The 119787-nt window shown below is 37.9% G+C and overlaps 5 protein-coding genes, 1 long non-coding RNA gene and 1 other non-coding gene across 17 annotated transcripts; 5 read left to right on the plus strand and 2 right to left on the minus strand.

Annotated features, from left to right (window-relative positions):
- The first annotated feature begins 7330 nt into the window (after positions 1–7330).
- Positions 7331–18931, plus strand: LOC144073723 (uncharacterized). Of its 2 annotated transcripts, none has more exons than XR_013300163.1 (3): positions 7331–7596; positions 9234–9322; positions 18716–18931. It is a non-coding gene; the product is annotated as an uncharacterized LOC144073723 (long non-coding RNA). The 2 variants fall into 2 exon arrangements; XR_013300164.1 differs by lacking the exon at positions 18716–18931 and adding an exon at positions 9410–9496.
- A 1411-nt stretch (positions 18932–20342) lies between these two features.
- LOC144073147 (DEP domain-containing protein 1B-like) lies at positions 20343–29734 on the plus strand. Its single transcript, XM_077598741.1, has 11 exons — positions 20343–20480; positions 22469–22734; positions 23525–23669; positions 23943–24070; positions 24153–24283; positions 24375–24422; positions 24770–24910; positions 24992–25158; positions 25799–25975; positions 26663–26848; positions 26930–29734. Exons 1-11 carry the CDS (start codon positions 20433–20435, stop codon positions 27092–27094), a joined length of 1602 nt encoding a protein of 533 aa, XP_077454867.1. The 5' UTR covers positions 20343–20432; the 3' UTR covers positions 27095–29734.
- A 4387-nt stretch (positions 29735–34121) lies between these two features.
- galr1a (galanin receptor 1a) lies at positions 34122–42204 on the minus strand. Its single transcript, XM_077599755.1, has 3 exons — positions 41338–42204; positions 41183–41248; positions 34122–37243 (listed from the first exon to the last, which is right to left on the minus strand). Exons 1-3 carry the CDS (start codon positions 41995–41997, stop codon positions 36923–36925), a joined length of 1047 nt encoding a protein of 348 aa, XP_077455881.1. The 5' UTR covers positions 41998–42204; the 3' UTR covers positions 34122–36922.
- Positions 36561–36632, plus strand: trnae-cuc (transfer RNA glutamic acid (anticodon CUC)). Its single transcript has one exon. It is a non-coding gene; the product is annotated as a tRNA-Glu (tRNA).
- A 9472-nt stretch (positions 42205–51676) lies between the features above and the next one.
- On the plus strand, positions 51677–75758 carry LOC144072974 (myelin basic protein-like). Of its 2 annotated transcripts, XM_077598429.1 has the most exons (5): positions 51677–51732; positions 52168–52220; positions 62077–62138; positions 67936–68023; positions 75460–75758. In XM_077598429.1, the coding sequence occupies exons 2-5, from the start codon at positions 52193–52195 to the stop codon at positions 75756–75758; spliced, it is 477 nt and encodes a 158-aa protein (XP_077454555.1). In that variant the 5' UTR covers positions 51677–51732; positions 52168–52192. The 2 variants fall into 2 exon arrangements, with proteins under 2 accessions (XP_077454555.1, XP_077454554.1); XM_077598428.1 differs by lacking the exon at positions 51677–51732 and having other exon boundaries at positions 51823–52220.
- mbpb (myelin basic protein b) lies at positions 75714–88815 on the plus strand. 6 transcript variants are annotated; one of them, XM_077598431.1, is made up of 7 exons: positions 75714–75989; positions 81054–81158; positions 81291–81317; positions 81676–81705; positions 83041–83118; positions 83217–83239; positions 87735–88815. In XM_077598431.1, the coding sequence occupies exons 1-6, from the start codon at positions 75870–75872 to the stop codon at positions 83217–83219; spliced, it is 363 nt and encodes a 120-aa protein (XP_077454557.1). In that variant the 5' UTR covers positions 75714–75869; the 3' UTR covers positions 83220–83239; positions 87735–88815. The 6 variants fall into 6 exon arrangements, with proteins under 6 accessions (XP_077454557.1, XP_077454558.1, XP_077454556.1 ...); XM_077598432.1 differs by having other exon boundaries at positions 83217–83235; XM_077598430.1 differs by lacking the exon at positions 83217–83239 and having other exon boundaries at positions 75841–75989.
- A 766-nt stretch (positions 88816–89581) lies between these two features.
- LOC144073354 (zinc finger protein 236) lies at positions 89582–115683 on the minus strand. 4 transcript variants are annotated; one of them, XM_077599106.1, is made up of 32 exons: positions 115512–115683; positions 113512–113645; positions 113124–113288; positions 112870–113006; positions 112613–112743; positions 111910–112082; positions 110077–110199; positions 109591–109758; positions 109263–109443; positions 108881–109153; positions 107730–107933; positions 107488–107620; positions 106411–106671; positions 105991–106220; positions 104039–104140; positions 103465–103607; positions 102762–102865; positions 102062–102213; positions 100931–101107; positions 99741–100044; positions 99230–99333; positions 98505–98939; positions 97146–97285; positions 96801–97029; positions 96538–96723; positions 95749–95880; positions 94662–94819; positions 94392–94523; positions 94097–94210; positions 92710–92839; positions 91417–91590; positions 89582–90501 (listed from the first exon to the last, which is right to left on the minus strand). In XM_077599106.1, the coding sequence occupies exons 1-32, from the start codon at positions 115561–115563 to the stop codon at positions 90383–90385; spliced, it is 5400 nt and encodes a 1799-aa protein (XP_077455232.1). In that variant the 5' UTR covers positions 115564–115683; the 3' UTR covers positions 89582–90382. The 4 variants fall into 4 exon arrangements, with proteins under 4 accessions (XP_077455232.1, XP_077455231.1, XP_077455235.1 ...); XM_077599105.1 differs by having other exon boundaries at positions 112870–113048; XM_077599109.1 differs by lacking the exons at positions 113512–113645; positions 115512–115683 and having other exon boundaries at positions 112870–113032; positions 113124–113263.
- Positions 115684–119787: the final 4104 nt, after the last annotated feature.

A 119787-nucleotide genomic window follows, 5' to 3' on the forward strand; every position in this document is an offset into this window, starting at 1 on the left:
GTGACACTAAAGAGGAATGTTTGCTGCTTCTGCACTAGCTGGAAAGGGTCCTAATACTTTTGGCACTATCGTGTCACACCATATAATTTAGATTATGTTCATATGTAGACAAGATTCTGTTGTAATGAAAAGAGACGGTGCAGTTAGAAATCAGTGGTGCAGAGGAAAATAATCCAATTTCAGGTCATTGATCCTAATATTATTATTTAATCACAAGTATGTCTTTGCTCATTATCTATGTCAGCAATGTATAGTGACAGGCAGGACATTTAAATGCTCTTGTATATTGGATAGCAGAGAGTTCAATAAAGCTCTGAAAGACCTGTTGACACGCATCCAGTAAAAGATGGATAACAACCATCTCAGAAAATGCTTACTATTGAATCAAAGTGTCAGCATAATGACTTGAGTCGAAGACAAAGTATGAAAGGTCTGAGTGTTCCTCAAAAGGCTGTGGATTAACTCTTCAAATTGTGAATGTTAAGATAAGCTAACAAAAAAAAAAAGTTTACTAAAATTTATTTCAAATATGAGGTATAATGTACCTTATGCAAAATATATATATATATATTTCATTTTTTAAATTTCATTTCTGAACCGGTTATCCGCACAAGAGTCACAGGGGGTGCTAGAGGCTATCCCAGCTGACTTCGGGACACCTTGAATCGGTGGCAAGCCGATCGCAGGGCACAAGGAAAGTACAAAAACAGAAACAAGGGGATGGTAAATCTGAATCTTTATTGGCAGGAACAGCTTCAATTTGCTAAAAAGGCATCTGAACAGAAGCTATATATATATATATATATATATATATATATATATATATATATATATATATATATATATATATATATATATATATATCAAATCACCTGTGCGTATTCAGGAGTCAGTTTCATATACAGCTAAGTCTAGTGGCACCTACACATGTTAATGTGTTTCTTAGTTATGCAGAGAATAAAATTGGTTATGGTCTAGCCGTCAGACAGGCCTGTCCACCCTCCGTGGTAGACCATCCGTGCCCCAGTAACCAAGGTGGAAACTCACCCCATCCAAGTCGCCCTGAACCAACGAGGAGAACACGACCACAGCCTCATTCCTACCATTAACCACTTTGAGAACCGCTGGTTGAGGATCATCAAGACCATGCTCATTAGGAAAAAGTGCAATGGCACTTTGAATACATTGAAGAATGCCCTGATAGCATAATTCCAGGTTTCTCCACCTTATGTACCAAAACTGAAGAACATTCTGACAGAGGCAGACTGTGCTAAAATATTGTACACATACATTGCTCACAAAATACAAATGATATTAATTGGTTTACCAATGTTAATGTGATTTGATTTTCGGAACAAGTGACCTGCAGTGTGCAGCATCTTGTTTCCATTACAATTCCCCGCAACACCTCTCAATCTTGCTCTATCCTTTGACAGATTAAGGTAGTTGTGTTGTAAGGCGCAGAATTAAGACCGCTTCGTCCTAAAGATATAGTCCAATTCACAGCTCTTAGATTTGTAATTCCACCTCCCCGTTGCTGCAAAGCCCTGCTTCTCCATCAAAACCGTTAAGGGCATCGAGGCCTGGAGTATCATCAACAATGACAGGTAAATATTTAGTCTCTCTGGTGCAAATAAGCCTGCCAAGGTCAAATGGGCGTGTTGCTCCCTTGCAGTTTTAGCTATAATGGCCTGTATGTTTCCCGCCGAAAGAGGTGTTTATGTACACAAATCAAAATAAAAGCAGGGGACAGTTTTGTAAATAAAGTCATGCTGGCCATGTGCGAATTATTTAAATACCTGCTAGATAAATGATATAAAGTCACATTTTGAATAAGAGATGAAAATATACCAGGAGATGTCAATGTGCCTTACTCTATTACTTTAGATAATCTTGTGTACCAAAAAACAGGGAGTAATCGGGGCGTAAAACAATTGTATCTCTGGAAAAAGGTCAACTTAACCTTTTGCCGCTCATCATTTCATCGCATTTTTTGCAAATGTCAATCTTTTCAACTCAAGTAATGTATTAAAATAAACACATAAATAACTGTAGTGGTGTTTTATCTGTGCCATTTTTTCACACACAGGCAATGTCAACAAAATCTAAACTATATATACAATCATTATATATATATATATATATATATATATATATATATATATATATATATATATAAACTCATAAATCATAAAACATGTTTTTTCTAAACATATTATCTAACTTGTTGTACTATACATGCTCCTCTTGTGACCTGTCGACTATTGACTATCAAACCATCTTAACTCGCTATTATTGTTAATGGATAAAAAGATGAGTGTGAAGACATGAGAAACGTCATCTGCTCCAACTACAGTATGACTGATGTGGCTCATCTCAGCAGAACTATCATGAGAGCAGATAAAGTAAAATACTTTCTAACAGATACCTGTTAACTATGACAACACAGATGGATGAAATGAAGATATTTTTTTTCTCTTATTCCCAAGAGTAAAACACATTTATACCAACTGCCCATCTTGCATCATTGTACATGAACAAAAAAGGAAAACTGCTAAACAAAGACAAACAAACACTTCCATGTATTTGTTGACCAGAATATTTGTTAATTTAATCATGTTAATTATTATTTACCTTATTTTTTTTATAAAGGCCTTGTGTGAAATGTGGTGAACATACCAGTGATCACACTGTACTCTTCTTTATGCTTCACCCAGAATAAGTATGCCTCGCTATTACATTATACTAATTTCATGAATTCTCATCTCATCTCATTTTCTGAACCGCTTATCCTCATTAGGGTCGCGGGGGGTGCTGGAGCCAATCCCAGCTGTCTCCTGGCCAGAGGCGGGGTACACCCTGAATCGGTGGCCAGCCGATCGGAGGACACAAGGAGACGGACAACCATGCACACTCACACCCATACCTAGGGGCAATTTAGAGGGTCCAATGGAATGGGGGAGGAAACCGGAGTATCCGAAGGAAACTCACGCAGAACATGCAAACTCCACACTGGTGGACGTGACCTGGATTTGAACCCAGGACCCCAGAGCTGCTAACCACTCGCTCCATGGAGCAGCCCTAATTTCATGAATTGTACCTTATAAACATAGAACCAGACAGAAATTTAAAAAAACACAAAGGTTTGTCTGGTAGCATGGCTCATCTCAATGTCAGTGAAGGCATATTTATCACAGATTACAAATGTCAGCTTTAAATGATCCTTTCTAATTTATCAGCAACATTTGTCACCAGGGTTAGGCCAAGCTAAACAGAGCCCACTTGGATGCAGTCGTGCTCTTCTTCCTATCGATCGCTGTTCCCTCCATTACAAACACGCAAGCTATCTGCATGACACGGGCACACCGCGCATGTTGATGAGAGTCTTGTCTGCTGGTATCATGAGGTTAAGAGAATGTGAGCGAGAGCAAGAGAAGGTGGGAAAAACACAGGCAGAAAAAGGAGATAAAGAGGGACTGTACATTGAGACTCTCCAGAGAGTGAAGGTATAATGAAGTGGTGGATAGGTTTAATACGAACAACAGAAGGGGCCGCTGCCGTAGTCAAGTGCTGTTAATATCGCCTCTTTTCCTTAAGCAAATCAACTTATCTGGCAGTGCCCGTGTTTCGATAAGAAGTGGAGGAGGTCCGTTGAGAACAGCTTGATTTAGATGTTGTTTGAAGCAAATAGCCACAGAGCGCAAGCGCATCGACTGTATGATGTGAATCTTGTACGTCTGCTTGTTTTTTCACTCTGCAGCATGAGCACAAAGAGTGATAAAAACCATGTTATCTACATTTCTGTGCCCTTGTTTCAAATGCCCCGAACATGCTGAAATTATAACTGATTATGCATGGTGAACACAACTTTCATTCAAATTGAAATGCATCAAATCCACTCTAATTCCACATCTCGATCTTAGCAAATTGCCCCGTGCTCTGAAATGTGAACAAAAGCAGCAGCTCTATTTGTAAAGATGTTTTTCCTTTTTCTGAGTCTTGGAGTGAATTATGTGTAATTTTCTATTCCTAGTGATTTTACTAGAACATCAGAGGACAAAGAATATGTTTTAAATCTTCAAACTTTTAAAAGATGAAACCCCAACCACTTCAGGAAGTGATTTTGACGTACTATTTTTGAGCAATCTCATGTACAGACACTTAATCAAATTAAACAGTAAAAATGGAACTGACTTATTGGACTAAAATATGCACAAAACTCCAAATAAACAAAGATCCAATATGCAATAACTTAAACTGAAAGTATTTCATTTTTATTTTTTTGTTAGAGGTAGTTTTCTTGAACTCAATCCTATGTTAAACATTAATGTATTATCCGCAGCTTGTACAAGACAGATTTCCAACAAATGTACTGTTGTTTTTCAACATTTAAATTATTATATAAAATATAAAATAAAAATGTGCCATCCACTGGTGATGTGGTACTTTTGCCTGACTTCGGTGCAGGTAGCATGCAAGCCATTCCCTCTCAGTGGCGGTGGGATTTTTGCTGTGAAGGTTGAATGGCGACCTGTCTAGGGTGTATCTGCCTTTGGCTCAAAGTCAGCTGGGAGAGGCTCCCACACGCTGCGACCCTGAAAAGGATAAATGGTGCTGAAAATTAATGAATAATAAATATATAATAATATTTTGCACTTAATAAAAATTACTACCTTAAATGATAATCCATGAATATTTTGTTTTTTTCATATCACAAATGAAGATAATGAAAATTATATGGAGATTTAGTTGACATGAGGAGTCTGAAAGAATTATACTTATACGCTTTGGTTCATTATTTAAGCAAATACTAATTAAACTAATGAATAAATTACATATTAGGAATGAGTTGGTGGCTGCTTAGGACCAGTTTTTGGCCGCTTGGGCCACTGCTTGATTGATCGGAACTTAAAGAAGACGGAATGCGTATGAGCACCATTTCATTTTCAGATAGGAGTTACAGCTCTTCTTTCAGTGTTGTGGTTTCCGTCAAAGTTGTCAAAATGCCAAACTCCCATTTGGCCAGATTGCTGATGTGCTTACTGAGCTTCCCAAAAATTGGTATGTCAGAAAGTCCTCTCAGGGTGCACTGACTACGAGAATGTTTGCCAAGTATTATTTCAAACAATATGAAAAACTACAAAAGGAACCTTGAGTACATAATACTTTCCAGGATTTGGCAGTGATTTTGCCCAAACAGACAGACACACACACCATAACACTTACTTCCCCTTACAAAACAGCAAAGTGTTCATTTCAAGGTAGTAAGTGTTCACCCTCAACACACACATCCAATGCAACTTAGCCAAAGTTAAAACCTCAACTAAGAGGTAAAGAGCCACAATATACAAAATATAAACAGAAGCAAAGAGCCAAATTCCTTTTGGCCGGGAGCCGCATGCAGTTCAAGAGCCATGTGTTCGCCACCCTTGTAACAGTAGTTAACTCAAGTAACCTGGTACAAGCTCCAAATCTGGAACTTAATGTCACTACTACTAGTATAATAACCTTGTTTGCGAGTATTATGTTATGAATATCTTTTGAGATTTTATTTAAGAAACCCCATTCAATGTTTATTTGTTGCAACTCTTATGATAGAAAGGTGTGTTAGAATCAATTGCACTGTAACTTTAGATGGTGCATCTAAAGCATCCATTGCAGTTTGCAAAGGCATTTTAAAAAGTATTTAGTACAGGAGGAATATAACTCAAGATCGACTGCACACATGGGTCAATGTATGGATCCAGTGGCTTGGCGCTCGAAGGGGATCAGATAAGTTTCACTTGGTTGAACACTTTCTCTAAGCTCTTGTCAAATGATAGCGATGGAAAGACAAAAAGCCCTTGAGAGAAGAAAGAAGCAAGTGAAATCATAATTGGATTGTGAATGAAAACCTTCCAGTGTGCTTAAAGGTTGACATCACCTCCCGTGATATGATGACTATATTGTTTCTTTTTTTATTTCAATTTAAGTTCTAGTCAGAGGTTACCAAGTAATAAGAAGGTCACACCATCTGTTTCCCATCCTTTAACTCTTTGCTGTATTACAAATATTCTCACTTGAGCTACAAACTTTATATTTTTTACTGTGTAGATTTCAAATGTCCCTACCCCCATGTGTATTGACCACTCTCCTCCTGGAAATCAATAATGAGCCTTGAAAGGCAGGATCAAAAACTGTAATTATACTCACAATGCAACAAAATCCCTCGCAATAACTAGTTATTTTACCCACTATTGCACGGTATAGACATATACACACATAGGAGAAAACTTTGATGCTTTAACATAGCCACAAAAAAGCTATCTAAAGTGATTCAAAGCTTTGTGCGATGCAATTTTACTGAACCATGTTTTAGCAGTAAAAGAACTTTGTGTGGAGAGTCCTTCAACTGTATTTGCCCTTCTCGTTTCAACTCACCTTCACCATCATTGACATTTATATGGAAAAATTAGACAAAGGGCCTCTGACGACCAAATCCAGTCTGAACCACAATTGGAAAAAAATGAATTATTTTCTGGCTGGAGACAAAAGGTGAGCAATAAAACCCCTCATGATGCATAAGGGTGAAAAAGGATAACAAACAAGTGGGTAAGATTTGCTGCCTTTCAGGAACCCTCTTAAGTGGTAATGGGATAACCCTGGACACGTCAAGAGCCTATCAAACTGCCCCTCACATTCGACCCCTGGGTGAGACAGGAAGGGCCTGCTTTGTTTGTAGCAATTGCGTCCTGTGTGCAGGGCCGTAATGAAGTGACCTGAAATAATGGAAAGCCCTGGGCCCCACACAGATGATTTTTGCTGGGATAAGAGCGGGGATCCTGATTCAGAGTCACAGTTCATTTCATTTTTCGCCTCTGATGAGATCTCCTTTGTTATCTGATAAAATTGAACAGCCATTACCGGCAGAGGCTCAGGCTGGCCAAGCGGTAAGGTGCTGCCGACTGCTCCTAACAGAAATCCTATACACTCCACTTTGTCAGCAGTTTTGAATTTATTGGTACTGGAGGTTGAGCCACATGATGGGAGTAATCTTGGCCCAACCAAGATTGACACATTATTTCAGAAATCAATATTTACAATTTACTTCTTTCAAAGTTCATTCTACAAGACGATTCCATATTATCCGTTCTAAATAAGCTGATCATATCTCTCCCTACTCTTGGAATGGCCTTTCCAAAATGTGAATTTTTGGTTGGGGAAAAAAAATCAATATCACTATTGTTGGCTTTAATCTGCCCTTTGATGACAATAAATCTTTATCTTTTTATAAGCAAACGGCTGGAGACCAGTGACACCATTTCCTCCCAGAACAAAGCCACTCGCTTCGAGTGGATGCCAGCAGATACATGGGGTCCTAATGTGGCTGGACACGCCACAGACGGGTCATTAATCAGAGACTGTGACAGCCACCTCTACCTCAAACCAGCCCCAACTTCAGACCCGAGACAAGCCCACTCAACTCCTTCCCCATAGGAGGCCATGCGGCGAGCAGAGAGACAACGGTAGAAGAAGAGTGAATGGGCACTGGGAAAACCGGGTCGAAAGCAATGAGGAGGGACAAAGCCAGGCTATCAATGGAATCCCAGTGAAGGGGTGAGGATTTACTGATGACATATCTAAGAATCAGTGAGTGGAGACTGTAGTGGACTAAATCTGAGCAGTATGAGTTGATTCTCAGCAGATTGTTGATGGATACTGTAATCCAAACCATTGGGCTGAGTTGAATAAATTCCCCAATCTGTCATTTGGTTCTTGTGCAAACAGTTAAACAGAGAAAGTACTCTTCTTTTGTGCATTTACATAATTTTCTGACAAGTTTTCTGAACTGCTTATCCTCACAAGTCACGGGGGTGCAGTATCTTATCCCAGCCAACTGCGGGCACCAGGTGGGGGACACCCTGAATCGATGGCCCGCCAATCGCAGGGCACAAGGAGACGGACAAGCATTCACAATCATACTCATATCTAGTGGCAATTTAAAGTGTTCAACCAGCCAACTTTGCATGTTTTTGAGATGTGGAAGGAAACCGGAGTATAAGGAGAAAACCCACATAAGCCAAGAAAGAATATGCAAACACCACTCAGTGAGGACTGACCTGAAATTGACACCTCGACCCCAGAAAGGTGAAACCAACTTTATTGGTTTCACTTTATCATAGACAACATATGCACATACAGTATAAGTGTTTCCTACGGACAACCATTCATGCTCACACTCATACCTAGCGGCAATTAGGAGTGTTGAACCAGTCTACAATGCATGTTTTTAAGATGTGGGAGGAAACCAGAGTATTCAGAGAAAACCCCTTACAGGCACATAGTCATTCATACATTTTCTGAACCGCTTTATCCTCACTAGGGCCACAGGGGGTGCTGGAGCCTATCCCAGCTGACTTCGGGCCAGAGGCAGAGGACACCCTCAACCGGTGGCCACCCGATCGCAGGGCACGGGGAGACAGACAACCATTCACTTTCACGCTCATACCTAGGGGCAATTTAGAGTGTCCAATCAGCCTACCATGCATGTTTTTTGGAATGTGGGAGTTAACCGGAGTACATGGGAAAAAAAACACAGGCCCTGGTAGAACATGAAAATTCCACAGAGGAAGACTGAAACCCACAACGCTGCCTTACAAATGTAATGAATTTATTACAGTGGGGTGCTGCTGGTTTTAGCGGAAACATGATTGGTTAAACTGTCTGTGCTGGATCAGTTGGAACAAAAACCAGGAAAGACCGTTTTGGAAACCCCTCCTCTAGACTAAACATGAGTTGTTTTTGCTTTTTTTATATGCTTATGTTCTCAGTGATTTTATGTTTATTTAATTTCTAGTTTAATTGTCTTTTCGGTATTTTGTACAGTTCTCTGAGATTTCGTGAAAACAATAAATGAAACATCTTGGATCGTGATTTTTGACTGGAGGCGAGTAACACATGCAGTAATCAAATATATATGCATTGGATTCCACTACTGGTTCCATTTTACTGTTTTGAACAGCAGTGGTACTTAGTTCTGCCTTGTAATTTCCCTTTGAAGCATGAGCATTGCATTATACAGATTCCACTTTCAGAAGTGTTGCTAGAATTTTCAACTTTGTTCCAGTTTTGCTTATGTTTTTTTCTTCTTTTCTGTTGTGGCTTTTAGTTTCATGTCAGCCTGTTTCATATCAATATTATGCAGACCATCCAAATTAGGTTTTTGAATGAACTTTTCAATTTTTTTCCCTCAGGTCTAAATAAGTTTTGCAGTTGAGGCAACATCATATGATCGTTGATGCAATAGCAGCAGAGGTCCATGACATTGACAAGAATGGCAAAGGTACACAGAAAGGCTTCAAATTATCAAAATAATTTATAATGTCACACACACCTTATCGGATTATTGGTCATGTTTTATGTTAAACAGGTTATTCTGTTTGGCAATATATACTTGCCATTGAACATAATTACGGCGTATATGTTGGAATCGGCTGTGTGAAGAAGTAATGCAAGGTGAAAAACTTCCAAAATGATGTTCAAATACATGAATGAAAGAAATATCTTTCCTTTTATTTTGCTTCAAAAAGGTCTTTGAATCATTTTACAGTGTAATTAAATTAAATATTTTAATGAAAGATTCAAATGTTTCCAACTATATTTGAATTCCAGGGAAATTGTCATGACACTGTTATAAAATGATTTGACAGTGTAATTACAGTTAATCATGTCTTATTGAAAGGTTCAAGTATCTCCATTTTATTTGAATTTGAGAGAAACAGTCATTATACTAGTATAAAATGATTTGGCAGTGTAATTACACTTAATGACATCTCAATGTAAGCGTAAAATCTTTCCACAATATTTGAATTACAGTAAAACAATCATGACACTCTTATATTATGATTTGAAAACATAATTACACTTAATGACAACATAATTAAAGGTTCAAATATTTCCACTTTATTCAAATTCAAGAAAAAACAGTCATGTCACATGTGTAAACTGATTTGGCCCTGTAGCTATACTTGATGACATCTCAATAAAAGATTTAAATATTTCCATTTCATTTAGATTTGAGGAAAACACTCATGACACCACTATGAACTGATTTGACAGTTATAATTCTGCATAATTACTTCTTATCAAAAAGTTCAAATTAGATCACGGAAGAACGAAAAATATGATCACATCACTCGAATTTTGCGGAGTCACACTCAAGTTGTGTCCTGTTAAATTGAATGTCTACACTACATTTAAAAAAAATACCCGATAACGTCCAAAATTGTCTAAATGGCACAAATTTAAGGAAATTTTCCCTCTTCCTTTCTATTTCCTTAGGGGTACAGCATCAGCAAGGTTGGTGGCAATAGTTATTGCCCAACCAAACTCTTTATTTTTTGCCTTTGGCACTGACATCTTTCTCCAAATCATGAGCTTTCTTCTTTGCTTTTTCTTCATTTTCTGCTAAAACTTTTTCCGGCAAGCCAATCACTTGTATTGCCCCTCTTTTTCACTGTAATCACATGCCTTAAGATTGGATATGTTTTCTACCGTGTGCGGTCGATTGGTCGCCGGTCTTTTGGTCGCTGGTCTTTTGGTCGCCCCGACCGCGACAACGGGCGACCAAATGACCGGCGACCAAAAGACCGGCGACCAAAAGACCGGCGACCAAAAGACCGGCGACCAAAAGACCGACGACCAAAAGACCGGCGACAAAACAAGGTAAAACAACACGGTCTACGCATTAATAAAAGCCAACAATGGCCATTAGCAGTTTCACTGAGCCGACGTGTGAGTGTAAAAGAGTTTCTATGTACATACCTTGTCCGTTACCGGACGATTCGCCGGCAAATCGTCCGAGTACCTGCGTTGTCCCTTTAAGAAGCTACGTCAGTCAGGGTCTTAACAAGTTCTCCAACAAAAAACAATAAAAGTCCGGGAAATTTGGAGCTTTTCTTTAGCCTAATAATTACTAGGGCATTAAGTATGACTAAATAGTAATTTGCGGTTTGTATTTAGGGAATTTGAGCAACGATTTAAATGGTAATTATCACTTACCTTCCAGGCGACCAAAAGACCGGCGACCAAAAGATCGGCGACCAAAAGACCGGTGACCAATCGACCGTGTACCGTTTTCTACATGATTGTTGAATGGCTCGTTTGAATGAACTCAATCAACTCGTGGAAAAAAATAGGCATGCACCTTTCTGATTAAAAATGTTGGATGATGACGGTGACCTGACGGTACTAATCCAAAACAATCAACTTTTAGACTTAACTTGAAGTTGACTCCTGCTAACTTCACAAAAGTGGTGCGATTTTGGTAGGTGCAAAGGCACTTTTAGTCATGTTATACAAACAAAATAATAGGTCGAATTTCATGTTAAACTACTGCAACTTATATACCATATCAAGATGCCAAACAAACCATTCCAGTCAGCTTGATTCTAATTCCAAAGACTCCCTGGTTTACCGGTCACAGTTTTATTGAGACGAAGGAAAGCCGTAAGAAGACATATTAACATTGATCATCACATGTGAACCCTCAGAGGTACAACCAGATGCAGTTAAGGGAGAAATAACCAATCACAACTTGGGCTTCACTGAAAACCTTAACATGATTTGCAGCCCAAGTTAGAGCCCAGTGTGCATGTGTGTTATCCAATTTTCAGTGTTCTTTGGGATTGAAGTGATGTTCCAAATGATCTTATGGGCACAACTAATGCAGTTTCAATTGATCACAGGTTTGAAGAAAGACCATTTTCTCATTGTCTACTGGGTGCCTGAGGACAGCATAGGCAAAATGTATAAATGTAGTTCACATTTTAAAGAATATGAGTACAGAGATCTTTTTTGTAAATGCTCAAATGAGATTGTACGCATCTCTCCTTTTACAGAAAGCCCTTCTTTCTGGTATATAAAGCCCACTCCTCGGTAAACCCCAGCAGATCAAATAAAATACTGCACTCCTCTGTATTGACTGAGTGAAATGAAATAATCTATGATGCATGAACAAGCTCTAAACGAAATAATAATGTCCTTTGCGGTGAAAAACGAATTGCCGGTACAGTAATTGAGCAGATTTATTTCCACCCTCTAGAAAATAGGAGGAGAGTGAGGCAGCGGTAGTCTGCTGAAAACTGCCCCGCTATTTTATTTAATCTCATATTGGAGGAATTATTGGCTGGTAATCTATTGTTAAACACCATTTAGGGTGATGGATTGAGGGGGCGTTCAGCTCCCCTCCGCACGCAATCAATTCATATCTCATTAGCACGTATTATTTATGATTCTCATAATATCCCAGCGGGGACAAGGCTGGGGGTAAGTTGGCTCCACTGGAGGCCTCAGCTGTTGCTCAAATGAAATATGCCACATTGTATCGGATGACTCAATCATATATAGAATATAAATATCATTGGGAGTCAGCTATTGACTTATTTCTGCCCAGTCCATAAAATAAGAGATGATTTAGGATGATTGCATCCATCTGCTCATTTAAAACGTAAAGAAAAGGGAAAATATGTGTTTGGTCCACTATAATACAATCACTATGACAAATATATAAAAATAAAATAAATACATTAGAGCTTTGATCAGCTATAAAAAGGCCCTCGCAGTCCTGGCCAAATGGTGTACTTGCACGTAAGGGTTATGGCGTACATGGGATTATTGCCTGTTAGGAGTTTCAGTAAATTTTTTAAAATATATTATTATTTTAGCTGAAGTTAAATCAGCTTGTTTTGCAACATTGAAACATTATCTTTAAGTGTCAAAAAGACAACTTTGCTGGAAATTCAAGTTCATGTTTAATCTCTTAACCCTCTGAAGAATATGTGTAGTTGATTGGAACAAAACCGCTACAAGGGGGAACCTAGCATTAACATTTTGAGCCAAATCTACCATGTGAAGGAAGGAACTGAACAGGTGAATTAATACTAAAAAGTTGAATTATATTTCATCGTGTTGGTGCCTATTTTTCAATGAATTAAGAATCTAATGCATTAATACATTGAATGGAGTTTTCTAGTTGATTACCATTCGTGTCAAAACTTGGATTTGGGACTGCAATATTTTCTTTTTCCTAAATTAAAAATTGACAACCGACAATGGACAGATTAGAGCATAAAGCATTTACCGTATATAAAAATGTCAATGAATGCCTTTAAGCCTTTAAAACCAAATAGGTATGTACAATGTTTGTGTTTTAGTTGTCTGATAATAACAGTTTGAGCATTGATGGGTAAAATGGTTCCTACAAGTACCATTGATGCAATAAAGAGAAAAGTCGGCTTGGAGAAAATGTGCTGATGAGTTGCAAAAGCATGATTACACAGGATGTTCCAAAGGCCATGTATTGAACTAATGTACAATATGTATAGACCAAAAAAATTAAAAAATACGATTTTTTTTTAAACTAAAATATCAAATATTCACATGTAAAATTGAATGAATAAGAAATCCACCCTAACAAATATATCAGTGTGTGCTTGGTTAAATGGGAATTCTTGCGATGTTCTAAAAATGAAATAAGGCACATGGATTTTTCTCCCCCTGCAACACACTTGAGAGGTCTTACAACTGAGATCTGTGATCAATATCCAGGACAGGAGCATGCTGAGCTGCATGAGCTTTTCCTCTGTTCATTGAGCCAGCGCTGAAAAGGAAAAGTGTCATATTGTGATCTTTATCCAGTAATCGTCCTGACACAGAGTCAAGTGATATATATGTCCGCTCGTTTGCTCCGAGGCTCAATGGCTGTCCACAAAGTGTGGTGCAGCTAACATCTGAGCTGCTGAGCTCTGGCAATAGTTGGCAAAAGAAAAAGCTCCAGAGCCAGAAGAAGAATGAGAAAAGCCAATTATAAACGAGTTGTGTTCAGTTGTAACAAATCAATCAAGAAATGGATGAAAACTGATAAGTTTTAGAAGCAGTCAATGTTTATTTCCTGAATCAAAGTGGAACAAGATGTTCAGAAAAGTCGATGCATGACCTAGTATTTCAAAGTCAGAAAAGAACCCATGCCCATTTATTGTATTAAGGAACCAACTAGTTCAAAGCCACCTTAAAAAAAAAAAAAAGTGTTTATTTGCATGCAATGTTGGGTTTGGCTGCATTTGCTTTTTATAATGCAATTAATCATAAATACTAGTCACAATATCATTTCAGCTAACAAAACAATTGTTAAGTAATGAATACCATTTCAGCTGCGAAAACTAATTGTACAAATCCAAAATCAGACCTATCCACACCTTCTCTTGTTCCATTTGGATTATTAAATTCTAATTATTAGATTATTAATATTAATATTATTAGATTATTAGATTAGAATACATTACATTAGATTAAACTTTATTATTCTTGTACTCGGGAAATTCACTTTGTTGCAGCCTGACGGCGCAGTTGAGAGGCAACATACAGAAGATAAATAATGTGATATTGTTCTTACAGTTTTTATCCCATGTGGGCTCTTATTTGGGTTTCACAAATGGCAATGCTTCATCGTGATAAATTTTCCAGTCAGATAGTATTGTTTAAAAATAGTTTCAAAAAGGCAATTTTCCTGCTTGCCACTACAACATTCAAGCAACAAATATCAGCCTTATTAGTTTAACCACACTACACAGTCAAGGTTTTTATTTGATCCAATATTGTATGGAAATGCCTCCCTGTCCTCGTTTTTTCTGAAAAAAATGAACTCTTATTCAATTAGTTTAATTTAATGGAGACTTTGTGAATAAAAATACAACAAAATGAGTTTTGGTCTTCAAGACACCTTTACACTTTCTCTCTTTAAAGTCAGTGTGTTCACTGCTTTTAAGTCAACTTGCACCTGCCTGCAGCAAAGTCAGGCGAGTCAACCTCTTCACCACAAGGCAGCCAGAAAAAGTCAAATCATTTTGATCAAAATACGATGGATCAACATGACAATAAATAAATCTACAATTATAAGCTCATATATATGATGACGCAATGCGATACAATATATGATAGAATATATGATACGATCGATATATGATATGATATATGATACAATATATGATACGATATATGATACGATATATGATACGATATATGATACGATATATGATACGATATATGATACGATATATGATACGATATATGATACGATATATGATACGATATATGATATGATACGATATATCATACGATATATGATACGGTATAGGATACGATATATATTACGATATATGTTACAATATATGATACGATATATGATATTATATGATATGATACGATATGATATGAAATGATTGATATATGATACGATACCATATATAATACATGGGTTTTGACTGGGTCGTTCTCCCACATTCCAAAAAAAGCCACACAATGATCCGAAATATTTCAGTTAAATCTCTGATATAAAAACAAAACTCATATAAACTTTTGTCTTAGAAATTGATCTGTTTGTCTCCTCGCCAAAGACAAATATTGTCATCTGGAAGGACAAAATGTGCCTATATTTCATTATACAAAGCTGACATCTACTGGCCAAATACTGGACATGCGGGCTGCAAATGAGCAGATATGAACATTAAAAACGATTAAATAAATATTTTATTCAGTAAGTGCAAACAAATTCTGCGTTAATGAAGCATTGAACATTATGATACCTTTGTTTATGATACTGAGTTTTATTTTGTCAATGAATAAAGCCATGACATTGATTATTTTTCAATGCTAAAACCTCAAGATATATTCACTGATATATTCTGTGAGTATGTATAGATATTTAAAGTTACCGTGCAATGTATTTTACTGTTGCATGCCATTACCCCTACAATTGAGAAGTATCTGCTGAGTAATTCATAAAGCCCCATTACTCCTTATGCATTTTTAATAGACTAGAAATTGCCTCTATGCCATGACATATAGCTATTTAATGAATATTTACAATCCAATTATTAATAGCGTGGTCAATCAATATTAACCACAAAAGATTCCACCACACTGTCCCAGTTTTCTGCAACTCTATCTAGCTATATTGACCATCTTTTATAAATTATTTGTAAAATTGTCTTTATTACTGTGAGTATACACCATTGTATACATGGACACTTTTCCAATCTCCAATCTAAAGGATGCTGCTATGTCACATGGGATACATAAAGAAATGCACTGTAAAGGACCACATAACTCTTTCTTTATTTTAAATAACTGTTGTACATTTTCTCATTGCCAACTTGAGAAAGAAAAGAATGTCGTATGGAGACTATAATAACAGAATAGAAAAAAGAAGGGAAAGTACATTTGGGCATTGAATGATTTTACTGTGAATGTGTGGGTGATGCAACATTCACATTCCCCCATAGGTGCATTAGTAACTGTCTGGTTAGGATATATTCATTTGACAAAAAAAGGGGGAAAAAATGGATTTGAAAACAAATTATGATGAAGATGAAGATATTTGTCTATTCTGTTCAATAATTTATTGCTTCAGAGTCAGAAATACACAAACAAAGTGATGTGTTTACCACTAAATAAGAAGTGCAATAACATTCATTTATTCATTTTCTGAACAGCTTATCCTCACAAGGGTCACAGGGGTGCTGGAGCTGACTTCGGGCATGAAGCGGGGGACACCCTGAATTGGTGGCCAGTCAATCACAGGGCATGAGGAGACAGACAACCATTCATGCTCACACTCATACGTAGGGGCAATTTACAGTGTTCAACCAGCATACACACATTTTTAGGAACAACATATACATTAGTATCATTCCTAGAAGAAATTCCAGCCCTCATAACTATGGCAACCTTAGGATCTGTAGCCGCATGTGGCTCTTAAGCGCTGCCTTAGTGGCCCCCGGTAGCTTTTTCAAAAATGCTTGAATATGGAGAAGAGAAAGATATATTTTTGTTTTAATATGGTTTCTGTATACACCATGTTCAACATTTTGGGTTGCCAACCCCTGGTATAGAGGAATCAATTATATGTGTATGTGTCCTTCTATACAAATAAGATTTAGATAATGTCATCTCATAAAACCCTCACAATAACTTAAATAATTTGTGTTGGGTCTTCTTTTCATTAAAATATTTTCACAGAGCTTCCTTGATTGACTTTTGAGAAGGATGCCTCATTTCTACAAGACACCTGTCTCTTATCGCCTTCTTATCTGTCAGGATCGAAGCATGCAGACTCTTGAATTACCTGCCTATACAATGTCATCTATTTGTCCCCCAAGATGGTGTAACCCAACCTTGAAATCAGAGCCACCTAAACTGAATAAATGAAACCCTAATAAAAAATTCTGCACTCCTTTGGATGGGTGTCAAAGAAGAAGGGTGAGCCATCCTGATTTGATTTTGTTTCCAAACCACATGATGCATTCAGACAATTAAAATTTCAGCAAGTCTTTCGCTGATAGCCTTTGGGTGAGTGCTGTTGGGCCGAGATGTGGTTTTAGATTTCTCGCGGTTCTGCTGACACTCTGAGGGGAGGTTATTTATTTTGGCTTGCTTCCATCCTTTCAAGAAAGCAGTGTTTCGACTAAGCATGTGTCTGCAGTCAGACAGCATGGCCAAATACTTAAAGGACAAGGGAAGAGAAGGCGCTGACTATGACATCTGGCCCTTTCGGTATGCTTACTGGGCACAATATTATAAAGTACACCAACACAACATTTATTCAAGGCTACAACAGAACTACAAAGCACATTTGACTAATTCCCATTACTTTTTACACCTTAAAACAGGTTGGTTCGCGGGCCGCTTTAACGTCAACTTGATTTTGCGTGGGCCGGACCATTTTAGTTATAATTTTTTTAAATAAATGGATTAAAAGAACTGGATTAAAATCCCTGAATATTCATTTTTTATAGATCTAAAACAATGTTTATTTTAGCTTTTTATTTTATTTTTAGATTTTACAAAATGATTTTTGAACTAAAAACACTTGAAAAAATTGATTTAAAAAATTGCAATTATTGATTTAAAAGGGGGAAAATCAGGAAATTTAATATACATCTATACTCTTCATTTTAATTTGATCCTAAACAGAAAGTCGGCACTCATGATTTACTTTCTCGGGCCACACAAAATGATCCGGCGGGCGAGATTTGGCCCCCGGGCCGCCACTTTGACAGATGTGCCTTAAAATGTCGACACACCTGATTCCTTCAGCGTTCTCCTTTAAATATACTACATAGTCTCAGTTTGAAGCAGAAAGTCTGCCTTTAAAACCTCTTAATTTCATTAAGAAATTCATTGTGCTTAATGTTTTGAGATAAAGAGATAAGAACTGTTTCATAGTCCCAAAATGTATCAACCTGAAGGGAGATCAAACTATAAGATACCAACATTTTTACTCAAGGAAAATATTTCCTGGCCGCTTGAGAACTTGTGACTTGAATTACACATGGAATTGTGCAGTACTATTGGTATTTAAAACAGTATGATACCCTTTTGACTGAACAAATTCAAAATGACATGAGTGCTCTTTCATTTGTGTGTCAGATGGAGTGTGCCCCTGAATGTCAATGACTGCTCAAATGTTCAAAGAGGCTTGCCTCAACTCACTTGTGAAAGTTTTCACTGCCAAATATGGCATGGCTGTGTACAGATAAAAGAAAATGAAGCAAAATGTGATTAAAATTAAGTCATCAAGTATGCTGCACAGCAACTCTGCATAGGGGATACTGCTGTCTTGGCCAATGGACAAGCAGATAGGGAAGTGCAGCAGTCCATGACACCCTTTTACCCACAGGGGTTCATCCAGGAGGAGAGTGACAACTGAGATGAGGTCATCGAAAAAAAGCCTTGGCATGATGTGCTTGAGAGCCGTGCCCAGCTGGAGGAGAATTGCCGATTTAGTGAGCAGTGAAGCCGAACAATTCCACTACAGGCAGTGCATAAGTCCCGGCACACAGAGAAGAGCCGTGAGTTGGAAAAAATAAATATATATGGTTCCACCATAAATAATGAAACCCAAATGACATTCTATACCTTCTGGCTTACTGTTCAGGGTTATTTTGTTTTTCTTATTACACGCCATTGGCTTTGTTTCTCATTGAATTGTAATCTGTGAATGGTGGAAACAGTCTTCAAAAGTAAAGTCAACATGAAATAAATAAATGAACACTCCTCAAGGATTAAATACTACTTTCTTTTAAGGATTTCTGAAATTACATTTGTTTGTGTTCATTCTGCTTAAGGCGAAGATAAAGTAATTGAAATTACATCAGTATTGTGCTTTTTGATATAACTAGAATATCTCTAATGATACCACAAATACACAACTAGTACGCCTTTTTTACATTCTGAATTGTTTTAGAATCTCTAAATGCATGTACTTGATTTTTTTATCCCTTATTTCAATTTTTGAATATAAATATCAATATTAAAATCGATGAAAAGCAAGAACAAACAGTGTTTTAAATTTGCTGACAATGGCATTTTCTTAAAAATACAATGCTGCTATCTAGTGGATACTTTTACACACTACAACGTATTGAATTAAATTTCATTTCATTTTCAGTACCGCGTATCCTCACAACAAGGGTCGCGTTATGGACATCTTTTTGGGGTCTCATAAATTACTTTCTAGCTACGTAATATGTCATGAAATCCTGTTAAAACGATTAAAATCATTTGAGTCAGAAGTACAATAGTATATAGTCGGTCTCCACAAGTTAATTGAGCGTTTGAATTTATTTATATTTTTTGCCAAATGTCGAAAACCAATTTATGACGTGAAATTTATGTTATGACGTGTAATCTTTTTTGTTTGTTTAATGTGCCCAAATTATTTTTAAATTGAGAGTTAGATAGAAAATATTGTGAGATGTATTTCTGTTTTTATACAAGATTGGTCATTGTAAATATTATATTCACTTACTTGAATATGTACATTGCATCGTGTATCGTTTATGTTCAGTCGATGATATCATGCAGACAAGCTGATGTATTTTGTACCACTGTATTAGTAACTAGCATAGTTTGCATGGCGGGTTGAGCAATGGGAGAACAGCGTCAAAACGTACTATATCATGAAAGTGATTTATTTATTTATTTTTGTATTTTTGTTTAAGTGATCTAAGTTTCTTGTGGAAAAATTGCATGCAGTCTTCACATAAACTTGACTTCCATAATGATTTTAACCATATAATTGCTAAAATACCTTAGACAATTGAACACTGGTAAAAACTAAACTTCTAAAAATAAATGGACAGATTCTTATGAATAGTTGAGACGTGTGTACGCTTGTTGTCACAGCAACCCCAACAGCGTTTTTGTTGGTCACGTGCTTATCATTTGGTGGTCACGTGCTCATCTTTCCCTCCAATCATGTTCTTCGTTGTGTGTGACGTAATTGATTCAAAGTTGTTAGCAACGTTTCGGTCCATAGTTTCGTCGGTCGTGTTGTAAATGAGATTTCAAGGTTTTTGGATATAAAAAAAAAAACATTGAATCTGAAGCCTGGAATGGAGGGACGAGTTATCGGGCCAGGGCCGTACAGGGCGACAAAGTTGGTGAGTAAAGTTTAGAAATACAAACAAAAGAGATCAAATATGGTCGTGTTTTAGACGAATGGACTAGGCAATGAATACATTTATGGAAATTTAACACAGTATATACATAAGTAGCTCATTTTCACATACTATATACACATGTATTACCACTAATCCAATTTTAAGATAAACATTTGCATCAAGAATGCATGTACAGAAGGAGAAGTCTGCAAAATTTCTCTCACATATATATGTATTTCATTTGATGGCATTTGTTGCACATAGATATGTGCTAAAAAGAGAGAAAATATTGTTAAGAACATCTCCACTAACTAAGTATGAAAAAAACTAACACATGAGTTGTGATGATAGCAAGTGGGCCATAAAACAGATGTGCATGTACAATCATAATCCTGTAATAACTTTATAATGCAACTTGTTCTGTATATCCAACTAAGTTGCCCATCACAGACAGCGTGACTCAACTTGCCTTAACTCTAAAAGAAAAGCAAAAGTTACAACACTGCATTTCTTCCATGAAATTCATTCATTTTCTGAACCACTTATCCTCACAAAGGTCACAGGGGGTGCAGTAACTTATCCCGGCCAACCACGGGCACCAGGCAGGGGACACCCTGGATCGGTGGCCAGCCTAGGGATAATTTAGAGCGTCCAATCAGCCTACCATGCATGTTTTTGGAATGTGGGAGGAAACTGGAGTACCTGGAGGAAACCCACGCAGGCCCAGGGAGAGCAAACTCCACACAGGTGGACTGACCTGGATTTGAACCCAGAACCCCACAGTTGTGAGGCCGACATGCTAACCACTCACCCACCGGGCCACCCATGCTTGCAATTGTATAATTCACAAAAGGGCATTCTCATTATTTTGTAATGTTGATCTTTCTGTCATCTCCAATTGAATTTCTACCTCTGTGTCTCATTTCTTCTTAGGGTCTTTAAAAGCAGTAATCCTGTGTGATCCATTGTAAACTTCATACGCCTTAGCAAATGGGACTCGGACAAAGCAAGCCAAGTACAGCTAGGGAATCACAATGTCGGAATATGCACTTTTTAATATAGTAGTTTTACATTTGAGAATAAGCATCTTAAGTCAGTAGTGTTGAATGTCCACCGATTGAGGGTGTCCCCCACCTGGTGCCCGAAGTCAGCTGGGATAGGCTCCAGCCCCCCCACGTCCCTTGGGATGATAAGCGGTTCAGAAAATGAATCTGAAGTTCGTGTGTCTAGTGTATTTTAAAATATTGTTTTGCTATCTTTTTCTAGATTACAGTTGATTTTAAATTGCCCCAAAAGATGTGCTGTACATGGCATCAGAGACGGAGGTTAGGGAGGGTGCTAGGAGTGCGGCTGCGCCTGGAGTTTTTGGGGGCCTGGTTTATGGTGGTTAATCGGGTGGGTCGTTGGGCGAGAGGAAAGTCTAAAACAATTGTTTTATCTATAATAGTTTGTTTAAGTGTGAAAATATCTTTGCCAACACCTCCCACCCACTCGGTCGACTGCCTGAATGGGACAGTGGATGTTGACTCAGTAGTCCCACCCATCCCCACTCGGGTGATTGAGTTCAGAGGCCCGTTGATACTTGTCGCACCCGGGCCATGTTCACATTTGTTCAGATACTAGATGGCGTAATTTTGTACTGATTGATGCTTAGCTTTCTATTTTGAGTGTCATGGTAGTGGTTTTGTGATGAGGATTGTCAGATAACAGATTCAAAAAGTGGCAAAGCAATTAAACAATGAGAGTGTTGTCTAAATGGGAACCTAAATATTTGGTAGTGCTAACAACTAGGACCACTTCCCTGATTTTAGACAAGAATAGGCTTTAATAGGGTTTGGGAAAAATAAATTAACTCCATTATTGGATAGAGGATGGGTTCTATGAGACATGAATGGGTTTCAAAATGTAATCAAGGTCAAGTACGTCAAATAAGTTAGCTGATTTAAAAGACAAAATTCCTCATTCATTTTCTCTTTGTTGTTTTACAGTGGAATGAAACCATACAACTCTTCCGTGGAGGTATGCCATCAAGAAGACACAGGGTGCACTTCCGCTACTATGATCGGAGTTTCTCAGGATCTGAGGCTACAGAGTATCTCCATCAGCTTCTTCTGCACAACTGCAACTTTGGGCCAGAGGTTACTCGCTGCCAGACCTTACAACTGCTGAAGAAGTTCCTCAAGGCCCATGTCATCGAAGATGTGAAGGGCCGCTATGGTACAGAAGACTTTGAAGATAACAATCATTTGTACAGGTATACATATAGTCGTTTCTTTCATTCATCTTCTGTACCACTTATTCACACAAGGTTCGCATAGGGTGCTTGAGCCTATCCCAGCCAACCACGGGCAGCAGGCATTGAACACCTCGAATTGGTTGCCGGGCAAATCGCAGGGCACAATGAAACCCACAACCACACACGCTCCCAATGACACCGACATCAAATTGGAATCAAACCCAGACTGCCCACAAAAGAAGTCAGGCAGAAGAACCACTTCGCCATCGGGTGGCTATAGTTGTTTCATTAATATTTATTAACGTGCAAGGGTGTATGTTTATGTCTATGTGTGCATTATTTCATTACATAAATTGAACAATGATACAAATTACCATAATACAAAGTGTAAAAATAAATGTTTCCAATTGTATTATTGACATTAAGTTATTCATACAGTGATGCTATCCTGTACTATAAATGTATAAACTTTTCATCAGTTAGCTGCAGTAGAATGAAAATGAAAACAAGATGTACCCTTGTTTGGAAGAGTTCACAAGCTTACCAAAAAAACAACTTGCTTTTGCTAAAACACAAGAAGCACAAATGCCTCTGCGTTTCAGTTTTTTCTTTTTAACTTTTTTTAAACTTGGGCGGTGTTATTTTACCCCCCTAGCCAACTTTTGGAATCACACTGACCACGGTAGTAGTTTTATGGAAATAAACCCTGTGATTAATAATTATACTAATAGTGCGATACAGGAAACCACGGGTGTGTTTTTGAGAGTGACACCACTTCAGTAATGTCTGATTTCTCCTTTATTTTAAGGTTCCCCACGCAGTCTCCCCTAAAATCATATCCATCAAGATCTGTGTCGAGAAACAGCACTGACCTGCCAAGACTAATCCGCTGGGATGACTATGAAGAGTTTCCACAGCAGGAGAACACAGCACCTGCAAAGTCTACTGGCATAGTAAGAGAGCAAATGTCCATGAAATTTGGAATAGTGTCCCATTCCAAACTTGGTTTAATCTTGTGACTTGATGAGTTTGATAAATTTCATGAGAAGGTAGACTCAATTCCCCAATTATTTAATCAATTTTAATAATGAACCCTTACATGTTCCATATCCCCAAACCACCGCCAAAAGTATAACATCATATTAATAAACTAAGTATTCTCAAACATTAAGTAAATGTACCGGCATGCTGTAATGAGACAAAATATTTTGCACATTTCTCCACAGACTTCTGATTTCTGGAATAAACGGCACAGTGTGGCAATTGGGGATCTACATGAATGCAAGATCATTCGGAGAAAAGATATAACAACAAAACAAGTGGACAACATCTGGAAATCAATGACAGCTTCATAGTATGGGCCAGTCTCTTCAATGTTGATTACTGACATCCTATGTTGTTATTTTTCCTGACTTACTGAATAATTTGACCTGCAGTTTACAGCGAGTACTGGGGCTAACAACATTGGATGGAGTCTTAAATCCAGAACATGTGAAAGGAAAATTCATAGTTCACAACGTTTTCAACGTCAATAAGTCTGGCGTAGTCGTGTTGGAGAACCCTGCTGGTAATGGCTCAAAATTTACTGTACCTATAAAAAGCTTTTTTTCCGGTGAAATATCTGGCTGTTATCACTCTGATTTCGCTTGTCTCTACAGATGACATGCCGTACTGGGTGGTATCCGCAATGAAATGCTTGGCCAAATGTAAGTATACAATATTGTGTTCATAAAAAAAAATCACTTTGGAGACAGTAGACCGCAAAAATGTATTCAGTTCTTTTGCGTGCTGTTGGGAACCCCCGTCTTCCATAACAATTGCACTCCCATGCATAATATAATCATTACTAGCATACTTAAATGATGAAGATAGATTACGCTACTTATTTGCAAAGCTATATAAATTCCGGCACGTTAAAAGCATTGTTTTGAAGATGTTAAAATATCTGCAAAGTCATTAAACAAACAAATCTAGTTTTTTAATTTACTTTTGGTGCTGTGTTTCTAACAGATAGTATGTTAAGAACTAAAAAGTTTGTTTTCTACTGTTTAAGGGCCCCATGGCAATGACGCCAAACAACCAGTGTACCCTGGATTTGAAAGGGACGTCCTGAAAACTGTGGCCGATTACTATCAGAGACTCAAAGAACCCCTACTGACTTTTCATCTTTATGAAGTCTTTGTCAACATTCTCAGTAAGATTTTATTTCCCTGATTAATTTTTGTATCTTTCTCCGCCAGCAAATTTTTACTTTACGTGTTTGATTACCTCTCAGGTCTGCTGCTGGAACAGGACTTGGCAAGTGAGGCTCTTCAAGTCAGCACCCTATTGCTGCCACCACCCAACCGAAGACATCTTCATCTATTGCTGAGGCTAATGGCACGGGTCTCTCAGAACCCCCATATGCCACCCCTCAATGACACTATTGCCAACCGCACTTTGGTAGGAATTTTCAACAGTTATCTGCTCCATGTCTTTAACTCAATGTATAATGAATTGGTTTGGATTGGATAACTTTATTCATCCCGTATTCGGGAAATTTCGTTGTCACAGTAGCAAGAGGGTGAGGATGCAGAAATAGGAAAGGCATTTTAGACATAAATAGATAGATAATAAGTAAGTTAATAAATAAATACATGAATAAATATATAAATAAGCGTGTTGCTGAAATATAAACATATATATGCATGTAACACCTACGTGTATGTATGTATATATGTGCTTATATGTGTGTATGTATGTATATATATACATATGCACATACGTGTACATACACATATATATACATACACACACATATAAGCACATATATACATACACACACATATAAGCACATATATACATACATACACGTAGATGTACATGCATGCATACGGTACGTCTTAACACTCAGCCATTTTTTTGTTAAAGAGCCTGACTTATTATGTAAGTGTATTATATATTGTTTCTATGCACACACTTATGACGGCTCGCTTCCCTATATATACCCTAACCCCAAACGGTGTTCTTAAAACTCATTGGTATATAATTACAACCTAAACTTGGAAAATTACCCATAAAAATAAATAGCCTACACTTTCAGATGGTGCAAATGTTTTCACAATGCGTTTTGGGCTCCCTTGATGAGATGGACTTGGATGAACTGCTTGCCTCAAAATTAGTCACTTTTATGATGGAACACCACAACACCATCTTCCAAGTGCCCAACAAGCTGCGATGCCAGGTTGAGGAACAACTATCCCATCTCCGAAGAGTTCAGGTCTGTCAATCTGTAATGTTTGAAATTAGTAAATGAATGAATGGCCAGACATCCAGTGCTTTTTTTCTCGTAATGACTGATAACTGTCAAGTTCTAGCTTCCTATTGCAGTCATGTAACTAAGTCTTCAGTCATTATATCGTACAGTAGTGCAATACTTGTTTTAGATTTTTTTTTTATTCTGCTTCTCAGACAACAGTTGTTATCTCCAAATTAGTCATAAAATCAACAATATATTAAAAAGAATAATTTGGCATATTTTGTCTATGGGTCACAAACATATTGAATGAGTAGTAGTAGTTTTAATGGGCTGGTAGCGTCTAGCTTCTCTTAGCAAGCACATTATGAGGGTCTAACATCTTTCACATGGACTGTACTTGAGGGAAGCAAATTCATGCTAATCGTCATTAGGAGCGTGACCCATTTAAGGTTTCCAGCTGGGAGTTACCTGGTAACGCAGCTTTCTTTCTTCTGTATGTACCTGTTTTTAAGTAATTACTCTAACATTGACGCAAAGCATGTCTTTAGTTCAGTGTTCACGCCTAGCTATTCATGTTGCAGGGTAGGAGGTTTTCATTGAGAAAGATAATAAAGTGCCCATCATTTTTAAGCTTGAAAAATTGGTTGATCAAACTGATTTATCCAAAGGCAGACATCACTTCTGTTTGCTCTTATTTTTTCCTAACAGATAAAATATGCAGGTTCTGACACAGACTCCAGTACATCTCCAGTATTTTATAAATTGATTACTAGTAAAGTAGAGTCGGAAGAGCCGAAGGTGATTGGTACCCAGACTCCTCTGCAGCAGCTACTGGAAGGCCTGATCTCAGACAAGGAACTTCCTGCTAAGGATAAAAGGAAAAGACTGAAACAGGTACGCCTTGATGTGAGCTAATAAGTATTTAAAATCCCCATTTGTTTATGGTTGAGTAATACAGCACTTCTTTCATTTCAGTTTGCAAAGTCTTATCCCGAGGTGTACCGCAATCGCTTCCCCTCTGAGGAAAGTAAAGCCTCTGTCATACCAGATAAAAACCCTCGCCTCAAACCGCACTTAATGTTTTTCAACTTCAAGAAACCACCCAACCCTTTTCAAAGGAGCTGGAGTTTTAGGGCATAAACTACTGTACCACCACAGTTTGATTTCAGACATCCCAGAATACTGTTAAACAAAAACGAAAACAGACAGTTTAGCGAGAAAAAAGGTGATTGTTTATTTTCTGGCATTTGTAATTAGGCCAATGTGGTTTAAAAATACATATACATACCGTGGACCCCCGGGTTATGACATTAATCTGTTCTGGAGTTTTGATCGTAAGGCAAACTCGTCGTATGGCGGGCAATAGAAATTATTGTTATTGAATTAACCACACAAGATTCTCAACCGAGCAAATGATAAACACAGAAAGAGAGAAGGGCAGCATCTCTCTCAGGAATTGTGGGAGGGATTTTGGCCAATCTTTGGCCATCTTAGTTACGTCAACCAATAGGAGACCAGCATCTTATCGACGCCGATATTTTCTTAAATGCAGTGTGGAGTTTGCATGTTCTCCACTGGGCATGAGCTTTCTCCGGGTACTCCGGTTTCCTCCCACTCCAAATTGCCCCTACGCATGAATGTGTGCATGCATCGGTGTCTGTCTCCTTGTGCCCAGCAATTGACTGGCCACCAATCCCACGTCTGGTGTCCATGTGGGCTCCAGCACCCCCGTGCCTCTTGTGAGGATAAGCGGTACGGAAAATTAATGAATGGATTTAAGTATGTACATATACGTATGTATAACGGATTATATGTAGGTGCTAATGGTAAAGATACAAATACATTTATTGTACTAGCTTAAATAACTACTGCTGTGGTGTAAATTTCTCAAAGGAAAAAACTTGAAAAGTTAGTACAGTATTAAATTCCTAGTAGTACTTAAGCAAAATGCTGTTTAAGTACTACAGTGATTTTGAAGACATACATTAAACTGGAAAAAATATCTACGTGAAACCAGTAATTACACTGACATTTACTGATAACAAATTGAACCAGCACTGAACCACTACTGTCTTTCGCAATGACTTCAAATATTTGAGTATCTAGTAAGATGGACAGTATTGTACAATAAAATTGTACTCAAGCAAAATATTTGCGTTTCCAAAAATTTCAAAGTCTTACATTATCGAACCATTATCGCATATCAAAATCAGAGTATTTATTTTCATTTACTGCTGCATTCGGTAACAGAACTACTGTTAATTTCGCACTATAGAGCGTACCAGACTTTAAATTGCTTTTTTTAACATCGTTGAAAGATGATTTCCGTGTCCCACTGTCACCTCATAGGTTACTTTACTGAATTAGATAGATTGGATTTCACTGAGCTCCAATCCATAGTCCTTTTGTTGGTAAAAATGAATCAAAGAAGAACCACACTAAATTTAAACCCAGTTTATATCTTGTTCTATTGGCCATTGACGCCAGAGTTAGTAACCATATGAGAAGGGAGTGTTTTTCGCACGCAGCCTTTACCCCTGTCGTTTCATTACTGTGGCGGACAGCGTTTCAGTTGTTTTTTCCACCAAGCAATTTGTTCTTATCGAAACGATGGTTAATGTGTTGGGTAAGGAATTGCTTTAAGACAAACACTGGAAATAAGCCTCTATAAATTTCCGCCTGACCAAGCGATGAGAACTGAGTGGATTATGTAAATGGATAGATCAGGGGAGTATTCTGTTGTTTGATCAAAACATTTTTCCGAAGACTGTTTTGATCAAGTAACAGATGATGTGTTTCCAATAAGTTGTTATTGACAATGCGTGACCGGATGTTTGGTCGCCCGGGTGAATATAATTTTGAGAGCTGGTTTCAACAGTAGATATTTAGATATTAAACTCTCTCTCTCATGAATATAATTTTGAGTGCTGGTTTCAACAGTAAACTCTCTGTCATGTTGTTAAACGTCCGGCGACCAAACGTCCGGGCAACCAAACGTCCGGGCGACCAAACGTCCGGGCGACCAAACGTCCGGGCGACCAAACGTCCGGGCACGTCCGGCGACCAAACGTCCGAGTACCGACAATGACATTGGAACCGAATGAGATTGGCCCGTCACCAAGCGTGCACCAATAAAAAATAAAAAAAATGATTTTAATATTTCCTGATGATGAACTGTTTATTTATAGTTGATAAAATACAGTAATGACTGCATAATTTTTTTCAATCAAATTGGCTGATTAACTGTTTCCTGTTGCATTTGTAATGATACACAGCTTTTTCAAAGTTCTTTCATGTGATGTATTATGAAAATATCAGTATTTGCCTGAAATGGGTGTTTCAGATGATAAATACTATATTGGGGGAAAAATGACATTTATGATTTTGATGAAATAAGAATGAATACAGGATGTATTATTACACCTGCTGAAGGTACAGAGTACATATTTCAACTTTATAGAAACTAGAAAATATATTTTTTAACAACCTGTGTATGTATTGTTAGTCATGTTTGTCTTAATATATGTTTTTATATGTAGAAATCCTAATATTGGTCATGATTCACTGTAATCGTTGTAATAATATTACTGGAACGACTGTTACACTTGAACTTTGCTGGAAAGTAAAAAAAATAGCTGTATATACTAACCCTGTAGATTTGATCTAATGAATCTTAAATGTGTGTTTTTTTGTAATTTTCTGATATGATTGACTTGAAAGTTGGGCATTTGGAAAATAATAGCATTAATTGCTTTTGATGTTGTTTTTCATAAATAGCAATGCAGAATCAAAACATACTTTGTGAGTGCATATTTTCACACCTCGTTTAGATTTTATTTATTATTTTATACTGTTTAAATTGTTTTTCATAACCCTGAATGCCATTTAGCAGGTTTAAACAACAATTTGCATTGCCAGTCTCCTGAATATAATTTTTCAAACCACTTTAGTTGTTCCTTTTCTTAGCCTTTCTACAAAATTCCATTCTTCCCCTTCCCATTCTTATTATCATGGAGTTGACTGGACCAAGAATCCAATAATAAATTTAAATTTCAACTCTTTGCGCTGATTGGCCTTGGGTAAAATGTGTCAGTGGTAAGCTCGTGGAATTTGGCAAGGCGTGTAGTGACTGGCACATGACAGAAGCAAACTACAATCTTCTTAAACATTAAAATACCACATTGTTTATATATTGCATGCATAATGTGGCTTCGTTTAGAACCAGGAAGTGGCCAATTCGACATGAGCTTCCTGTCTCCTCGGCGCTCCCTATATTAGTGGGTGTGGAGGAAAAACAAAGACAGATTTTCTTGCCTAATAAGGCACGGTGTGACTTCACATTGTGACCAATTTCAAAATCGTTTGCATTAAGAATTTACTTCTAAGAACAATTGTAATCGAGAGGATTAAAGAAAGAAAAAAATAGCTTTAACACTTCAACTAGGGCACACTCCCATCTTATGCATCAAACAGATGATTGATGATTAAATTATTTCCGTGCCTCTTTAACCCGTTTCTTCCTAAACAAAATAAAACTACATTTACTACAGTAATCCCTCGAATATCGCAGTTAATGTAGACCAGACATGGCCACGATAATCCAAAAATCGCAAATTAGGGTCACCCCTATTATAACTAACTACCTTTTTTTCCCAGTGCTGAGTCCTGGTAGCAAGAGTGGCTTCCACTTACGAGTTTCAGTGTGGATTTTCACATTTGTATGAACTTAAAAAAAAATTGTTTAGAAGTGACGTTATTAGGACAGCCTTTTATACATTGAATCCTGAAGTTTAGGTGTCATATTATCTGGTACGATAATATTAGCAGTGGACACCTCACACTAAGAGCCGATGTAAGGGCCACTTTCTGTCGTATACATTTATTTGCATGTTAACTGATTATCTTATTATCTATCTCACTTCAGTTGTCTGAAGCAATATCAGTCTGGAAATGCTTTTAATTCAGATCATCTATAAATCTGTAAGCATAATATTGGAAGTTGATAGTACTAATAATTCCTTTTACATTCTAGACACCCTGTCTAAACAGTGTGTGCCTGGCTGATTAGGAGCAGTTATTTTCTGAAGTGGTAGACCATACATGAAATTATTGGCTATAAGTGAAAAGATGCGTTGAATGCAAAACGGGCCAATGCTTCCTTGCACAACTATGTCAGATTTTCTTTATAGAAACTCAGCACATAAGTACATTTTTCTACAACTTCAATTGATGAAAGCTGATATTAGCTTTAAAAAAACACAGTGCCTAATAAATAAATAAATAAAATACCACCATAAATAAACGTGTTTTTTTTTTCAAGCCCCTTATAGCGACAAGCAAAATAATAAAAAAAATATTCCACTAGATGGCAGAAAATACATAGGTCAACTGTATAGTATTGACTTTTTGTGACGTTTATTAGAGTGGTGCGGACTTGTTTTTGCCAATTTAAGATACCATGTCCCTTGAGTTTTGTAGTCACATTTGAAAACGCAACTGTATTTTCTGAAATATCCCGTCCCCAGATAACAGCTTCATAATATCTATACTCAACATTACTAGTTTAGATTTTTTTTAAATCATATCACAAAATCATTCATACTGAAAAGAGTGGTGTCCCTAAATGAAAGCTATTTTTAAATATGGCACATATTGATTGCTTTCTACTGCTTTCAATCCAAACATGCAGTATTGATTACCAAAAAAACAATTATAATGGGAAAATAAATCATTTGTCTATTAGCTCTGTGACTGTGACAGTTGATATTTTACAGTTACAATGTGTTTTGTGTAAATAGTTCTCATCTCATCTCATTTTCTGGACCGCTTTATCCTCATTAGGGTCGCAGGGGGTGCGGAAGCCTATCCCAGCTGTCTCCGGGCCACAAGCGGGGAACACCCTGAATCATTGTATATAATTTTTTTCAGAACAACAGGTTGTCTTTAAATACTTTTCATGTCTTCTAACATTTGATGAACTACCCAGTAATTTGCATAAATGTAATATTTTGAACAAGTATTAATAGTGCCATGGCATCAACCTCTTTGTTGTTGTTTTACATTATTTATTGGTGCACTGAATAAACACAGTGTCTTGCATAAACTCACTTAAACATTTTTTTGACAAAGAAAATTCAGTAATGATCTGAATAACGGAATTGTCTGATTAGAACTTTCGCTTAGCATTGATTAGTGGGAAAGCTTAATGCTTGTGGATGACTTGAATGTAAAAGAATTATTTATAGGAACCCATCATAGTTATTTTACTTCCGTTTTGTATCCAATATAATCCCACGATAAGTGCTCCATCCAACTTTGTGAGGACTTCTGGTTCTCTTTTCTTCGTGTCCTCCCACATTTTCTGTCCCCGACAGCTGGAAATCTGTAAGATAACTTCACTGGTTATTTCTCGGTATCATGTCATTGTTTGGATTTTTCTGAAGTTGTGCTGTGACCGGTGTCAGAGTCTGCTCTACGTAGCCGGCAGTAAGTCAGATCGGTTTCCAGTGAGGGTTGGACTCCCCTAGGTCACCACTTCTGCTTATAACTTATTTCATTATAGACAGAGTATCCAGGTGCAGCCGAGGTGTTGATTTTTGCAGATGGTTAGTTCTGTTGGCTTTGTCAGGGTACAATCTTGAACAGCGGTGGGCCGTGAATTTCTAAGCTACACCTTCAATTCTATATCTGAGTCAATCCAACCCTCAAAAACTATTTTATGGCTATAAAACCTTTACTGCAGCTACAGCTGCGACACATAAAAAATCATCAATAATAACCTCATACAATTGAAATATTATTTAGGAATATAGCCATATTTTACTCACCAAAAATCTGTTATTTGCACAAAGAATGCATCGTCCTTTCTTTCCTCCTTTTCTATCGCCATCGAAGCTAATGCTGAAAGTCGAACCTGTCCTGTCGTATTTCTGGCATACGTTTTTATTCAATTTAGTGCTGAAAATGTTGGTTCCCGGTTGTGACAGGCTTGCTTGCTTCGGCGTTGTCTGACCTTTCTTAATGATGTCCAGCTTTTCTTGAAAAGTCCGTCTTGAAAATGGCTTTGACAGTAAATCTTCAAACAAATCCATTTATTCTCCTCCTTCAGCCATTGCGGGTTGACAACACCACTATTAAATCAACACAACAATATATTTGCTTGTGCAGCTTGCTCCAGATACAGTTTGTTAGCTCTGGCTAGTCCACTCTATCACTAGCCAATCATAGTTGGTGAAAGTGATGACGTATCCTGACGCCTGCGAGAAGGCAATGACATATCCCTACGCCTGCGAGAAGGCATTGGTGTTTCCAACTCGAAATTTGATTGGTTAAAGCAACAGTTTTATCAATGCTTGTTTTATGCAGCAGAGCCTGCAGAACTGATTGTGAAGGCCTTGAGGCAGATTTCTGACCCTGGCAACAAATAATAGCTGAAATGTGATTGGTTAGATGCTTCAATATGAAAACACATCTGGAAGCAGCGCAACCAGGGGAAAAGCAATGAAAGGAAGCTGACAAACAATTTGGAATTATTTAATAAGTATTCATGGACAAAACATAATTAACATCAGTCTGTGATTCAGATATTTTTTTAGGCCAGCAGAGAAGGCCTTGCAGGCCGTGACGGTCCACCACTGATCTTGAATTACTGGAATAGTTCGCCACCATGGGTGAAGCGGCCAGGATAAAATAATCATCACCTCCAAATTTGAGACTGTGGTCCTCAATCAGAAAAAGGCGACATGCCCTTTCCAGGACAAGGTTGAGGTCAATTCCCAAGTGAATGAGTTCAACTATTATCTTGGGGTCTTGTTTACGAGTGAGGAAAGACTGGAGCGGGAGATCGACAGTTTGATCGCTGCAGCCTCTGCCGTCATCAGAGTCTGCATCGGTCCACCGCGGTAAAGTAAGAGTTGGCAGGCATTTTCGTTTCGACCCTCAACCAAGGTCACAGGCTACTTATGTAGTAGTCTAAATTTGTAGAAAAGAACCAGGAACATAATCAACGACCAGGTGGTTTATATATATATATATATATATATATATATATATATATATATATATATATATATATATATATATATATAGAGAGAGAGAGAGAGAGAGAGAGAGAGAGAGAGAGAGAGAGGGAGGGAGGGAGGGAGGGAGGGAGGGAGAGAGAGAGAGAGAGAGAGAGAGAGAGAGAGAGAGAGAGAGAGAGAGAGAAAGAGAGAGAGAGAGAGAGAGAGAGAGAGAGAGAGAGAATGATAAGTTTTTATGAAAAACATTTTATAGGAACCTCTGTTGGTCTTTTTCAACCCCTTGTAGGATAAAGTAAGTCTTATGCTTTAACTACAGTAAAGACAGACCTCCTTTTATGGAAATTGATTTAAATGGAATGGCTGGGGGAAAACTCACTTAAAGTAAACACAGAGGAATTTTAAACATGAAAACCTTAGAATAAAATTGTAATAACATAAAATGCTTTGGGTAGATTGGCCCAACGTTTATTACACATAGTCTTAAGAGATGACACAACTAATCTTTGATATTCTAACAATAACATCATATTTGGAACCAAGTACAGAATATTAAGCACAGAAAACATATTTGTTTCACAAATTAAGTATGAATCTAACAATAAAGAACATGATACAAACTGCATTCACATTTACCCTAAAATATGAATAATATGAACTATGACCTATTTTTAAAATGTTTTTACTGATCTAGGCATCGGTATCGGCAAAATATATAAATCTGTTCTAACCCGATCAGAAATAAAATGTCAACACAAGGACATTCCTAACTCTAAGAGGACATTTAAACTATTTTTTAAAATCAACAACATGCTTTTGTGGGAGTATATTTTCTCTATTTACATCTAAGAGTATTTACAAAATAGCAGCAGAATCACAAAAAAGTGACATTTGCCTCGCTTTTTTCCTTTAACAAACTACACAAGAAAACATACAGGCAATTTTACAACCGCAATTGATAAGGACTCAAAGCTACCATTCAAAATTACCTTGAAAGGACCTTGATACTTACAAATACACCCTATTAAATAACAAGGATTTTTTACATGAGTGATAATACCTTTTCAGAATAAGTCTGGAAAAAAATAGGGAGTCCTTGTTTTTCCCCACCAAATTAGAAAATCAGATGCTATACACTAAGTATTGGCAACAACCAACCCTGCATTAAAATCTTTATCAGGAAATAGACTAGAACACAGAGGTAAGCAATATATTACATTCCAGGCCTCATACCGTTAGAGTCTGCATTCTGCATCGGCGTGTATAAAATTGTTTTGTTCAGAACACTCGACATTTCAATAAATAAAAAGTAAAACATAGAGACATGAGATTAAAACAATTCAGATGAGACATCTGGTGTGCCACGAAAATGATCCAAATACCACAGAATTGTACAATGGACAGTAGTTGCAGAGCATTGATGATGAAAATGTTTTGTCCTACCATCGCCTGAATACAAGCCCTCACGATTGTAAAATATCTGAAGCACCAGTGGCACTTTTGTATACGTTGGTCTTCAGTCCCAATGTATACAGTACAGTACATACACAACCATTTACAATTGCTTTCACACCATTGTACAATTTAGTGCAGGGGCTACCATTATGCCTAAAGGCATATGGTACCCCTCAAGTACCACATAATTCGCCCGTGGGCCTTTTCTAAAAATAGTTATTGCAATTCTCTAGGAGTGTTGCAGAAATAACAGAATTTTTCTGACTATATGCACCAGAATATAAGTTGCACTAACCAAAGAATGACCAATGAAAGGGGAAAAATATATACTATATATTAACTTCCTAAAACCCGGACTCTTGCAAGGCATGCATTTTTATTTTCTCTTTGATATTTAGGCTAATTGAGACCTGATGAGTGATAAAACAATGATTTATCTTTTTACATGATGTAGTTTCTGAGGAAAATGATCACATCATAAGTGGACGCCAGAATTTAACATTTTACATAGTCTTTGACAACCAAAAATGTGATGTCCACATATGTGGACGCCAGGAGGTTAAACACAAGTTGCATTTTTAAGGGGCAGTTTTTTAAATGAACAGAACCCAGTGCAAACATTTCTGAACCACTTATCCTGACATGGGTCACAAGGGGTACTGGAGCCTATTCGAGCTAACTACGGGCACCAGGCAGGGTACACCCTGAATCGGTGGCCAGCCAATCGCAGGGGACAAGTAGACAGACAACTAACTATTCACGCTCAGACTCATACTAAGGGGCAATTTTGAGTGTTCAACCAGCCTACTTTGGATGTTTGTGGGATGTGGGATGACACCAGAGTATCCGGAGAAAACCCACACAAGCCCGGAAAGAACATGCAATCTCCACATTGTGAGGACTCACTCACCTGCAAGGCCAACATGCTAAGCACTCTGTGGCCGGACAACACAAACATTATACGTCAAAGTTCATTCATCTTCCGTAACACGCATCTTTGCAAGGGTTGCGGGGGTTGACGGACCCTACGGCAGCCGACTTCAGGTGAAAGGCAGAGTACATCCTGGACTGGTCCTTAGGAAGCTTCTTATAAGCTAAATCAACATATTTCTAATTCATTAGGGTACATAGCATCCCTGGTGGTCTAGTGGCTAGGATTCGGCGCTCTCACCGCCGCGGCCCGGGTTCAATTCCCGGTCAGGGAACTCCCCTTTTCATCAATTTCGTTATATGCAGCTGTGTATGATGACAATAAAGGCTTTTGATTTGATTTGGTAAGTATTCACAAAATGAAAAAGATTAAACAAAAGTACATTTGAAAGCATTATATACTTGGAAACATAGGACTGTACAAATAATTTAACACTTACAGCTTATTTTGAGGAAAAGCTGTGACAGCATCTATGAAATATCCAAAATTCAGGGTTGTCATTGTCTTAAAATTACTATCTAGTTTGAGAGTCAGCATAGAGAATTTGTATGCACATCTCAAAAATCAGACATTGGTGCAGTTGGTTGATGGTGGTGTGTCTGGCTTGCTGCGAATTTCCTTGATCTCATTAAACAGCACATCTTCTGTGCCAATCTTGCATTTAAATACTTGCTTATAAGCTTTCCTGAAGTTTTCTGACAGGAAAGCATAGATAACTGGGTTGACAGATGAGTTGCTGTAGGCCAGGCAATGAGCGGCAATTCGCAGCACAAATGAAGCCTGGTTCAAAGGGAAGGTCCCAAACTCTGCCCAGAGGTGAACCACGTGATGAGGGAGCCATGACAGGCAAAACACCACCACTACAACCAGCACGGTCTGAGCAGTCTGAGAAACACCACATCAGGAAAAAAGAACACCATTGTGTTAATGTATTGTGCACACTAACAGTGAAGTGAGGAAAATTTGCTTTATAAATGGACAGTTTAGGATTTTTGAGTCATTAAAATTGTGTAAATTCTTACAAGAAGCACATTTCGCTTGCTTTTAACAAATCTAATTCAATCCATTAGTATCCAAATGAGGCTCATGAATATTAAAGGGTTTTCAAATCTGTAATTGGAATGAAAAAGTCAGCAAGAAATGTTCATTCAAATTCCTAACCGTCATCTCAGGCGGAGTAATATTCAAAGTGAATGTCAAATGTGTAAAAGACAAATAGAAGTTGGATGTACTGTCTTGTAGTTGGCAACCAATTACCATTTATCAAAAAAAATGTTTAAAGAATGTTGAAAATGCACATATGTAATTCAAAGGTTGGAAATTGAAAGCATATTTTTCATGGCCGTTATATTTCCAAGTGTCTGCTAACAGTCAAAAGAAAGCTGAATGCAATTTTATGCAAGACTTTTTCTCACACAGAAGTACGAGAAATCAAATAGATGATAATTGTGCTCGGTTTTATCAGAAGTAGCCACTACACTACTTCCAGACTAATTAGTTGCCATTATGGCAAACAGAATGCCATTAAAAAGCTTGAAATAATGTCACACTTCATTTTTGCCCAAGAGAAGTTGTGCATATCTGTCGGATCAGATCCATACATCATTTTAAAGTCCATCTTTGGTGCAAAATAACAGACACAATTTTTAAACACTGGGAAGCAAATGACTAAGAAATAAAATAAAAAGAATGTCCGCCCTTATTCTTATATGGTTTTGATGCATGTTTGTAAAGCATATGTGGTCAGGGATTACTACGAAGAAAGAAGGACATGTTGAATCGGAACCTCTATTCAAGTTCACGCCATGTTTCATGCTGTCGAGTTCAGGACTATATTTTTTCCCCATGTGTTTCCCAAGCATGCTTTATGGACTTTTGTGCCCATTGGTAACAGTCATGCTGAAGAGTAAAAGACCCTCTCCGAGACTGTCTTAAGCAAGTTGGAAGTATAGAGTTTACTATCGTTTAGAAACATACCCAGTTTGATTACATAATGTAGTTTACGAGGCATTCCCAAAAACATATTTTTAGACTCTTAAGAGACACTCAGTCAATATTGACTTTGAATTCTTTTCCAGCTTTGACACAAACATAGCCATGGAGATGTTCCCTCTCTGTTCGGAAGTTTTTTAACAGGGCTCTGTCTGGATAGCCTCGTAAAATGTTTCCAGCTTTACCATAAAACATGGAGAGTTATTCCAAATAAATGTAAAAATCACAGTAAAATGTATATTTATTTCACGTATCATCCCTTCTCACCTTTCACTGCCTCTAGGTTAAACATGCTCTTAAATATTTCATTTCCTTTGATCTCATTGGTCACACATTTTGGAGGCTATATAATTATTTTCGTAACACAATATCAATGATGCAGTATCACCTAGCAAATATATAAACAGAATACTTTTGTTTTACCTGGAATTTTTCATTAGCAAAAACAAAAAAAATGAACACGTTCTCTGCTCACAGAGGGTCTTACTATTATCCTCATTGCGGTCGTATGTGTGTTGGGGCATTTCCAAGAGGCGGTGTTCATTCTTAATTGGTTGTCATTTGCATTCAACAAGTTCACAAACAGCCATTGATATGTTTAGCTACAATTCAGAGGCCGCAATTATTCTACAACACATGCTTTGTTGGAGTAAACCAAAGTACCTAGGGAAAGGCCCCCTCGAACACAGCAAAATATTTTGGAAAAACTGGCCAAAGACTGATTTTTAACCCATGGCCCCATGTATCTGCAAACTAGACACGTACACTGCCACCTGTCAAAATCTTATCTTTGAGCAAGACAAAATGAAAATCAACTCTAAAATATGCAATCAGAAGCACACCTGTGAAATAATGATGCATTTAAATGAGTATCTCATTATACCACACCTGAGAGAAAAATTACTTCACAAATTTAGACTGATTTCTGCAGAATACTGGAGGGGAATAGGCCTTTTGTGTAGACAGGAAAAGAATGTACTATACTATGAGATAATTGCAAAATACATGTGCACAAATAGTACATTTTTGTCATTATTAATGTTTAAATTAAGAATACAGCCTAACAGGATTCCATCACAGTTCATTCATTCATTCATTTTCTGTACCGCTTACCCTCATAAGGGGTTACGAGGGTTGCTGGAGCCTATCTCAGCAGGTGGGGGGCACCCAGAACTGGTGGCCAACTAATCGCAGCAAAGTTAAAAATAATAATAAATTATCAGTGACCTAAATTCATGCTTATGTGATGTAATATCAGAGCGTGAATTGTCGTCTGTCTCCTCATGCCCTGTGATTGGCTGGCCACCAATTCAGTCAGCTGGGATAGACTCCAGCACCCCCCACGACCCTAGTGAGGATAAAGCGGTTCGGAAAATGAATGAATGAATGACTCAATGATGCGATATCACTGGATATGCCTTCACCTTTTCGTCCCACTGTAGATGTGCCAGGGAATACAATTTTAGTGTGACTCTCATGGACACTGACATGTCACATGTTGCAGTCTTTGCTAAGGTAAATACTGCCCCTGCTCTCTGCCATCATAATTTTGTGGCGGTTTCCATGATTTTATGCTATCAAAGCCAATATTTTCTTGACCTCATAGATTCATGTATATTTTCAAGAAAAGATATTATCTGTGACTTTACCCGCCTTTAATCATTTAAGTATGTTGTTTGTTTTGCCGAACAATGATCCCGTGGATTTGCACCCAGGACCCCAGAGCTGTGAGGATGACGTGCTAACCACTCAAGCCGCTGGGCCGCCCACTTGCAGAAATTTATAGAATTTAAATGTGGAATGTCGATGGCATGGTAGATTGGTTAGCACAGGGGTGGGCAAACTATTCCAAAAATGGCCGCAGTGGGTGCAGGGTTTTCGTTCCAACATATCAAGTGTACGCCCTTTTATCAAAATGGTGTCCAACAATTCCAATCAGTGGCTTGCACTCATATGCTTCTTGATTCCACAAAAACCTTATTAGTTAAACTGTCAATCCTGGATCGCCCATGAGGACCAGTTTGCCTCCCTTGGGTTAGCATGTTCACCTTATAGTTGTGTGATCAAGGATTTCAAACTCCATCCAGGAAGGTCAGAACCCACCGGAGATTGAACCCTTGATATCTGAATTATGAGGCGGACTCACCACTATGAAGAGAGAGAGATGTACTTCCTAAAAGAATTGGATCACAAATAGAACTTGAGGTACACCACAGATCAAAGTGGCCAATGCTGAAATACTGATCATTTCATTTCTTCTCATCAGGCCAGGCATCAAATACCATCATTAATTGCAGTGTACAAACTTACTGTGCCTTGTATTTTATTACCTAAGTCAGGGGTGTCAGACTCAGGTTGGTTCGCGGGCCACTTTAATGTCAACTTGATTTCACGTGGGCCGGACCATTTTAAATATAATATTTAGATTTTTTATATATAAATGGATTAAAAGAACTGTATTAAAAGCCCTAAATATTCAGTTTTTTAAAGATCTAAAACAATGTTTATTTTAGCCTTTTTAATATATATTTTTAGATTTTACAAAATGATTTTTGAACTAAAAACAAAGAAAAAAATGATTAAAAAATTACAATTATTGATTTAAAAGGGGGAAAATCAGCAAATTTAATATACATCTATACTCTTCATTTTAATTTGATCCTAAAAACAGAAAGTCCGCACTCATGATTTACTTTCCCGGGCCACACAAAATGATGCGGCGGGCCAGATTTGGCCCCCGGGCCGCCACTTTGACACCTGTTACCTAAGTGATAGGGAAATACTGATCGTCCCATCTCAAGGAGGGAAATTGAGAAGTCATCTAACACATACCTTTTTCTTTGATGCCTCAGACTTTTTGGACATATTTCTCAGCTTTTTGTGCAAGTGTTTTAAAACCTGCAAACAATAATATACAGGTAACATAAGTAAAATATGTAATTAAAAAAATATCCACAAGCAAATGGTTAATGTGAATTTTTACTTACCTTTGAATAGCAAAAGGTGATGAGCAGAAGGGGCAAAATATAGCCAAAAACAAAAGTGCAAACCACATAGACTTTTTTCTGGTTTTGGTCAGCCCACACTTCCCAGCAAAATGTTAGATTTTCTCCCCCATGAAAGATGTTCTGGTAATACATGATGGGCGCTGCCATAGCCAAAGAGAGAATCCAAATGACCACCACACCGATAATGGCATGTTTGGCAACCCTGATGGTGGAAGATTTTCTGGCGTGCACAATGGCCACGTATCTGTCCACGGACATGGCCGAGAGAGTGAAGATACTGACCAACATGGACACCGTGAAGAAATAGTGGATGAATTTACAAATGAATGCCCCCAGGACCCAGGTGGGCAATATGTAGACAGTAGACTGGAAGGGGACGCAGAAGAGAAGGTAGGACAGGTCCGCGATGCTCAGGTTAAGGATGAAGATGTTCGTGGTGCTGCGTGGTTTCCCCGGTTTGCTTCGGGCCATTACCGTGATCACTATAGAGTTACCAAGCACACCGAGCACGAAGATGAGAGAAAACACCACTAACGTGATGAAATTATCCATGCCGATCCCGAAAAGAAGTTCCTCTTCATCTGTTCGGTTGAGCTTCCACGACTCTTCCAGAAACCACAGCGATTCCGTAAGATTCATTTTGACTTTTGAGCTTCCTTGTGTTGTCCTTCTTTTGTATTTTTTGCTGGAAAATATGCTGTCCGGTACAGTGCGTCACGTCAGGAGGGCACCCTCAAATAATATTCACAAGAGTGGATGATATTAAAACCTTCGAAATATCTTTGGTGCATTAATTGGCCATCGATTTGTGAGTCTCCAAGTCCACACCTGATGCGTCGGCGCACAAACGCGCGTAACCACTCGGAGGCTTTTCTTTTCTGTTCATGCACTTTTCCCAACCCACGTTATATCATGGGCTGTCCAGACCGCACACGTCATAAATTAGCATAATTGTCATGTATTTGGGAATATGAAATAATTATGAGTTCTTAATTCATGACAATAGCATTTTCTAGGCTATATGGTGTTTAACATGGAATTGTGCGTGTTGAGTCATTCATTCATTCATCCATTCAAATGTCTCATCTCATCTCATTTTCTGAACCGCTTTATCCTCAAAAGGGTCGCGGGGGGTGTTGGAGACCATCCCAGCTGACTTCGGGCGCAAGGTGAGGCGCACCTGAATCGGTAGCCAGCCAATCGCAGGTTACAAGGAGGCAAACAACCATTCACGCTCACACTCATACATCGGGGCAATTTTGAGTGTCCAATCAGCCCACCATGCAGGTCTTTGGAACGTGGGAGGAAACCGGAATGCCCGGAGAAAAACCACGCATGCCCGGGGAGAACATGCAAACTCCATGCAGGTGGACCGACCTGGATTTGAAGCCAGGACCCCAAACCTGTGAGGCTGACGCGCTAACCACTCTTCCACCGGGCCGTGCCGATCCTATTTTTCTATTTTTAAATGTATCATTATTTATTTTATAACTTAACTAATTGTAGGCACTGCAAATGGCTAGCAACCATTTCAAGGTGTACCCTGTGTAGTGCCCGTTGTTGGATAGGATAGGCTCCAGCACCAATGCAACTGGGTTGGCCAATTCGCTGGAAAAAATAAGGGGATCAAACCCTCAACCCCAGAACTGTGAGAGTAGCCACTCGTCGACCGGGCCGCCTGTCAAATTTTAGTTTTAGGTTTTGTTGTTGTTGTTTTTGCTTTTTTGTATGTGAGAAGTAATTTTTTTCTCTTGAAAATCTGCCTCAATTCTGGGTTATTTGGGTGAATATTGGACTGACATAAGTATGTAGAAAAAGTATGATCAGTACTGTATTTTAACACAAAATACAAGTAAAAATATCTTTCTTGCTTAATTTGCAAATTTATAATTGAACCCTTGTGGCTCTGATGCTTTCTTTCTGTGTTTTTGTCCATTTATTTATTTTTATTTTTCTCAGCACAATAAATGTCAATAGTTAATTAATTCAGCTAAATTGTAATTCTATATGAACTCTTATTAGTACACTATGACCTATGTATGATATAAAACTACAGGAGGACAAAAAATACACGAAAATATTAATTTAATCGATCAATCCCAAGAGCATGAGTGCCCCCCAGTGTCTAGTGAACACACATGCATGGATAAAGACCTAATTTGCCATCAAATTAATATGTTAATACATCCATTTTCTGGTATCTATTGGTGCCAAATAAAAACCGTAAGCGATTTCGAAGGCCTCACTTTCTATTACTGTTAAAAGGAGGGCTCTATGTGAAATAGTATATGTTTTATGGAGCTTTTAAGGCACCATGTGATTGATCATGCAGACTTGTTCATAGGACGTGTGGCGGTTAATATACAAAGCAAAAAAAGAAATTTGTGCAATTAGGAAAAAGTATAAACATCAACTTTAAAGTAAACCTGTATACAAAAAATACTGAATAAATTCTATGCTGCATTATTTTTGGGACATGATGCAATGTTGCCATCTGTTATCTTCATGACAAGGGACAGTACCTCGACCACAGACATGAACACGATTTTGTATTGTCTTTGTCATACTCATATACTTACCGTACCAATATTCGTTCTACAAATCGAACACTATTTTTTTGTATCTGAATTCGGGACGATTCGTGTTTCAGGAGATGGTTATTAACCCTACTGGGAACCCTAAACAGCTCAGATAAGAAATAAATGAATGAACTAATTGTGGCAACCTGAGATGAAGGCTCCAGCTTTACTGTGTGGAGTTTTCACTTTCTCTCCATGCCTGCACGTGTTTTTTTTTCTACCAAATCTCCAAAATATGCATGACACTGATTAAATATACAAAATTCTGCATAGGCGTGATTGTGGGTGTGAAAGATTGCCTTATACGCCAATAATGATGGGAAATAAAGTCACTTTTAAATTTATCTCAATAATTCACCATGGTTGGGCTACACAAAATATGTTCAAAAGTTTGCTTTGGAGTGATGACTTATCATGGTTGCTTAAAGATTAAACTATAGTATTGCCAATGGTTGTCATTGACAGAGATGCGGTTTTATTTCCTGCAATTTTAAACCTCTGTAAATTGTAGATTTTCACTAGACCCTGTCATGTAGAGAAATGAAACCGGAATAGATCCTTTGTGTGCTACAAGCAACAATTGTATTCAATATTTTTCTGTGGCTGTTGTGCAGCTCCTTGTTGCTATGTTCCCAAGAGCAGGGATGATTTTGCAGGAACCAGGCTTGTTGGTTAGTACATTTTGTACAATAGAAAGCCATCTAGTGAAACATGATTAGTACATTAAAATTTTACATGGTCAACCAATTGTTATGATGCCAGAGAAATTCACCTTTTAATGAAATCTTCTGTGGTAAACTAGAAAGTAGCATGTAAAACACTAAGTCTCATTATTTTATGATTCATAATTCTATTTTTTTGTTATAATGAATGTGTGGTTCGGACAACTGGTGGTGCATTGATTGCCTTTCCACTCACAAGCTTCATTGATATTTTTAGAGTAGCTGTGAGCTGCCGGTTTTCATTTGGATATGCTTGGTAGTTTTAAGTGGCTTTGTCTCCCTGCAAAATCTTAAGGGTTTCCTAGACCAGGTAAGAGGCTTGATGTATACAGCCACGCTTTTACACTGAAGAGGGTGTGAAAATTGGCAGGTAGGGTTTTAACAGGACAGGTCAGTAGAGAGTCTGTCCACTACTAATCTCACACTCAATTCTTCCACCACTTGAGAAAGAAATTCCAAGAAACCTCCTCCACTTGGGAAAAGATGTGATACTTGACACAGAAAATATAGACAATCATTTTATGTTTTAGGGCTGTGGTCCCAGATTTGGATATCCTGGTTCCACATCACTTTCTCCTACAGTTGTGGTCAAAAGTTTACATACACTTGTGAAGAACATAATGTCATGGCTCTCTTGAGTTTCCAGTTATTTCTACAACTCTGATTTTTCTCTGATAGAGTGATTGGAACAGATACTTCTTTGTCACAAAAAACATTCATGAAGTTTGGTTCTTTTATGACTTTATTATGGGTGAACAGAAAAAAGTGATCAAATCTGCTGGGTCAAAAATATACATACAGCAACACGAATTAGCAATTTTGGTGACTTAGAAAGTTGTGTCAGTGAAATGAGCTTCATAGCATGGCCTCTTAACATTATGTTCTTCACAAGTGTATGTAAACTTTTGACCAAACTGTATATACTCATACGTGTCAACTTATACGTTTTCCCCATGTTTCATAAATGTTTTGATCTTTTCAAATTGTGTACGTTGTATAACAACTTTAGTACAGGATTTTTTTAAGTACGATTTTTGTAAAACCGATCTTGTTTTACCCAAGGTCTTGGTCACTGCTAGCAGACGAAAACATCATAATTGACTGCTAACATTGTCATGCTTTAAGCATGATAATCGTGCGCATTTCCCTTTCACCTGTCTGCCTTTTCAATATACAGCACGTCAGCAAGCAAAGTTCCCAGACAGTCAAGCTGACAGCGTCATACAGCGAAAGAATCTTAAATTTAGTGAATATTGATTGGGCACCTCGTCCACTTTAGAGAAAATTTTAGACTATTAGGTGCCCCCTACATGAATAAATATGTGCTGCTTTGCATTTGTAAGTTTTTTTATCGCTAGATAAGGGGAATTGCAATCATTAATAAGGGGAGCAATTGGTTGAGGTTGACAGGTATACATACTGGAAATCAGAAAATATTGAGGTCACCAAATGAGAGAAAGACCTGATGTGCTTGGACATTTGGGTGCAAATAAAACACTCAGTCCTGGAAGAGGATTTATCATAGTACTGTCATCCCTCACCACTTCACGGCTTCAACGTTCGCATTTTTAGTTCATACTGGAATTTTATATTAATTATACAAATCAAAAATGTTCAAAAAGATGTCACAATTCCCGTTGAAACAGGGACCACCAATCAACTAAGCGCCAAAGAAGAAACATTCACACAAAGAAGAAAAGTTCTGCCATAGAAGAAGAATGGCCACTCAAAGTTGAAGAATGCCATTAATGATAAGAAGGGCGAACGCCGTCGGCTTTATATGAAAATAAAGCTCTCTGGGCGGAAAAGATAGCTGGATGACGCAGAGTGGAAGTTGGATTTCCCCCTATGTGCGGCCACTGTGCGGACACCGTCACCCTTATCCAAAAATAGAGCTCTCTGTGCGGACAAGATGGCTGGACGTCACAAAGGAGCGGATTGGAAGTTTGATTTCTCCAAAAGCAATGACGGCAATGAGGATGAATAACCTGGTCTTAGTACTTTGAGAATTCAGCACGAGATCTTCAATATGGTACACAGTGTGCAATAGTGTCCTAGAGAATGATGGCGACATGGTCATAGCCATCGAATTAGGCAATCGTCTTGACGGTGGCATATCCTCTTACGAAACCAGATTTGTACAAAAACGGAACAGTTATCACAACTCCTCATCACCAGTGAGGACCGACCTGGTATCAAACCCTCAGCCCCAGAACTGCGAGGCCAACTCGATAGCCACTCGACCACTGGGCCACCCAATACTGTAGTTGTGTTTAGCAAATAGAGTTTCCCCAGAGTGAGCGACAAGATTCTAGAAGAATGTGTTTAGGTTTCTTAGCTATAAATGGAGGCTTTGTGGTGAAAGCTTAGGAACAATTGCTGCCATATGTTCAAAACATTACTGCATTTTTTGGACTACAATGCGCAATCAGGTTTTGCACCATCAATGAAGTATATAGCATAATTATGGCACATCGAATTTTATGTTTTATAATACTTAAATTAATTGTCAATTTTGGGGAAAAAACTAAGGATTTTAAGAGCACTTTACAGTCGGAAAAACACTGAATTCAGAATGTAGACCAGAGGTTACCAACTCTGGTCCTCCAGTTTTCTTTTCCATATCTCCCTCATCTACCACACCTGAATCAAATGATCAACTCATCAGCAAGCTGTCCAGAAGCTTGATAACAATCCTGATTACTTGATTCAGGTCTGTTGGTGGAGGGAGACATGGGAAAACAAACTGGACCGTAATTATGACAAACTTAAAGTGCTTCCTAATTGGTGGGTATATAACATTGCTCTTTTTCAATATATCATAAAGTAGTCTATAGACAAAGTTCTCAACATCTTTATGAAATATCACACATGCATCCATCTATCTATTTACACTGCTATCCCGTTTAAGGTCACATCTCACTATTCTTTAACCTAATCATTTCCAAAATATAATGTCATTGCCACATTTGCTTGAAAGTGGCTGTGGTTTTGCTCAGCCTTCTACTGTCGATGTAATCATCCTTATCTGTTTCCCCTGTGATTAAACTGAAAATAAAAGAAACAAAAACGTGTTCAACATCCAAAGGCTTCACAGGTCATGAACAAAATGTGTGCAGATAAGGTAAGTGCTTGTTAAGCGTCCTGAGGTGACCTGTGCAATTTGGGTAAACCTGAAAATGTTTGCAGTACATTTCATGCATTTTGTTTAGTATGTTTTTGTTTAAAGCATTTCCTTTTTTGCATCTTAATTAATTAGTAAAAGGTCATATCATTTGTTCCTTGTATAAAAAAAGTTTAATTTTGGGCTTTGTACTAAAGCAACAAAAGAAAAATATATTTCTAAATTAAAGTTAGTGTGTGTCACGTTCATTGTTTCGTTCTTTGGAACAATTACTGATGTTCGCACATTTATATCAATCCCACAAAGTCAACATGCTAAAGGGACTTGCCTCCAAAGTACATACAGCACAGGCCATTTTCACAAAGTACAATATACAAAATTTGTAAATGTATGTATGTACAATGACAATTTCCATTTAATTCACTGACTTGCGAGAAAATGTATCCAATCTTTTATCAAATAAAACCTTTTTTTCACAATCTTAAGGCAAATTATAGTTCAGGACGATTGTTGCAATGGGAAAATCACATGTATAATTGCTACATGAGTAAAGTAATGCTAATAATTTAGTGCATACTTAGGTTTCTCTACTAAATTAATGTATATTAGGCCTGTTACGTTCTATAAACTCAAGTATTTTAGACCTACTAATGTCTAACTAACTAATTCAATCTGTGGTAATACAGAAAATATTAAATCCATTTGTCTTTTCATATGCATGAAGACATGCAATCAGGCTAATTTCATCAATTTTATATGCAGGTAAGTGAAGAACGTGGATTTATTTCCAATTAATAATTAGTCGGTAAAGATTCCATACATATACATTTAAACATGGGAACGGGAGATTTTAAAATGAACACGTAAGGTTTTAATCTGACCATCTGTCCAATAATATAATAACAGAAATTTGAAATAGCATCCATCTTGCTAATCAGTAAGTACAATTTCCCTCAACAAAGATTGACACTGTTAATAACAAACAACTACTCTTTCCACCCAGTTGCGGAAATGGGTAATCCATGACGTTTTAGAGTCCATTACCTCGACTGAGGTCTGGTTATTTCCAAGGCAACGAGTTCATGTATCTCTGTTGAAATCTGTCCAGGCACTAAGATAATGAGATATCGTTTTATGAGTGACAATAGAGTCATTTTCTCTGCTAAGGCCTGAGCTTTTGAGAAAATTGACAGATCCTGTTGGCATCCTTTTATTCTCCTACCTATTCTATTCTGTACTCACATACACTTTTAGGAGCTCTGAAAGGAAATGTAACCCAGTACAGAGACATTTCACTTATAACCATCAAGATGTCATAAAAAACGATTGAACGTGTCAGGAATACTTATTTTTGAGTAATTTTATTAAATAATAATATCAATATTACTATTTTCAGTAACATGTGTATATATATACCTATATGTATATATAGGTATATATATACATGTGTATATATATGTATATATATATACATGTATATATATATACATATATATATATATATATATATATATATATATATATATATATATATATATATATATATATATATATATATATAAGATATATATAGAGATACAAGGCATTACAATATCTGAAAAACATGTACAAAAATGTAGAACTGAAACTAGCTGTTGGAGTGATTCTGTTCTGCTTACTTTTGTGTGTTTAGTTCTCCTTGAGCAAGATACCTACCCCTTAGCACAAATGGTGCACCAATGCTTGCAAGTGTCTTTTTACTCTTAATCCCTCCTTCCATGATAAACTATATACAACAGAGTGCGATTTCAATTTCTCCACAAGGCACAATAATAGTAATAATAATAAACTGTTTCAATAATCTGCGTTGGTGGGATTTGTGCAATCTCCTTCAGAGAAACATTTGAGCGGTTGAAAGTCAATTATACTATGGCTCAGTACGCCTATTTAGACCCTGAGGTTTTCATGGCCCCTTAACATTAAAACAAATCTTTTGAAATAGCAAGAAATAGAAAGTCAAACATGATTTTTTTGTCATACTGCATATTGTAGATAAACATTGTAGTTCTGTAAGAATATAAGACAATATATGTATGTATGTATATATATATATATATATGTATATATGTATGTATATATATATGTATGTATATATGTATGTATGTATATATATATATATATATATATATATGTATATATATATATATATATATATATATATATATATATATATATATATATATATATATATATATTTATATATATATCAGTGGCGGGCCGTCAGGGCCTTCAAGGCCTTCTCTGCTGGCCTAAGAAATATCTGAATCATATTATATTTTGTCCATCAATACTTATTATTCCAAATGGTCTGTTAGCTTCCTTTCATTGCTTTTCCCCCTGGTTGCACTGCTTCCAGATGTGTGTTTTCATATTGAAGCATTTAACCAATCACATTTCAGCCATTATTTGTTGCCAGATCAGATCTGCCTCAAAGCCTTCACAATCAGTTCTGCGGTGTCTGCTGCATTAAACAAGACTGTTGCTTTTAACCAATCAGATTTCGAGTTGGCAACCCCACAATGATTTTTCATAGGCATTAGCATTTTGCTGGCTGGGATACGTCATTGCTTTCACCAATTATGATTGGCTAGTAGGCGGGCCAAGAGATCGCAAACTCCACCCACAATGCCGGAAATATGACAGGACAGGCTCGACTTTCATCATTAGCTTCGATGGCGATAGAAAAGAAGGAATAAAGAAAGGAGGATGGATATTGTGTACAGTTAAAAAGAATTTTTGGTGAGCATAATATGGCTATATTCCTAAATAATATTTCAATTGTGGGCCCGGTTCTGATATCTGAAAAGCTCCAGTGTTTGTATTTAATCACTAAATGCTACTAGAATGTGGATTTTACCCCAGTTTAATTTTTGCCGTTTCGCCATTGACGTCCATCGCTGTCTTTTCCCGAGGAAATCACCCCCCCTGGCCTGGTTGTAATGTCTCAAAAGCTCCAGTATTTGTATTCAATCACTAAATGCTGCTAGGAAGTGGATTTTACCTAATTTTAGTGCATTATTTTGTCATTTCACGTATGGACGTATGGACGTATCGACGTTCATCGCTGTCTTTTTACCGGGGAAATGATACTCCGGGCCCGGTTCTGATGTCTAAAAAGCTCCAGTATTTGTATTTAATCAATAAATGTTGTTTTCGGCTGGATTTTACCCCATTTTCGGGCAATGTTTGCCCGTACGCCATTGACGTTCATCGCTGTCTTTTCCCGGGAAAATCGCCCCCCTGGCCTGGTTTTAATGTCTGAAAAGCTCCAGTATTTGTATTTAATCATGAACTGCTGCTAGGAAGTGGATGTTACCCCTTTTTTGTGCATTCATTTATTGATTATTTTTTATGTGTCGCAGCTCTAGCTGCAGTAGAGGTTTTATAGCCATAAAATAGTTTTTGAGGGTTGGATTGATACATTGAAGGCGCTACGAGAAAATGCACCGACCGCCACTGAATATGTATATAGTATATATATATATATATATATATATATATATATATATATATATATATATATATATATATATATATATATATATATATATATATATATATATATATATATTTGTGTGTCTCACTCAATCAGAAAAAGACAAGTGCAGATATCTGAATATTTACACGAGTAACGTAACTACAACTTCGTGGGTCACTCCAGCTGTGGTTTGGAATGTGAAGGTGAATACTGAAGGCGGCGCTCAAGTCTGGTTTCAAGTCACCTGTTTTTCAGGTGATCACTTGCAAGGAGAGAGTGGGGCGTGGCTTTTTTTCTGAAACATATAGGAAGTGGAGTGTTTGGGGAGGCATGAAGCAATGCACAACACACTTACGTGTTACTTTTGCCATACCTAAATCCATCAGCATACCTTAAACTCCACACAACAACACTCTGATTCGGCCTTTTCAGGTAGTTAAGTACCATCATGTGATTTAAGATAAACGCACACATTTTCAAGGAGTCCAATCTACTAACTTTACTTTTAAGGTCATGTTTTCTTGTTATTTCGGTACACACAGCAGCAGACAGTCGCGTGAATTCATGGAAGGTTGATTTCTTTAGGCGCAGTAAATATCCAACCCTTGTTATTTACGCATAATTCCAGCCTAAACGTGCACCGACGTGTTCTAGCCGTCAATTCTTATCCGAGCCGCATTCCGCCCCACCCCTCGACGCAATTCTCATCATCACTACCACCGTACCTAAATCAGGAAGCGTCGACACGCATCGTGTCATTTTCTTCCCCGTATTTCCGCACGCATTTTTTTAATTAGAGCAGCGTCAAGTAAGAGAGGAAAATTGTTGACATTTTCTATGTTGACAAACACTGAGGATCTCTGACAGGACTGACAGCGAGGCTGAACTGTGGATGCAGTTGACGGTGGACCCAAGAGAGGGTACGTATATACACGCCGACCGTGCTGTTAGCAGCACAATAACAACTGAGAAATAGTCAAGTGAGAACACGCAACTATGGCATGATTATATGAATATAAATATGTTTTTTATGCGCGAGTGCGTCGGGGACGAAAAGCAAAAGCGGCTACCTCGGTGTTTTGTGTATTGTGCTCGGCATGCGTCGTGTTTCGCAACAAATCATGTTCTCTCAATGTCTTCAGGTGTATTTAATCACGCAAATTATGTTCAGATTACTGACTCTAATTTGTTTTAGTGGTTGTTTTCTATATTTATAATAAGTACGATGGGCAGCCCGGTGGGGCGTTAGGTTAGCGCGTCGGGCTCACAGCTCTGGGGTCCTGGGTTCGAATCCAGGTCACGTCCACCTGTGTTCTCCCCGGGCCTGCGTGGGTTTCCTTCGGTTACTCCGGTTTACTCCGGGTACTCCGGTTTCCCCCCACATTCCAAAAACATGCATGGTAGGCTGATTGGGTACTCTAAATTGCCCCTAGGTATGGGGGTGAGTGTGCATGGTTGTCCGTCTCCTTGTGCCCTGCGATTGGCTGGCCACCGATCCAGGGTGCCCCCTGCCTCGGGCCCGGACACAGCTGGGATTGGCTCCAGCACCCCCCGCGACCCTAATGAGGATAAAGTTCAGGTTCAGAAAATGAGATGAGGTAAGACTATTAAAATCGCAATGAAAATAAATATCATTTCATGATTTGATTTAAATGTAACTTAAAGAAATGCTCCTTCACCTATATATTTAGGTTTAGTTTCGTATAAATATTTATAATATTATATTTCAAGTCCCCATGTTGGTTATGTTAATTTCTCAAATGTCATTTGCATTTACAAATCCACTTTATTTTATATCAAGTAGCTGCAATCGGGGTTGTCAAGGATATGTGGTTACGTAAAATACAGTGTCACTTTGAATTCTTTTAATAATTGAGATTACTAATTTCTTTGTTCCTTAAACCAGGAGTCAGGTACCTTTTTGACAGAAAGAACCATAAACAATTCATATTCTGAAATGTTATTCCTTGAGAGCCATACTCGGTCGGATCGGAATAAGAATATATGAATGTGTGCATTTTTTTGCCATTCCACATCTTATAAAGTACAAAAAGTCTCTGAATTTTGTTGACAAAATTGCTACACTGTTGCTAATCAATGAGTACCCATGAGAGAATACATGCAGAAGAGTAATGAAAAATAATTATGATTAAAGCTGTGCTAGAGGTAGTGTCGGTGCCTCAGTGCTGTCGTGACGCTCCTATTGGTGCATTTGGGATTCAACTCTCATCAGCGGTTACCATATTTTATCACACAGGTTAGAGCCATATTTACCAATCTAAAGAGCCAAATATGGCTCCTGAGCCATAGGTCCCCTACCTCTGCCTTAGACTAAAAGAAGTCTTCGCTATACTTCCCAACTAGTATAAAGTGAACAATTTGTAATGTAAGTAGTGTCTGAGTCAATGTTTTACACATTTGAACAACTCATTCAGACAGTCTTTGCTTTTAAATGTATTCACTGGTTGGGAGAAAGCATTCTGAAGAGATTCTTCTTTGATGAATCAATAGTCTAATGGAGCCACCTCATGGTGTAGTGGTTCACTCGCCTGACTTTGGTGTGGGCAAATGTAGGATCGATTTCCACTATGGGGGTTCTATTGGAACGATACTCCACTGACTGAGCGTTTTACATTACCTTTTCCAGTCATCATCTTCACCATCCATCCCATAGCGTAATGCCCATTATCTACACAGCCCAGCATTTTCCAACTTTTTTGGATTGTTGTGATGCGATGTTGGATTTTTATATACGTACCTGCAAGGAAATATATGCAAACAAAAAATTAAATACCACTCACTTACAAAGGTGAACCCTTTATTAGCCACAAATTTACAGAGGAAAAAGGTTTGTTCAGTCTTTTGTGTATCCCAGAATTACATAGCTACATGGTGTTTCTCATGGTCACACCATATTTTTACTTTTTTTTGCGGCTTCTTTGTTGCAGGATCGCACCGTTTTTGGAAGCAACATTTTTTGGAAGCAACATTTTTTGGGGAAAAAATAGCATTGATACATTTAATTGTCATTCCTTTGATCAATGGAATAGAGATCTTCACAAATAGGTCAAATAGGATTGAGAAAAAAGAAATCATGAAAAGTAATCAAATGACAAAAAGAAATCATGAATGTGTTTCTTTAAACAACGCATTATTTGAAGACGCACCTTGATTCGCCGCTAAACTCTAACAGTATTGACTTGTCGTCCATCAAAGTGGTATTTGTTCCCTAACACAAACGTAATCCAACAAGACAGTGTATCTACTCCTTATAATTCACATTTTAGAAAAAAAAATGTTGATGATGCTTCACATCTACATGTGAAAGAATGTCCTTAGAATGTTATATCTCACAATCGCATGTGAAAAATGAAGGCACTTTTGCTTTCCCTCAAGATAGATGAAAAGTAACCTTGCATCAAAAATGCATTACATAAACCCATAGCCATGCCTTATATATATTTAAAAAATGATATCCAGTATATGTAGACTTGTTTTTTTTAAAATATTTTAACAAAGCATCATAGCCATTAACTAGTTTCCTTGTCTGCAATCAACAATTCTTAATATTAAATTACAATACAAATTATATTTTTGTAGGGGAACAGATTTTCATCACATTTTCCTGTTATGTTGCAATTTCACATGAACATTGCAATTGATTAACTGCTGTCTAGGTCAATAACCTGGAAATGGTCTTACGTGTAAATCTTTCAATCAATTTGCAATAACGTAAAGGAATATATGTCTGAGTTAAATAGAATTTGTTAACAAAGTTAACAAATTGTTATCTTGCTTCAGCTAAACTTTAATGGATTGTCTGCTCATGTACTCATTTTTATTCCAATGTGCTGTCCTAAAAATAGCAATTTCACATCCATGTGGCTGAATTTCCTCTACACTATTCAGAAGCTTGGCATTGGTACAACCTTCTGTGGGTGATGTAATCCTTACTTTTTAGTTGATGAGAGATTTTGTGTTTTAGAATCCTTAAATTCCAGGTTGCATAAAACCTGACAATTTCAGGTTTCTTATATATCAACATAGTCACGTCTTTATCTATAATGTTATACGATATACCCTGCTGCTCATAGAGTCTATGGATTGCATTCCTGGCATCCAATAAAGAATTCCAGAAATTGCATCCTAACCTTCTCATAGTTTTGGCCAAGCCTTAGTTTTCGTGTGACTATTTGATTAAGAAAGCTGCAGAAATCCTTCTCTCAAAATTTTATGGGCTACTCCACAACACCGTCAGTAGGACAGAATTCTTTTACATTGGTTTGCCTTTATAAACAAGCATGTACCAATTTAAGAGAAAATTTTGGATTTGTGTGAATGTACCGAACCCATTTTAGAAGTGTGTTTTATTTAGCTGTTCTGACATTTTTTTTCAACAGGTTAAATAAATAAACTACAGTATTAATAGCCCCACATTGCTATTTGACCTCAATGGAGGCACGGTGGTGCTGTCAGTATGAGACACTTGAATTACCGCATAACCTGCCATCTGATGTACCAGGAGTTCAATCTAAAAACATATTTGCATTTTCACTCCAAATCCTTTTGAAGAAGTTTTAACTCTCTTCTGTTGGTAGAAATTACCATATTTCTATGATTGTCCATATCAGTTTGAAAATAAACAAGATAAGAAGTTTCTCATGCATAACAAAACAAAACAAACAATTCACAGCCTATAGTTTATGCACTGTGGTGCCCAGACTGACATCAGTCTGTATCAATCTCACAACAGGCTTCATTCTGACAGATGAAAACTGAAAGGCATTTACTACCCAATTAATTAATTTCATTTTCATATAGCCACATATTATTTTGACTAATTATGGGCATAATAATAAATGAATAAAACAATTGCCCAGTATTAAATTTACATTTTCAAAAAACATGTTAGTTGTATAGAATTTTATATATTCATGAGTACATACTCATCTCATTTTCTGAACCGCTTTATTAGGGTCGCGGGGGTGCTGGAGCTTAATCCAGCTGACTCCGGGCCAGAGGCGGGGAACACCCTGCACACTCACACCCATACCTAGGGGCAATTTAGAGTGTCCAATCAGCCTACCATGCATGTACTTACAACAACAAACAAAGTGGGGGAGCAGTTAACATTTTTGTTGTTGTGAGACCAGCTAATTACTCAAAAAAGAAAAAACTTAACTCTCTTTACATTAAAAATAAAACAACTCCACTGTGGGTATTCTAATAAATGTTTCTTGGGTTAACAAAGCAGGAATAACAGCAGGCATGGGCCTTAATGTTCCAGAGCAACAGTGGGAGCCCTTAGGCTTTTCGCACTGGAGGAATTGCTGTGATTCTCACCAGACATTCACAGCTGACTGGTCACTGATAGTTGTTGGTCCTTTTCTAAATTCCCTTTATAATCCTCCCTACTAATTTATAAAACGGACATTGTTATCCTGGCGAGGAACAATTGCAACATAATGAGTCGTGTGACTACAAACACTTTGCTGGCTGCCCATCAGATGATCAGGCTCAAAATTATTCATCTTTGATTTCCTAAGATATGAAAGTTACTTTTTAAAATGAAATATAATACCTAATGCAAGTGACATTCTTGTAAAAGCATTTTAGTATGTAATGTATGTAAATCACAAATTTCTTCGAGCTCTGATAATTGAGAAAATGGAAGCAAAAAAAAAGACAATGAGGCGATTTATGTAATATTAGTTATTCCCCTGTACAGACAGACATATTTGAGCATAGGAGCATGTGATCATGAGTATTAGTGTCAGAATGATGCCACTTGATGGTGTAGAGCAGGGGTCACCAAACTACGGCCCGCGGGCCGGATACGGCCCGCCGGCACATTTGGACCGGCCCTCTGAACAATACCAGAGACGCTATCGGAATTTTTTTTTTTTTTTTTTTTTTTTTTTTTTTTTTTGGGGATGCGGCCCGCCGGCACATTTGGACCGGCCCTCTGAACAATACCAGAGACGCTATCGGATTTTTTTTCCTATTTGGCCTTGAAGACTGGGACGTTTTAATCTTGTGTTTGGTTCATTGCACCCCTGCTGAGCCCACAAATCATCCCAGTGAAGCGGGGCCTCGCATTGCTTCTTTGGTGACACGCGTGGGGAGAGTGTTTCCCTTTGAGGCATGCGGGCACGTCCACCGTTGCATGCACGAGCAGTGTTACCGAGACATCTGGACGATCGCAGGTGAGGGCGGAGCCCTGGGACCATCGCGGACTATTCAAGCATATTAAAACTGCAACCTGTTTGAGAACGGAATAATGGCGAAAAAGTTAGGTGAGAGAAAAAATGATTCAGAATGCAGGGTATTTAACCTGGAGTGGACAAACGATTATTTTTTTGTTCAATGCAAAGAAAAGGCTGTTTGTCTCATTTGTCAAGAGACGGTGGCGGTATTCAAAGAATACAATCTTTGCCGACACTATGACTCCCGTCACAAAGACAAGTACGATAGATTGCAAGGCCAAATACGAGCAGACAAACTCTCAAAGCGAAAAAGTGGACTACTATCTCAGCAGAACCAGGCATCCGTTCGGGCCAGCTTTTGGGTTGCTAAATTGATAGCAAGCAGCGGTAAGCCTTTCACTGACGGAGAGTTTGTTAAGAAATGTATGGATACTGTCGCGGAGGAGGTGTGTCCCGAGAAGAAAGATGCATTTAATGCCGTAAGTCTGTCGGTGAGTACAATGACCAGACGCGTTGAAGAAATCAGGAGTAATGTATATGCCCAGCTGCAGCAGAAGACGAAATAATTTGACTTTTTTTCATTAGCACTGGATGAAAGCACGGACGTGCAAGACACAGCGCAACTGCTCATTTTTATTCGTGGAGTTAGCGCAAACTTTGAGATTTGCGAGGATCTGGCAGCCCTCCAAAGTCTCAAAGGGACTACAACGGGAGAGGATATTTTTGACAAAGTGTGCCAAACCATGGAGAAGTTGGACCTGGACTGGTCAAAGCTAGCTAGCATCACGACTGACGGGGCTCCTAGCATGGTGGCCGAAACTCGCGGTCTAATAATGGGACACATGAACCGGGAGTTGGAAAAAAGGGGTCTCACCGCCCCGCTACGAGTCCACTGCCAAATTCACCAGCAAGCACTGTGCTGCAAAATGTTGACGTGGGATTCTGTAATGACGGTTGTGGTGTCGTGCATAAACTTCAGAGCAAAGGGAGAAGATTGTGCATGGCACAACAGAAAGTTAATGTTCCATGGCTTTTTTTTCTATGAAGAACCCAGAGAGAGTTATTTAGTTATTATTTATTTCATAAATAGTGTTATTTATTTCCTGTTTTTTCTGTGAAGAACTCAGAGAGGGTTATTTAGTTATTATTTATTTCATTAATAGTGTTATTATATGTTTCCTGACTTTTTTTCTGTAAAGAACCTGGAAAGGGTTATTTGGTTATGTGTGGCTTTCTGGAAAACAATAAAAAAAAATTAAGCTCCCCTACGATCGTCACACTTTTTCTGTTACAAACTGACACCGGCCCCCCATCAGAGAAGGGAAAAGTTATGTGGCCCTCACAGGAAAAAGTTTGGGGACCCCTGGTGTAGAGGTTCACTCGCCTGACTTTGGTGCGGGCAGGCGTGGTCTAAATTTCCTCTGGTGGCGGTATTAATGTGAGTGCAGATGATCGTTTGTCTCTCTCGGTGTGCCCACGGCTGACTGGAGACCAGTCTAGGGTGCAGTCTGCCTATTGCCTGAGGTCAGCTGGGATTGGCTCTACCAACCCCAGCAACCCTTGTGAAGGCACGCCGTATGGAAGATGACTGAATGAATGAGCTTGGGCCGATAATTTTCAATACACAAATTTGATAGGTTTAAGTAATACCCGCATTGATAAAATGTCTAACCCCCATACCCGGAGGTCCCTTTTTCTTGAAATCGTGGCTTTTGTTTGCCATTTTCCTCTATTTCCATGCTCTTTCAATTTATTAAAGTAGATACTTTTCGCTAAAGTGCATGTCAAAATGGTGTTATCATTCCCTTTAAATTCCCACTGTCATCTCAGTGGGTAGTTTACTGAATTTGATACAGTGGATTTCACTCCCCCACAACCTGTGTTCCTTTATTTTTTATTTATTTTTAATAAACCACAAAAGTGCTGCACGCTGTTTTAATTGTGGTTTAAAGCTTCAGCTATTGGCCGTTGCCGCTTGAGTCAGTAACCAGAAATGATGTATGAAAAAGGAGGATTTTTTGCGCACAGTGCCCTCATCCCTGTACTTTCATTGTTGTGGTTGCCAGCCAGTTTTTTTCTTCTTCGAACAATTCAATCCTTTTCCTGGGAACAATGGTGAGTAAGTATTAGGTCTGAAATCGCTCCAACACAAACACTGTAGCTACAACCCTCAACATATTTCCATTTGCCCAAACAGTGAAAGCCGAGTGAATTGAGCACATCAAGAAAATGGAGTGCACAAGGGAAGCAGTCTGTTGTTTGATCAAAACATTTTATTGAAGACTGCTTTGACCAAGTGACAATTGAAGTGTTCTCAACGATGGCCTTGGAACCAAAACAAGGCATGAGTCGGCGTTGTTGGTTTGTCACCTAAGTGCAGCAGTAAAAATAACCAAATATTATTTTCCAATGATAAATTATTAATTTTCCCCTGATGACTGTATCCGGCTGTGCACTAACTCCTACTTCTCCCAGCATTTTTTTTATTGCGAATACATTTACAAGGTATCAGCATGGTCTGAATTAATCTGGCAACTTCTGAAATATGTTCAAGTTTCATGTCGGCACTGGCTCCTCTGTCATAAGCGCTGCGGTCGCTGGTGCTGGGGTCGATGAGTTCATGCATGGATACTGAACACTGATAATCAGTGGGACCACTTCAGCTCATTTTCCTTTAGCGGTGCCTGAAGCCGTGAGAATCGATCTTCTACTTAGACACACATTGTTTTAATTTACTTTTGCAAGCTCAACTCAAGAACACCCTACGTCAACAGCATGACATAGGTTGTGAATTGCATGCGCTTTTGAACTACAGGAAGCCAAACAATGTAGTAATGATCCTTCATAGCTTGTGAGAGCATCAAGCGGCTGATGGATATAGTGTCTATTAATATTCTATTACAATTAGTCAGTCAAAAAGTCTTGACACCTGAGTTAGATACCTCTGTGTATTTACCATATATTAGTAGGCTAAACTACCTTCAAGTTTCGATATTTTTTTTCTTTCAGTCACCATATGACTGATTTTAACGCACTAACTCTTGCTAATTATATATTTTGTGTACAGTAATTCCTTGACATACAAGTGCCCCGACATACGAGGAATTTGAGATCCGAGTAAAATTCCGAGCAAATATTTGCTTTGAGATACGTGACAAATTTTGTGATACGAGCATACGAAACAGCCAAGTGGCCGAGGCGTGAGAGGCTGCTTATGATTTCAGCGCAGTCTTTCTCGCCACATCTCCCTCGTGTAAAGATCTCTACGAGCACTGGGCGGAGCGTTGCATGTTTTTTGCTTTAGTGCAGAATTAAGGGAAACACAATGGGTCCAAAGCAAGATGGTGAAATGAAGGGTAGTGTGAAGAAAAGCTGTATGATGACAATGGATATTAAGCATGAAATAATCCAAAAGCATGAGTAGTGTACGCGTGACTGAGCTGGCTCGCCAATACGGCTGGAGAAGCAGGAAGTTCATCTCCAAAGCCGCGGTGGAATACATTATTAACCCCTTTGCCTTGGTTATTGCACAAGAAGGTTTACATTTAGTGTAACGTAAGATTAAAACTTAAGTGTGTATTGGAATCTAAGTTCATTTAAGTTAAATTTAAAGTTTATGTTATGTTACGAGGGCATCCTTCAAGTCTCTCTCTCTCTCTCACCGCGTTGTACTGAATAATGTCTAGTTTTAGTGTTAAACATAACCAATAGCTATTTGTCACTCTGTTAGTAGAGGGTGAATTACAAACAATAAAAATATGTATCTCCATTGGAATATCCTGTTTTTTGGTGTTTTTTCAGCGGGTGGAAACAAATTAATTTGTATTTTGTTCATTTCTATGGGAAATGTTGATTTGAGATACGAGTAAAACGACATATGACCTCAGTCCCGGAACCCATTAAGCTCCTATCTCAAGGTATGACTGTACAATAAACTGTTTAAAAAAAGAGGAAGACTTTGAGTTGTTCATGCGTTAGAAAGACCGAGGCCGTTTTCAAGTTGGGGCAAAGAACTGAGGGAGTTAAAGACAACTTGACAGTCAATGACAACAGAACACGAGAGTAGTGCGCAATTGCACGCGAGCAGCTTAGAGGGAACATTGGTTGCAATATTTGAATATCTGAATGTAGCTTCTGAAATCACACGAAATGGTGAGAGAGTAAAATCTGGCAGACTGCATTTGCATGTGTTCTCATTTCAGAAATAAACTCTTCTGAATTGTAATAGGCTTTTAGCACACACCCACTCCTTAACACCTTTTCTTCTTTTTCCCTTTTTATTATGCAACAGTCTTTTCTTGCAAATCCTAGCAGGATCACAACTCTGATTGTGTAATGTTCTAGAATAAAAGTGGCTGGGAGGCCTCACATTTCACCTTCATGACATCTTTCTTAGCACGACAAGACATTTTGGTCTTCAATAAATTCAAGCCTGGCACTAAACTGATCAAAGAGCATGTGTTATAAAACCTGCACATCTGGCACATAAATTACATTTAAAAAATGGTCCCAATGTTGTTTCTCTTTTCACTAAATAGTTAATAGACTTCATTTTTCTTTCTGCCAACAGCCTCTGTCTGCAGCATGGGGCAGCGTCTAGCCAAGAGAGAGTCACCAATAGAAGACAACCAGGTAAAACCTTCCCAAGGTGCTTTCATGTCTGTATGTCAGTGTTAACATTAGCGTTTATCGGTTGGAGTTTGGATTAATTGTGGACGTGCAGTAATACCCCTGTGCCCACTAATTTATTAATTTTAGTCAGTCTTCCATCCCTCAAATCACAGAGCACAGTGTGAAAAGTCCATGTCTCTTTATTTGACATTCATTTCAATGTGTATACTCCACTAATCTCTAATAAAAGCATTGAACACACAAAACAACCTGTTATAAACAGGCAAACTTTAACAAGACCTTTACTATTTCATTGAGGTCCATCATTACACAATTTTAAACAGAAATAAGGAGACCCCCACTAAAATGTACTATAATTGATACTGATCATTTAGTTGTAGTAATTTTAGCACCCACCATGCAGGATGGGCTTATCTCAAGTCTCCTGTTGCAACTACCTAGGTACTCTCTCTTCGCTCCTCTGTTTACAAAATAGCCCCTTCCACCAGAAATTTCATCAAAATATTGTTGACACAGAAGCAAGGTAGAGGAGGGAGAGACCCGTATGGAAAAGATGAAAAGGTTTTTCCTCGATGATGCAATTAAATGAAGATGCAATTACGTTTGACATGTCATTGAAGCATGTCAAAGATCAAGGGTTCATTTCAAGATTCAAAAGATGTTTTTCATTTTCTTGTAATTGTTTATGACTACACATCCTTTTCATATGATTTATAAAAACACCACTGGGAAGGGTGGTATATTAATTAATTTAATTCTTCATAATTACATTACACCCATCTAAATATGGGTGTATGCCTGAGATGGAGGGTGACAAATGAGGAAAGCGACAAAGTGGAATAGAGCTAGAGGCAGACGGGAACTATTAAAGGCGTGTTTGTTTGATTGTCGCGTGTTCAATAAATTGAATGAAAGAGCTTGTAATGTTCCTTACTACTACTTGGTTACTGTCAATGTTGGGAGGAATCTTTGATTTAAGACATTTAAAATAATAGTTCCAATAACAATATTGCTAAATTAGGGAAAATACTCAGAGATTTATCTTCATCTAGAATAAAAATTGTGAGCTGTTCCACCTAAAATAAGTGAAAAAATAGTGAGTTTTATGTTTTTAGGGATTATTTTCAAGATGATTGTCAATCAAACCCTCACATCAGAAACTTTCACTATGTCAGTTGCATCCTAATCTTGGCAGGGTATGCATTTGTTAGCAGATCCATCACAATCCTTTAGAAAGCGATAGGAAATGTTCCCATTTTTGAGTTGGTTTCTCTGTTTACAGTTATCTACTACTCAATGAAGCACCCTTGTAGCACATAGACCGGGCCTGCATACGATCAACGAATCCCAAGATCGTATTCATACATTCATGATCACAATACAAGCATTCACTCCCAAAAACATATTTAGATATTTTTTTTTACATTTTTCTTTCATGGCAATGTCTATATATATATATAGGCTTTTGACCGCTAGGTGTTTATACCATGTAATGAGATTAAATCACCAGTAGTGGGGGACAAATTGCCACAATTTTCATGAAGCTCCCTGTATCTGGGTGTCATTTCCTTGTCTTGATAAGTATTATGAATGCCCTACTCAAAGGACACCAAAGAGGAACAATAGTTTGTCACACTAGATGATTCAGCATTTTGTGTGGTTTGTTGTAGCAGCTGTAATTCTATATCAGCTCTGCCATTCTAAACAAGTATCTGAACCTTTTGAAATGCTTCCTAAACGCCACCCTGGTGAGGTGTTTTGGCCGAGGGATGAACCAGGACACGCTGGTGTCCCTGCTGACCTTATAATGCCTCTAGTAGATAACAGAATTGTATGGGTCACGTAAAACTCTCAAAAATGTTAATATTTATTTGATGATCACATAATCAAGCTGTCGCCATTGAAACTGCAAGTACATAATACGAGTGGTAAAACTAACATACCAGAATGATAAATACTAACATTACTTGTGTCTCAATACCACATTAATTCTTTCATTCAAGATCGAGCTGAAAAAATAGAGCCCGACCCGGCCCATAGATATTAGAGCCCGGCTCAGCCTGAGCCCGGCGAATTAACTTGATTTGCAGGCCCGAGCCCGAAGCAAACGCAACATTTCATATTTCATTTGTGAGGGGTGGGTGATTTATGATAACAGATTAAAGCCTCTCTTTTGAAACAAAATCGAAGTTAAGCAAGACTGTATAAACATTTACATCTTTTATATGATAATATAGATGTTTGACGATTTCAACTGTTTAAGTGCCTGCTCAGCGTATAGGTGCCAGTCTTTTTGCTCTCGTATGAGCATGACCTACAGAGAGTTGGGACCTTGGTAACAAAGCCAACTATCAGTAACACAATGCGCCGCCAGGGATTCAAATCCTGCACTGCCAGACGTGTCCCCCTGCTGATGCCAAGACACATCCATGCGGTTCGTTAGAGAGCATTTTGATGATCCAGAAGAGGACTGGGAGAATGTGTTATGGTCGGATGAAACCAAAATAGAACTTTTTGGTCCCGACCGTGTGGTTCTGGGATTTTTGCTCACCGTTCTTGTTATCATTTTGACGCCACGGGGTGAGATCTTGCATGGAGCCACAGATCAAGGGAGATTATCAGTGGTCTTGTATGTCTTCCATTTTCTAATAATTGCTCCCACGGTTTATTTCTTTACACCAAGCGTTTTACCTATTGCAGATTCAGTCTTCCCAGGCTGGTGCAGGTCTACAATTTTGTCTCTGGTGTATTTTGACAGCTCTTTGGTCTTGGCCATAGTGGAGTTTGGAGTGTGAGAGACCGAGGTTGTGGACAGGTGTCTTTTATACCGATAATGAGTTAAAACAGATGCTATTAACACAGGTAATGAGTGGAAACCTCGTTAGAAAAAGTTAGACCTCTTGGACAGCCAGAAATATTGCTTGTTTGTAGGTGACCAAATACTTGTTTTAATTTGGAAATAAATTCTTTAAAAATCAAACAATGGGATTTTTTCCCCACATTCTATCTGTCATGGTTGAGGTTTACCCATGTTGACAATTACAGGCCTTTCTAATCTTTTCAAGTAGGAGAACTTGCACAATTGGTGGTTGACTAAATACTTATTGTCCTCACAGAACTTGTTCTTGTTGTTTTGTCTGTTGTAACAATGACAATTGTATTCTCATAAAAATATTTTTCAAAACATTACTTTATTAATGGAAAAACCAAACATTATTAGTTTGTAAGGAAGATTGTTTATATTTAAAATATGCCACTGGGTGTCATTATATTGGTTTCAGGTAAGTTGACTATGGTAACCTCAGTCAATTGTTTAGCAACATAATTGGTTTTCATAGCAGCATTTAGTTCCAAAGAAAGGATGACAGTTACAGAATGTGTTCTAGTGCTCGTTACTCCTAACTTGAGTTCCTTCCAACTCAACGACAAAACAGTGACACAATTTCCTCATCACAGCTAGTCTATAAATAATTTAAGCACTATGTTAAATAACTTCTACAGTATAATATTTTGTCAGAGCAGGCATAGTCAATTTTGCCTTATCAGCTAAATTTGTTATGACATATCACATCAAGATAGTTATTGCCGAGTTGCTGTAAAAAAGGATATGGATTTCTGCGGTCTCATCATTGGCATGTTCTTCAGGATGTGATGCAAGGCCCTGCAGCACCTGTGCACTCAGACTTTAGATGATGCCTAGAAAAGCAAATTCCAATGTAGATAAATATGCTGGTGGAAACAGTATATTTTACTAGTCAAAGGTTTCTCACTAAGAAAATAAAGTCAGTAACCAATACTAAATAGGCTGAAAAGGCATAGAGGGTCTGCATTTCGTTGGCTATTGAAAAATGGCGAGTAAATGCTTCATTCCTTCAAAATGCAAACTTTCATAATAAAATACAGCTGAAAATTTACTACTGAAAATGTAAGCAAGATTTGAACTCTCTGTATGAATCCTCACACAAGATATTCAAAGTGAAAATGAAGAATCATCTTTCCAGTTGAGGGAGCCTAAGGCTCAGTTTAACACTCCATGTTGGTTTCTGATTACAACAATGCCCTGGGAAAAAAAAACTTGCCTTGTTCCTGTTGCTCTGAGTGGGTTGTGTTTGGACACTGAAGTTTTCAAAATGACTGTCCTCCTACTTCCCCTGTTTTGTGATGATGTAATCACCTTAAAAGTCACACTATCAAGTTTTATCGAGTTTTTGCACCTTAACTAAATTATACTAAAATTTAATCTAGCCAGAGTATTGAAAAATAAATGATGAAGGCACGCACAGATCCATAACTATTGAAGTTGTGCAATAAAGAATATTTTTGTACCGATTGCCTAGAGGACATATTTCGCAATGAAAAACAGTAGTCAGGACTCGTTGCGTTTATTGTGCAACGAGTCAGAATATGACATTGAAAGATGATCAAAGGACTAAGAATGTTCTGAAACACATGAAGAAAAAAAAGAGTGACAGCCCGACACGGAACATGGAAGCATCCCAAGCTCCATTAAAATCGGATCTTCGGTGCCTACTGGATGGCAATTATCTTATATTTACGAAACTCGACTCTACAAACAAGCATGGTGATTGAAAAACAAATGATTTATCAGTTGAAATTTAAACCAGATATTTTTTATTAGTACATTTTTAGCAATTCCAGGCATACAATACCAGTTAAAGCCTTTTAGTTTTCGTTTTCATGTCATTTTTAACTATGATGGCTAGCCCGCATGCCAAACATCGAGCATCAGTATATTTTACTGCAGTTTAGCCCAAAAAACAACCCGATTCACTGGCCACGTGTAATTTGTCACTTGGTCAAAGCAGTCTTCAGTAAAATGTTTTGATAAAAACAAGAGAATAAGCTACTTACAGGCTCCTCCAGTTCCTTCTTTGTGCGAATGGAAGAAAATAGAGGCTTATATCAGCAGTGTTCATGTTAAAGAAATTTCCTACACAACACGAATTAACCATTTTTCTGATGAAACTTGAATTTTTTGGTAAAAACAACTAAAATGCTGGCCACCACAATAATGAAACTAAATGGAAAATGTGCAGTGACGGTGCAAATGTCACTTAGGTGTCTATTTGGCTATGTAGCGTGGTCCTTCCTGAACGAAGTGAAACTAGTGTGAATGCCTTGCATGTTGGCTTCAGAAAGAGAAGTTTATATCAAGCATTACAGCATTTTCTTGTTAAATGTGTGTTTCGTAAACTGAAAAATGTTGAATCATTCGTGAATAGAGGTACCGCTGTAATTTTAAAACTAATTTCCATTTTCTACAGGCCCAAGGTACCAGTAAATAGCTAAAAGTGAGCAATTTTATTTAGTATTTATTTTTTTGTACTCTGATATTCCAAGATAACACCTTGTCCCAATTTTATACACAGAGTAAATTCATTTCAAGCAATGGTATACCAGTGTATATACATAAAGGATGTGCTTTTTTTGCTCTCAGTATATAACAACTGAGGAGTCACATCCTTTACAGGGGGTAATTTGAACATTCTTAGTTTCAAACACTCTTTCAACCATACATTTTCATGAATTTCTATTTGAGGTTCTCAGTGACAGAATAAGTGGTAGGAACTAGGATTGAATGAATGTATATGAATAATTGTGTATCAGTCAATTTATTAACCATCATTTACACTATGTTTAAAAGACCTCAGGAACAAATCTTTGCTATATTAAAAGGTTAATCAATTAGTTGGGTGGGATTCTTTTTCTCACCATTGATCTGGCTCTTTTGTTTCCATGGTAACTCCACCTTCTAAACCTGTTTTTGCTCTCAAAGGCCTTATCACCTGAGACCAAAGATGAGGAAGGGCCACCAGCAGCAACCATAGCAACAGAAGAAGCTGAACAACAAGATGAAGTCTTTGGTGAGAGCTTAACCTTCATTTGTATTTGGATATCTACTGGCAGAAGGGCCACCATATTATGTGAATTGCAGTTTTGTTTGCAATTTTTGCAGGTAGCTGATGGTAATAGTGCTTTCAAATTCTTACAAAAACAGTACTAAATTGTATTCTCCAAATTCCTGCTGGCATGCTTCAACTGAACTGAAAAAGTAAAATCACAGGCCTAATTACTAGTCCCCCCGCTTTGAACCCTGTGGTTTATTATAGTCCAGAGCAGCTAATATATAGATTTTTTTTTGGCAGGGTAATGAGATGCACATGTTTTGCTCTAAATATACCAGAGAATGATACAGGCGCACGTACCTTATAGTCCAGAAGATATGGTAAATGTTATGCATGCATACAATGTTTTAATCATCAGTTCCTGCTGTTCAAATAAATGAACTAGCTCTTACCAATGTTTTGCGTTATGTCAAACTCAGTTGTAATTGTTAAAATAAGAACCGAAGTTAAGCTGTTTGAATGCTAAAAAGTCATACATTTTATTTCATGTTAAATGGATGGACTAACACTGGTGATGGTCCATCACTTTTTGGGTAATGTCAGCGGCGCTTAAACCCTTAGTTTTACCCTGTGATGATGCATGTACTGTAGTTGTTTTATTTTATTTTTTTTGTCTTCAGCTAAACATAGCAATTTGCCACACTTTTCCAATACTTTTGATGGTGTAGGAAATCTGCACAATTAGTCTGCTGAGTTTGAGAGGCTGATAAAGTAGTATTGATTGAGTGTAAAAAAAAATATATATATAATGGAGTCAATGTGGAACAGTGGTGAGTACTGACCGTGTCATTTTAAAGACAATCAATATTCTATTGTGCACGAAGGCTCCACAAACAACAGATTGTGACTATGTCTTTCTTAATCAGTGTTTGGTAAAAAGCCAGGATTTCTTATATTTTAAATGACTGTCAAAGGGCTGCTCCTGCTAATTAGTTGTCCCTTTTTTGAACAATAATCAGGAGAGCAGACTGGATCAACAGCTGCCTAATAAATTTGTGATCCAAATCAGCTCCAATTACCTATCATCCGTTCATTCTTGCAATTTATTCAATGCCTTCTCTAATGCGGTAGTGTCTGCAGATATGACAAGGCATGAATGGATCAGGGAGTTAATGACTCATTCATTGAACTTTGCCTATTTTTTTCTCTTTAAATGTTTCACTCATTATAATGGTGTTTTTCTCCTACAAATGTAATTATTCGAAAAACTAATATGGTCGAGTTATCAGGAAAATAAACATGGAAATTTTAAGACGGTTGCAATGAACATATTCAACTATTCTACTGGTATGGTCTGAAATGGATGATATCTACATCCTCGAGCAACATTCTTATACCTCAAGACTCAAAAATAAAATATTACTCATATATACTCATTTTACACTGGCGGCCCGGCGGATGAGTGGGCCTCACACTTCTGCGGTTCTGGGTTCAAATCCAGGTCGGTCCAACTGTGTTGCGTTTGCCCGTGGGTTTCCTCCCACATTGCAAAAACATGCATGGTAGGCTGGTTAGACACTCTAATTTGCCCTAAAGTATGAGTGTGAGTGTGAATGGTTGTCTGTCTCTTGGTGCCCTGTGATCGTCTGGCCACCGATTCATGGTGTTCCCCGGCTCATGCCCGAAAGTCAGCTGGGATAGGCTCCAGCACCCCCTTGAGAGTACATAGCGGTTCAGAAAATGATAGGATGAAAATGAATCATTTTACATTCCCAACTTCAACAGGGTTCTATCCACGTTCAATCAGTAGCCAAGGTTTCACATTTCCTTTCTGATTACAAAATCCTTATTTTTTTACTTCATTAACATCCACGCACTTGACGCTCAAACACTCTCACAGTCCGTGCAAATGGATCATGCACCAGGCGAGAAGGTGACTTTTGCTGACGCACAAGCCGAGAAAAGTAGCAACCTGCAGACTGCTTTACTCGATGTTTAGAGGAGGCTGGCTTTTGCCATGGGACCTGAGAACAATGTCTCTCAGCCGACTAGTTGGCTAAAACACAGCACGTGTGTACCAGATGAGATGGCTGATTCTGCCTCTCAGCCTGATCAATGGTGAATAGAAATGATAGGGGTGTGCAGCTCATGGGACATTTTAGAATCAGGAAGTTCCAACCGTGTCCCCCGGGGGATCTTTTGCGGGATACTCTGGGAGTATAGGGATCCGGAATCCATGATATCTGGGGTCCGGTCCTTCTATGACCGGTGTCAGAGTCTGGTCCCAGTAAGTAGGATCTGTTTCTAATGTCGCCAATTCTGTTCGCAACTTTTATGGACAGAATATCTTGGCGCGGCCATGGCTTTGCGGGGGTACGGTTTGGTGGCCTCAGTATTAAAACCCTGCTTTTTGCAGATGATGTAGTTCTGTTGGTTTCATCAAGCCTAATTTCGTATGTGGAAGTACGACTGTAGTTGTCAGCCATTTCATCTTATATCTTTAAGCATTTAGAAACAAATGGGGACTTTATTTAACAGTTTTAATGCAAATAGTGTACCAAACGATCGGCGCCGTGGCTTGGCCCATGATGTAATGTTGGGGGTGCCTCCTTGCTGTACTTCCGGTTTGTGCTACTTTTCCACTAAAAGGCAAACACCACTATCAGCTATGTAGCCCTTAAAAGCACATTATGGGTCCATTACCTGGGCTGACCTAAAGCAGAAACCCTCTTAGCAGAGCAGAACCCTCTCAGCATTCCTGTTCGTTTATTTCTGACCCATGCTACGTACGTTACAGTTTCAGCATAGCAGGGAGAGTTGATGGAACTCCAGTGGTGTTAGGAACCTAGTTGAATTGAGGAGCATAGCAATGGAATAATAAACTAGTTAGATGTAGACCTATTGACCATGCACACTTCTGTGTCAAAATTACCTCAGAGGGTCACCCTTGATCTTACTACTTCCTTCTCCTCAAACTGTTTTTGCATTGTGGGTCTTGTATTGGGAATTGCATTTACATTAGACTGCAATACAATGGTTGTTTCACCCAAATTTTTCACTTGGAAAATTTGAGGGGAAAACAAGAAAAGCTCAACGTTAAATGAATGTATTGTATACATTGACACATTCACACAGGTAAGTGCGTTAAACTTCATCTGTGCAAAAGTGTTGTGGTCCAGTTATTTTGTCTCCATGGCCGTGTCAGACACAGAGTGACACAAGTCCCATCACTGTCATCATGAAACCCCTCCTTTTCTCTGAAAGGCCCTGATTGTTAAAGGGAAACATCCATCACTGGAACAGTGTCCGTTGCTTTGACACCATTGTTCACATTCCCTTTTTTTCTCTCAGCACACATTCGCGCCTGTGATCTTGTTCTTTTGCTGTCAGATTTTTTTTTTTTATTCTCTAAGTGAGTTAGTTTAATGTAATATTGTTTTGCTGACAGTTTGGCTCAAATCTGTCCTTGTTTATGAGCTCAGGATGATAATAAGATCATTTTATTCTTTCAATTTCATGGAGAAATCAGCCATCTCTCTAAGCATTCAAGTGTCAGAGCACAATGTTGCAATATTGAAAGCATCTGTGTACCCTTTTGGCCTCTTGAACCAGTCATCTGGCATTGACCAGCTGGCAGGACAATTATCCCGAGTGTGTGTGTGTGCATTTGCATGTGTATGACTTTAGGTTATAAGAAGTGGGAATGACGTGTAACTGAGAAAACAACCAAAGCCTTCTCGAAGGGTCATAATCAAGAAAAGCCTTTCACACCCTGAATAGTGCTGGTTGTAATACTCACACCAATTTATTAATCCTAATTCCCATCATAGATCACTCCACTCTCAGGCAACATGTTCCATTACAATTTAGTGAGAAATGAATTCGTGGAGCTCTTTAATTTATAACTATCCTCATACAACTACCTTTTATGCAAGGTGTAACTGTTGAAAGATTGTGGTAATGTGGATTTGAATGATTACATTGTGCATGCCATGTACAATATGTTATTGGGCACACCTCTCCAATGCAGCAGCAAAGAAAGTGTTCTGCATTTGAGGCAGGGAAATTGCAAAAACATTTTTTACCTCGAGCTTTTATTAAAAGTTATTATTGAAATGGCCAGTGTTTAAAATTTTCGTGGCCAGGCAAAGCAGAATGTCCTTGTTTTCTTGCTGTTGTCTCTGTCTTGGCTCCCAAAGGATTTGGTTTTTGAAAATTTCCGTCAAGACTGGCATATATTCTAATCTGCTGTATTTTTCGCACTGTGGAGGTGCACCATAAAGACTTACATTTTCACAAAAGATGACAGTGCGCGTTATAATCAGATGCACCTTTTTATATATGGATCAATATTGGTTAATCATGGTATGACAATCCTTTTTGCACTGTTCAGTCTAGTAGAAAAACCACACAATCACTATTTTTACCATGAGTACTTTGCCTTATAATCCGGTGCGCCATATATATGGATCCCGTTTTAAAATAGGCCATCAAATGAAGGTGCGCCTTATAATCCGGAAAATACAGCATTCAATTTTATTCTCAGTAACTTTCTTGTGATTTTTAGAGGAAAAAGAAAATACCTTCAATCATTGCTACTACCATTCCAACTGCAAATTATACAATGTGGAACAAATAGCATGCTTTCTGATCTCTGAATTAAGAATATCATTTTATTAAAATAGTTTTATGGGCAAACTGTTTCTCAGTCTTACTGAATGTCTCAAGTACTAAATCCTGCATGGGTTTGAAGACAGTCACTGGCTTTTTATTACATTGTGGGTGCTTCACATCCAGCATGAATGTAGCAGCAGAGGGCTGTCCACCGCTGGGTAGGAGTTTTGGTCTAAAGCCACATACTGTAATTCTGGGTGTTTGTTTAGAGGAATGCTTTCCGTTCCACAGTTTCACAATGCCCTGCTTCATATTCTCTTCACATCGAGGAGGAGGAAAACTGATGAGATTTTGTGCCCACTCGCCACATACTTTAAACCATCAAGATTTGGATCTTTCTGCTTTTGTTAGCTAAATCTCCAATTTGAACCCATCAGAGAAACATACCTTAACCAAGGCTAGGTTCCAGTTAAATTCAATCTCATCCAATGCTACTCAACAGAAAGCACATTAACCAGCGAATTTTAACATCAATTCAGTTACAGACTTTATATTTCATTAAAAGGTAAGTGTAAATGCAAGGGCATATTCATACCTACAGCTATTTTGGTGTAGGGCTGCCACAAATGATTATTTTGATCGTCAATCAGATTGAATGTAAACATAATATTGCACCACTAAGCAGTGTTTTTTTTATACATAACTAAAGATGGACCGATATATGGGCTTTTTATCCCAAGATCAACCATTGGCCAATTTACAAAGAAAGAGCTAGTTTCATGGAAAAACAGTTATGTTCAATATGTTGGTATGGGAGTTTGTTACCTCTTTATAGCACCACATAATGGTCAATAGGAAGTGAAATGCTTTTGCTTGTATTTTCTCTGTTCGATCTACTTATTAGATGCTATTTTTGAGTTTTGTGACAATACGGGACAAAGCGCCTCACTTTTTTTCAATTAGAAATGTCATTTTCTGCATTAGATACAACGGAATTTATTTGAGAACATGCAGAAGGAGAGAATACATATTATTCCTCACCTACTTGCTTAAAGATTAAGTTGAAGACCCTAACAAATTGGAATCCCATAATAATAATAAAGTGAGTAAAATGTAGCATGTCTCCTCATTATCTGTGTAGCTATGTCCAAAATCAGATTCAGTAAATGTCCCCAAGTGGAAATCCATACTTATAGGAGTTATTTTAAGGACACAATACCCTTTTCTTCTTTTGCAAAAACTATGCAGCTCTGACAATGTGACATTGTATCAGTCAATATGCATGCATATCATCTTGTGTAGTCCAACACCATTCCACTTCCATACAGTGTGTATATTGTTTAGTTGGCTGGAATGCACTGGATTTGTAGAAGTCTAGCAGTGCAAGTTACATATTTATAAATAGCAACTAATGAAAACTCCCAAATCTCCGAAAATTAGAATTTTTGAAAAGGTTCAATAAACAAAGCACCTGCTGACTACCTCAAAACACATGAAAAAGCCTTTATGTAGTATATGCATTAGTATATGTATTTGTATAATTATATGGATACGTTAAAGAACATGTATAGAAATATAAAAAACTGCTTGCAAAAGCAATCTCTCCAGCATTATCCATCAAGGTTAATTCTAGTTCAAATTCTGATGTTTTTGGACTTCTTAACCCAGCAGCATTAAGGGCACAACCCCAGTCGTATGAAGAAGTTTGGGCATAACTGATCATTTTCAAGATTTTCCCTTATAAACCAATAGTTGTTTGGATCAGCAATTTCAGTTAAATCTATCATATAGGTATGCTAAAGCACATTTGGACAAGCCAGCTTCATTTTGGAATAATGTACTATGGAGTGATGAAACTAAATGTGAGTTATTTGGACATACGAGGGGGCTGTATGCATGGCGGAAGAACACAGCATTCCAAGACAAACACTTCTACCCACAGTAAAATTTTGTGGGGGTTCCATTATGCTGTGGGACTGTGTGGCTAGTGCAGATACTGGCAATCTTGCTAAAATTGAAGGTCGCATGAATTTCAGTCAGTATAAGCAAATGCTTATGAACAATGTTCAAGAAGCACTGACAAAATTGAAGTTGCATCAGAGCCAGATACTTCAACAAAACAACAACCCGAAACACTGCTTAAATTCTATTAAGGCATTCATGCAGAGGAACAAGTACAACTTTCTGGAATGGCCATCTCAGTCTCCAGGTCTGAATAATATTATCTCCATGCTCAGAAACCATCCAACCTGATTGAAATGGAGATTTTTTGTAAAGAAAAATGGTCAAAAATACCTTCAACCAAAATCCAGACCGTCATTGGAATCTATACGAAGCGTTTAGAGCACGTGTCAAACCGATTCCGCCGAGGGCCGCAGTGGGTCCTGGTCTTTGTTCCAACCGATCCCGTGCCGACATTTTAACCAATCAGGTGTTTTCTAAAATAAGTAGCACCTGACTTTAATTAACTGATTACACTTGCAAAAGGTATCCTCTTGTTGAGTTTGAATGAAAACCTGCACCCACTGCGGCCCTTTGAGGACCGGTTTGACACCCCTGGTTTAGAGGCTGTTATTTCTGCAAAAGGAGGATCTACTAAATATTGATGTATTGTTTCTGTTGGGGTGCCCAAACCTTTTCATACGACTGTAGCTAGCAAAAAGCGATCTCTCCAGCATGATCCATCAAAGTTCACTCTGGTTCAAATTCTGATGTTTTTGGACCTCTTCACCCAGCAGCAGTAAGGGCGCAACCCCATCCAAAGAGGCCATTGTATCACTGTAGTGTGCTATGTGCCACGCAAGTCCAAGCCATAAGTGACCCTTGTTGTTTCTGTGCAGGAACGGGTGAGACAGATGCAAACCAGAACAATGGCAGCGTCTTGGAGAAGCCGGCGGTGACTGACTCCACGGGCGCTGAGGGCCCTCACTCGACCTGGACCTCCGCCAGCACAGCTGACCCTGATGCCGCTACGCCACGCCCCCACCTGGTCCGCCTCTTCTCCCGAGATGCCCCGGGCCGAGAGGACAACACCTTCAAAGACCGACCCTCTGAATCAGACGAGCTGCAGACTATCCAGGAACACAGCGGTGCGGCTTCAGAGTGCGGGTCGGAGAGCTCCGAGCAGGACCTAGACTAGGCTAGCCTTTCCTCCCTCCTTGTCCCGTCTCATCTCGCTTCCATCGCCTGTGATTTTGCTCACTTGCTCCAGAGAGACCTTAACAAGTACCCCTAACAATACTTAATAAGCATGGCATCCGCAAGCAGCGCCGCACAGGCCACCTTCGGGCTGGGCCGCAGGAAGAAGAATCCTAGCGTTCTGGATCAGATTGGAAAATTCTTTGGAGGAGACAAAAAGAAGAAGAGCAAGGTGAGGGAGCAGAAAGCGTTGCAAGGGAAAATTTACTAAATGATCGCATTCATTTTACCAATTGTCTCCAGGCGCCACTTTTTGACTTATGGCCGTATCTTGATATAATCTGCTACCAAAAAAGATTTGCTATTGTCTATGATATTTAATTTCAATTTACTTAGTCAATTATTGTCCTCAGGTTGTGTGAGTATTCATGAAAATAATAATTTGCTGGGGTTGTAATGCTTATTGTATTATTATTATTATTACAACCGTGATTTTTTTTTAAATCATTTAAGGAGGATTTTTATTTGACTCGTACGAAAATCTCTGGTATTATTTGTTTTGCCGAATTTAGTTCATGCTGTATAGCGATATGATTGCAATTTCTTTCTTTTTTTAATTTAAAAATTTAATCAACTTCTATGAGTATGGATTTAAGAGCCAATTTTTTTTTACTGGTTCGGTACGTCCCAAATTCTTGTGAAAGATTTAACATTATGCCAACACTTTTAAAAATCGGAATTACTGCTATTGCTATTTTACCTTAAATTACTTCTCAAATTCAATTTGATTTCTTTTGACAGCCATAATGTTGTACTAGTATGTTAAAACTTTGTTAGGTTAAAGATATTTGGACAATGAAGTCTTTGTATAATTTTGCCTTTGTGTTGAGCATAAATGAAACTAAACCTGACTAAATTCAAAATTTTCAGATTCAAAAGGTTTAACAAAGATATTGGTTTGCGATTTCTGAATTACTGTTGTGGGTTCGACTCTTGGCACAGAGTTTGCATGTTCTTTCTGTGACATGACACCACTTCACACTCCTCTCAAATTGGAAGTTAGTTTCCAATATGTCCTAAATTATCCATCAGTTTCAATATGAGTATGGATTAAATCATATGAAGATAAAAAAACAAATGAAAAAGAGCCAACTACTGTGGCTTGAACGTACACTGTTTATTGTGTGCTGATATTAACAACAAAAAGTTGAAGGTCCGTAACATCACAACAGCAAAATCATAAAATTGCTTGTCTAAATACTTCTGCCTTGACTGTATTCATGTGCAAAAATGTCAATCTCCATGACTTGTTGCAGTCTCTTGATGTTGGGTTTTGTTGACAATACCTAGCATTTGGTAACTGCACTCAGGTGCTCTTCAATGATTAGAAATAATCCAATATATCTAGTTTATAGGCTATTTTGCTTTAGTAGTTAGTGGCATTGCTTCTAAGCACTCTGGGTCTTCATTGTCAGCAGTACCAGTCACTATGCTTTAACAAGGTAAAACTATATGGGAGATATCTAAATGTATCTTTTTTTTGCACCTACTTCAGTCCCAAACTATGGCCACATCTGAGAAATGGTCTGAAGAGCAATTTTTAGATATTTGTTCTAGGGATGCTCCAATTAGAGTTTTATGTTGCAATTCTGATACTGATCATTTTTCATATCTTCTATCACAGACTAATAAGTGCATGTACATTGCTTTGATCCCATAATATAAAAATAGATGGGTCAAATGTAGAATGAAAAAAATATGAAATAAATTCACGGAAACCAACCAACTTTATATTATTTTGTTTAAATAATAATATAGTGGCAATTATTCACAGTAAGTAAAGTACAGTTGAACCATTTCCTTTGTAATAATGATGCTAACAGGCTCCAACAGAACCCAGAGCAGAAAAGTGTTAAATTAAATTTGCTTTGGTTATGGAACATCATCCAAATATTATTTGTGAACTTTTAATTTATCGAGATGCTTTCTTGCATCAACTCAGTTTCCAAGTGATTAAGCCCAAGAAAAATCATCATTCTCTGCCGAATGTTTGTGCTTTAGATGTGCAGTTACAATTTTACAAGCTTTTTCCCGTCCTTCCTGCATAATGTATCTGTTAATGACAGGCTCTAAATATAACATCAGTCTTACAAACACTGTAAAGATACGACACAACAGACATGAAAAAAAGCATCGATCAGTTTTCACTGATCACATGGAGCATCCCTAATTTACAAATATACGTTTGTGCGTGTGGTCGCCATGGGAAGGCCTTCATATAATTATTCCTCACAATTCAACTAATGAACATGCAGCTATCCAACCTCTGTTGCCTCAAACCGAATGGACCCGCCATCAAGTGCTATAGACACTTATCCACATCAAGATTTCCATATTTTCAACATAACTGTAAGGACTAAAAATGATCTGGTATGGAGACCTTTCTACCCGTCTTTATTCCAAAGGCTTTGCAATATCCAATTGCTGTACATGGCCATTCAAAATGCATTACATGATGGGAGGAAAAATAGCCTCTTGTTAGCTGCAGGAAAAGTGCATTTTAATGCCATAAAATGTTTTGTAATCCTTTCTAATACGGAAACATATGCAAATTGGCTTAAAAAATCTTTGCTTTTTACCAAAAAGAAAAAGATTACTAGAATTGCTCAATTAAACTGTCGCTAAATTTTGTTTAGATGAGTCAGGCTCCAAGAAAATAGTTCCTGTTCACAAAAAAATACTTTCTTCTAACCCTAGTGTCTTTAATGAAGGAGGGTGCAGGGGCACACGCTCCCTCCCTTCCTGCCAGTCAGTCGCTCGCCTCAGGTTCACGTCTTTGACCTTTGAGTGTCAACTTTGCTGACTTGTACTGTATTTCTTTGTTGTGAACTCTTCCTAATCTGATCCTGTTCTCAGCTTTTAGATTGCTTTATTAAAAATCTTTAACAATACCTTTTAGTGTTTTTTGTTTTGCATTGATTCCCTTAATATTGTGCTTCAAATTTCGTCATACGCAGCTGTGGATGATGACAATAAAGGCTTTTGATTTGATTTGAATTAGAAAAAATCCTAACCAACCCTCTTCCTCCGATTGCTTAACAACTGACCAAAAATAACATTATTGTGCACCTTTTGTACGTAAGTTGAAAGCAACAGACCGCACCTTGTACTTCTTTGACCTCAAATGATGGTGAATATTAAGTTTAAACAAAACCTGTCACCGCTTGCAAGCGCAGCCATTGCGTGATAAATAAACATTAATACACTTGAAATCGAAACAAGTACACATAGCTACAAAAAAGGAATACAGCCTTTGTACTTTCTATACGTGTTCAATCAATCATTGTCGCTCTCTGCCTGAGACTTAAATGAAGCCTGCTTCACCCTGCGTGCACTAAAGCTTGTTTCAATAATATAAGTAGTACAGATGGTAGCAAATGTGTGATGAGTAGACAGGGCAGTCAGGCATACTCATTTGATTGTCTAAAATAGTACAAATAAAGATGACTAAAAGGTAAGTCACCACAAAGTGCACAAATAACAACAACAAACAAATAATAATAATTAAATAATCAATTAAAAGGTAGTCAATATACTATGTTGTGATGTGTCACTTGAAACTTCCAGTACATTAACATTTTGAAGAAAAATAAATTAAAAATCCAATTAAGTCCAATCAGAATAAACTCAATGAAAAGAATACTGTTTAGAATAAAAGTATTGTTACCATCAAGTGATATAAGAGTAGGTGCCGAGTTATTCATGGACTCTCAGTTCTCAATTCAGTATCATTTATTATTTAGTGATTTATGTGAACTTGTGGTGGCCTTTAAGCAGAGATCAAGCCCTTGTGATCATTAGCCTGTCTTTTCTTCTATGCAAACGACTTGATCTTTAACCCCAATGCTAAATACGGTAGCTCATAAAATATTCAAGTGTCTTAGTCTCATATGACTCGTTCAAAAAGAGAAGAAATTATTGATACTTTTACCGAAATGAAAAGAACAAAAATCAATCCCAGTAGAAATAGATCAATTAATAAAAATACAGTATACAATGTTGAAATAAATGTACAAAATTATAATCAGAGATTGGCAAATGTAGTGAAAATTTGTCAGATTTTTTTTTTACAATTTACAATTTATATCCTTGGTTTAATCTCACCAAGTTCCATTCACCTAGAACAGCAAAACCCATGAGATAAAGACTGACTCTGCTTCAACAACAGGGGAGATGCACCATTCACACAGACATAATGCAAACGCACATCAAAACCCCATTAGAAAGCATGGTAATCTACTAATGTGTGGCCTGCTCACCCGTCTCTTTGTTCCACACACCACATCTGACAACGAACAATAATGTACATTAATGAGGTCAGAGAAAAGGGAGAGCTCATGAACATTGTCTGGGTAAAAACCTGTTTATTTTTGTCTCTTGAAGCCTGCACCAATGCGATCTTATGATTATTATTATTTTGTCTAAGATAAACTAATGAATGCTTTCTTTACACTACTGGCTTTACATGTCGCAATGCACAATAAATATCTGATTTGATGGTGCTGTATTTAATTAACACTATATTTTTAACAATAGCTATTAGTGGAAACTATTTAATGAATAAAAGAAAGAGAACGAAAGAAAACATTTTTTGACAAAACTATCATATAACAAGGATAGGGCAGCCTGGTGGTGAGTGGTTAGAGCCTCAGCCTCACAGTTCTGGGGTCCTGGGTTCAAATCCAGGTCGGTTCACCTGTGTGGAGTACTCCGGTTTCCTCCCATATTCCAAAAACATGCACGGTAGGCTGATTGGACACTCTAAATTGCCCCTAGCTATGGATGTGAGCGTAAATGGTTGTCCGTCTCCTTGTGCCCTGTGTATGGTTGGCCACAGATTCAGGGTGTCCCCCGCCTCTGGCCCGTCAGCTGGGATAGGCTCCAGCATCCCCCGCGAACCTAATGAGGATAAAGCGGTTCAGAAAATGAATGGGGGAAAAAGAATCACAAGAATATGTTTCAATTCTTACCATATCTTTCAGGACTGAAAATTAGATTAGATAACTTTATTCATCCCGTATTCGGGAAATTTCAGTGTCACAGTAGCAAGAGGGTGAGAATACAGACACAGCAAAAGAAAATGAAAAAAAAGAAACAAGAAATACATGATTATGATCTTGCCTTGTATTATCTAATACAAGTACTTAGTCGAATGTTGATCTGTCTTGACTTTGATTTCCAATAATAGAAAACAACATCAGTTTATCATTGTCCACCATTTGTTCTATGTTCTCAGGGTTCTTTCCGTGGTGCCCTCTCTCCCGCCCCGCAAAAAGCGTCTGCCACACCCCCTCGTAAGCGGGGGCAAGAGAGCGCCGTCGTCCACTTCTTCCGTACCATCGTGAGTGTAATTCGCCTTGGCTGACCTCAAATCAACTTGGAGCACGTTTGTCTCCATTCAACTCTGCTACTTTGTATTCCCTTTCTCTAACTCTGTCCAAATCTTCACTTTCTCCCATGAAATCCCTTCTAGGTTTCTCCCGCCCCCCCAAAGTCAAGGGTGAGTCTTCTTCATGTGACAATTGACACGCGGGGATAATTGTACAATATTTAAGAGGATGATGGCGATTATGGTAAAAAGGGCTTTGTCATTCTTGAGACTTGGAGTTAGGATCATCTGCCCAAATAATATGTTGATGGGAGGAGACATTTGATCTGTAATCTCATGAATACATTTCTATTCAAACTGTAGTCTCCACTCTCCTCTATCCTTTCCCTTCTGCTGTTGTTTTTATTCATTCACCCCCATGACACTGTGACTTCTTCCCTCCTCCTGGAAAGACTGCCATTTTTTAACAGTTCCTTTCACCTTTTTACTTCCTTTCCTGTCCCTGTTTCTTGTCCTTGGGTGTGTTCAGTGGAGAGGACTAGCAGCCAAGATGGGTCTGGTAGGTGTTTTGTTAACACGCTCCCCCAACAAAACGCAATGGTACCATGGCTCCTTTAATCAGCGGATCATGCAAGGTCATCCAATCACGCTTGATTCTGCAAATCTGTTCCACTTTGGTCTCTATTGACGACTCCAACCATTCCGCCTCATTGACTTCTTGTCCATTATTAAAATGAATATATCAGCAGCCACTTCAATAATGCACATGACTGTTTGTGTGAGCTTTGTATGAGAAATAGAATATTATTTATGATGGACATTAAAAGAACAAACTACAACTAAATGTTAGCATGTGGATAATGAGAAAAGCTATTATACTAGGGTGAAATGCCTACTAAATGAAAATCTTGACTGCCATAATCCTAATAATACTCAGAAGCATTTCCACAGTAGTATAAAATACACACACGTGTATACATATATCCGGTGGCCCTGACGCCTTTCTAGTAAATTATGTAATTAAAATGTAGGTCAAAACTAAAGGAAGTGTTTTGATAAGACGGAAAACAAACATTTCACATTTTTAATGTGTCTGACATGCCTTGATTCGCAAATAATTCTGCATTGAAACCAAATTTATAATTGTTCTCGCTTCTACAGTGTCAGGAAATGAACACAATAGGCTGTCAACACAACAGAGAACAGACTCCTTGTGAGCTGATTAGTATTGTCTTTCTTTCTTTTTTTGTCAGTGTTGGACAATCGATTCAAAATCCTTTATGATTACCTTGTCAGAGGTAGTGACAAATCTGTACAGTAAATATTGTGTCTACTGTAGATTTTAGTTTTTATTAGGATTAGGGGCAGCACAGAGCCTTGGTGTTGAGAAAGCATGTGGGGCTCAAAGTTCCCAGGTTCAGGGTTTGAGGTTTTAATGTAACATAGCTCTATTTTGGGGGGTTTTATTTTTCCTGGGAAAAGTGTCTTTTTCCCCATCATAAAAAAAAGTTCATTTATTGATAGCTCAATTCATCTCGTAGCTGTGAATGTGAGAAAGAATGTTTGCTGGCGATTCTGTATAGCAACTGCTAAAGAACGTAACTTGTCTGGTAAATCAAGTTTATACCAAAGGACTAAGAAAAAAAATAGATGGATGGATATTAATAGACCATAATTATTTAGCTCACCACAATGTTAGCCAATGTCATCTTTTACATTTCTTACATCTCATTCTCGCATGTCTCACTCCTCATCATCAATCTTGTTTTCTCAGCTTCTCTACTGTTCATAATGTATAGTATGTTCCCATCTGAGCTGGTGCTAAAATTCATTTATTATATAAAAGCACAAAAAACATATCATCCCGGCAACTAAATCATTATCTTTGTTACAGGGTGACCAGAAGTCTGGTAAAGCTAAAAGGTCTAGTGGAGGAGACGGCAAAGGCTCCCTGACGAGGATCTTCAAAATGGTAAAAAAATATGAAATAGTTGAAACATCCACATTTATTCCGTATCGTCTTTCTCAGAATCCCAAATTGTCTTTTAATTTTTTTCCCCTCCACCGTAGTGATGATAACAACAGAAACGTGAGTAAGTAACTTTTGTGCTCAAGGTTGGAAAGCTTAGAAAACATAGTACTTATCTCATTAGGACTTCCACACCCATAAGAGCCATGATTGATCAACACGTACAATATAGAAAAGCTTTATGCAAGTGTTTATCTAATCCCACTGGAGATGCCTGACCCACTTCTCATCTTTCAGCAGTCATCTAACACGATTATGCTGTATCACTAAATCCTTTTCGAGGCGCATTGTTTTCATCTGGCTCATGTGGCTAACCCCATCATAAGCAATGCACTTTTCACACCTATTTGTGAATCCCAGATGAACCACATAGCATATAAATCCCAAAAAAGAGATATCGAAAAATAGAGAATTATGCATTTCATTCTTCTGATGAGATGCAATAAAATAACTTTGCGTCGAACAATTAAAAAGACAAAGAAGTTTAGGTTTGACAATATTGCACTAGCATTTTTAAACATTAAAACAATGTATTCTGGTTATTTAACACATGGTCTTATGCTCATGTAGTTAAGCAATGTTAATGTATAATAATAATCAATAAAAGTTTTAAAATTGGCATTACATATTAAGTATTGTTTGATAACTTTGCGTCGAACAATTAAAAAGACAAAGAAGTTTAGGTTTGACAATATTGCACTAGCATTTTTAAACATTAAAAAAATGTATTCTGGTTCTTTAACACATAAAACACACATTTTATATTTTGGGGGAAAATGAGACTAAATTCAAACACGAAAGCAAAATCTGAAGCCTGCGAAACTGACTTGTGTGTGAAGTGAGATGTTGTGATGGTGGAGGGTTAAGTGTTAATTAATCAGCCACCCACTGTAGTATAAAAAAGCGGAAAGGAATTTCCCTGAGGGTTGTGCTCTCAATTGCAGTTGCTAAATTGTAGCAATTAAGCTACATGAGTGTAAACACCGATGACAAACTTATATAATGTGTCTAATTAGCACTTACTCACATCACACTAGTATATGTTTTGACGAAAGTTTGGCGACACTCTTTTTCCTTGTCGACGATAATGTCAAATATTTATTCATCTTATTAGACGTGCTTCATAACTGAGCAAAGAATACCCCGAGATTTGGTACAAACGTAAAGCTGGCATGCAAAATGACTTGAATGGCTGGACATTGTAAGGCTTTTTCTTTAAAAAAAAAGTGGTCTATGTAAAGTAAAGCTTTTATTTGTTTAAAAAATAAATACTATGTATATATAGTCAGGCTTTTTTCTTTAAAAATGACCATGTATATTAAGGGTTTTTATTAAAAAATGACCATGTATAGTAAGGCTTTTTTATTTAAAAAAAACGACCATGTACAGTAAAGCGTTTTTCTTAAAAGACGACATAGTATAGTAAGGCTTTTTTTCTTAAAAAATGACATAGTATTGTAAGGCTTTTTTCTTTAAAAAAACGACATAGTATTGTAAGGCTTTTTTTCGTAAAAAACGACATAGTATAGTAAGGCTTTTTTCTTAAAAAACAACATAGTATAGGCTTTTTTCTTTAAAGACGACATAGTATAGTAAGGCTTATTTTCTTTAAAAACGACACAGTATAGTAAGGCTTTTTTGTCTTTAAAAACAACATAGTATAGTAAGGCTTTTTATTTACAAAAAAGACCATGTATAGTAAGGCTTTTTTCTTAAAAAATGACCATGTATAGTAAGGCTTTTTTGTTTAAAAAAGACCATGTATAGTAAGGCTTTTTTTCTTAAAAAACGACATAGTATAGTAACGCTTTTTTTCCTAAAAAAACGACATAGTATAGTATGGCTTTTTTCCCCTAAAAAACGACATAGTATAGCATGGCTTTTTTTCTTGAAAAACGACATAGTAGAGGAAGGCTTTTTCCCTAAAAAACGACATAGTATAGTATGGCTTTTCCCCCTAAAAAACGACATAGTATAGTATGGCTTTTTTCCTTTAAAAAACGACATAGTATAGTATGGCTTTTTCTTAAAAAACGACATAGTATAGTAAGGCTTTTTTTCTTAAAAAACGACATAGTATAGTATGGCTTTTCCCCCCTAAAAAACGACATAGTATAGCATGGCTTTTTTTCTTGAAAAACGACATAGTAGAGGAAGGCTTTTTCCCTAAAAAACGACATAGTATAGTATGGCTTTCCCCCCTAAAAAACGACATAGTATAGTATGGCTTTTTTCCTTTAAAAAACGACATAGTATAGTAAGGCTTTTTTTTCCTAAAAAACAACATAGTATAGCATGGCTTTTTTTCTTGAAAAACGACATAGTAGAGGAAGCCTTTTTTTCTTAAAAAACGATATTGTATAGTAAGGCTTTTTTTCTTTAAAAAATGACATAGCAAGTAAGGCTAAGAGAGTCGGAGAATAAATCTGACTTCTGATTCTTCACCTTCTAGTTGTTGAACATGAGGCGGGAATCAGGAGTGAGTTCAATTCCACTCGTTGCAATTCTCAAATTGTTTATTGAGGTAATGAAAAGGATAAATACAACTTCCAACTTTACAGTGGTGCAGTGGCAAAGACAATGGGTCAGAACTTCACGTGGACTCAAGTTCAAATCAGAAGTGAGTTTGATTCCACTCTTTGCAATTCTCAAATTGTTTATTGAGGTAATTAAAAGGATAAATATAACTTCCAATCACATCATTTCAGAAGACACTGTGGTCCAGTGGCAAGAACAATGGGTTGAAATTGAAGTTGGACACAAGTTCAAATCTGGAGTGAGTTCAAGTCCACTCTTTGCAAATCTCAAATTGTTTATTGAGGTGATGAAAATGATAAATATAACTTCCAATCATTTCATTTCAGAAGTCACTGTGGTCCAGTGGCAAAGACAATGGGTCAGATAGACCTCAAGTTAGTGGATTTGACTGCCATGTGGGAAATGGGGTTCGAATCCCGCTCTTGTTTGACTAATCACTACACTAGTAGTTCAGTAAATGGGTAATCCTTTTTTCATTCAAATAAAGACTTAGTCATTTTTTTCAGCAAAACAATATTTCCGGTCAGCCGAAGGCTGACCGGAAGACAGTTGGGAGGGGGGGGGTTCCTGGTGGTGTTCGACAGTCAGCCTTCGGCTGACTGCCGACACCATACAGTTGTTGACTGGCGACACCGGGACGTGAACCCTCGACACCCATGTCGCAGGCAGGTGACTGACCCACTACACCACGAGGCGGCCCGCCTATACATGATTGGAAGTTATATTTATCCTTTTCATTACCTAAATAAACAATTTGAGAATTGCAAAGAGTGGAATTGAACTCATTCCTGATTTGAACTTGAGTCCACCTGAAGTTCTGACCCATTGTCTTTGCCACTGGACCACAGTGACTTCTGAAATGATGTGATTGGAAGTTATATCTATCCTTTTCATTACCTCAATAAACAATTTGAGAATTGCAAAGAGTGGAATTGAACTCATTCCTGATTTGAACTTGAGTCCACCTGAAGTTCTGACCCATTGTCTTTGCCACTGGACCACAGTGACTTCTGAAATGATGTGATTGGAAGTTATATCTATCCTTTTCATTACCTCAATAAACAATTTGAGAATTACAAAGAGTGGAATTGAACTCACTCCTGATTTGAACTTGAGTCCACCAGAAGTTCTGACCGTTTGTCTTTGCAACTGGACCACAGTGACTTCTGAAATGAAGTGATTGGAAGTTATATTTATCCTTTTCATTACCTCAATAAACAATTTGTGAATTGCAAAGAGTGGAATTGAACTCACTCCTGATTCCCACCTCAAGTTCTGAACCAATATTTTTGCCACTGGACCACAGCAATAACTAGGAGATGAATCAGAAGTCAGATTTATTCTCCGACTTTCTTAGCCTTACTATACTATGTCGATTTTTTTAAGAAAAAAGCCTTACTATATACGTATACATCTTTTGTTTTGCATAGGCAAGTTGGAGCAATTATCCCAAAAGCCATGACAGACTTTAATTACCTTTTACATAAGTTTCTATTTTTCCTTTCTATTTATATACAACTTGTCAGGTTTCTTTTCACAAATAAATAACGAGTTCAGGAGGTCAAGTTGTGACCCCTTGTTTTTATGAGAACTTTTTTTTGCCAGTCAAAATCTGGATTATCTTTAGTAAGTAATCAATCCAAGGAAAAGAATATATTCATGCGGGGGTGCTGGAACCTGGCCTAGGCAGTCGATGCGGACCACCCTGAAAGGGTCAGCAGCCAATCAGAGAGAAGAAAATAATGTGGTTTTAAGGGGGAATGGTAGATTCTAGGAGAAATAATGTAACAAAAAACGAAACATTGAGAACCACACCAATAATAACTGTAAACTCTGTATGAAGATAATCAATATTTTGTGTTGAACATATCGTAGGAGACATTTTTAATCCGATAAAGTCATGTCAATATTAGATTCACAAAAGAAAACTAAGCTATGGAAATCCAACTTCTCTCCAGAAATATTTCTTTGCCTTCTGCATACAAGAAGTTTAAAAATCCCATTCCTCATTTGTTATTCAGGGAAGCCGCAGCTCTTCTCCAGCCAGACGCTGAAATTCCAACACCCCCTAAGTAGAAGACAAGGACAAGAATGAGTAACCTGGGCAAGGAGAGGAAGAAAAACAACTTTGTGATCCTTAACTCTCCCCTTTTGACTTTGATAACAAATAATATGAAATAAATCTCTTCATTTGTCCGTCGATTGTCCCCCACCCTCACTGGCAAGCATATAGCGTCAATCTGTTGCCTGCTTGCTTTTTCTACTGAACGTGAACGTGAAGCCGCTCTGGTGGGTCCTAATGGACACCCGACACCTGCCATAGCTATATAGTGTATGTGCTTGAGTTTCTGTCTTTACATCTTTGACCCAAAAAAAAAGTAGTGTCGAATGAGACCTGGATTATGAGTTCTGAACTCACCCATTGTTACTGCCTTTTGGGTAAAAGGTTAAAGGTCCAGGCTGCTTGTTTTTCTTGTCTTGTCAGCTGTCTGTGTCATGTCCTTCCACTCTCTGTAAAGAGAAATTTGTGTCATGATTTAGTGATACAATTAATCACACTGACTATTATACCACCTCACTGTGTTTTTGTGACGTCTTAAATGTGATTAATCCGTTCGTCAGGGGGTTAAAGATGCTGATTGCGAACCATTTCCGCAATTTGTGAAACAATTGTCTTATCTGTTAACTTGAATAAAACGGTACATAGCAGTTTTCCTCTCAGTGGGCATCCGCTACTCTTTAAATATGCAGCCGTTTCTCAGTCTTGATTCTTGTCTTCAGTCTTGCCTGCTAAAACTGTTATCTTTTGTGGATTACTGAAATAAACACTATTTCAAAAAGGTGCTCCCTAACTGAGTGGAAACATTCTGTGGTGCTTCTTCCGAATGTAATAAGTAAAATGGGTCACAGAAATGCTGACCATCCTTCATTCAAGATGAATTAAAAATGCCAGTGTATGTGCGGGTGTATAAAATGTGGCATTGATCTACAATGAGTGTGCCTCTGAATCCACTTCCAATCCACCCTTTGAATGTAAAGACCTTTCTGTTTAATAATTTGAATAGCCTTTTTCCTGAAAATAAAATAAATTCCTATCCCTTGCATAGTGTGTGATGCTCTATGTTAACATAAAATCTGAATGAACTTGTGTTTTGCAGGCAGCCCAGTCAACCAATTGATGACATATTCCAAACTAGAAATAAAAGATACCATATTAGACTTATTTTGAGCATGTTATTCAGATCACTCTCTTTGATAGGCCACTATTGAGATGAATTATGTGGTTATAGTGAGAATTACATAGAAAAACATGGTGCAGAAAGAGTGTAATGGGGAGAACACAAAAAAAGAAACCTGCGGTTGAGCTCTCTCACCATTGAAAATATGATTAAATTATTATTAGATTAATGTTTGGTAGACAGTCTACAATGTGGTCATTAAAAAAACATTTGGCTATTTTCCATTCAAAGTGAAACACAAAAACTTATATAATATACCTCTGATAATGGAAAATCATATTTAAAGAGGACATTTAACAGCAAAAATGTATCATCAGCACAAAATACGTTTGCGGGCAGATTACATTCGAATATTTGGTTCTCACAAATAACTTAATAGTAGTCCAAAGTGATGAATATATCTGGATTTCTGTTGAAATTGTATGCTCTTTTTTGCTGCCAACCTCCTCCCCATCCCTCCATACAAACTCTCAGCCAATAAATGATTACTTAAAAATAAATACATTTGGAAAAACTCAATCTTACTTTTAAATACCCGCTTCCAATAATCTGAAAATGATCACATTGATCAGGAGATTGAATCAGGAACATATTTACTAACTTATAAAGAAGGGGAGGATGAGAGAGGGTTTCAGGAAGTATAAAATTACTTTAATGTTCTTTTTGTTTGGAAATGTTTTTAAAAAAAAACGAAGAAAATACATCTGCTTCACAATGGGCACAGGAATAGGCTAACCTGGCAACCAACCATTCTGTGGAAGATCAACGAAACAACCAAATTCAGTATTTACAAATGCAGCTGACAAAAATGAAAAAAAAGTATATACACTATAATATATACTATGTACAATATAAATATGAATTAATTATATGAACATATCTGTATAATTCCAATTGATAGGCAGTTGGGGGGGGGGCGTGTATAACATGCACTAGCAAAGTGGTACCATTTGGCTGCAGTCGACCCAGCGAGCAGACTGATATTACAATATTCTCTGCAGGGGTTTTCTAACTACTACACATTCTTCTTTTCTCATTAGAGACCGGTCTACTCTCATAACTCTCTTAATTGCCCATAGTTGATTAATTAAACATTTACGGAGCACCTATTGAGATACTATAAAAAATAATATTTTAGCCCCAAAATGCCTACAATAAACACTATTATGTAAGCTAACACTGTTTCATGAAACCATCTGATAATGTTTCATGCTGGTCACGCTCAGATTGTGGGGGGTTACATTTTTAAAAGATTCACACTGAGAAATGTTTTAGAAAAAGTGTCTGACAGATAAAAGGGCAAATGTGTCACCCTCCAGAGAAATCATTTCGGAGGCAAAAAAATGTTTGGCAAAAGTTAACTGTTTCGTTATCAAACTTTTAAAACATACAGTTCATGACTTGTCAGGAATCAGATGATTTGATTTAATTCATGTGAACACGTGCCAATCTCCAGATGACTCAGGAACAACTCCCAAGTCGAGTTCAGGGGTTGGAGTGACTTCAGTAGTTGGTTCTTCTTGGCGCAGTCTCACATCCTGTATTTGACCTGTGGAAACAAAATATATAAACTGCAATTTAAAATAAATAAATAAATAAAACAATAATGACTTAAGAAGCTCCAAAACCAATGGATTATTAACATATAATGGATTGCCAGAAAAGAACACATCTTGTGTTGGCACTTTAAAATGAATTAACAATATTGCAAATGTTTCCTTCTTTCAATCAGTAGGAGTGGAGCTCATACATTGATGTTTTTTCTCTGATTCTGTATTATGCACTATCTATAGTGGAGTTGTGGTTCAAGAAAAAGTAACGCAGGACTCACAAATATGTAGGCGCAATCGGGTACCCTATCACAATCATTCCCCTCTTCCTACTGTACTGGTTACCAACATGGCAGCTAATATGTTACCTGTGTTGCATCGACCTTGCGTTTGCAAAGCCAATCAATAGATGGGATATTTGGGGAGGTGCACTGAGTTCATAATTTCCCCACTGTGTTCAAAGTTCAAATGTATGCTCAAGTTTTGGAGTTTTTTTTAGTAAAATTGTGGGCATTGCTTAACAAAAAAAGCACGAGTAAACAGTGTGACTTTGATGGTAGCAGGAGGGGCGTGACCCAGAAAGTCATACATTTTGGCCTTTTTTATTATGGCTTACTAACTGACAAATAAATGTCCTTAAGTAACAATGTTGCTATACAGTCCAAATTGAAAGTTGGTACCAGACTTTAAACACCTTTAATTAAATGGTGAAACCAAGAGGTTTAAAATATGATATAAATATGGACAATTATGCATTTTCGAAATAAAGCCCCAGTGGCAATCTGGAGGCTTTTAAAACACATTGAATAGGAAAAACCTTCTGGAAGGATTTTTTTTCCTTTATATTATGCAACTTTAAATGTTATATATACATTTTGACAATATGTACTGTTGGTGACACTCGACATGCTCACCATAGCCATGGGCTCTCTTCATGTGGTGTCTCATGTTGCTCTTTTGAGTAAATCGGATGCTGCACATCTCACACTTGAAGGGCTTCTTTCCCGTGTGTTTGACCATGTGAACCTGTAAGGAACTCTTCTGATTGAAAGCTTTGTCACACTGAGGACACTTGAAGGGACGCTCGCCTGGAGGACAATGAAACAAACACTTGCAAATAAGTGTTGGCCTTTTAACAAATTCTACAAAACTTTGGCAAATTCCAACGTGTCAAAATTTGAATTCTTCCTATGCTCATCTCAGGAATAATGCTCTATTGGGAAGTATTCGGGCATGTAACACATGAGAGCAATATTTGAAGGCTCTTTTTTATGTGTATTATTGTATTGTATATACTATAATGTGTATTATTGTATTGTATATATTTGGGTTTTTTGTTCAAAACGTCAGACACTATTTTTTAGCTCAATGCGGGACACGTACATTTGTTTATGAATATGGGATGATTCTGTTTCTCAAGGGACTTTCGGCAATCCTAACTGGGACTAATATGAGAATAGAGATATATTTTTCCTGCTGGTGTGATGAGATTCCCAGTCTTCACAGTGCTTATTTATGCAAAATACTGCAATCACTTAGCTAAAGCTGCTCTACATTGATAACAAAGACATAAACAAGCTTAACACAAGACATATGCCCATTTTCCATCTGTATAGTCTCATTAGCAGGCTGTCACCAATAGACTTTACACTCCTCAACAATCATAGCACCAAATGAAATATTTGCTTTAAAATATAGTTTGATAAATGATTTCTGTTGGAAACCATACCACAAAACACTCCCGTAGGCCATTTATTGCCAGGAGGTTTATGTTTATTTCCTGATGAAATGATTTGTAATGTCCTAAAAATGAGAGCATACAAATGAGTTTAATCATCTTAAAATTGGTGCCATGTTTAAGAAGTGTTAGACTCAATTACGTTGAACACAATATGTGTGAATGACAGTAGCAAATTAAAATGATATTATGAGACGTCAGAAGCTAGAAGTAATTCATGATCCTTCATGGCAATAAATACTGCATGATGGTGGCAGTAATGTTGCAACTGCTTCATAAAAGCAATGAAGACACCTAAAGGTCTGAAGAATTATTAACATGATCTTGTATACATACTATGGCCCATTTAAATGGTAATTGGGTGAAATATGTGTGACTTTATGCTTTATAGAGCTAATCATCTTAGCGACTTGATATCACAGAAATATGAAGCAAGACTCATTTATTGGAATTCATTTCCTCAAATTACCTGTGTGTGTGCGATTGTGTCTCTCCAGTTGACTGCGCTTAGGGAAGGCCTTCCCGCATGAGGAGCAGCTATAGGCTCTTGGTTTGAGGGAGCTTGGCGATGGACCTGGCTGGTGCACTCGTTCATGCTCCTATGACCAGATTAAAATGGGGGTAACTCTCATACATTGAGCGCGTCTCTCACACATTTCAGGCCATTCCCACGCCTTGGCCACATCTTACATTACTCTCACCCCCTAGAAATATAACTCAACCTTTGTCATAATGTAAAAAATAAAATTAAGTCACCAGATCTTCAAACCGTTCCCATTTGCAGTTGCTGTACAACTGTCATACCATGTGCTTCCAGTGCAATGTGGTGTGCCTCATAAATATGGGTTGCTCCATTTATTAGGGAACTCGGTACATGTACAATTTAATGACTAAACATCTTATTTTGTAAATTATATGTCCTTGCAATCAATGTATATATGATTTCCATATGAATATTGACATTTGGGATCTATTCATTCATTTCCATATTCACGGTGAGGAAATATAATCAAATGGTCACAACAACATCCATTAAAAAAGTAGGTGACGACGTGAAAGTTGCAGGAACCTAAAATTTAAGACCTCCCTGTAGAAGTTTGCATATCAGGCAGTGGTATTTTGTTAAGAATTACACTTATTCCACATAAATGCACTAAAAGACTACAGTTTGGTCTAAAAATAATAATTTGATCTCTACTGGAAAAAAAACGAACATACCTTGATTATATTTTCTACTTGAAACAACACATCATTTTTTTAATGCCACAAATTATCATAATTAAGTACTAAAGTGTTGTAAACAACAATTTAATTTTATTGTTGGTGATACAAATTTGACTATTTTTTCAAATTTGGCATCCTCATGCACAATAACGCCTATTCGCACAGTACCTGTGCAAAGCACTTTCCTCCATTTTAGATTTTTTTTAAACATTCCTAACATATTGATATTGTATAACAGTTTTAAAAACATTTTCACCATATTGAACTAATTTTACAGCATATCTCGTATATTGGGCTCCAGATAAATGGAAAAACCCACATAGTAGAGGCTAGAGTCTAAAAGTGTAGTTGTAGTTGTAAATATCAACATTCTTCTGTGGAGTCACAAGTCAAGGAGACAAATACATCTAAAGATTACAGGCAAAAATATTTAATTCAAAGGAATTCAAATTTTCACCAAACGTTCTGGAAATAATTATTTTAGTTCTGATATAATAAAATAAGTGTCCATAATGTTCAAAAATTATAATTTCTTAAAAGTATTTCATCAAGACGTCAGTTTAAGTCAGGCAATGGTATATTACTCTAGCATTCTTGTTTTGGTGGTCGAGCTGCTTTAGAGTAATGCTTACCTTAAGGTGCATTGCTCGCTTAAAAGCTTTGTTGCAAATGCTGCAGACATGACATCGGTCTTTATTATGAGCTTGAGCGTGACCCTTCGTACCCTTGTGGCTATCATTTCCAGTCTGGAACACAAACCAAAATATGAACGTCAAATGAGTTCTCCTCATTATTAATGGATCATAAAAATGCCTTACTGTAAAAAAAAAAACAATGATGTGGGTTCTAATCTTTGCAAAATTGTCAGATTTATGAACTAATTGTAATCTAAGTGAACATTTGTATGATTGCTTGAAGAGGACTTACATGATAACCATTGTCAGATGTCCCCATCAGAGACTGAGAATTATGGCTGAGCAGTATGACAGAAGGGCCTGCAATGGTGGGTTGCCCTGGTTGTAGATTGGAGTCATGAAGCACTGCAGGGAATGTTTGGCCCTAACAATAGAAAAAAGAATAACATTGACTTACTTAATTCTGATGCTGAAGACTGGGAGAGAATGGTGGTTACAACGATTAAAAAATAATACATTTTCCTTTTAAAACAAAAAACAACAACAAAATATATTAATTTACCTGTGCATTAAGGTTCAGAGCAACACCATCCAGCATGCCCTGAGGATCTGCCAGGGTCAAAGTAACACTACCATCATTGGCCACACCTCCTTGTGACAACACTAGGCTTTGAGATGAAGTGGGGTGTGATAGCGAGGTGCTCGACTGAAGACTTGTAACTGTAAGAAAGATTGTTGTAGTTTTAATATTTTCATACTCATTTTTCTGTCATACTGTGAAGCCAAATTCATACAAGCTACTTATCAATAATAAATGGATTTTAAAAGAGGTCACAGCCACACAAATGACAAAAGGAAGGGGACACACCATATAAATGAGCATCCAATCTTAAGTTGGTTGATAATGAGATTTGTGATCAAAAATTTGAGTTTAATTATATCTATATAATTATTCCACATTAATATGTATGCACCTTCAGTTTATATTTAGGAGTGGGATGTTTGGGCAATGATTTTTTTTCCTTTAATTTTATAAAAATTTGGGTGGTGCAATTTATACTTGTATTAAGGTGTATTAATTTAGGGGAAACTCAGATCTGTAACCACCCAAAAAGTTTGGAGAATTCGGACGATTCAGATTATTTTGTATTGATCAGCAACTTCATTTTAAAATTTCAAAAAACAAAAACTACATTTCTGGATTAGCTAGTTGTGCAATAAGCATCAAAACAAAATTAAACGAATGCAGAAAATGGGCCCTCTTGTCTTTTGGTTGATTTGAATTCCTGTCAGTTAATTGGTTAATTGGAAACCAAAATTGGTATGTCAGATGATGTCAATGGCTAGGTTACCTCCCACATTCCAAAAATATGCATGGTAGACTGATTGGACACTCTAAATTGCCCCTAGGAATGGGTGAGAGTGTGCATGGTTATCCATCTCCTTATGCCCTGCGATCGCCTGGCCACCGATTCAGGGTGTCCCCCGCCTCTGGCCCGGAGTCAGCTGGGATAGGCTCCAGCACCCCCCGCGACCCTAATGAGGACATTGCGGTTCAGAAAATGAGATGAGATGAGTAAAAATAGATGAATTTAAAAAAAAAAAAACCTAAACAAGATATTTTACCCACATTCTTAACAAAGTCTTACTATTCATTCCGGTGTTGGTGGGGTTCTGAGGTAGAAGGTGGTCATTGGTGGACTGGCTTGTAAGTGGTGATGCTAGCCTGAGGCCACTGTTCAGTTCTACATTGCTGTTCTGCTGGGGAAGTAGATCTTGACCTGTAAATATGTGGAATTATAGCTTACTGAATTTAATGGAAAATAAGTTGTACAAGTAAAAAATGCACAATAATGAAAATAAAACCAGTTATAAATCAAACCAGAGTATAAGTCACATTTCATGTAAAAACAATAAATCCAACTCCATGAACATATATTTCATCAATTCATTTTCCGAGCTGCTTATCCTCACGATTGTCATAGGGGTGCTGAAGCCTACCCCAGCCAACAACGGGCAGTAGGTGCGGTAGCCAGCTAACATTTATTAGACAAAATTAAAATAATGAAGAGCAAATGATGTGGGAAGAAGTATGTCACCAGTGGCCATTACTTTATCCTGCTGTTTTTGAGTCCCATATACCGCACCACTCTACAATAGACTCAGACCACTAACTCAAATGTCCCTAAAGAAATAACATTCTCACACTTCATGCATCCGTCATGCAAATATTTCTCAATGTATTATTATAATTAGTATTTTAATTTGTAGTTCATGTCTTTTTAATTTTTCTCTTAATCTTTCTCTGTGAGGAAGGTCTGGCGGATTTGACCAATAAGTGTGTAAGTATGTGACTGTACCTTGACAGAATATTTCTTTCTCTCAATGTCAGTGTCTGAATTTATTAGAAAATAAGACATAGCGCTCATGGGAAATACCTGATATGGTGAGCGTGATCTCTTGATGGTTCACTGATGAGGTGTTTGAACCAGAAACTGCTGCTTGTACTTGCGCTAGAGCTTGTGAGAAGCTGGAATTGTTGATAGTGAGTGTAATCTCCTGATTGCTTGTGCCGCCACTCACCAACCCAGTGCTGCCTAAAACATGGGCCAAGTCCTGAGAGCCTGGATGATAAGGGATTGGAAAGCTTAACATGTATTATTCAGCTCTAAAACATATTGCTCTCCATTAAGAAACATACTTGTGTCCTGCTCAGAAAGTCCAGCCATTGTGACCTGGGCAGGTGTGATTGCGGAAGGCTGCAGGCCAAGGCTCGTCAAGGGGTGGAGGACAACATTCGCAGAGACAGTTTGGTCACTATTAGACATTAATTGACTGCCAGAGTGGAGGACAAGACCAGTGTCAACACTTAGAGGCTGCGAGAGAAGACCTCCATGCTGTAGTGTCTGTTGAAGAAGGGCGTGGTCAATCTGCAAAAGAAAATATAGTATTGCATAATATTGGAAATTTAATCATTCTATGAGGTGTAAGTATAGTCCAACAGTAACATTTCGGTTTAAATTAACAAATAGAGCAAATAATTAACCTGCAAAGTGATGTTGTTTAGGTTGCTTGTATCGATACCAGAGATTTGCACATTTGGGCCCACCGAATTGGTGGAAGTCAACTGGAGTTGAATCCCTTCAAGTGTGGTCAGACCATCTGAAAGGGGAACATTAACATCTCCTGGCAAAACAAAGACAAACAGACATTACTGATAAATTAGAAGTTACATTTTGAATCGTTATTTTAAATGCATCTCTGAATAAACATTATGGAATTAAAACCATGTTTGAAAATCTATGTCCTCTCCAATGTTCTCCAATATTTCATGTCTGGGCATACAGACAACCTCCGTGAGCACACAGAGGACCATTGTGAGCAACATCATAAATGCTCACACCAGCACACACCAGTATCACACCTGCCATAAGCAGGTGCATGTCTACTACCCATAAATGATCTATTCATAATAAAATGTAATGATTAATATCTATGAATAAACCTCTTCATAAATGTCACTAGAATATACACAAATCTGATTCAAATTTTACCTTATTTTTCACATCTGTCCTTCTCACTACTCATTCTCATTCAAATGACTTTTCTGCTGAATGTGTCACTTGAGATAGTCAAGCTTCCATTAATATGCAATATTTTTCCATCAGAAAACTCGCTTACAACTTTAGCTTCAATGCATGTTTTACAGAGGAGACCTTTTCTCACCCAATTTCACCGCTTGTTCTTCTATTTGAACATACTGACAGCCATTCCATCTTAAAATAGTCTTTTTTACTTTCGCTTGTTGAATGGCCATGATAAAGGGTAGGTAGCAGCTCCACCAAACTGTTAGCTATATGCTAACCTGCAAAATACAGGCACCTACGCATAACGCGTAACTAAAGCAGCCGATCAATGTCGTTAACATTTACTCATGCCGCGGATGTAAACACACAACACATAAACCGCATCATATCATTGGCTGGACACAGTGTTAGTCATAGTTTTATCCGTAATTACCGTTTCTTGTCATTTGTCAGTGACAGGCTGCCACTCTCTGAGTTGTGTTGCAAAATGGCACAGAAAAAAATGTCATGTTTATTTTTTTTAAAATTCCCTTTGGATTGTATTTTGTGCGCTGCATGTTTGCTGTGTGCGTAGAACACGAGAGTAATGCGCAATTGCGCACGTGCGCAACTTAGAGGGAACATTGGTCCTTTCTCAGGTTCAAAACTAAGTTAAGTTAACTTTTTGCAAGGAGAGACATGACTGACAAGCACGCTATAGTCTGTTCCATAAACCAAGAAGTGAGCATTCACTGTAATATGATATACAAATTATTACACTTACATACCGTACTCGAACGAGTCCTTACATTTTTTTATGATGTAAAAGCAGACAATACCTGACATTGGGGCAGGCAGAATAGCTTGTCCCACAAGGCCCAACTGTAATAGATTCTGGTCAAACTGCCCAGTCAGCACTTGGTTTGCTGGGAGATAGATGTTATCAGAGTTGGAAGTTTGTAGCAGCCCAACAGTCTGAAGTGTTTCTGGCATTGGTGTCGGCTGTTCTTGTCCTGACGCCCCAGCAAGCTCCATGTCTTGAGTTTGACAGACCTGGTTAGAGGACGGTGTGGGCCGCTTGGACTTACGGCTCTCGCTATTAGCGCGCAAGTGGCACTGTATATGTGTTTTTCGATGGCCAGAGGTCCGAAAACGAAGGTCACAGAAGGGGCATTTGAAAGGCTTGGAGCCCGTGTGGAGCCGCATATGCACCTTTAAACTACCTTTTGTAGAGAAGGAAGTGTTGCACATGTGGCAGTTAACAAGTTTCTGACCTGAAAAAATGAGAATACATTAAGTTGTTAATGTGAAATAGTTAAACATACAAAAAAAATTAACAAACAAGCAAAGTCCAATTGGCTTGAATAAAAAAAGCCTGATGATTATAAATAATTTCAGCAGGGAAAGTGGTATTTTTTAATAAATGCGGTGGCAATAAAAAGAAATAGACTCCATTAATTCAGCCAACATTAAGTATCCAGCCATGTCGTTAACCTAGGATCACTACCCTGCCCAAAAAATAATTACAAAGATTCAAAAAACAAATAAAACAACAGCAACTAACCTGTGTGTGTCTTCACATGACAATCGAGAGTAGATTTCACAGTAAAACTCTTCTCACATTCATCACACTTGTATGGTCTTTCTCCTGTGTGGATTCGAACGTGCCTAGAAAATTGGGGTTCAAGTTTTAGTGATTTGCTTCTGAGTTCAGCCCATTTCAAAGTGGAGCGTACTTAATAATCATTATGATAAAATAAAGACAAAACCAGAAGAAGATAGGCAAATTAATAAACACACAAAACATGGATGATGTTTTCAGAATGCTCCTTTTTTAGTGTGCAATGTTTGAAAGGAAAACCATATCAAAAACAATTCAGAGAAAACCATTCACATTAGTTCGATGGTTCGATATAAGCAATTGCTTGCCTGCACGATAACAGTTTTATATTTGATCCAATTAGTCGATGAAGGGCTAAAATAAAGACTAAATAAGAGTATCAAAACAATTGAATGCACCCTCCCCAGTTGATATTATTATTGGTGACAAGGTATTAAAATGGCCCCCACATTACCTGACGAGGTCACTGGGTTTCTTGAAACTCTTTGGGCAAAAATTGCAGCAGTTTGGAAATTTGGGTTCGGTCTCCAGCACATCCGTCTTGTCTTTGATCTCACTGATGCGATCTCTCTCGGCTGCAGACTGGGAAAGTATTCGCTCTGACACAGAGGCCTCCTCACCAGGATCTTTTGCCAATTCTGCAGCCTGCTCCTCCGTGAAAGGGATTATTTCCACAGCCCGTCTCTTCGATGTTTTTGGATCCTCTTCTTCGTCTTCGTCTTCATCCTCCCTGACATCTTGATCTTCCAAACCAATAACTGAAACGATAAATGACAAATGTTCAAGTAAGCACATATTCACATACATTGAGGTGGCTTCTACATTAGCTCTACTGATAAACACTTCATAATCAGAATGGCGTTAAAGTAGGTGTGTGTGTACAGTCGTACATCTACTTACGAAATTAATTGGTTCCACAACTTTTTTGGTAACTTGAAAATTTCGTAAGTAGGTGTACTTTATATGTAAATTCTCTAATTTGTTCCACGGCCCTCACACAACTACCAACTAAATCCTTTAAAATTGGTCAAAGTGTCCCAACTTTGTATGAGAGATGTGAGGAAACACACAAAAATGAGAGAAAATTATGAGGAATTGATTTATCAATGTATTAAAATAAATAAAGCATATGAAAATGTGCTCTGTGCCGCTGAAATAGTTCCCTCCGCGGCCGTTATTATGGGAGACGCAATACCTGTGTTTGTCCGCCAGATGACGGCAAGAGCCCGTTCTACCAGGGCCAAAAGCTGTCCACTTTGTACTACATTTTAGACTTTTACCTGGGCCCTGTGTCTATGAAAATATGTGCCCCATTGCATTTGTACGGTTTTAATCACTTAAGGGGAATTGCAATCATTAATAAGGGGGAGCATTTAGTCAAGGTGGACAGGTATGTAAGAGAGAATCTTGAAACATGGATAGTGGTTGTTATGAGACAGCCAATTGAATGTAATGCTTTAATTGGCTCAGTTTTAAGATATATTTTAGAAAGGTTTGTGATATCAGAAGAGGATATTGAACCCAAGCAATCCACACGAAAAGCAGATCTATCAACATATGTCATTGAAATCACCTGCTGCAGACATAATAATCACAAACTAAACCAACTTTGAGCATGTTTTGGAGTAGGTCCAGATAACTTACTTTGATTTTCAATAGCATGATCCTTTTTCAGGTGCTTTTTAACCAGCAGGCTTGTCCTGAAGGTCTCATCACACATGGAGCATTTGAATGACTTTACATGAATAATCATGTGGCGGTTCAGGCTGCCATTGGTTGTGAAAGAGGCATCACAAACATTACACCTGAAGGGTTTCACTCCTGTAATTCCAGATAGGAGCATGAGATATATTTTTGATTGAAACAAACCATTTTGAATTACTACACTATAGTGTTATGAATGTACAAAACACAACTAGATTTTTGTTCAAGGAATACACAAAGAAGACACAACTCTCAAGAAATTAAAGAAAATTGTTTTAAAAAAATAATCAATAAACTTCATGAGCAATAACCTAACCTTTAATGATTATTATACCTACTAAGCATGTTAGATTAAAATGGAAAAAAAATACGTCTCATCTCATCTCATTTTCTGAATCGCTTTATCCTTACTAGGGTCACAAAGGGTGCTGGAGCCCATCCCAGCTGACTTTGGGCCATTGGCGCGGGACTCCCTGAATTGGTGGCCAGCCAATCGCAGGGCACAAGGAGACAAACAACCACTCATGCTCACACTCACACCTAGGGGCAAATTAGAGTGTCCAATCAGCCTACCATGCGTGTCTTTGGAATGTGGGAGGAAACCAGAGTACCTGATAAAAACCCACAAAGGCCCAGGGAGAACATGCAAACTCCACACAGGTGGACCGACCTGGATTTTAATCCAGGTCCCCCACTGTGAGGCCAAAGCCCTAACCTATCACTTATGTTTCAGTTTAAAATAACTTTAACCTCAAAATTGCATTTTTATTAATCAATTTTCTGAACCACTTATCCTCACAAGGGGGTGCTGGAGCCTATCCTACCTAACTATGGGCACCAGGCGAGGGACTTGAATTGCTGGCCCGCCAATCGCAGGTCACAAGGGGACGAACAACCTTTCATGCTCATACTCATTCCTAGGGGCAAGTTAAAGTGTGAGGTATCATTTGGGATCGAACCCTCGACCACAGAACTGCGAGGCCGACACACTAAGCACTTCCCCACAAGGACGCCAAAATTGCATAAATTTAGTGAAATATTTTAGCATTTCCAAAAACTTCAGAGATTTACCTGTATGTGTGTTCAAATGGGATTTCAGCACCCCAGCTGATACAAAAGCTCTTCCACACAGGTGACATCTGAATGGCTTTTCTCCAGTGTGGGAGCGCAAATGCTGTTTCAGATGACTTGACTTTTTGAAGCCTTTGTTACACCAAGTGCATCTAAAGAGAGAAACAATTTATTCTTAGCAGCTACATTAATAATTAAAATCTAGTTTAGTCTCTTGTGTCAAAACTGAATGTGAGCCATATTTGAACTATTTCTCATTAAGTTAATTTTTTTTCACCTTCTCGTTTTTTTTGCCCTTTACTGATCACATCTTTTAATGTTTAACATATTTTCAAAGGTCAACTCTAAAATTCTACAATAAGTACCAAATATAGATGAGATTATTATCAAAGATGAAGGGCAAGGGAACATTTAAAGACACTTCTCAAAAGACTCAAAGATTGATGAATGAAGAATCTGTAGTTCAACAAAAAACAATGACCCAACCAAAATAAAAGTATTAATTCAAGGAAACCCTTAAAACTAACTCAAGGAGGGATTCAATGATGCAGAGGGCCAAAGATCCAAACTGGCAAAAGCAGCAAAACTCACACTTGTAGAGTCACAATATTAGGGGCTTAAAATAAGTTAACAAGTTAGATTTTCTTTCACACAATATCAGTTTTGGCCTAAAAACATAACTGCTAGATCTGAAATAAACCTGTATGCTCTCTTGCTGTTGTTTTCACTGTCGTCCTGGTATTCATGCGGCTCAGTATCCAGTTGTAGCTCCTCCTGACTGTTGTGCTGGAGAAGTCCATTTGTCTAAATTGATACAAAACCAATTTCACTCAAATAAATAGTACATACACATACAAGCCATTCATATTAAATAATATGGTATACAGTAATCTGTGAATCATTGCATCATCATTTAATATAAAATTTCATTACTATTGAGAAAGGATTCTATTTTTTTTTTACAACTTAGACTAATCTAATGTTTTGACAATAGCTACAAAACCTGTGAAATACAGTATGTACAATATGTAGTTATTTTATATTAATTTCCTTTAAAAAAATCAATTTTGGAGATTCTGACAACATCAATGATATGCTTTAATAACGCCCATATATTATCATTTCATATTTTTTATCATATAATTGGTTTTGTTTTCTAATTCTTGAGGAATGTAGTGATTCATCATTGTAATTCAAATAAGCAGCCATCCTAGTATATCTAACGCCGATTAAAAGAGGCTATTAATCAACCAATCTTCTATGAATCAATTATAATTCATTTTGTTTTAGGACTCTCATGTGGGAGTCTCGAATCTTAGTTTATATAAAATGCAATCCACCAATAACTCACAGAGTGAATGAAAACCATAGTTGAGTGAACAGATTTTGAGGTTGGGACTCACCACTTCAGCGTTGGGAACATGAAGCAAATTTGGGGTGTTAAAACTGGATGAAAGGGCCTGAGACTCCAATGTACTGGAGTCCTGTAACTGCTGGACAGTGGAGAACTGGCTTTGACTGTAACTTGACTCTGTCATTGCAAAGCCTGGAGGAGTGCACACAAAATATGGCTCTTTGACCAACACATATGCTTATGGTAGAGGGTTGCTTTTGAACGCATTTAATAATTTAAATAATTCATTTTCATTCATGGTGAAAACGGCAAACTGTTCCACAAGATCTATTGCTGTCCCTCTGCACTGTGAAAGTCCTTAACCAGGACTATTCAATATTTATTCGCTAGTTCAGATATTTGTAAATTAACATGAAAAAGCATCTCAAGAGCTAATCCATCAGATCAGCAACCAAATGTCCAAAAGCGATTGGAAGAAAAGGGACAGAAGAGAAAGACAGATGGGAATCAATTAGCAATTTTCTTTCATTAAAGCTGGCACTAGTATGAGCAGTGAATCAAGGCTGTCAGAGTTAGGTGCACTTACAATTTATATGAACAAAAATCAGTTTGAATGAGTATACCTTGTGTTAAACCTTGCTGATCAAATGTGGTCTGAGGGAGTGTTGACGTTTCAAACTGGGTGATATTCTGTGATAGAGTGTGTTGAGTAGTCACATAAGAATCTGTAAACAAGAAAACATGGTTAAGTATCTCGCCGTCAATATAATACACTGTGGAGTATGGAATGTATTCTTATGCTTTTTATTAGTCAATTGGTTTATTTAGTGTAGTCACTAGAATAGAATTTTGCATAGTCTAGTGGAAATTTCCGTCCGTGACGCCTATGAGTTAGGGGCGCGTCATCTACCATGACACGCCCATTTCTTTGTTCACATTTTCCCGCCTAAAGTTTGTATCAACACCTGTTTCTATGTCACGTGATCTTTGTCAATAAAGCTAGCGGATCTGTGGGAGGCAGGCAGGGATTCAAATTGGTCAGCCTGGAGGATAGACACATCTCCTGGCGCTGGCTACTCTGACCCCCTCCTTCAGCTGAAGTTAGGAAAAACTCATCACGGCTGTCTCTGTGTGCTTCCTCTAATTTGAAGTTATTGAATGTTTATGGATTAGATCCGACATACACGTTTAGGATGTACAGTACAGAATTATGTATTGTGACCAATGTTCCCTCTAAGCTGCGCGCGTGCGCAATTGCGCACTACTCTCGTCTTCTCTGCGCAGTAGCAATCATATGGCGCGCAGTAAAAAAAAAAAATCAATTTTTTTTTTTTTTAATTTTGTTTTGTTTTGTTTTTTTACCCCTTTCCCCATGATGGCGCCGTTTAAGTGGCAGCCAGTGGCAGTAGCTCTGTCCACTCATGTTTTTCGTGTTTTACAGCATGTTTTACATGAAAAATTAGAGGGAACATTGACATGCACCTGCTTGTGGCAGGTGTGATACTGGTGTGCCCATAGCGAGCAATGATGATGTCGTGACCGGATGATTCGCCTAAAGACGTTTCGCCGACGGACGTTTGACAGACGGACAGGTCGTACTAGTATTTGTTAGTTTAATGATTAAATACAAATACTAGTATTTGTATTTAATCATTAAACGCTGTTTTCAGCTGGATTTGACCGAATTTGAGAGCATTTTGAACCGTTTGGCGAATGGACGTCTATAAACGTTTTTTTGCCTCCATCGCGATATCATCCAGTATTTGTATTTAATCATTAAATGCTGTTTTAGGATGGATTTGACCCGATTGCTGTCATTTTACGGCTCGGTTCTGCTACATCTGCCTGCCCAAGAGTGCTTATTCCCGGACTGCCATTGATGGTAGACGAACATTGATTTTTACTATAATTTGGACAACACCGGCGGCGGGCCGGATTAAAAATCCTAACGGGCCGTATATGGCCCGCGGGCCGAGGTTGAAAAACTTATACACACACGATCCGGCGGGGCGAGCGTTCGAATCCCGTTTCGGCGAAACCTCCGTTCGGCCGAATGAACATTCGGTGGAACGTCCATTCGGCGACCTGCCCGTCTGTCAAACGTCCGTCGGCAAAACGTCTTTAGGCGAATCATCCGAGTACCGATGATGTCGCTCACACTGGTACTCAGTGCGCTCAGGGAGGTTGTCTTTCTGCTCAGACCAACAAAAAATTAGAGGGAACTTTGATTGTGACTAAAACTAAAATATATCTATAATTCTAACCCTACAATTAGTGGTTGCATTAAGTTACATTAAGCATTAGCAACAAAAGTCTGTGGCTTTACGTTAAACATAACGTCAGCGCATTTTCCTGTGTTTAGATAAGGGATAGCTATGAAAAGGTGGCAACTTAGGAAAAAACGACATGTTTTGCTATTTGTCACTTTCTTCCATTATATAACAGAGGGGCATATTGCACCGTGTACCGGGTTGAATGGTGCTTGGCAGACCTAATTGCTAAATAGCAGGCAGTTATTAAATGGTGATGGAAAGACCTAATATTCTTGGTGATTATGTGTGATCATTCTTGTTACCTTCTCTTTGCACCAGTGGTTGATCTGCCAACTGAGCTTCTAACGTCACTGGCTGGCCTCCGCTTACACCCTCTGCTTGTCCAAGTGCCAGCATATTTTCTTGATCCCCTGGAGTTGCAGGTGGTTGCTCAAGGGAGTTTCCCTCCATCTCCACCTGTATATTGTGGGGCACTGTGCCAGCTTCCAGCTGGTCAGACGACTGAGGCTGCAATTGTTGAGCCAGTTCATATCTGGTTTTGGGTTGAATACATAGAAAAAAAACATAGTTTTTTTTTACATTGATCATGGCTTTGTTTGAATTTACTGATAAATAAATTGCACAGTACTAGATCATATCATAATGTCCTAAAATAAACAGTTTAAACAATCTTAGCTCTACCTTTATCGCATATAATTAGAAAAATAAATCAATTCAAAAACCTGTGTGTCTTCATGTGTTTCCTACAGTTTGGAGACGACTTAAAGGTCTTCTGGCAGTAGGGGCACATGTAAGGCCGCAGGTCACTGTGGGTCGTCATGTGACGACGTAGGCTACCACTGGTGGTGAACGTTGTATCACACATGACACACTTGTATGCCTTTAGCCCAGAATGGGTCCTGATGTGTGCCTTAAGGACCCCTGAGGAGGCGAAACCCCGACTACACTGGACACACTTGTATGGCCTTTCTCCTGTATGAGATCTTGTTTAAGCAAATAGAAAAACAATGATAGTATCTGCTCAGCTTCTTGTACATTTTCAGGTAAATAATGCAAAATGAAGAAGTCCAAAAATCTCAGTGGCTCCACAATCAGCAATGAGACAATTTTTTTTCTCTCTCTATAAACCCTGTAGATTTAATAACAAGATGGCTTATGAATAAATAATTATTCGTTAACGAACTTTATGCGGGCAGGCTTTTCATTCGTTCTACTTAGCATGTGGGCAGTCTCACAGTAAAATTTTAACTAGGGTTTTGAATAATTAACTAGTAGCATGAGTTTTCCATTCATATATATATATATATATATATATATATATGAATGGAAAACTCATGCTACTAATTAATTATTCAAAACCCAAGTTAAAATTTTACTGTGAGATAGTCAATTGGTTTATTTAGTATATTCATATATATATATATATATATATATATATATATATATATTCATATATATATATATATATATATATATATATATATATATATATATATATATATATATATATATATATATATATACATATACATACACTAGAACTCATGTTGATGTTAATTTTGGTATTTGATCAATAAAACCTTTTATTGCAACATTTTTCTACGTAAATATCCCATATTAAGACATGGAAACCATCAAATTGTCAGTTAATAGGAATATATTCTTAGAATTTAAGAATTTGGGAGGTGTGGCTAATAGTCAGGTCAAGTGCCCACTATAGTGCAAAATTTACAGTACTTGCCAAAACTTCCTTTATCATTTTTCAATGAACAGAGTTATGTTTACAAGCCATGACTCACCTAACATGCTGTTTAAGATGACTTGATTTCTTATAGGCCTTATTGCAGTATTGGCACTTGTATGGACGATCACTGCCTACCACCTCAAGGTACTGTTGGAATGCTAGGCGAGGGTTCTGAGATGGGATAAGGCCTGTTGAAAAAAACAACACTTGGGTTTTCTATTTGTGCTGAGATACCAATTCATACAGCAACTACCAATCTTAAATAATAGCTTTCCCATGTAGTTTAGACATTCTTACCGATATCCGTAATGAGAATAGGTTCCTGTAGTGGTATGTCAGGTAATGGTAAATTACTCTTAGAAACTTTCGATTTGTTCATTTTTCGTGGAAACCTGTGCTTCTTTTGCTGTAAACTTTTGAAGTGAGATGCAATATGGGTTTTTCGATGTCCTGATGTACGGAAGATCCGATCACAGTGTGGGCATGAGAAGGGGCGAACACCTAAAAACATTAATAAATCAATTTAGTAAAAAAAAGTAAGTACCCTTTTAAGACAGTTACAATTGAAAGTAAGCTGACTGTGACCATATTAAAAATATTTGCCTCTGACCCTCCAGCACTAAAAATATAATTTGGTGTCAAAAGTGCTGTCAAATTGAAACATAATAGGCTTTGTCATAATTTATAGTCCAGAGCAAATGTTCTGTAACTTTACTGCAAAATAGCTCCCGTAAATTCTACAATATGGTGATGTATTTGTGGAGCAGCGGAGGGTGGGCTTGTTATCAACAAATGGCTTATTAATAAAAAATAACTAAAAAGATATATTTTTAACTGTTATAGTACTGTGGGTCTGACATCTGCAATGTGCTCCAGAACCAAAACTATGCATTGACTAGGATAAAAAGCCTGCCTGCCATGCCCACCATAAAAGATCCCAGCTTCTTAATTCTTAGATAGAAATGGGAAAACAATAGGCTAGAGAAGAGTAAGAAAAGCAAAATAAATCCTCTTCTTCTTACATAGGTAGAGAGGAAACACTTATCCCAAAGAGTGATTTCAGTGGTGATGGTAATGGGGTCCTACACACAAGACCAAAATACTTGAAATTCTAGGATTATTATTAGTGTTATTTCTTGTGCAGTTATGCAAAATAGAGTGGTAAACACAGGGCCACTTTGGAGAGAACACTATTAATTTTAGTAATTACACCAATTTAGAGAACAAGGGGTCAATGATTAAATACTCAGCTCACAGCAGCACAGTTTTATAAGCCTCAGCATTAGGCCAGGCATTCATACCACAGCCCCGGCTATCAAACAATGGAGTGTATTAAAAACAAGTCAAAGAATAATGGCCAAATACAGATTACCATTCCAGAAAGTGGTCCAACATTTCACTTGGGGTTATCAATATTCATTCAGTATTTTCTCTGGTACCAAACTCACCTGTATGCAGTCGCATGTGTACCTTCATGCTGCCAGATGTTGTGAAGCACTTCAGACAGCATTGACACTCAAATGATTTGATGCCTGTGTGAGTTTTCATATGGGCTGTAAGGGTACTGTTGACAGCAAATGCACGGTAGCACTGTTTACACTTAAACGGCTTCTCATGGGTATGAATGCGAATGTGTCGGACAAGGTCGCTGGGTTTCTTAAATTCCTTGGAGCAATAAGGGCATCCATGCCAACGGATGCCATTTTCCTCCCTGATGCAGCCTAAGAATAGAAGTGGTAAAAGGAGGCAGCGCTTAATGAGTATATGCAAAAACATTTGGTATATCATAATCAAACTATTATCTTTAATTGATCAATTCTGCTTAAGTACCTGGCATTTGTATTGGTTTCTTGAATATGCTTCTTTTTCTTTCTCTGAGGGGTTTGTCTGGAAGCTGTGCTTTTTTAACTTCTTCCTTAGTCCCCTCAGATGTCTGGTTCAGGGGCTCTCTGGCAATGGCATCAACCTCCTGAGTTGGCGCTACACTCAGCCCACTGTTCTCTAAGGCTTGCTACAAATACAAAAGCTTCCCATTAGTGTCAAAAAGTAACATTGGGCCAGAATTTTATAGACTGTATCTTTGTAGTTCTAAGACTTGAAAGTACATTTTAATGATTAGCTAAAAATGACCAATAGGGTCTGTGCATTGTCAAGTCACCTGGAGGATGTCTTGGTTAATGGCACTTTCCATGGCTACAGGTGGCTCTGGGGGTTGGGGCAGGGATGCCTCTCCGTTGACTTGCTCAGAAAGTTCTAGTAGTTGCTGGATGACACCTGTTACTCCTTCACCACCATCTGAACCTGCAGGAGCTACTGTGTCTGTCTCCTATGGGTCAAAGAGTGATAAGAGTGATGTGACAAAATACCAAAAAATAGGGGCAAGGCTTTTAAAGATCTCATGGGCACACAAAATGGAATGCAACAACTGAAAGCAATACCACATAAACCACATTTGCACCAGAGCAATACATTTAACATATGCCAACAATCATTTATTGGGCTTATAATGCCGCCCACCACACACAAACACACAGAGTGCTTTTTAATAAAGTGCTGATAAGTACATTAATGACAGAGATGTGTGCATTGCTAATGTGTGAATTGAAAGGCATTGCTTTGTCTAACATTCTGTATTTGTTTTTACCGAAGTGCTGGAAGGCACATCAATCACAGAGATGTGCATTTTGCCGATGTGTGCATTCAAACTGCTCAACTTCTTGAATACGCAGCTGCAGTCCATACAGGGGAACAATGGCACACCTTTTGCCTATAAAGGAATAAAAATAATATCATCAAAACATATATTACATGGCTAACGTAATTTTGAATGGCCCCTGTAGGTACTAGAATCAGGTACAACATTGCTTTGTGCTGTCCGAGCTCTTATTTTGGTGATGTAACTTGGATTGGATAAGATTATATTGTGCAAGTAGACACGTAGCTGAATATTTTACACAAACATGCTATTTGTAGCTAAACAGATCTGAACATTTTTATTCATTCCTTTTCCCTTGTGCCTATCCTTACAAGAGCCTAGCCAACAATGGGAAGTATTCCGGGTTATCCAGTTTCTTCTCATATCCCCAAAAACATGCAGGATAGGCTGGTTGAGCACTCTAAATTGCCCCAAGGTATTAGTGTGAGCGTGGATGGTTCTCTGTCTCCTTGTGCCCTTCGATTGGCTGGCCACAGATTCAGGGTGTTCCCCATCTGGTGGCCATAGTTAGCTGGAATAGGCTCCAGCACCCCCCACAACCCTAGTGAGGATAAGGGGATCGGGAAATGAATAAATGAAATGACAAAATCAAAATGATTTATTCTACCCACTATATTTACTATAGGAGGATTCTTGCAACTTATGTTGATGTATGTTATTGATCGTACAATTCAACTTTATTTACTGTACGGCAAGGCAACACGGGGTTAATGGATTAAATTTGCATTAGTGCTGTTGTGACTGTGTGTGCGTCTGTTTCTTACCAAAAAGGGAATCGCGAATTGAAGCATAGCAGTCGCAAGAACATGAACGCCCTCGACTTAATGAGCGGCTGGTCGTTTATGTTAGACGCTGAGAAGCAAGGCAGGAGAGACAGGAGAGAGGAGAGGCTGCATCTGAGCCGAAATAACCCAATTTTAAATTGACTTCTTCACATCAGCCACTTGGATTAATAAAAAGGGTCCATACAGATTAACGCCAAATTGTGAAATATCGGCCCGATATATCGGTATGTGCTCAGGGAACATTACTAATCCAAAAGAGTGTTGCTGGGCCTTTTGAGCATGAGGATTTTGTGTATGTGCCTAGTTCTTTTCATATTGTTATTGTTTTTTTTTCTTCTTTTTTGGGGTGAGGGTCTTAGAGAAGGGTCCCACATTAAAACATGTTGTTTTCCAGAGCAACAAGCTCTTAGTCGAAAAGCATCTCTCATCACTGACGTTTTCACGAGTAACAGCACAAGGACTTTGGGGGAAGATATGTTGTCTTTACAGTTATGGGACCTTTGGGGAACTGTTAATCTCAAATTCTCAATAATTTGTTGAATAATTAGAATTGTAGTCTGCATCCACTCAGAATTGGATGAGGTGCAAAAATAAAAAATAAAAAAAACTGACTGGGCCATTCCTAACCCACACTGAAATTTTAGTGATGTGCAATTACAGTTGTTGAACATTTTAAGAAAGCCTAGTTATACCTTTTTAAAATGTCAAAGTTTACTTCATTTGCTTAAGCCTTAAGGTCATTGGACCACACAACCAATGGGGTGTGTTGATTTTGCCAATGAAAAGTAGGCATGGCACAGGCATTTATAAACTGCTCCCAAAGGAATTGGTGATATTAATAATAAATGCAAATGTAAACTTCTTATGCATAAACTACGTAAATATGATACGTTTGTGGAAAAAATAGACCATCTACCTTGCATTTGATAAATCAAATATTAAGTCAAAAACGTGTCAACCTACGTATTAGTCTTACCTCTGAATGAACTCTCTGAACATGAGAGTGCAAGTTCCCCTTTTGGGAGAAGGAAGCAGGGCAAAACATGCAGAGGTGAGGCTTTTCCCCAGTATGTCTCACCATGTGAGTTTGCAGCACCACCTTCTGGTTAAAAGCTTTGCTGCATTGTGTACACTTAAAAGGCCTTTCACCTGGGTAGAAAGATAATCATTGTTACTGACAGAAAAACATTATTCATCATGGATATCTAAAAAAAATAGATTAGAACAAGGCAATTATATCGCAAAATTTGCACACCCGACCCATCTTTGCATGCAAACCTCCTCCTTGGAAGTGGCTGGACTCCCATCTTGTGAGCCAGTTTTAACAAGTGTCACTGTTAATTCATTTTATATTTCAGTGAGTCATCGTGTTTTTACATTCATTCATCTTCAATAGTGGTATTCATTAGGGTCACATGCTCACGATCTCAGCTACACTGGTTGCCAAGCAATCATTGGGCACGAGTACAAAAACTTTTGTGTTCAAACAAACTCGCATTGCATGTTTTGGGGATGAGGGAATAAACCGTCCAAACCCCATGCAGGCACAATGAGAATGTACAAACCCGGGGGACGCTCAAACCTTTGCTCTTAAAACATTGCAGTTACAATAGCAATTAGAAGAAAAAAAATCATTGTATCAGTCAGTAGGTTAGTGGTTTTCTGTGCAGGCCGCTTACCTGTGTGTATGCGTATGTGTCTGACTAGTTGACTTGGCTTTTTGAATGCCTTTCCACAATGATGGCAGCTGTTGGTGAAACCACTACGATCTATATTTTTCTTGTAGTTTCTAGAACTGGAAGACAGTGGCCTGCAGAGAGTGGTAATCATGAGTTTATGTATACAAAAATGTCTTCATTAACACAACTTGCTATGTTTTGCTTCCATAAAATTACATTTGACATCACTTTTTTTGTGGTCATTGAAGCTTCCTGACCTCATTTTAATGTGACTCCTCATATGCTCCTTGAGGTTTGCAGATGTCTTGAGCTCCTTCCCACATGTTTTGCAGGTATAGATCTTCATACCGGACAATTCTTTACGGTGATCCTCCAAGTGAAGAGAGAGTTGACTCTGAAGGACAAACTCATCTCCACATTCTGCACAGATCAGATTCTCCAAAGTAGAGAGAAGAATACCTTCATTGTAATTGGTATTCGATTATTCAGTTTGATGTGTTGGTGGACTCACTTCTTCCATTTCATGTAGCATAGTATGGGATTTGAGGCTGGCAATGCGCGTGAACTTTTTATTGCATACAGGACAGGTGAAATCAGAGGTTGTGTGTGTGGATTTGTGGAGCATAAGGTTGAATTCCACATTGAACGTCTGTGTACAATGGTCACATCGATGAGGCTAGAAAGAAGAGCAGGGCAATAACGTTATACATTATAATTTAATATCTAAGACAATGGAGGTAAAATTCCATCAAACACATGTAACCAGATTTTACGAATCTGAACGAAAACTCTAGTACATACTACCAATCTAGGCTAATCTTCTGACATTCTCTAGTAGATATTAACAGAGACCCTCCAAAGTGTAATACGTACACTGTAATACAACAGGTTCGCCTTACCTTGTCATTGATCTCATGCTCACGAAGATGTTTCTGCAGCTGGCTTTCCGTTGTAAATATCTGGGAACAGATTGTGCACTTCTTGTCCTTGATTTCACCATCCTTGAAGCCACCAACTTTATTTTCATTGACATCTGCAGCAAAAAAAATGGACAAAACCTAAACTTACTTGCAGTTCAATGAGCTTTGACTTGGAGAAAAAAGCTAAATGATGTGTTTAACAGTATGAAAATAATGGTGTATGTGCATGTTTAAATAGAATTTTGTGCCTTAAGAGGTATACTTCTTTTTAAGTGGGTACCCAACCAACATTCTCTGTGTGTATCAACATCAGTCACATCATTTGAATTTGTGATTAATTGCATATTGCTAGTTGACAATATTGATAACTGCTTAGAGTGGGTATCCTAACAAACATTTTATAAGACAGTGTTAATGACTTGAGAATACATTGAGATATTCTGGAATGATATTGACATTGACATAATTATTCTCCAGATCTCATCTCATCTTATTTTCTGAACCGCTTTATCCTCATTCGGGTTGCGGGGGGTGCTGCAGCCTATCCCAGCTGACACCGGGCCAGAGGCGGGGGACACCCTAAATCGGTGGCCAGCCGATCACAGGGTACAAGGAGATGGACAACCATGCACACTCACACCCATACCTAGTAGCAATTTAGAGTGTCCAATCAGCTTGCCGTGCATGTTTTTGGAATGTGGGAGGAAACTGGACTTTCCAGAGGAAACCCATGCAGGCCCGGGGAGAACATGCAAACTCCACACAGGTGGACATAACCTGGATTTGAACCCAGGACCCCAAAGCTGTGAAGCAGACATGCTAACCGCTCGCCCCACAGGGCCACCCTATTCTCCAGATGGTTAGAGAAAACATGTTAAACATTTTAAAAGGATTAACATTTCTTTAAATAATTTCAAAGCCTTCATTAATTCTCTGAGGCAGTGCTGGGTTGTTGGTTAACGTCATCATCGTTATCAAAGCCCAACTCAACAAAGGTGAGGCAGAAGGACATGAAATTACTAAGCATCCAATTCTCCATCTTGATAATAATAGTGGTATCGTACATGGCATAGGTGTGATGCTTTTGACTTCCATGCTAATTTTGGGTGGAAAGGCACCGTCAAAAATGGAAAGGGTGTACGTTGTAATTTGTCTTTATTCCATCATGACAACCACTAGCCGGTAGTGTTTGTTATCCTTTATATTTTCAGACCAACATCAAAGTAAATAATCAAGTGTATCATTTGCACCGATCCATTACACTAGCTGTGTTCGATAGGTTTTGCGTTTGTGTCGTGGTCATCTTCGTTTTGAAATTTTCCAGACTACGTTAGACGCTTTATAATAACGTTGCACTGCACAAAATACGTCTTCTGTTCACAGTCGTCACTAATATTATATGTCCTTAAGTCTTGTAATGGCCAAAAAACGGTCGTTTCCCCAGTGCATGACAATAAACGTGATGGCTCGAGTACAGACAAATTATTGAGGAAACCGGTGTTTTTCCTGTGCCCGGTTGTAGAAACTTTTCCCTAACGTGAAACTAGTTGGACCAGACCTAAAGGGACTGGACATAACAAACAGCAAAATATTTTTCGAGCGAGTTACAGCGCCTAAGCTAGCTGTAGCAAAGCAACAAACGAGTTAGCAATGCTAAGGAAAAACACTGCCAAACAGCACATTTAAAAAAAATACGAAGGCGTAAATCGAGTTAGAGATACACAGTCATGCTCCTTCGACCCACTAATTTAGAATGGGAGCTAGTCAGAAGAGTCACCGAAATACTATTAATATCATTCCGCCTCAATCACTCCTTCGCCGCACAAAGCAAAGCCCACCCGCAATACTATATCCGGGGACTATATACACTATATCTAAGTGTTATAACAGACGATCTGGAGATGTTTATTCCAAAACACCAGCGTCGTTGGACAGATTAGAATCTAGAATTTTATTCGCTGCATTTTGGTACTTATTACCTGTTTCGTCGCTGCTTTTAACTCTCAGTTTGCGAGGCCGGCCCCGCGGCATAGTTCCAGTTCTCTGAGCGGGTGTGCTATGAACAACTTGCTTTTCAAAATGGCGTCTCTGTCATCTGTAGTGCGGAGTGGCCATAAAGAGACACAGCTGGATGGCGAGGGAGACATCTACCGTTTGGCCTATTGTAATGCTTCCACAGGTGTGCCCCACTTCCAAAATATGACCTATACAAATATACGATACCTGACTAACAAACGTGTACGTTAAAATGAAACAAACATTTAGAAAAATGAAACATAATTTTCCACAAAACGAAAAACGTAGCGCGACCTCAACTAGACTTTGGTGTCCGATGTATAACGAGATACAAAGGCATCTGTTAAAAAAAGAAAAAAGAACAAAGGCATGAAACAATTTAAAAAGTAAATACAGTATTATTTTGAAAAAAAAATCTTCAAAACCATAAACAAATTGAACCAAATAAATTAAACATAAGACTTTAAAAATTGAGTGTTATTTTGATATAACATGAAAACATAATCACTCTAAATTGCCATTGGCTATTAGTCTGAGCGTGAATGGTTGTCCGTCTCATTGTGCCCTGCGATTGGCTGGTCACCGATTCAGTGCCTGTAGTTAGCTGGCATAGGCTCCAATAACCCCCATGACTCTTGTGAGGATAAATGGTTCAGAAAATGAATGAGTTTGAGTTTGATTTATTTAATAAAGAGACAATTAATGAACATATACATGCTGATGTTAATGAACATATTGAATTGAATTTAATTGAATGCTTTTATTGTCATTATACAAGTATAATGATATTTTAAGCTTTCATCACACAGTGCACAAGTAACAACAGACAGACAAATAAATAATCAATAAATAAGTAGTCCAAGTGAGGTCAGCAGAGTGACACGGGCTTGTCCCGTCTGAAGTCCAGGATGAGTATGTAAATATGTAAGATTATAGCTGAAGGCTAATTTCCATCTTTAGTTCCTTGTGCTGGCTTCAATGGGTTTTATGTTAGCTTGCAGGCTGATGACCACCAACTTGTTAGGCAGTGTGTGATATAATCTTTGTGTTAAAATACAGTTTTGCTATCGCAGGAGTTAGATTGTTTCTAATAAGCCTAAACTTGGACAAATTAAATTGAATTCTATTTCTATGTTCATTTAAAGACAAGTTGTGACTCAAGAGTGATTTATAGGTATTTAAATTCTTGGATTATATGTATTGATTGTTGTATTCATTCATTCATTCATTTTCTGAACCGCTTTATCCTCACTAGGGTCGCAGGGGGTGCTGGAGCCTATCCCAGCTTACTTTGGGCCAAAGGCGGGGGACACCCTGAATCGGTGGCCAGCCGATCGCAGGGCACAAAGAGACGGACAACCATTCACACTCACACTCATACCTAGGGGCAATTTAGAGTGTCCAATCAGTCTACCATGCTTGTCTTTGGAATGTGGGAAGAAACCGGAGTACCCGGAGAAAACCCACGCAGGACCAGAGAGAACACGCAAACTCCACACAGGTGGAAACCTCTATTTGAACCCAGGACCCCAGAGCTGTGAGGCCAAGGTGCTAACCACTCAAGCTGCCTGATTGTTTCACCTTGGACAAAAAAAAAAAAAAACTTAACATCATATTTGGCCTATCAATATCAATACTAATCATGACAAGAGGCTGGGAGTAAATGAGTTAATGTTCAACATTAAAACCCAGGTGTTCAAGGAGAGTATTCTATATTATAACCAGCTTGCAGATATTGAACAATGATATCGTGACAAATTAGTTTCAAACTGGAGTCTTAAAAACAAACAAACGAATAAATAAATAATCTTAGCAAAAGTCCCCTCAAATGCCTTTTTATTTTGTTGGTTCGTTTTGTAATGTTTAAAGGTGTTGCGAGAATATAGCTTCGCTATTGTATCATTACGGGGGAAAACAAACTGAAACAACCTATAAACAGTGTTAGGTAAAAGTTTATTCCCACCATTTCCAGGAGAGGGACCCATTGAATAATCTGTCGTCGATTCTGAGCCATGAGGCAAATTGACATGCCCTAAATATCAGGAGGCCCCAGATTTTTTTTTTAGACCCAAGAGCTACTTTTCTTTAGCCTTCCTCCAAATTAATATCAACATCGCAAACCCACACACATCTTTTCCACCCTACAATAACTAAACATACCTTTCCTTGTTTTTTGGGGGTCATACAAACCACTCAACATCAGATCCTTTTTCTATGTTATATTTCTCCCATTAAATTGTGTTACAGTTTCCTCCTACCGACACATATGAGATGAGGGTAATCAATCTGGCAAATTGTCCTCACAAGTGGGATTGTCAGTGAAGCCTTCCTAACAGCTTCCTTTGACAGCACAATAAATTTACGTGGTGGAAAACATCCGGTGTGTCAGAGACTCATCATTGCCAACGATATTTGCAAGAGAATCGAACCACACAATAACAGCATTTGAAATTCTGACCTACTCACATGATAAAATTCAATACCTCCTCAACATTACTCCATTTCATAAATGTCCTGCCCTATTTGGTTATTTTTCTATATTGAAATACGTGTATGCATTCATTGCAGACAAACAGTCCTGTTTTCCCAAACAAAGAACACAATTAACCATACATTTCTCTATTTAGGTCATCAGCACAACACCCATTTTTGAATACTTAGTGAATAAGATACAGGTGACCTCTTATCAAGACCTTTGGAGTAACCTTGTTCATCAAGATTTCACATTCTGCCAGTGTTTTTTTTTTCTCCCAGGTGAGCCATGATTTCCCACTGAGTTGTCAGAGTGTACAATCCAGCTCTGCGAAACCAATCATTCTTTGGCATCATGAAAACAGCATGTGACAGCCGCGTTCTCCATGGGCAGCTCCCCTTGTGACCGTCCCCACAGAGGAGGGGGCGTAAGGAGGTAAAGTCTTGCATGGCAACATTTTTCAGCGCTTCCGTGTTGTGTAAACACAAAGTCTAACTATAAAACATTAAAAATCAATCACAAAAAATGAGGATTTGATTAGTCAACTATAGACACAAATCATACTGGAATTGATCATATTCAGGTAGGTGTGTGGATGGACAGTTAATGGAAGCATTTAGCTTCCTTCTGTGTGGTACTCAGGGCAGAGAGAAGACATAGTACCCATTACCTAAACAAAACTTGACAGGCAAGGCATACATTAATGGAAACTAAAGGTGAGCCCCTGAACATAAAGTCCAATTCAGCCAGCTGGCCATGAAAGATGAAAAGCAATGCAGCAGTGTTTTATAATCAATAATGCATGGTTGTCCATCTTCAATAAAGAGAGAACCCATACAAACACCAGATGTATCAGGGCTCTTTTTATTTTTTGCTGCTGAAGGTCAATGGAGCAGCATGAAAATCCATGCTCCACTGCAACTTAACGCCTTTAACTGAGAAAAAAGCGTACATTTCCGATAATTGAATGAGAGTGTATATTAAGAATAAAGAAAGGAACTGTGTAGTGAACAATTTATTTCTGTAATGTGATTGGTGACAGTAAAATCTGTTTTTAGATATCATGCAATTCCTTCAATTATTGGTCACTCCTGCTTGTTTAAAATGATGTGAGGCACGAGAGAAGACTAATATTTCATTTACACCGCAACACTCAACTCCTGATCATTTTCATGTCACACTATTAAATTATTCTAACCACACCCCAGCATACCTCTTCTCAGCCAAAATTCAACAAAAAACATACCACACTTAATTCACAAAATTCTCCATGATGCTGCATCTTTGTCTGTGAATATCTGAATAATAATATAACATATACACAATTTACTACACCCACCAATCTTTACAGACACAGATATGTGAAAGATAATTGTTACTAATTGTTCGATTTTTACAGTACACGGTATATTCATGGACATTCATACCTATATACACAGACTGTGAAAGTCAAACCACCTCTGCATTTTGTAAGAAAACAATAATTATCCACACACCACATGAAGTCATATCCCTATGACAGCCCCAATCAATTATACACTATTAAAGACTAGTCCCAGATCTGCCACAGAGACTTCCTGATGTCTTCTCCTCTTCTGTATGGTGCTAACAATATCCTTCTTTTTCTTCATCCGAGCCTAATAACAGGTAGAATTCTGCATATGAAAAGCAAAGAGACATTTTAATGGATGGTGTGTAGTGACTGTAAAACAAAGCAAACAGGTAATTACCATGACAATGGAGATGAGGCCAGTCTCAAACAAAGG

This window comes from Stigmatopora argus, chromosome 4, assembly GCF_051989625.1.
Source record: "Stigmatopora argus isolate UIUO_Sarg chromosome 4, RoL_Sarg_1.0, whole genome shotgun sequence".
In the NCBI taxonomy this organism is placed as follows: Eukaryota; Metazoa; Chordata; class Actinopteri; order Syngnathiformes; family Syngnathidae; genus Stigmatopora; species Stigmatopora argus.

What these genes read in the sequence shown, in the direction of transcription:
- LOC144073147 (XM_077598741.1), top strand. Translation starts at nt 20,433, where the DNA reads ATGGAGGGACGAGTTATCGGGCCAGGGCCGTACAGGGCGACAAAGTTG. An exon ending in AATGAAATGCTTGGCCAAAT is followed by an intron (nt 24,423 to 24,769) that starts GTAAGTATACAA and finishes CTACTGTTTAAG; the next exon opens with GGCCCCATGGCAATGACGCC. An exon ending in AAAGGAAAAGACTGAAACAG is followed by an intron (nt 26,849 to 26,929) that starts GTACGCCTTGAT and finishes CTTTCATTTCAG; the next exon opens with TTTGCAAAGTCTTATCCCGA.
- galr1a (XM_077599755.1), bottom strand. Translation starts at nt 41,997, where the DNA reads ATGAATCTTACGGAATCGCTGTGGTTTCTGGAAGAGTCGTGGAAGCTC. An exon ending in TCACCTTTTGCTATTCAAAG is followed by an intron (nt 41,249 to 41,337) that starts GTAAGTAAAAAT and finishes TATTGTTTGCAG; the next exon opens with GTTTTAAAACACTTGCACAA. An exon ending in CTGAGGCATCAAAGAAAAAG is followed by an intron (nt 37,244 to 41,182) that starts GTATGTGTTAGA and finishes GGTGTTTCTCAG; the next exon opens with ACTGCTCAGACCGTGCTGGT.
- LOC144072974 (XM_077598429.1), top strand. Translation starts at nt 52,193, where the DNA reads ATGCAGTTGACGGTGGACCCAAGAGAGG. An exon ending in GACGGTGGACCCAAGAGAGG is followed by an intron (nt 52,221 to 62,076) that starts GTACGTATATAC and finishes TTCTGCCAACAG; the next exon opens with CCTCTGTCTGCAGCATGGGG. An exon ending in CACCAATAGAAGACAACCAG is followed by an intron (nt 62,139 to 67,935) that starts GTAAAACCTTCC and finishes TTGCTCTCAAAG; the next exon opens with GCCTTATCACCTGAGACCAA.
- mbpb (XM_077598430.1), top strand. Translation starts at nt 75,870, where the DNA reads ATGGCATCCGCAAGCAGCGCCGCACAGGCCACCTTCGGGCTGGGCCGC. An exon ending in CCGCCCCCCCAAAGTCAAGG is followed by an intron (nt 81,318 to 81,675) that starts GTGAGTCTTCTT and finishes GGGTGTGTTCAG; the next exon opens with TGGAGAGGACTAGCAGCCAA. An exon ending in TGACGAGGATCTTCAAAATG is followed by an intron (nt 83,119 to 87,734) that starts GTAAAAAAATAT and finishes TTTGTTATTCAG; the next exon opens with GGAAGCCGCAGCTCTTCTCC.
- LOC144073354 (XM_077599105.1), bottom strand. Translation starts at nt 115,563, where the DNA reads ATGCCGCGGGGCCGGCCTCGCAAACTGAGAGTTAAAAGCAGCGACGAA. An exon ending in ACACATACGCATACACACAG is followed by an intron (nt 112,083 to 112,612) that starts GTAAGCGGCCTG and finishes CTTTCTACCCAG; the next exon opens with GTGAAAGGCCTTTTAAGTGT. An exon ending in ACACAATCGCACACACACAG is followed by an intron (nt 91,591 to 92,709) that starts GTAATTTGAGGA and finishes ATTGTCCTCCAG; the next exon opens with GCGAGCGTCCCTTCAAGTGT.